Source organism: Coturnix japonica, chromosome 5 (assembly GCF_001577835.2).
Source record: "Coturnix japonica isolate 7356 chromosome 5, Coturnix japonica 2.1, whole genome shotgun sequence".
NCBI classification, from domain to species: domain Eukaryota; kingdom Metazoa; phylum Chordata; class Aves; order Galliformes; family Phasianidae; genus Coturnix; species Coturnix japonica.
Window position 1 is genome coordinate 18,983,317 of NC_029520.1, and position 144,179 is coordinate 19,127,495.

At 41.8% G+C, this 144,179-nt stretch overlaps 2 protein-coding genes and 1 long non-coding RNA gene across 3 annotated transcripts; 2 read left to right on the forward strand and 1 right to left on the reverse strand.

The window, feature by feature from the left end:
- Positions 1–53,847: 53,847 nt before the first annotated feature.
- Positions 53,848–67,789, forward strand: API5 (apoptosis inhibitor 5). The gene is made up of 14 exons (XM_015864475.1): positions 53,848–54,047; positions 57,113–57,274; positions 58,261–58,354; positions 59,296–59,361; positions 59,692–59,843; positions 60,781–60,987; positions 61,511–61,615; positions 62,238–62,327; positions 62,901–63,082; positions 63,233–63,326; positions 64,122–64,178; positions 65,112–65,188; positions 65,526–65,662; positions 66,715–67,789. Exons 1-14 carry the CDS (start codon positions 53,979–53,981, stop codon positions 66,792–66,794), a joined length of 1,572 nt encoding a protein of 523 aa, XP_015719961.1. The 5' UTR covers positions 53,848–53,978; the 3' UTR covers positions 66,795–67,789.
- LOC107314806 lies at positions 66,714–69,742 on the reverse strand. Its single transcript, XR_001555633.2, has 2 exons — positions 69,651–69,742; positions 66,714–69,545 (listed from the first exon to the last, which is right to left on the reverse strand). It is a non-coding gene; the product is annotated as an uncharacterized LOC107314806 (long non-coding RNA).
- Positions 69,644–114,197, forward strand: TTC17 (tetratricopeptide repeat domain 17). Its single transcript, XM_015864473.1, has 25 exons — positions 69,644–69,871; positions 78,037–78,126; positions 79,549–79,718; positions 80,735–80,846; positions 81,968–82,099; positions 82,748–82,857; positions 83,109–83,253; positions 83,631–83,770; positions 84,013–84,173; positions 84,760–84,872; positions 86,388–86,528; positions 86,892–87,007; positions 87,531–87,705; positions 88,248–88,325; positions 90,361–90,585; positions 92,737–92,923; positions 103,199–103,363; positions 103,755–104,005; positions 104,583–104,748; positions 107,109–107,229; positions 107,549–107,708; positions 108,178–108,261; positions 110,338–110,457; positions 111,503–111,646; positions 113,083–114,197. Exons 1-25 carry the CDS (start codon positions 69,659–69,661, stop codon positions 113,212–113,214), a joined length of 3,651 nt encoding a protein of 1,216 aa, XP_015719959.1. The 5' UTR covers positions 69,644–69,658; the 3' UTR covers positions 113,215–114,197.
- Positions 114,198–144,179: the final 29,982 nt, after the last annotated feature.

The window sequence follows — 144,179 nt, forward strand, 5'->3', positions numbered from 1 at the left end:
ATCCTCCTTCAAATGTTAACCAACTAGATCAAATTAATACAACTCTGTTCATAAATTTGTGCAGGGGTCATTAACTTCCAGCTAACTCAGGGAGAGTAAGGGCAATGCTATCATCACCTCTGTCTGACAGAATGGTTAACAGAGTAGCTTTGGTTGCTGTTCCTTCAACTAAATGCCTAAAAGTTCTTTCTTTATTTTGTTTCATATGCAGAAGTTCCTGTATATTGAGGGGAAAATAAGCAAACAAATAAAGCCAAAATGCAAGGGTTTAGAAACACTTTAGCCCTCCTTAGTGTGTACTGTGAATCTCACCTCAGAGAATATCACTGAACAAAAACACTATTTGGATATACTATAGCTTTTATATTTGTCATATAAAAAAAAGTCAGAGCTACCTGGGACATGGAGAATCTCTTTGGCATTGGTACAAAATTCTCCCTTCTTGTTTCCCCACCAGCTTGGCTGTGGTTATGCTTTGTACTACTCATTCTTTATTAGGAGTTTATTGATTTCAGCAAGAGCTGAAAGTGCAATGCATTTCTTGGGCCCTTTGATTGAAAGCTGATGCTTGTTAGTAAAAGTCCAGAAGAAATGGAAAAAACACCCTGAGTGCAGCCCTTCTGAGATTCTTAATACTTTTGGTAGAGCTCTGTATTTATCTAAAATGTCCCTAGAAAGCTACTTACTTATCGTAAATGATTGCTGCATGTCATAAAGCATGCAGTTCAGCTACTAGCAATTTGGATCTGAGATTCTTCACATGTTTGGGAAATACAGAATCAAACCTGCCTTGTTGGACCTATCCTTTTTGTAAACCCTCAAGTGTTGGGAAGTTAATTAGATACCTCTAACTGCTTAAGCATTATTTATTTCCTACATAAATAGCAAGATTTTAGTAAATGACTTTTTGCTGAACCCTTCCCTAATGATTGAAGATGCATATCTATGTCCTTTTTTTTATGTGACTTATATTTATGTGCATAATTTATATGAAAATGCACGTTAGTTATGTATTTATACACCTTCACAGGTGTGTGGTAAAACGTCAGTAAAATTCAGAAGATAAGAAAGAGTCACAATTGAGGTTGCTTGCTGTTGATGATTCTAAAAATGAACTGAAAATTTGATCCACATCCTTCAGATCTTAGTATTGCCTGATTCTACGTGGTGGGAAAGATTGCAGAATCTAATATTTATACATGCAGGGCTATCAAAGCATCAGATTGGCAAATAAAACCCAAAACTCAGCTGCTACTGCAACTGTTTTTACAACCACCCAAACAGGTGGACTGTGGGCTCATCCATTCATTGGCAAGCTGTTGCTGGGCTGTCCTCAGGCACTGATCCTCTGCTTTGTACTTGAGCCAGCCTGTTCCATCTCTGTCTCCACATCAGGATTCTGCTCATCTCCTCCCAGATGGTGGAATCGGAATGAGGTGGAAGAGGAAATGAGGTAACAGTGGCTCAGGAAAGCTTAAGAGCAGGCTTAAAGACCCAGGAGAGGTGCCTGTCATTATTAACATAAATGGGATATGTACCAAAGTGACATATACTCTGATTTCACAGTGTGATAGCTTCAGCTGTAATTTCACTGCTGTTCACTTCCCTCCTTACCTCAGCATCCCATTGAGCCACTCACAGTTACACTAACACACCTTTTGGTGTGTACAGCTCTTGTACAGCTCCTGATGACCTGCATTTAGAGATTCCATGAAGACATCTCTGTTCAGAGAGCTGTACCTAGAAGGAAGGATCAGGTAGAACTGGTTGAGTAGCAAAAACTCCTTCTAAAATTTGTAAGCAAGGTTAGAGAAGGTAGAAAGGTAGGTTATCTAAGAAATTGCTCCAGGAAAATAGTCACTTGGTTGCCCTCCCCTCTGGCCTGTGTACCAAATAAGCTTATTGCAATTAAAGGAACTTTTTTGGTGCAATACTGAGTCTCAGAATGAGGACGTTGTTAGAGTATTTTAAATTATATTCAAGTTAAATATTTAAATTGTATTTTATTCATAATCTTTTTTTTTTTTTTTTTTTAAGTATATCTTAAATAGTTTGAGTAGCAATGACATAGGAACAATAGTTCATGTGTTGTGCTCAAATCACATAACTTTCATGTCCATACACACATCTGTATACCACAGATTTGGAACTTAGACTACTCCTTAATACAAACACTATTTATCTCTGCAGCTGTCTTTTGTATATTTAAAGTAACATCTTTATTTTAACGAAGTGTCTTATCTTAAGCATTTCTGATGACGCAAAATGTAGTTAATAAAGTAATAGTCAGTTATTGAGTAATCTGCCCAAGGCATTTAGCAATAATTTACTTGTTCTGTAACCTAATAACCATTTTAGCTTCAGGGTACAATAAAACAGAAGTGCTAATTCAGTGGTGTTAAAGGAAGTGTAATTAGATTGAGGACACATCCACTTCTGAGCTTAGTCACTTGTGACCTACTGCGAAGCTACCAGGGAAGAGCCAGACACTCCTGTGCTGAATTATTCATGGCCTTATCTACTTCAAGGGGCTGATGGAAGCACTGTACATACAGTTCTACTCAGCAGATTCTAACTGCACTCTTCTTGGTACAATTTAAGAAGTATTCAAGTCAGGAATATTAAGATAGGGAAACATGGATTCATGTTTTATGTCACATTCATCTAATTTTCAAAGAACTCAGAACATTTCCCTATAAATGAGACAGTGTGAGAGAAAATATTAAGAGGGAATGAGCAAGTGTGTCTCACGGTCATAACTCTGGGCTTCCTTAAGAGGAAACAGTCTGCTTAGCTGCAAGGGGAGCACAAAAGCCCCTCTGACTCCAAATGGAGAAAACTACAGAGCCATTCTGAAGAGGGCACCAGACTGAATGGAAACCCAGCAAATTTCACTCCACTACAACAGATAGATTGAATTTTCCTGCTGGAACTGGAAACATGGAGGAACTCAGATACTCTGCTATAATCACTAACCCCAGTGGCTGAATATGCTTGTACTCATAATATTTAAATCATAGCGTTAAACTTGGCAACGCATTGTCTGGACTGGGCAAATAGATAGGTTCTAAAATACCCTACCCTATTTTTAGCAATTGTAGTCATACTAATGCCTTTTTTTTTCTGTCTCATCCAATGTTCGAAATATGCGCATTTGTACTCATTAGCATTCTCATAGCTTTTGAGGGGAAAAGAAGCTCAAAATCCAAGGGATTTCTGTAATGTGTTGATGTGATGGAATATGTACCAATTCAGTAGTCATTATGGCCCAGTTTTATATCACTCTCTGACAGAGCTAACCTGCACTTTGCTGTGAAAACAGTAAAACTCTTTCTCATTGATCAGTTCGTTTAGTTTTGAATTTGTCCTAATAACAGATTCTCTGTCAGCCTCACAATGGAACAAGGCTCTGGCCAAGACAAGTGGAAAGTTTCTCTGTAAATTTGTTAGAGTGATAGAGAGTGTGGTGTTGCATTAAAGAGCTGCTTTCAAATGGCAAGAGAGGACAGCAGGTGCTTCCTTATGCACCTACCTCTCACAAGCAAATATAATGGTGCTTTATTGGGAGATCAATAAAGGAGCTGAAGGACAGAATAAAGTGGGGAATGGAGACGCCCTTGATAATCTGCTCTTGTCTGCCTTGAGTAACAAAGTGCTGTCTTCATTCTGAGATACTTATGTCAGAGTGACAAACCAATATTATGTCTGAATCTTGATGACACACAAATAAACCCATTGTAACATTTGTATCTTATTTGTATCCTATTGCACTGCAACATCTTTCTGCACAGTAAGACTTACATAACTGAGGCTCTACCATTAGAACAAAAGCTGGGCTAGTGAAACATAAGGGTCAGAATAGAAACCCACAGATGCGTTGCTCATAGTTCACTAAATGAACATGTCCCCTTCCAAGGAAGAATCCTGTGTTGGATATTGCCACACAGAGAATTACCTGAGAAGGCGTACAATACAGAGGTTATTGTCCCATCTGAAAGCAGCAATACGGCAAATGCTCTCATGTTGCATGATGCCCTCATCACAGGTACTTAAGTCAGTGCTGTGTCTGCATGAAAGAAAACACGGTGGGCAGAAGACTGAATGGATGGGATAAAGTCTGTCCTTATGTAACCTCCTTAATACAGGATCTCTTGAAAACAAACAAACAAACAAACAAGAAACTAGTTAGTACAGAAATTTGCCCTTACTATGAAAATCCAAATGAAGATTCTTCGGGAGAAAAAAATATATATAACAACATACAGAGATATAGTTAAAGCTTCAAATATACTACAAACATAGTAGTTGCTATGTGTGGGAACAGATGGAACACCTCTCCTATGAGGATATGCTGAAAGAGGTGGGGCTGTTCAGCCTGAATAAGAGATGGGTCTAAGGTGTTCTGATAGCAGCCTTACAATATCTAAAGGGGATCTACAGAAAAGAAGGGGGCAGACTCTTTATCAGGGTCTGTGGTGACAGAATAAGGAGAAATGGCTTCAGGCTTAAAGAGGGTAGATTTATGTTGGATATGAGGAAAAAGTCTTTTACAGTGAGGGTGCCTCATCTGTAGAGACTTCCAAGGCAAGACTGGATCAGGCCCTGGGCAACGTGATCTAGCCGTGCATGTTCCTGTTTTAGTCCCCTCATTCTGTGGGAGTGGGACTAGACAACCTTTAAAAGTCCCTTCCAACTCTTAAGGATTCAATGATTCTGTGATTCTGTGGTTCTGCCTATCTATGGAAATGATTTTATGAGTAGAAATCTTCTGTAGTCTTATTTGATCTGTATATGAATTTGTTCCCCTTTCATCTTTTCCCCTACATAAATGCTGCAGCTGGAAGCTCATATATCCATCTGTTTCTGTAAACACAGAATTAACTTTATGTCCAGAAAGTGCCAAGTGCTGCACATTTAGTGCAAAGGCGCACTAATGCTTCCACTGCCACACTGGATATTTAACCACCACTGACAAAACTCATCTGTCTTTTGTTGTGTTGTCTCCCACATACTTAAAATGTTGATGCTGTTCCTCCTTGCAGCACAGAAGCTACCTTTAGCTATTATAAGTATGTCAAGAATGATATTGTACCTTACTTGACTCTTCATGTTGTTTTGTTTCATCACTTTAGAGCCAGTCATTTCTTAGTATGTGGGCAAATCATAATATTTAGATTTCAGATGCTTCTACCATGGCTCTTCTTCATGGCATATTCATCCTAATGGTTGTGTTGGTATTGCAGAATAAATTGCTCTATGGCCCACGTGGAGTACAATGAAGAGCCTTCCCAGCCTTTGTGTGCGAGTTTCCCTGCATGGTGAGCTGAGATATACCTGCATCCCTTCCTGACAGACAGGTAGGCTGTGGCTGCACTGTACACTAGGAACCAGAAGGGCTATGCTGCAGAATGCATCAAAGTGGAGGTAAAATCTTCCTAAACTATCAGAGATTGTAGTACCTCATAGTAGCTACAGCTCCTGTGGGTCCCTGTTCAGCTCTTACAAAGCAACTATCTACAAGCTTGCTGTGTCTTTTCTGCTTCAATTCTCTCACCACGTATTCAGTTCTGTAAATGTACATCTAAGTGAGCTGTGGGGATACCTGAGTTGCTTTGATCATGTTTTCAGCTTCACTTCTGTGAGGATTTGAACAGCTGAATTCTGTTTGCTTTGTTTTGAGTTTATGTTTTTCCAGATACGGAGAGTTTGCATGAATGAGAGTTTGTGGAAAGCTGCAGATGTCTCTCTTGTTCTGGACAACCCATAGAAAATAAAAACCATATCATATAACTCAGCCAAGCAGCTAGGCAATGGAAATTGTGAGTTGTCTGTAGTGATTGCTCTACAGAACACTTGTTGTGAACAACATAGGCAGATCACCAACTGAATAATGTTCTTTAAGACAAGTCTTTCTTAAAGAGAACAGCTGAAAAAAACAAAATCCAATCAGTAAGGGGGAAAAAACAAAAACAAAAAAAAACAAAAACAAACAAACAAACAAACAAAAAACAAAAAAAAACACATCTGGCTATTTGTAGTTTTTAAAATGAAAAAGAAGAAAAAACAAAACTAGCATCCAATTTCTCCACTTCCATCCTAAGGCAGACTGATCCACCCTGACTTGTACATTCTGCCCGTCAGAACCTGTACAAAGTGCAGCTAAAGGACTTCATTCCTTGCGTCTTGATTTGCTGGCCTGCAACTAAACAGAAATTACTTATGCAGTACATGCAGATAAACAAGCATTATTATTATTACTGTAGTAATCATCATTATTATTACCATCATCATTATCATTCCTATTAGTGGTAATATCATTATGATTAAACAAGCAGCTATTTACTTTTATCACCATAGCTTGTAGAAGCTGCCACCACAGATTAGGACCCCATGTTTTTGTTTTTGCTTTATCTTGTCAAGCAAACCCATAGTGATTATCACCTTAACTTGTGCCTGTGCCCAGCACTGCAGTAGTGGGAATCAAGTAGGTGTCTGCCCTTCACATTTGATTCTCTGGAGAAACTATATTTTTGTATTTGACCTAAGAGTTGGGGGACACTAAATATTGGTGAATGGAACCAGAATGATTTCTACATGGAAATTTCACCGTAAATCCTTTACAGTGATGAACAGACCAGTATTTTAAAATGTCTGCACTTGCTGCAACTCTTAATAAATTACGAAACATCTAAATGCACAGAGCTGCCACTACAAACCTGCACACTAGCAGCAGAAAGTGTTTTATAGCAAAATAAATGCTCCTGTGGTTGTATTTATGTGAGGAGATCATGGCACCCTGTGAGAAGTAAATCACTCCTGTCTATCCCACTCGATTCTCCTTTTAATTTAAGACAAGAAAAGAAATGTCAGGGCATAAATCGTGGTGTCAACCCCTGTCAAACTAAGTGTTTAGGGGTTGCCCAGCACCAAAATTAAACAAGGTTGTACTAGATGAGAAAACTATGAAGATGAAGCCTCTTCCCAGAGGTCCTCCATTTCATGCCATCAATTGTATTCCAGGCCCAAACATGTGCTTTTTTCAGAGATCTATGTCTTCACTGTGAAACAAGGGAAACAGTTCCCAGTGGTCTTCTTAAGGCTGTGCTTCACATGCTTCTTGATGAATAAGAACACTGATGATTATCCATCAAAGACTGGCTCGGTAGCGGATGAACCTAGGAATGCATCAATGGAGTTGCATGCATTCGGTTTCCCCATGATGACAGTGCAGTTTCCTATTGCAAATACCAGATCCTTGGAATCAAAAGATTAAAATGTATGTTTTCTTGTCCTCACATTCTGTTCAGTTTCAAAACAAAGGACATGAGCAAATCAGCAAATTAAGCAATTGCCACATTACTTAGTGTTGCATAAACTTTTAGTTAGTAATAAAGGGTAAGCAACTTGCAACTACCACACATTTACTTCAGGCTTGGCCATCCGTGTGGATACCTATCAGAGAAAAGCACTCAAACTTACGTAAATTGTGAAACCACGTTGTAGAGTAATGTACTCATATTCATGTTCTGGTGCTTAAACACCTTGATAAAGATCTTAAATAGAATAGAACTCAGGATGAAATCCTGCAGTACATTTATTTCCAGTGATCTCCAGATATAAGTACGACCTTACAAACCTGATTGTTAGCCAGTTTTTCACCTCTCTGGTTGTCTGCCAGTTCAGACAGTTCCAACTTGGATACAAGCATATTATGAGAGACTGCATTAAAGCTTTTCAAACACTGAGGTAAATGACATTCATAACTTTCTCTTCATCCATAAATCCGGTTATTTGATCATAAAAGGTAATCAGGTTATTATGGCATGATTTACCCTTGGGCAATCAGTGCTGACTGTTTCTGGGCACCTTCATCTCCTTCATGTGCCCAGAAATGTATTCCAAGAGACACACCTTTTACTTTCCAGCAATTTGTCTATGACTATATAACTAAGACTTCTAGATATTTTTCCTAGGAAAAACTTTAGAATTCCCTAGTTTGATTATTTTGGAGCAAGGATAAACTATGCCTGCAATTAATCTCATGAGAAGTCATTCTGAATGCATGGATAAATCAGAGAAGGCAGCATACTAATTAAGATGCTATTAAATATTTTACATTTAAATTCTTATTCCATATGGACAAAAGTAAAACTGCAGACCTTACTGTAAAAGAAACTGAATGCTGAAGAAGTTTTCCCATATTACCTATTCCTATGCAATCCTGTTATTACTACAAGGATGCATAATGATATGGCAAAGATCCATAGTGAAAGAAGTTGAGAGTATCAGTCAATAGAGGTCAAACATTATTCTTCTCATACTGAATCCTGTTGCAAGTTAGTGCAGTAATTACAATGGGCACAGCCAGGAACCCGCTCAGAGTATTGCTGTTTTCCTGAACAGGATAATTAAAGGAAATGGCAACATTATGGCCAAAAACTATCACCGCATGGCCCCATGATCTCCTTGAACCTTACTTTCCTCTGATGTGTCATCAACCTTACACTTTATTACTTCTTGTCTTAAGTCATAATAAATTTTTGTGTATTTGTATTCTTAAATAAAAGCACCACAGAAATATAGCACTACAGATAGTCAGCAAAGACTAATTTCATTATGAAATAAAAACAGCTACAACACCAACACAAACCTGAAAGAAAGCAGAGACAAAAACAGAGTCGTCTGCCTTGGCAGCCTGGCATGTCTTCATTTGCAAGTCATATACTTAGCAGACATGTATTTGACTCTACTCCATAGGATATGCTCTAGTAACAAAATTATTTTCTTTATTAAATGACTGAGAATTTATTTTTGCTCTGCAAAACGATTCAGTAACACAAGCCATTATATCAGAGTATATGTGACCAGGATACCTAACACCTTCCTCTTCCAGCTTTATAATATCTCTAAAGCTCTCCCTCCTGCTGCTCTTAATAAAGTAGGAAATGTGCCATATAGCTTTCCCCTGTTTCTTAGGGATTTCTAAATGGACGCTTGTGAAGTTTAGGAAGAGCTGCCAAGAGGCAGCTAACATATTTGTAACATGATATACATGTATGGGAGACATTTTTACCAAGGAGAGGAATAACTGGGGTATGAAGAACAAAAATCTTTATTTCTCTTTGTCCACATTTAGAGCATTCGGCAAATAGTCAGGCATCAGCTTGGTGCCTGTAACAATTCAGTTTAATTTTCCTTCGGGAGCTGAGGCATTCTTTTTACATGGTCTTCAAAAGGAACCTTTGACTGTTGCCTTATGAGCAATGGAAACTCTTAAACTCCTTCCTTCCTGACTCTAACAGGTTTGAAACATGTTCTAGATGTATTAAAAATGGATTTAAGTCTTTTTGCTAATATGGACTTCTCTAACCCTGTCAAACAGCTGGTCACACAAAAAGATATTATGTTCAGAATTTATGAAACCATATAGTGTCCTCTTGTAGGAGAACTGTTTTATGCTGGGCCTGAGTTCAGGAACCTCAGTGACTGATGGATTAGTCAGCTCAGAGTGCCCAAATGATAGCTAATGGATGTCTCCACCACCTCTGAGATGAGTCAATTGTGCAGATCAAACCGTATTATTTATCTAATTGATACCTATGTGATCAAGCTCTATATCACTGTAGCATATTTTCTAGTAATCAAGCATTTTACCTGTATTCTCCCTACTCTTTAAGTTATGCACTGTCTGCATACGTAGAATCATATTGATAAGATTGTGATGTCTCTAAAGCTCCTATCTAGCCCACCTTTACGTTTAGTTATCTAAAATATTTGAACATTTATGTAAGTGCTAACACACTGAGATACCAAAACTAAGTAGGAAGGACTGTACAATATTGCACAAATACATTCCACACTGCATTTGTTAGACTTAAATTCTATCAAAACATGCACTGTTATGTAAATACTAGTATTAATATTCATTTTCATGCAAATTGGAACATGCTTAATTTGCATTCCAGTTCTACATTTCTGCACTCCTAACACAGATATGCATCATTTTGCTGATCCTGCAAACTGCAACTGTTATTTACATTTTATTCATCATAATTTTGCTGGAGTAAAACAGTCTGTGAGGAAGCCAGCACACAAGTCATCAATAATATCGCTGTACAAAAAAAAAGGTAGAGTCCTGCTGGTTAGTAACATGCAGGCAAGCATGAGACTATCAGATATTTAGTTTCAAAGCAGAAAATTTTTTGCATTTGTTGGATGAGGGGATTTAATTTGGAAATATAGAGAGGCAATAAATACACAACTCCAAGGTGACATTTTATGACATTTTATTTGAATGTATGCTGGAAGAAAATACTTTTGAAGAACCTGAATGTTTCATAATATTTCTCTTTTTACCAAGTTACAGACAAATGGGTAATATTTTACATTTTAGAAAAGGATTGGTCGTAAGCATCCCCAGCCACACTCTTTTCATTCAATTTAAACAGAGTTCCTGTGCTCAGAATATTACTCATAGGTTCTAAATTTCAATTCCCAGAACAACAAGCAAAGCAAAACAAGAAATATCAAATGTTACACTCAGAACTAATATGTCATGAGTTTTCACCCAAGGCACCCAAAAGTCTGACTTTTCTGTTCGGATCACAAAATTAGTGAGCATGGAGAAAACAAAACAGTCTGTAAGAGAAGCCAGAAGTCTTCAAAATAAGATGTACAAAACATGTGTGATTGCGTTAAGAATATAATCAACCTTTTAAAGGTTATCTAGTAATTACATCTCTTTTTCTGAATGTAGATTAGCTCACTGTGTTGAGATCCATGAGAAAAAAAAAAGATCCCTGGAGTTCTGTAAGAATTGCTGGAAGAATTTTAATTGCAAGAGATCACATGGAGATGCTTTTTTCAACAGAATGAATAAAATAATAAAAAGTTACCAGGAATTCTCATGGTTATTCTGAAGGATATCAAAGGTGGTACTCCAAGAGAGTCACTTTGTTCAGTACAAATGCAAAATAATGCTACTTATTTTATTTTATTTTTTTCCCTAAGCAGATTATGTTGGATCCATGCAAAGCCAAAAAGATCAGTCTCAAATATCTTAATAATAAGGTGGAGATACTGGAATACAAGCAAGAGCCTGTAAGGAGTACGATTCAAAAGTGCATAGTGGATAAATTAAACAGATCACCCAGATTAGGCAGTCTCACCTTTAGGTTGATTTTGTGTGGTTATTATCTACAATTTCCAGTTGTCTCAATGAATTAGTACAAATATTTCATCACAAATTTGTCTATGAAGTCCATAATAGTGAAAAAACTATGAAAACTAAAACGGTATACATATCTGTATATATATTTTTTTAGTTTGATAGATATACCCCAACGTAATTCTTAAAGCTTTTTGCAGTGCTAGCAAATATTGCAAGTCAACGCATTTCACTTTTTGTCATTGAAATTCTCTTGGCTTTCTCACTTGGGTGAATCTGAGGAAACTCCTGATGGAAAAATCAGACACTTCAGCTTCACATTTTTAACATCTGAGCTTTTTTAACAGCTCTGTCATTTGCTGACTAGTGTATTGCAAATAAGCAGATTTTGTGTTTGAGGTACAGGTTGAGCACCAAAAGAACCTCTATAAAAACATGATGTATTTTGACTTGTCAGGGGAATTTTGGAGAATTTCCGTGTATTAATTTGTTTAGTTAGTTGCTTTTTTTTCATGTTAAATAATTAAACATTAGAGATTTCTAAAATCATCCTATATGACCTCCTGGGACAATGATCACACAAAATTATTCTTATCCTGGAAAGGGATATGATATGTATGTCTTTTCTGTCATAAAATAAGTAAATTATTTTCCCCTGAAGTGGCAAGTGTCTTCCTTCTGCCTTTAGAAAAAGAACTAGTCAGGATTTTCCATCCAAGAAAGTGTAAGAAAGGAGTCACCATTTCAAAAGCATTTCAAGTAGTTCTTCAGACATTCAAGTAATGAAAAAGAAGCTCAGTCTGTTAATAATCTCATTCTAATTAGATACCCAATTTGCAACAGTGGAATTGCATAAAACATGTGTAAATGAAACATCAGTTAACCTTTAGTTTTGAGATCTTTTTCCTCCCAACTAACATGGGTCAGTTACCATAGAGATTGTACCTACATGATCTGCATATCTGACTCAAAAATGGCTGGAGTCTCCATCTCAGCTGCTTCTCAGTGTGGCACTAAGATAATTAAAAATCTGCTAAGAGGGGAGTAAAAGTTCATCTGAAACACTAAGAAAAAAAGCCAATTAAGGGAATACAGTTGTGGGGGACAAGCAGTTTGAAACTCCGGGAAAAAAAAAAAGTCTCCTCTCATCAAGACAAGATGTCCTGGCCAAACCCTGAGAGTCTCCTGGAAGTCAGCATGCTGAGAATGTTTGGTTACTTCACGTTGTTCAGGGACCAGCTCAGTGCAAGTCCTGTTCACCTGCTGAACTCAAAGTGTTTAGCATTTTATTGCCAAACTGTACACTAATACCATACGCTTCTACCACAGGGAAATTGATTCTAGCTACCTCTCTGCCTGTAGCTCTCTGTGACTGTTCAGCAGCACACTGGGAATCTAGAATAATTGTTCTGGGCAATGTCTTACAAAGAACATAGTTGACAGAGTGTTCATCCTTTCCTCATGAGACTTCAAGAGCTTTACATCAGCTTCCTGAAGAGTCTGAAAAAGAACTAGAACATTGCAGGAGTGTGCTGTAAGGAATCAAAGAAAAATAAGTTTTCATAGTTTTGATTAACCTCCTACTTAGATAGGGTTACATTTTGGTCACCCTTTTAGAATTATCTATACAAGTATTCATATGATACACTTGCCAGAGGTCAACTATGAGCTTGTACATTACATTCTAAATGGAGTGGCTGTTTGCACAACTTCTTTTAGGCATCATGTGAGAAATTTAGTTAAAAGTTCATTTTAGAATATGTTCATAAGGAACTTTGGCTCCACAGTGTTCATCTTTATAGATTGTGAATCACTGAAATAAGTAATCTGGGCTTCAAGGAGTGTGAATAGTGCACAGAGTGCTTGACAACACATGGCCTTTTCTTTTGAAAAATAAAGGCACCTAAGTACGTGAAAAGAAAAACACCGTCTGTGTCCCACAGATTGATCCACACAACGCATTGTCACAGTTTTATTGAAATCATCATAAAATTCATGGAATCATAGAACACTTGTAGCATCGTGTCACGTCACTCATGTTGATGCATCACAAAGAGCTTTACTAACTGAAAAATCATGGAATTGCAGAATCATAGAATGGTTTGGATTGGAAAGGACCTCTAAGATTACCTAGTTCCAGCCCCCTGCTATAGGCAGGGACACCTCCCTCTAGACCAGGTTGCTCAAAACCCCATCCAGCCTGGCTTTGAATGCCTACATGGAGTGGGGAATCCACAGCCCTCCTGGGCAACCTGTTCCAGTTTCTCACCACCCTCACAGTAAAGATTTTCTTTCTTATATTTAGTCTAAATCTACCCCTTTCCAATTTAAAGCCATTTCTGCTTGTCATAAAAAGTCCCTCCCCAGCTTTCCTGTAGACACCCTTCAGGTACTGGAAGGCCACTGTAAGGTTCCCCCAGGGCATTCTCTGATTACCTTTGTGGCCCTACTCTGAACCAGCCCCAACAACTCAATGTCCTAGCAACACCCAGAGAATTAAACAAATTATACTAACAGTAACAGAAACAATTTAACTGTATGTTTATGGAGATCTATAAAAGAGCTGTAAAATTGGTTCATGCTAGTCTGTGTGTAGTGCCTTTTAACTGACAATTTCCCCTTCTTATTGACTGGGAAACTAAGGCAAGAATACCTTGTTCCTTTCACTCTGAAGTAATTCAGTCAACACTGCAGCCCACATTTCCTATGCTTCTAAACAAAGCATTATTTCACCTTGAAAGTAAAGTGGATGAGGGTAGGAAAAAGAGAGCTGAAGAGATAAAAGCATAGAGAAATCAGAAGATTTTCAACTGAAATATGAAGAAAGATATTGAATAAACTAGGCAGAGACACACAATGCAGCATTCTGGAGAAAAAAAAAAGCCTTTTGTATTTGGCTTTCTTGGGGAGATGAGATAACTATGTACCAGAATTCTAGAACTCCAAAAATGTTACTTGATGCCTTGAAGAGCAGGAGTCAGCAGGGCATCCTTTAAGCAACCATTAACTGCTCAGGTTATGTGCTTTGTACCACTAGTTACAATCATCCAGAAAGAAAAAATGGAAAGGATTGATTACATGGAGCCTACTATATCCTTTCTGAATTCTATTTGTGAGATTATGGTCATACTAATTGTTATGGCTTATTAATACTTGGGAATGTAAATCTCTGTTTCTTTGCAAGTCCCATTCATTATTAATAATATCATCCCAAAGAAACTAAACATCTTTATTCTACTAGGCAAAATATGTAGATATTAATAAGGAAAACAAAGTTGTATTTCTACAGCAGAAGACCACAGCTCTCCTCTTTGAAGTGAGGCAGGGAAGTAATCCCAGATGGAGCTGTACTGCTTGACATGGGAGGCTGAATATCGTGTATGCTACCATGCTATATCTGCATATGAGACACTGGAAGTGCCATTGCCTCCACTAATGCATGAAATTTTATTCAGAATGTTTCAGTGATATGGATAGGAAGGGTAAACCTGTCAATTGGGATTGCTTAATGAACACTGTAATTAGCAGCACCAATTTACTAATTGTTAACCTGCCAGAATATAGTGAGGAAGCAGCCAGCCTGCCTGCCTGTGTTGTCCCAGATGATGTTTTAAACTGAGGGAGTCTTATGGCATACTAGTACTCCTTTACCTCATGGTTTGAAACTGATGGCTTGGCATTTTTCCTAATACATCTGTCTTTAATGGAAAAGCCATCTACCTCTTTACAGAATCCCCCAGCACTGGTATAAGCTCTGCCCTGAAAAACTTCCAGCATAGCAATCGAAAATTATAGAAAGACTGATACAGGTGAAGGTTCAGAGAAATCTTGTATGTAATAGTAGTTTTAAGGAACAGGGTGAAAGACAGATTCAGCTGGTATGAAATTACAATCCTGCTCTAGGTGCACAGTGCATTAAATCCATGCAAGAGCTTGCAATCTTTGACTCTCCTGGTGACAGACATACTAAAGGATGGCATCGCGCACCCATGGCTGACACTGAGTCCAGTCTGTCTCAAGGAATGTGCTACAGCCACAGGGTAGACTCCCACACCCTCTGTTTTCTGTTTCTTCAAGTCTAAACTTTGTAAATGCATTTTATATGTAAATGTTTGCCAGTGTTCTTGTAAAAGATAGGTTTACTTTAACTACAGCCGAGCACCAGCAAATTTCACAGTAGTGATTGCTATAATATGTAGTAATCTGGACCTTTGCCATGGAGGAATTAAAGGAAATGGAACTTTAAGAGAAAGTCACTAGGGCTTTCACCTTATTTCCTTCAGATTTTAAGCAAAATGCACATTAGTTTCTGAATGAATAAAACATAAAATGCTCATTGAAATAAGGAGATACAATAACACTAGCTAAAATTAGATACTCTCTCTCATTTTCCTGCAGTCCCTAAGCATTTTATTCTTAAGTTTTACTCAGGCACGCACAAGTCAATCAAAGAGTGGAACTGCGCTCATGCACAACTTGGCTTTTTAGTCATGAGCCACTCTCACTTCTCTACTAATATGTTTGCAACAGCCTCTGGTGCCTCAGGCCCCACATCTTTCTCAGAGTGTTGTCAGTTTTAGCAGTCTGGATGGCTCTGTCTGAAAGTGTTATATTTGTTTATATGCCAAAAGCATTTCCATGAGGGATTTCAGTGGTTTTGGACTCCCTATATCCACATCACACACAAAAATGTGACTTCTCTCCAAAAACACTTGCACGCAGGAAGATGTATAACACTAAGAAGAACAGCAAATTTAAAATGCAGCCTAAAATGTTAATTACATTCTCTCAGCCAGTCTATTTAGATTATTTCTAATGTATTAACTTTATGCAAGGGAATGGGCTAACATTAAGTCTGAATCTGGCAGGCATTCATTGGTACAGCATACTAAAATCAACATGCCAGAATGTTCAGTACCTTCTGATATGCTGCCTCTGGTTCTAGTGATATGGCAGGGATGTTTGTAGTGTGAGAAACCTGGTCTGGCTTTAGAATGAACTAACATAGGTACCACAGATAGCCTAGTTATGGTAGCATAGATCTCCATTTAGGCTTGCTTATGCTTCACCCAAGCAATCCTTACTGCAGTAGAATGTCTCTTTCTGATGCAGTAAACTTGCAGGGGGAAAAAATAAAAGACTGCAACTTTCAGTCCTATGAATGTGGACATAGAGCCTGGGAGAGCTGAATGTTGGTGAGCCCTCATTAGGCAGGATTTTACCTGTAAAGTGTCAGTGGCACAGGCTACTGGTGAGGAGTTACCTTCTGTTGCCTCTACAAGAGCAACCACCGAAAGCACAGCTCCATGCCTGCTCTTAGCCTTTAAAAAGGCTATTTCCCAGGCCCAGCAACTTGTAGCCTATGCTACTGCCTGTCTTCTGGTTCCTGATGCACCCCCTGCACCTCTGTAAAACTGCTTCATGTTCTTTTCGCAGTCCTGCAGCCTCACAGTGTCACAGACTGACCTGAGCTCTGACTTGCTGAGCCTCTGGCCCATTCAGGAGCAAAACATCCCTGTTACTGCCAACAAGCCTCACTGAACACATATATTATTTGCAGGAAACATTAAAAGAAGGAGACACTAATCTATTCTCTTGCTGGCTGTTACACTGTGGTTTCTACATGAGTGGGCCATGCATCACGAACAGCCTCTCTCTTTCAGCGGAGGCTCTTCTAGGTACCTGATAGTCTGCCGTGCCAGTGTCCTGACAAACTGTGACTGAGTCTCCATGGATATAAAAAAAAGCTAACACCTTCAGTTAGCATCACATTTTGTCCAAGTATTATACACCAGAAATCTTTTGTTCATCTCCTTCATAGGGTTAGATGACATCAATGAATTTTACAGAGTTTAGAATTCTGTTATCTACCCTTCAACATCACTATGTGTCCTATATTAGCAATCTCTATTAGGGAATGCACATCATGATGCTATCTTATTTTTAGCCCACAGTAATAATAAAACAAAAATCCAGACCACCTAGCTGTGTGCCAAGAGCACATCATTACTTATCTTTTCTCTTTTTAGTATAAGACTGAGATTCTTTCATTGCCTGAAGCTTTTTCTGTGGGGCTTTCTTTTTTATTTATTAATTTTTTTTCCAGCTTATCTAACTTCAAATGTGCTTTGTAATACAAACCTATGGTTTCACAATAATGACTCTTTCACATCTTCTTATCGCTTTTGGGAAATTAAATCTGAAAAACATTGATATATTTGAATGACAGCTTTGGGTCTTGTTCCACAGGGAGGCATTCTTAGCTGGGGCATCAGTAAGTTTGAATGGCACGGGAAGGACAGAGGAGCTGCTCCGTGCTGTAAGATGCCCTTAGAGAACAAGAAAGTAGGAAATGGCATAACACATTTATCTAAGGTAAATCACTTGATAATAGGCTGTATTTAAGGAGAAGCAACAAAGTTTGATACAAAATGTGAAAGGATGGGAAATTTTTTAAGTTGTTGTCCTTTGTATTCTGAGCCTCATACAGTATCCCAGACAACTCAGATTATTATTCCTCATTTGTAAATGGAAAAGCAATGGAAAATACATTTTGTCTGTTCAAGTTTGCATGATTAATGATGAAGGCAGAGGAAGAACCCAATAAAGAAGAATTTGTAGCAAAGACCAAACGTGAGACTGCTGGGTATAGAGTTTCCTGACTCCAAATCTGGTGTTTTTGTACTCAAAACGTTTCTCTCCATTCGTTCCAAAATGGTTCCTGAAAACATTAACTGCTTCATGGTAAGAAGCAACAAGTAAACTTGAGTTAACTGAGATGTGTCTCAGAGGAGCATCTCATGGGGTGTGTGGAATTCTTCTGAAAATAATTTCAGAAATTCTAACTTCACTTTGCAAGAACTCAGATAATAAATGAGTGTTATTAAAATAAAATGGTTATGTTAGTACTGGGCAACTTCAGGTATTCAATATTTTATCTTCCATTCAGGGCTTGAATGCAATAAAGACTTGCACTTTTAAATGGAAAAATGAATGACATCTTTCATAACTAGCTTCCTCATTAAGTTTTCCTCATTCTTCCTTTGTGCTTCCCAATACACTAGATTACTCTATGCTAAGCTTCCAGTGCAGAACAGTTGAACAGTCTGTATTTTTATCTTCTTCCCTGGGAACTGTCAAGGTCAATCTACTAAGCAGTTCATTTTTCTCAAAGATCCACAAGGGTTGATTACCCCAAGGGCATCATTAATTAATATTCAGGATTGAAATAGAAGACAGTTAAGCTTGATACTAATTAAAGCTGGAGATTGCCATACCCAGAAACCCTCAGTGAAGTTAGTTTTAGTGTTAAAAGTCTATTGTGTTAGTAGTTTGGTTTTGCTCTTACCATTTCAGAAATATCTTCTGGGATAATTTGTGCCAGCCTTTTCTTCTGCCCACTTTAATAGTCTGAGACATGTATGGTTAGTTTTAAAAATATCAACTATTATTTCTGATGTCATCAAACGCCTTACACTGCATTAGCTCATGGAATTTGGAGGGACATTTATGAACATCCAATAAACCCCACACCTTAAATCTCACAGTATACACATGCTGCTTCCTTTTGAAGCTTCTTCCTTCACAAAATGTCTTTGTGAGTATTAATGAGTTTGGAAGACTTGAGAAATGTTATTTGGTCTCGCCCAAACAAAGCCGGTTATGATACCCATAACACATAGACAAAGCTCACTGAGGACCTCTCCTAAACTTTAAAATCAGTGGGAGGGCTGCCATCTACTTAAATGGACCTTAAATGGATCACACCTTACAGAGGCACACAAAATTGAAGTTTTATATGTCCCTAATATATATTCATATTTTCAGATATCTTTTTCTGTCATTCCTCATTTACCCCTAGATACATAGAATAATTATTCTCTATACACTTCAAGAGCTATCAATAGCACATCAACCTGTCATTTCCAGCTCTATACATAGGGTGCTTCATCACCCTCTGTGTCACTGACATTTGATGTCCTGCTATTTTCTTTTCTTGATGGGGTTGGGGTCTCTATGGGACAAAGGATTGGAAATAATGTGCTGCACCCATTAAAATTAATTGCATGCAAACATTAGAAACCAGCCACCCATTTCAATCATGAAATATGGATAAGGATTCGCTGAAAGCCATTTATATTAAATCACTTTTATGATAATATTTAACTTTTTGATATTAAATATTTAGTGTCCTTTTACTATCCCAATGTGATGAACCTTTGAGATCCTCTGTTTCTGGAAGAACTGCAGAAGGTGTCCCACTAGTACCTTAAATTCTTGCTTTTGTGCCTATATGCTTACTCATTTCAGTGGGAACAGACAAATAAGCCAAAAACATGAGTGCTTGCATGATGCAGCACTAGACTAAGTGCCAACCAGTTCAGAGTAGTGTAATGCATATATCCATTCTGTCCTTCTTCAGAAGATCTCAAAGGATATTAATAAATTGTACTGATATCTATCACATCTTGCATAAAAGGTAACTAATATCTCCTATTTCTTTGATTTTAGGCCTTTGTCTCTAAATTGTCTTTTTCTGGACTGTGAGATAGCAATGAGTGGATGGAGAACTAAGTTCTGCCCCCTTGGCCCATTCAACCCCAGGGCAGGGATACAGTCTATGACTGTACTTGTGTGTCCATAGCACTACACCCACAGCTCTCTCAGCCCAGGGGTCTTGGGAGAACTCACTGAGACTATGTGCCATCCTTTGGGTCATCAGATAAATGTGGGGCCAAGTGCAAGATATCAGTATCAAAGACTAACTCCAGATAAACTCTAAAGAGAACTTTGTTAAATCAACAGAACAATTCCAGTCAGCTTTAAGCTCTTAATATAGTAAAGATTGAGCTCCTGCTTATATAAAAAACTTTCACCTATTGTTTTTTTTTGTTCCATGGTAATTCAAAGGAAAAAAAAATCCATCAAAAGCAATTCTGCATCTCATCCTCAGTCCACTTCCCAATTTAAGCAAACTCAATGTTGACTTCAGCTGGCTAGTTAACATGGGAGCTTTCTATGTACCAGCTACCATTGCTAATATGATGATCAAAATCGATAGCTCAAATTATATTTCACTAGCAGCAAAAGTTGCTGCTCAGCTGCTCGTAAGGGAAAGACCAGAGTGGGATCTGCGTTTATGGTGTTGAAATATTGGCCTCTGAACAGCCTGGAGCAATAATATGATACACAGAAAAGCATCCAGCTGCTGGTTGTGAACAGAATCTCAAGTGAAAGATCATGCAAATAAAACCTGTTTTATCACTGGCAATATCAAAGATTACAGAAGGAACATTCACTGTGCTACATAAAGCTGCTCAGTAGCTGGGGATGCAGAGGAATTAACCACAGGAACATTAACTGACAGGGGAAAGCTGACAGTGCTTTCCCTCTTGCTAAAGAAGTGTATTTGTCTAGGTGGCTGAACAACTGCCCAGAGGAATGTAATTATGTCTCTGGAAAATATTTTATATCATCCATAGATATCTGTGCTTCAGTTCATATTTAATTTCACTTAAATTAGAAATTACATCACAGTGTTGTAATATGAGATTAATATTTATAGATGTTTACTTAGCATTAACAGCAAGCAACTGTGTTGAGTGTATTTCTTGTGAATATAATAAAAGCTTGCAAAATTAGAGGTGAAATTGGACTCATTCTATGTGAAGGCAGCTCAGATTGGGGTCCACCTACTTTGTGCCTTTCTGCCTTTCAGTCCTCAGGTAACAACAGAATACCTTCAAACACATTGCATGCCTCTTCAGTCTCCAAGAGAAGCCTCCCCCATCTCTTCAATCAGAATAATTAGTTCCTTCTCTATCCGTTTCTCCTCCACTATCAATTTTGTTAGTCTTTTCCCTGAAGGTACGAAAAGCTGGGTACTGCCTAAATAAGTATTGCAGTATCTTTTTGAAAATATCTGCACATGTTTCTTCATTTGTTCAGATTCTTCAAGGAGAGTTTAGAGAACACAAAACAATCGGTCACTGTCAGCAGTAATCAGAGGAACAGCTCTGTTTATCTGCCCTGTGTCCAATCCAAGCTCATAGATGAAAAAAAGTGGTTGAAGTTGAATGCAAATAAGACAGACCAAGTGGCCGATGGCACTGCTCGTAGATTATGCTGCTATGGTGCAGGCAACTTAGGCTACTGAGATATTTTTACCTTTGGTGAAAGCTCTGCATAGACAAAGGGAGCTCCTCAGTCACATAAGCCAAACTCTAACAGCACTTCTTAGGGAAATCCAACTAGTAAAAAAAGCTACAGTACATTACCTCAGCCTCAGGGGTTATAGCAAATCTACCCACCAGTCTTCAGCTGTGTACATGAACTTCCCAGAGGACATGAAATTAAGTTCTTAGTATCAGTCTCTATCCTCAGCATGTTCAATGATTTGAGCCCAAATTAGCTAGAAGGTAGGCACCCAGAAAATGAGAAACACACATGCTGTGTTTGAAAAAATAAAAATAAAAACCTGGTTTAAATTACTTGTCAACTTCCTAATAGAAATCTCCTATGAATATTTTTACATAATAGCTGAAGAAGCTGAGGAGCAAGCACAAAACCTACTTCCATGCTACCAAGTCATGAAAATTTCCATTTCTTCATAACATTTGTCTTATTGACTGCACTTAGGATGGCATTTCAACATATGACAAAAGGACTGTACATGAAATGATTTCATGCACTGTGTAGGTCTGACTCAGTCTACAAGCAGGGCCCATGCTGTGCAGTGAATGAGATTCCATGGGAAAAGGTGTGCCATAGCATCCTCAAATAGTACATCCTAAAAAGCTGCTTGTATACAATCACAGTATATCAGGAGCATCTTCTTTCCATCCAGTGGTGTGGGTCTAGTTGTTAATCTGCCTTTCAGCCTTCTCCTAGCAGTATACAGCAATCCTCCAGCACTGAGCCTCCCTCAAAACCTTTCATACTATGGCCAGCTTTTCTGACCATGATCTGCCAGATCCCAGTGCCTTCCTCACTCTGCTGCTGCTTATTACTTCTTCACTGGATGAGTGCAAGGGTGCTGTGATTCCTGAGCCCTAGGCTGATAACATCTGGTGTCAGACTGAGAACAAATTTTGCATGGTATGCCCAGCACTCACAGAAGTATAACATTTGCTTCTAATACAGCAGATAACTTTGGCTGTATGTGGCATGTCTTGGCAGAGTAAACACCAGTCATTGAGGCTAGTGACATTTTGTCTGCCACTTTGTACAGATGCTCACTTGTTTCAAGTATGTGTTGCATTTGTCTCCTACTTTGTGTTAATCATCTCTTTGCTTGAATTTCAGTGAAGTGGTCTGAAGGTTTGTGGCAAGAGAGCAACAGCTTAAGAAATGGGTTTGATGTCAGCCCGAAGAGCCATTAGAAGCAAAAGAAATGCCAACCAGAGCTGGCAGGGTGTTATGAGTACTTTGAGTGTGCACAACTGTATGATGGACGTGACAATTAGATGATGCCCCGATCATCTTTAGATATTGGGAAAAGCTTAATTGCACCATCATTCTATAGGAGAGAAATCTATTCTAGGGCAAAAAGGTTTTGTTTGAGGGCTTGAGAGGATACTGAAGAAGCTTAAACTTATTTTAAAAGATTATTCATAACCATTGCTTTTATTAGAAATTTGCAGGTGAAGATGAAATATAGCAAGAAGGTGCTAAAAGCATGCACATGGGTTTAAAGCTCTACTGAGAGGAGAAAGCAAGCTTATATAGTTTTCTATGCATTATATAATTTCATGTTTTCCATCATTTCAACCTAAATGATTTTGGTTACCCCAGTCTCTAGAAATGGGTACAAGAAAAAAAATGTTTTATTCTCAAAATAAAATGATGTTTTCTGATCTTTCTGTGAAAATTTCAGGTCATAATGTTCTGAATATTGCTATTATGATGGTGTTGTGTTTTTTTTTTTAGAACAACTCATAATTTGACCTCATTATCTAGAAAGACTACCAAACTCTGAGATAATCTCATGAAACTAGGGCCTTTTGAAACTATTTTAGCTGACTCTGGCAAGGAATTCCTGGAACTGCTGCCATCTCCACTGAGCTCCTCCAGTTGTCCCTGTGGAGCCCTCTCTGGTGTATGGCAAAGGAACAGATGCCCACACATATTCTTCATCCTTCTAAGGGAAGAGCTATGCTGCTATAGGCACAGCTGTGGATGGAGTATACAGCAGGGATGGGCATATTCTGATTTGATTGAACACCGAATTTTGCTGAGCAGAAAATAAATGTGTAAAAATATCTTTGGCAGAACATCATCCTACAGCATTAATCCTCCCTTCCATCTTTCTATATCTCTGCATCTGAGGTGCTCTCTCCAGTGTTATTTTAGTGCCAGAAATCTTGCTCGTGTCACAGAGCTTTTAGAGAAACAAACACAAGTTAATGTATGCATATGTAACAAAACTTGGAATCCACCACTGTCCATGGAAAGGCACCAAGAAGGGGAGGATGCAGAACATCTGCAAGAACTGGTGAATTAGTCACCTTTACAGAATAAAGTTTTTGCCAGAAATTCTCTTCTTTAACACTCCACAGCCCTTTCCTTCCCAACCCATGTCAGCAAAATGTGCTTAATGGATCATACTGAACCTTTGCATAATAGCAGCTGCTCATTTTACAGATTTAATAAATTAAAGGCCAGATACAATGTGCTATGGGTCTTCTAGCACCAGACATTAATCGTTCCAAAAACACATGCTAGGACTCTTATGTGACCTTCTTTTTCCCAGACTACTGGCCAAGAACTTGAGCTAAATGGATAGCCACAGCAGTAATGAATTAAGAGTCTGTCAGAATCAATAAAGAAGGTCCAACACCTGGAAGCCAAGCTCAGATGTATTCATTTCAGAATTCCAAGGTATATCCCAGTTTAGAAAAGAAAATAAAGGTAGATTTCAGTGGATTTTGAAATATTTTTTTTTCTGAGAATTGCCTGATTCTCTCTGATTATCCTCTCTTGAGCTGGGTTCTTAGCCATAGAAATCAATGTTAGCTATTAGTGGTTTTGGTCCAAGGAAGAACTCAATCACATCCCTAACTCTGATACTATGACTAGTCCCAGTAGAATCAAATGCACGGCTCGTATGCTCAAAGGTAGACACACATAAAAGTATTTTCCTGCCTAAATCCTCCAGATGAAGAGCTAACATTTATAAACAGTAGGAAGCTGAATAAAAGCACAAAGAGATCCAAAAATGGAGACTGGCAAATGCAGTAGCATAGTGTTTCCAGTCGAGAAAGAGAGAGAGGCTGAAGGGATGCAAGACAGATCTCTAAATGTAGAGTAAATGTAGTAAATGAACTGCAGTATTGAATAACAATGCAGCTGAAGGACAACTTTCCCCAAATGCTTGGCCACAGTACTGCCACTGAGGATGTAAATAGAATTAGATTAATAGGAATATGAATGTCTCCTTTGAAAATATAACTGCTCACGTACACACTTGCAATTATTTTGTGTTTAGCAGACAAGAGAGATTTGTGTGTGAAATTAGCAAGGAGGAGAACTATTGCAAAATAAATAGGATGGGAAAGTACAAACTGCACAGTCAATGCAGCAAAGATCCTGTGTTCAGTCTGTGACTCAAGGAATGAAATAGAAAAGTTAAGGGCTCACACCATGAGCTCCCAGCAGCGTGACTGTTTATGTGCAACAAAAGGACTAAGTAAATACAAGGAAATGGGGAGAAAAAAGTTTCATTAACAATTTTTAACCATATGTTTTCGAAAGCAACAACCTGTCATGGAACTTTAGCTCCACTTACTGGCTGTAAATTAAATTCTTCATACATACACACTCAAAGGACAGCTCTCAATTTTTACTGCTTTCTGTCTGATCTCCCTCACTGTCCAGCTGAGCCACCCAGACTTTCCTTGATGCAGCATTGTTCAGAGGCACAGAAGCCAGCAGAAGTGAGTGAGGTCCACATGTGGCTGGCCATAACAGAATCCATCATACTTGTGGTGCTCTGAGCTCCCCTATGCTACCTACCATTATTAAGTGGGACAACACCTAGCAAGACAGAAGAACATGCCTGGATATGCAGCGTTGCAAAGTCAAGGCAGGGTGGATGCAACCATGGTTCATGACACAGAGAGATCATAGAAAAGCCCTCATGCAGTTGCAAGACATCAGTGTTTATCAGCATGATGCAGTGGCCCCACCTACTCAGCAGAAAGAATCATAGAATCATAGAATGGCCTGGGTTGAAAAGGACCTCAAAGGTCATCTAGTTTCAACTGCCTTGCCACGGGCAGGGTCACCAACCACTAGACCAAACTGCCCAGAGGCACAAAGACAAATCCCTTGTGAACTAGGAGACTAGGGAGAAAAATACTATCTATCAGTGGTCAATGTGAGGGCATTGCGTTATTCTAATTAAGACTGAACAGCAAGTGTCAAAAGTATTTTTAAAGAGACACCTTTACAATCAACATAAAGTGGACTCAGAGAAGACTGAGACAAACTTCTACCACAAAAGCACACCCTTGCGATACCTGTAATGTCACAACATCCTTGAGAACAGAAGCAACTTGCTTAGTCAACCTCCTGTTCTTCATTACTGTATGTTCTGGTCATGCATGTAGCTTCACAGTCACCAGTATTCAGAATTTTTTTTTCTGACCTTCAGAAGGGAAAAAAGGGGAGGAATTTCCCTTCAGACTCCTAGTTGTGCCCTATGGGGGGAATCTAGAGTGAATTAACCACATGTTCTTTTAGCTCACACTCATTCACCTCACAAGTGCCTGATGCCTGTTGCAATTTGGGAAGCTGTGGTGGTATGTGTAGGCAGGGGGTAAAGCAGGAGCATAGTTGCTAAAAGCACTGCTGTTATGTACGCTGAGTCTGTAGGGAGTCAAGACTACCTCTTGACCTGCTCAATTGAGGTAAAAAACATTGCAGCACAACTATATTAGCAAAGTGGTCCTCTTTAGGTCAGAGTTAACTGCACCCAACATAACCTTATTTCTGCTCATTTTTCTAGCCTAGAAAAGCCCAAAGGAATGATGCAAAGTAATATGCACTAAGAGGGACTGCCTTGCAAAGGTTACCTCTTCATTTAGTCATGCATTTCAGGTATTGCTCAATTAACATTCCTCATGCATTTTCATTCCTTTATTACAGCTGCAGTATCTTCAGACCTGAAGTTGCATGGCTCTGTGCCAGGCACTTGCTGTTATCTTCACAGATAGGTAAATCATTTTCTTTTGTGCAGACTGTCATCATGTATCCTTTTGAAATGGAGGATAATTTCTGTGGTCTTTTATGAGGATCTATGTCTGGTGTGCAACACAATGAGAGAATCCCTGCTTCTTCTCAGCTCCCTGTCTGCACTAGACTGGGGAGTATGCGAGACCGTATGCAGGTCTGGGACCCATAACAGTGCAAAATCCTCACCTCTTCTTCTGATGAGTCTTCTGCTCATCAGGAGCTTTTGTCTCTGCACAACTGGTGGTATCTAACTTCTCTGCCATATCAGTGAATAAGACTCTTCTGAAGTTCAGAAAGAATGATCAGGAATTTCATAAGCAGAACATCTCTGTAATACACAGAGTGTAAGATTTTACTTGCTTATACAGTAGTTTGCCATCATGACTATACCGCATCACACACTAGAGCACATACATGAAAAGAGATCCCTAAGCAGAATAGTTTGGCACAGCTCTGGAGAGTTAGCTATAGCTCATACCGAGCTTCTTGCTAAGGTGGTCAAGTTGATGTCAGGGCAAAAGCCAGAATCTCCAGACATGGCTGCACAGCAGTACAGCCTGCCCAGTGGTTGTGCAGAGACCTCAGCCCATGCTTCAAGGCATTGTAGATGAGACTTCTCTTGCTCATGTATGTTCTCAGTGAAAAGCATTTGTAACCAGGGCAAGTGAGTCACAGTTTTTGTCTAAAGTGAACTCTGGCAGCATAAACTGTATTTAGGGCATCTCTCTTTTCCTCTCACTTCAAATTCAAACTGTCCCATATCATGCACGCTACAGCTACTGCTTAAACTGCTTGTCTCTGTAAGAGGCTGACTCTTAAATGTGGTGCTATAGAAAATATAAACTGGGTCGAAACAGGAATTCTACAGTATGCTGTATCCATCCTTTGGGATAGCATCTTTTATAGGGAAGATCCATAGGAAAGAAACTGAATATTAAATAATAGATGCACAGTGATGCAAAGCTACTTTGCACGAGCAGCTACTGTGTTCAGACCCACAGGGCTGTTTGACTCAATTGCTAAACTTGAGATGATGCTGTTCTGGGAAATGGCTTCTCTGACTCCATATGCAGAACTGAAGGCCTAAATCTTACATCATTTTCCTAGATAGGGCACAGAAATTTTATGCTAGCAGTCTCTATAGGGAAGAATCATCCACAACAAAAGCCAGGACAAAAAGCACAATCACAAAAGTTCATCTAATAGAAATGCACTGGCATAAAGGAGAAGGAGAAAAAAACTTTGCAACTGAAGATGGCTTTGCTTGCCCAGAAATACTTAGCCATTTAATATGAACCCTCAGGAAGGAAATGCAATAATCTACAATATTATCACCGAACTGCTGCATTATCTAAAGTATACATTAAAAAGTCACCCTGCTGTGAGACAAAAAATCATTAACTTCCTGATCTTTAGAGCAGCCAAGTCCTTCAAGGGATACTTAATATCAAAGCATAACATATCTCTTTCAGCCAAAGCAGCGCTGTACAAAGCGTGTGAGAAAAACAGGCCTTACTTCCATTAAGTATGAAAGCTGAAGACTACAACAGAAACTTTTGATCTTCCCATAGCTCTGAAATAAAATAACTAAAGAGAAAAAGAACAACTTCATCAAGAAATGGTTCACTTTTTTTTTTACTTTTTTTTTTTTTTTTTTGCTTTGCTTTGCTTTGTTTTCTTAGTGTTTGAAATATCAGTTTTCATTTGGGATATAATTTTCCTTTTCATTTTTGTTTTATATTTTTCCTTTCCTGTGCATTCCTTCTGGTGTTTCAGATAACATTTATAGTGATGGAAATGTGCCCACAAGGCAGAAAAGCCCCTGGAATGAGTGGAGGAATGAATGGGATTCCCTTGATGAAGATGAGTGAAATAAATAGATTGTAGGGCACATACTTTACTACTTCTGAATAATTAGTTAGGCTGTGATTCATCTGGCTCAGAAATTGAGCTTAATGTCTTTAGATTGCTTAAATCTTACAAGGAGTATTAAAATCATATAGCAGCTTTGAGCTGGTCAGGTACACTGCCATTCATTCTAAACCCACTTCCCACCACACTGGTCTTTCACTGCAGCGTCACAGGTAGCACCCTGCCTTTGCCCACCAAACACACTCTTCCAAATAAGGTGATGCACAGAAATAAAAGGGAGAAAATAAAAAGAACAAGTACTGCTTTTTTGCTACTGTATAGTTTACTGTGGCTGATTCTGCCATTCATTTGAGATATCAGTAACAGAACTATTAATAATGGACCTATTGATATCGCTATGAAATAAATATGAATAGAGATAGGAAAGCACCAGAAAAAAACATCAGGAAAAAGGTCAAGGGAGTTGTGTGTGTTAATTGCTATGGAAGACTGTGGCTGTGATTTTGTGCAATTGGCCAAAAAAAGGAAAAGAAGACTTGCTTCAACATAAGGTGAAGATGGGAGCAGTGCTGGAGCCATAAAATACTCAGATAAGTAAAAGGCAAAATTAATGAGTTTTATCTAAAGCATGTACAGGGCTGAGAAAAAATGTGAGTCAGCTGTTATGAGCATCATGCACTCCTCATAAAGACACATGTATTTCTTACATTCCTACAATTACCTAACACTGCCAAAAGGTTTCAGAAATAGTCCATATATATTTACTTCCTTACTCATAAGTAAGTCATTTTCTCCTTCCCTTTATTATCTGGTATCATTCCAGCCAATCAGCATCCTCTCTTTTATGAATATCAAAAAGAGGAAGAAGTATTTCCAGAGTTCCTCCTGTACACACTGTCTTCAAAAAAACATACTCTCTCATCTCCTTGGTTAGTTGCTAGGATTGTTGCATAAGTGGGATCCTGTAACAGTGAACAAGTCATCCCCACCTCCGCCTGGTCTGTTTAACAGACCAGCATCCACCTTCCAGCCTCCTGCTCTCTAGGATAAGAAAGCATCAGAATACACAGGAACAAATGTGTATGTGCTTCTAGGTGCAATTCACACCTCATTACTTTGCTGTCCCCATCTAGCCCTGGAGCAGTTAAAGAATTGGGACCCCTCAAAGCAATCAAGTAACAGAAGACATTGTTAAGTTTCTTTTAAGGATACAACTGAAGACAGAGTAGACTTGGATGCCAGGTGAAAAGCAATTCATACAGGAACGAAACTACTTATCCCACTAAATGCCATGTTATTCTGGCCCATGAAGGAGACCACTTATTGACTTAACAAACGAATAGCAGGAAAGCAATGGGTTCAGAGCAAGACCATGATAGGAAAAGCAGGAGATTAAATAGAACAAAAAAGCACAACTGATCTCTCTGAAGTCCACTACCACTTAATATAAGGTACTCAAACTGACGGACTGAGCAGTGTCACAATGGCTAATGCTAATAGCCATTCCTCTATCTGTAGCTACTGCAGTAATTTAAGTTTTGACACTGTGGCTTTCTTTCCTTCTTGTTCTACCCCAGCCAAAGCCCAGGCAGGGACACAGTGTTCTTGCAAATCCACAGGGTGCAAAGAAGCAGATGGGGACAGGCCTGTTCATCCTCAGTCCTGATATGCTCAGTTGCCACATCCTCTCCCTTGCTTTGGTTTGCTCTGTTAGAATTCCTGCAAGGAAGAGACAATTGCTTGTAACACCAGCACAGCATGTGAGCTCTGATTTTTGTCTTTATTTCCAATCCAGCTACCTGAGTCATAGAATACGCATTAATTCTCAAAACAATTATATATTCAAGTGCTTCAAAAGTAGCACTTTTGAAAACTAAATCTTCCATTTCTTCCATCAGTTCAGCTCTTCAGTATCTCTTTTATATTTTTTAAAATATTTTTATTACTGATGGAAGACTGACAGAGACACTCACACAAAGGCTGTTCCTCCATGCTTGGACTGGACTGATTGCATCCTCCCTGAACAAGGAGCTGGATTTCTTGCCTTTGTCTTATCTTTTTCAGTGCAAGGTTATATAGTGTAGTATACACTACCCTGTTGGAGCAGTTTTCATGAGGAAAACCCATACTGAATACCATGGCATGCTTTCTGCTGCAATTACCCAGCTGGTGCTGTTTCCACATCGCTGCAGACTCTTGGTGACACTAACAGCATAGTAAATCCAACAGAATTACCTTAGTTTCTGATGCATTAGAAAGATGTCAGTTTTACAGCCTAAACTCACTCTTTTTGTACATTTTAAGTCAGCTTCTTCTATTTTATTCTGGGATATGGAACATAAGGAAGAATACCAGATGATTTGGCAAATGGAGAGGAATTAAACTGTGCCAAGTGCTGTCTGGAGTTTACTCACAGACACATACGCCCATTTCACAAACTGTCTTGTGGCAATATTTTTCCACTAAATCTAAAAGTGGTGCAAGAGGTGTTACTGCGCATTTCTCCATGGATTACATGCTTCCTATGCACTCAGATGCCAATATATTGCTAATATCTGCCCTGCTGTTTTGAAATGTGCATGGACGTGTAAGAATCTGGATGACATATATTAGTAACGAAAGTGTTAATGCCTCAGATACAATAAAGCTTCAGAAAAATTGGCACCCTCAGCAGCTCATGTTTATTCCTTGGGAGGTTTTTCTGATTATTCTGACTAAATTCCTCTGAATTCCTTTACAGTTCTGCTAATTTTTTATGCACCAAACCTCAGCAGCAGCTGATCACATTCAGTGGTCACCCCTCTGTCCTGCAAATGAAGAGCATTTGTAGGTTCATAAGTATATTAGAGATGGTTGGGCTTTCTAAGCTGGACTTGTTCAAATGCATAGTTCATCTTGTAATTGACTGTCAGTTTGATTTACAATGGCAGTTTTGATGGGTTTAGAGACTTCAATTCAAAATGCTCTCTGAAATAAATGAAGGGAAAAAGCAACCCAGTGAGGCAACTCAATTTGTTAATATCATCAAAGAACGGGAAACAATTTAGGTAACACATCGGCCCCAAAGAAAAAGCACTCAGGACAGAAGCAGCCCAGAGAGAGGCACTTCATAAAACAAATCACAAGAGCTGTAAAAATTATCGAAGCAGATGCAAGAAGGAAGGTCAGAAAGGGGAAATAAAAAATCTTTCTATTCAGAAGTGAGGCAAGAAATGAGCGACGATGTTTAAGTTCTGGACATTTTTTGACTTTTCAAATGCCTCATGTCATTTGGGGAAAAAGCTCCATTTAATATACATATATATATAGATGTACATTATGGGCTTGAATTGGTGCACTGCAAATCTTCCAGTCAGCCAGACTTTGCCTCAGAAAAATTAGGCCTTACAATTTAATTTTTGTAAGATGCCTGGAGCCCTGGTTATATTTTAGGAATAAAGGTAAAGGAGAAGGACACAAAATGCTAATGAAGAGTTTCAGGTTCTTTCATTGTTTTCTGGAACAACAGCCCCTCGACAATTTCTCCATCTCAGACCCTGCAGTAATACTTTGCCTGATACTTCTATATAGAAGCAACCTTTCTTTATGAAGGCAGCTAAGGAGCATTTTCACATTGGTCTGTGTAAAAAGAAGCCTGAAAAGAAGTGACTTTTGGAAGAGGAGCTGGGTTATTTCCAAATTAAGTTTTTACAGAAAATAAGAGCTATAAGAACTCAGTAAATCAAACAATTAGGCACATCAGCAATCAGCTGGCCAGAAATAGTACTTCACATATGCCAGTTTTGAACTTGACATTGCAAACTACAAGTGCTGTGGTTTGTGTTTAGGTGTACCAGTCCTATCAGTCAGGGAGGTTTAGCTCTTTAGTAACTAAAGCACACACAAACAAACATTTGCTTTCAAATCGTGAGTTTCTCCAAAGTGAGCTACTGAATAACAGAGTCACCTTTGTTCTCCTGCCACCAAAGAAGGAGGACTTTTGAATGCTCGATTCCAGTCAGCAAGGAGACCTTATACACATGCCCCGCATACAGGGCAAAGTCCCATTTCTAGTGCCCCAGTTCCTGTCTTCCTGCATACCAATGGCGCTCTTCTCACTCCTTGAGAAAGATTAACTATTTCTGGCTTTAAAACCCTTCATCTTCTTTCTGTTTACTCGACTGAGTTGGAAAATTATGTCCATATTGTTTACAGTGACAATGTTTACATATACGTTCTTCTTTCAGCTAAAAGGAGTATATGTTTTAAAGAAAAACATTCTGTTCCAATTTCTGTTGAAAAATATTTTACCTTACAAAATCATAAGTAAACATCAAACAAAAATTCTGTGAAAATGTGTCTCAAGTAAACCAAAATACGCAAAACAGATGGTGCATTTCATCAGTCTTAATTCCTTCTTTACTTCAATTTCATCCCTCTTTCTCTCATTTCCAGACAGCTTAGTACAAGTTCATGCAAGTACATGGTGATTTCCATTCCATGATTGCCCATCTTCTTGGCTTTATTAAAAATTCTCTTACCTTCTCACTCATTTCCACATCCCATTCTTGTTTTGTGGTCTCTGTATCCTGCTACAGCCAGTGCCTTTCAGTTCAGATAAAAAACAGTGTTCCTAGCTTTAAGGTTCTATTACTGTTTCTCCAATTTATATAAGCTATGGCAATGTTCCCTGTAATAAAAAACAGATCCATTAACTAGACATTTTCTTATGATGCCCTTGACCTAACTCGTTGAGTTTGGCCTTTAGATATTATCACTTACCTGGCAAAAACCTACAGGATCTCACTAAAATTCTTTTCTTTTGCCCTTCTTCCCAGAAGAGAATGTAGGACAACCATATTAATTAAAATATAGATGGATCCCAAAGTCCCAGTAATATATCCCATGAGGAACATGCTCATAAAATTCCATCTATTCACATTCCTCAGGAACTGGGTTATTTTTTCAGCTGCAGCCCTCTTGGGATTACAAGCTGAGGAGTGTCTCTGCGGAATGGAGGAACTGCTGCAGCTGCATAATGCTACTGAGACAAATCTGTTAGCACATTTCCATACATGGATTACTTTATTAAAGTCATTTAAACAGAGCTGGAGAGGCTGAGGTTCAGAAACTCCTGAGTGGTTCAAAAAAGCACTGATGAATATGGGATGTGACAACAGTGATCTTCAGGGCACTACTACAGAAAGGAACAATGAAAAGATTCAAGAATAACACTTGGGGATGGCAGAGAAACAAAGTAAAAAGTATAAAGAAAAAAGAATAGGAGAGAAGATGTGGCTAAAATTGAAGTTTCTAAAAATACTAGAAATCTTTGGAGACAATCTGAGTGAGCATACATCAAACATGGCATCATCTGTGTGTAGGGATCAGGGGCTGACTTAAATTAGATTTAAATATGAGGAAGTAGATGCTCCCTCCATGGCAGTTGTTCTCTGGAATCCAAAGAAAATGAAGAGAGAGAGAAAAAAAAAAAAGAGAAAGGATAAAGCATAAAATACCTAGAGTTCCCTGAAAAGATGAGATGTGATGAAACAAAGCCACTCTGGGAAAGCTTTCTTTACAGGTTTCTGAAGAGTCACTGCTTTTTAACACAGAACTCTGCTCCCCAGGAAACTCCACTACTCAGGTCTGTCAAACCTGCAGCCTGGCTAGCAAAGTGCAGCTGCCTAGAAAGTAAGTTTCACTCTGATGCTGAAAAGAGGGACAGTGTTCCAACTTTAACCATGCTCTGTTCAAAAATGCAAAGACAGTGTCCTAGAAAGTGTGAAAGAGCTTAGGATTTCAAAGGAACACACAGGAAGCATGAGAAGGAATGGATGGCCAAAGCCTGCTCTCCACAGAGTACTGGAAGTCTTTGAAAAAACTTGGAAAGAACACTCACCATGTTGATTAACATTTTTACATGGAGATCTCTGCAAGGAAAATCAATGTTTAAGTTCCTTACCTCCTTTGCATCTATCTGCTTCTTGATTACTGCATCTAAGTTGTTACTTCTCTGAAAAGATTAAAAGCGAGATACAAATGATGCCTTCAATGGAAGGTTATTTTGAATGTAGAGTAGGGAGAACTGAGAGCCATGGATTAGCTCAATGCTCAGGAATAAAACCAAAGTTATGCCATTGGCATCTAAATGAACATTCCTTATTCTGCTTCCATAACTGAGAGCAGAATCCAGCTTCAGCCAGTGATGGCCGAAGTATCATTTGTTGTAAACGTCTGTTCTGGGTATGTCCATCATCACTGGACAGAGTCTGCATTCTGATTCCTGTTTGTGGGGCAGAAAACTAAAATAATCTGAGGTTTCTGAAGCATCAGTTTTTATATGCTGTCTTTACAGAAGTCATTGCTCTCCTCCTGAGGTCAGATATTCTCTTTGATAATAAATGGAAACAAGTGAGAGCCAGAAACCTGATTTTCCGCCTTCTGCTCACCCTTCCTTCTACTCATCTAAGTGAAGTACAGTAGGAAATACAAAAGGAGAGGGTGATTATAGAAACAGAGTAACAGACTGAAGTCCTCCTGAAGAGGCTTGAAAGTACACACAAGGAAAGTGGATAAATAATAAGTGCCCTAAGGTTCTACCTCCAGCAAGGGATGGAACATGGCCAGGATGCACTGGATGCTGTAAAGCTGAGCCTTTATTGCCAGAGATTTACAGTTGTGACTATCTTCCGACCCAGATGTCCCCAGGCACAGCTCTCACCCTCTCAGCATGTGCGTGCTGCTCCACGGCCTTGTCTCCACAGGAGGATTTCTGCAACATGTGGGAGCATCCCTGAGTATGGAGCTGCTGGAGAGAACAGGGCAAAGGGGTTTGTATCTGACACTCTGAAACAATTCACCAGGTGCTAACTTGATTCTAGGGATACCACAAGCTTTTTTTTTTTTTTTTTTTTTTTTCCCTTCTTTTTAAAAAAACTATTTTATTCCTCTTACAAAAGAGAGTGAAACTTACTTATTCAGCTCTAGTGGAAATCCACTGACTCATTCTAGGGATAAATTTCTCTCATATGACCAAAAAATAAGCAGTCAGCATTCTGGAATGATGGAAGGAAACATGCCTGAACTGAGAGCTGAGACCATGTCCTCTGCTCTGGTACTTACAGGATCTCTGAAAGTAATGGCTGGGTTTTACCAAGGGCCTGTAAAAGCCCTTTTAGTTAATGTGAGGCTTCGAAGATTAAGTTGTTGTTTAAAAGAAACATTGTTGAGACCAGACTGTGATTCTCCTGATTCAGCAGTACTCACTCAGTGTGCCTGAAAGTGCTTATAAATTTCATCACTCAGCACCTACATGGATGACAAATGGATATAGACAGACTGGTGACAGCAGAGGTGGGGGGTGCAGTATTTCTCTTTGGTTTTTGCTCCTTACTGAAACAAACGGCAGCCAAATAACACACTCCTAACTCCCCCTTCTCTGCAAGATAACAGCAGCTACAGGATGTACTTATTCATTAGCTCAGTAGTTTGAAATGTAAGGGTCGGCTGGTATTTTTCACATGGAATGAGGCTAAAAAATATAATTGGAAGACTTGGTGACTGCTTGAGCCTGATCTCTTATTTCTGTGATTTCATCTGAGAGCTAAGTGTGAAATTTTGCATACAAACTTGTCTTATAGAAATAATGCAATTCGAGTGACTGTGCAGCTTTTAAAGAAGCAGAAGGCAATGAAACCGTGGTACTCACGTTTGGGAGTATTACAACTAGTTCTCTTGATTAAATTGTATTATTGACCACTTTTGCCAGAATATTAATTTTGTACTGATAAAACATAACAGATCAAGATTCTTGGAACTCTTAAGTCCTCTAACCAGAGAATAAATAAGGCATATGCAGCAGCAATGTGACCTCTCCATTCTTCAATATTATTGTTTTCTTATTTTCTTTGATGCAAGAAGCTGCAAAGCAACCTCTATCCTTTCTTCGACCTATATATATCCTCAGTGGGTTCTCTGGATGCAGAGCAAGAAAAGCCAGGATTGCTCCTCCCTTAAGGTTGCTTCTCTTTAAATGCACTGATTTTAATCCATGGTTCAGCTGGGCTGGCCTGTTGTCTATACCCTCTTCATTCACCATGTCAAAAACACTTGCTATAGGTGCCCAAAATAGGTCCATTTGTCTTTCCTACTCTGGATGGTTACATTCTTCCAGCTTCTTTCTCTGTATCTATGCATCTGTTATCATTGACCCTGTCACTTTCTACATTTCATTCACTGTGAGAACATTCATCATATAGTTATGCAATTGTGTTTCTTCATATTCAGCAGCTGTATCTCATCCCAGCAATGTCTGCATTCTGCAATCTGCATTTATGAAAACACAATAGTAAGGGACAATAGTAAAAAATTTGTTGCTGTTTGTAATGGATCTCATTTTCTGTACTTCATTGGGTTTTCTGCTCCTGAAGAAATTATTTTCTTTGCCTTCTTGGAAGATAAAACTTTGCTATTTTTTATGGTGTTCTTTTTCTCAGCTCGGTAATGGTCTGTTGTTATTTCCCAGAAGGGAGCCCCAGGTGGGACCTAGGCCTGAGACATCAGCTGTTTAAACAAGTGGAACGGCTGTCATTAATCTTTGCTTCTGGAGCTCATAACAGGAAAATGGAGCAAGCAGGGAATTGGTTCTCAATAAAAGAAGCGTCCTTCAGCCTTGCACAGTTTCATGTCCAGCCACTAATCAATATATATTGTTCCCATAGATCACAGCAGCAGCAGGTGAGAAATTGCTTGGACTAGAGGCTTGTGTATAGTGGACATGTGAGGATTTCCCATGCACACTGCAGACAAATCAATCTTGAAGAATAAGACTCAGAAGAAGTGTCAGGAAAAGGCAAGGGATGATACCAAGGATATTTGGGAGCAGACCCCCTGGGGGAAATATTAAGACAAGAAGAAAGCCTTGCACTTCTCATAAGAGTTCTCTTGTACTGCAAAAATCAATACAAATATGTTAGAAGATAAATCTCTGCAAAACTATTGGTAGCTCAGAGCTAACTGAAAAGTGTCACATGGCTGTGCAGTAAGATCGCTTTGTGTCAATGGCTTTCTGGCTAGTACCTCCAACAGTTGCACCCTCAGGTCTACAAGGCATATCTCAAGCGGCTCCTTGCTCTGACCAGCTCACCCCTGCCTCTTACTCCTCTCTCCACCAACTCTCTCTTTTCTACAACAATGCTATATTCATCAATAAAAAGTGATTCTACTTGCTCAGGACAGTTCCTGAGTGCTGTGAGCTGACCCAGCTTTCTTTTCGCACTCATAAACTAATGCAGTAGTTGCAAGTACAATTTACAACAGACTATGAGAGCAGCCCTGAGATCCATAAGGCCCACAGCACTTAGATAATGGAATGCAATCTTCAGGATACTGCTCTCTGAATCCATGGAGCTGAATTCAGTGTGGCTGAAGCAGTTCCCATCATACTTCTGGCCCTTTTTTAACAGAAACCTATTCTCTAGTTTTTGTGTACTACATTTCCTATTAGAGACTTTGGCTAAAAAAATAAATAAATGAATGAATAGCCAACCTGCATTATTTAATTGAATTGCTGATCTCACTCTGAGCAATGAGATGCTATTATATGGCCCATGTTCCGCTGCTGGACAGTAGCACAAGTCAGAGCTAGAGTGCACTGAACTGAGCATCCCTGCAGAAGTGTAATGGGCCTGATGGCTGTCTTTTCTGTAAAGAAGAGAGGGCACCTTAAAGTGGGCCACAATGGAGAAGAGAGGTTTCAATGGCTAAAAATGTGCCAAGTGGGTAATACAGTCCCTGTGGTTTTCTTCAGCTGCTGCACAGGAGAGGTTAAGGCAACAAGCATTTCAATTCCCAGAAGGAGGGAAGCATTTCTGGTTATATTACCAAGACAAATAGTGCTGTGAAATCAGTTCTGAGAGACAAGAATTGGTCCTGAATGATTGACTGAGTAAATTTTCAGTACAATTCAATTCATATGCTCTGTTGGTACTTTCTATTTTTTCCTCATAAGCAGGTGGTGGGCAGCACAGAGTGCAGCAAGTTCTTTTTCATAACTGATGATTTAGACTCTTCAATTAAAAGTGAGTTAGCAGGTTTCAGCACATCTCTGTGATGAGGAAGATGGAAGAGTTTTGTGTAAGAAGAGTCTTATTTTCTGTGTGCATTAACACCTCCACTCCTGTCGTTCTTTGACAAGGGGTAAGGCACCACAGCATGCTGGGAACAAAGACTAAACCATCCTCACTTCTCTACTTTTGAACACTTTCTTGTAAGCATTGAAAGCAGTGTCCCTGGACTGCTGGGCTGCTAAAGCAAGCCTGAATCCTGGTTGTGGTTTGGAAGAAGACATTTCACCTTTTTTTTTTTTTTTTTTTGCTGAACGACATGCAATGAATAGTTAGATACAGAACTATAGAATCATTAAGGCTAGAGAAGACCACTAAGATCATCTAGTTCACCCAACAACACATTTCCACCATGCCCACTAATCACGTCCCTTAGTGCCATGTGTCACTTGTCACATGTGACTCATTGCCACATATCCTACAACTCTTAAGATAACTGAACTTGTTCATCCTATAAACGGTAGACTGCAACACAACCTTATCTCATGTTTTTAATGAGATTCAGTATTGTTGTTGCTTAGATATTTATATTGCCCTCTAAGGAATAAAACTTATATGGATAAATTTTATAAATGGCCTTTATATTATGACCATGATTGCTGAGTGATTGTAAGCAAGTTTTTTTCTTTTGTTTTCTCTACTTTATTTTAAATTACTCTAAGGGGCATCTCACTGAATGGCTTATGTTTTCACTGCCTGAACAGTCCTGGGATGAAAAATGCTTGTTGTCTGCTGGCTGTGAGAAAAGCAGACTTTTATAACCACGTTGGTATCAGCTGAACTGTGAGCTGGGAATTCACTGACAGTTATTTGCCAGATACTGAAACAACATTGTAAATTGGCTTGGTTCCAGTTCTGCTTTGGAAGGAGTGCATAAACAGTTCAAATCATTCAAACATACCGCATTCCAGAGAGCTAGTTTTGTTGGAAATTGGGGATAGAGAGCCATGTTGATGCATCTGTATGGCTTCTGGACTACAGGTGTTATTTCAGTTAGTTGTCATGTCCTGTTAATTTAAGGGATGTTCCTATAAAACTGCCTCTCACTATCTAAATCTGAGTTATTCTCTGAAGGTTCCTCTCCTTCTTTCCCGTGACTGTAGATATCTTGGTAAATCTCAGTTCCCACTAAAGATACCTGGCTTACACATTTTACTCTAAACAGAATGCAGCCAGTTACATGCAACCCCTCCTTCATTATGGAACAGGGGAGGCAGTACAACCCTGATGAAGTCAAGGAGATTAAAACTGCAGTTTCATAGAGAGACTGCTAATGTGTACAGCCTGCATGAGGCTGGACCAACAGTTTGAGAAGCTGAAAATATTCCCATTTTAACAAACATTATCATTGGACCAGAAGTGGCTTGGCCGTTTGGTATTAATTTTAAATGTATTTGGACAACCAATGCAGTGAGCAGGCCTCTGTACAAACTTCTGTGCTATTTGGGGTTGGGAGATATTTTAATCAACATTAGCTGTTGTGGGGTATAAAGCACATTGTTGCATCATCTCCACCAACTCCTAGGCCCTTTCAAGTGATGGACTGCTTCTTTGTAAGGTGTCTTATGGCCATGGGCTGTTATGAGTTGATAAGCATGGCCTTTTCCCTCTTTTGCAGTCTATGCTAGCTTAGATCTGAAACGCACAAGCCCAGACCTTCCTTCAGTTTCCCTTTATGGCAGCAATGATAAAACCTGAGACATGTATCAAAGATGTAGCATTAAATTATTTTGACAGAGCTAAGATTACTTGTCCAGAGTGTCAGTCAGGAAGAAGAGAAAAGGTAGTATGACAAGTACACCAGTAAGGCAACCAAGGCTGGGGTCCAGAGAAGTGACTTTAGAGGTAGAAAAGCAGCAGCCTGAGCACAGAGCTTCTTAGAAGAGTCAGACCTGGTAGCATCTGCAAATACTATGCATTGAATCCTGAAGGAGTCTTAGTCCCTGCCCTTTGAATACTATGAATGTTGAAGATAAGCAAGACATGAGCTGTGGTAATTAGCATCTCCCTATCTTTTGTGTACTGTCACTGATTTCCCAGTACCATGGTACGTATGCCCTAATACATTACTGTTTAACAATGACTAAATCAACTCTTATCTGATTTCCATATGTTTGTTATAAATATTCATGTGTTTAGTTTCACAACAAAGCTATAAGGTATATAATTTATTATTCCCATGCTGTGAATAAGGACCTATCAGACAAAAGATCATCATTTATGCATGTGTCTCCAGTGTACACTTTCTAAATGGAAGTATGTCTTAAAGGATCATAGAGTCATAGAATGGCTTGAGTTGGAAAGGACCTTAAAGATCATCTAGTTCCAAGCCCCTGCCATGAGCAGGGTTGCCACCCACTGGATCAGGCTGCCCCAGAGCTCTACCCAACTTGGCCTTAAGGCCAGGGATTGGGGACATCTCCCTGGAGCCTTCCCTTCGCCAGGCTGAACAACACCAGCTCCAACTCTTTCAGCATCACATGCAAGTGAATATGTTCTGATTTATTTGACAGGTTAAAGCTCCATCTGCATAAATTCATCAAATATTTAAAAAAAAAAAAAAAAAAAAAAGAGGGAAAGAGGGGGGATGGGGGGAGGCTAGAACATATGTTTGGATTTTAATACAAATAACCTCACAAAATGGAGAGTGCTTCTGCGGTTGTGGGTAGATAAAGGGGTGGAACTAAGGGGTTATAAATGCTTTTTACCTATTGTTAAAGTTGGAAATTCAGTTCATAGCATTGCCATTAGAAAAATTACTTATTAGATTTGTCATTAATTCCAGTTCTTTTTAATGCATTAGCACAGAGTCTGTAAGAGCTGTGGGAACAGAAACATTGGAAGCTACTTCTCACACATCAGTGAAATAATAAAACACTGTGAACTAAAAGAGGAACATGAGCTTAAAAGAACAAATTGCATCTGGAAATTTTATTTATGTATCAAAACTAATTATTGTAAGTTCCACCTTGGTAGCACTTGAGGATTTCATTACAAGATCTAATTGGACTTATACATACTATAAAAGTTTTTTATCTTTTAATTGGTAGCAGAGATCAAAGCAAAGAGAACGAGTGACAAACTTGGTATTTGTTCCAAAAACTCATCTCTGGCTTCATTTGCATTTACATGGTTCTTTGGAGCTGCTCACATCACAGACTTGTATTAGTATGCCAAGAGAGAATCTGCTTCTGGTCCTCCAGTTCAGTGCTTCAGAAATTTGTCAGAGTCATTCAGCCAGTCAGATCTTAATTACCAAAGGATGTTGCTTCAAGCCCTTCTCAAGCCTCCCTGGAACATGTTTGGTGAAAAGACAAGGAGCAGCTGTTGTGCTATTTTAATACACAGCTCATGATGGAGGTACAAGCCTATTTTCCCAAGAGTGAATGAATGAGTCCTTGGAACAGCTCATCTGAATTAGGTTTGTGGGTCTGGACCGTAGCCTTTTTAACACTCACCCAACCTGTCAGCATGAACCTTTTTTTTTGATTCTACCTTAAATCTAGCCAAGCTGAAACCTCCTTCAGAACCCATGGATCTAGAGAATAAGAATGGCTAAATTCTGCCTGCACTATCCAGTGCTGTTTTCTGCTCTTCACTAATGCCAGCCCATCTAACACCAAAACCAGAAGCATTCTTGCTCTTCAGCTTGAATGATGATGGCTGAATGCTAGTGTTACTGACACACCATGCAAGATAAAGCAATGGGTAAAGTTGACTACATGGTAACATCTCCAAGACTAGAAGTAGTAAAGGAGCAGTGGGTCACTTTAGAGTCTTAGTGAGACTCTGAAGATGAGTACAGTGAGGGACCAAACATTGGTGACACCAAAATATCTACTCACAAAATTCAAGCAGCATTATTCATCTGAGCTCAAGTTAAACTGGACAGAGTGCATCACTGGACCTTGCTAATATCCAGCATAAAACTGTAAGTAGATAAAGCAACAGAACGGGAAAAAAATATATATAAAAGGGTCCTTTGAATATTGAGCATTCATTGTGGCAGGTAGGGAGACTGAGAATGAACAACAGCTGCCCAAGAGAAGAAAGATTTTGAGTTGTAATTATTACTTGAATGTTCCTGATGTGATCTGTTGTATTTTACCAATAATAGGTTTATCCTTTGTTCCTTTAAGCTTCAGTTTTATATGCAAACTCAGTGTTTACAAGGGAATTATCAACAACTGAGGTTTCAGCTGAGAGGTATTTAATCTTCCCAGTTTTCTGTGTGTTTCAGCCAGTTTTGTGCTACAAGTATAAGAAGCCTACACTGGTACTGTTCACCTAGAGATCCTGTGTGTTAGAAGTGTAACACCTCCCTATTTGAAACTATGCATTCTGTCATACCTTTCTGGTCCTCCAGCAGAAAACAGAATAAACATTTTCTGAACATGCAAATAGAAATGACCATCAGGTTGCATTTACACTACCAGCAGAAGCAGAGAGGATACAGGACCACTGTGGCCCTTCACTTTGCTGTACTGAAAAAGGAGACCACAATACTTACATACTGTCAACAGTTTGTGGGCTAGTTACTGAAATACCAGTAACCAAAAATCACAAAACCATGACACACACTGTTCTCCATAGGGTAAAAAGACTTTACCGACATTTTTCAGTTGCTTTGGGAACCCTCAGAGAAAATGACTCAGGAAAGGCAAAAGATGATGCTGACCCACATGATACCATCATTTTATCTCTGTGATGGTCCTAAGATGTGATCTCCACTGAAAAAGAATCCTGCTACCCATTGTATCCAGACATCAGAAGAATATTAAGGAGAATGTCCCTAAGGAAGCTATTTCATTTATTCTTCTCCAGCTCATTCTAGCTCTTACTCTCTCCTTAAAATGGCCTAATGGTTTCAATAGTAGATCCTTCCCTTTCTTTTCCGATTATTAATTTTAAAGCTCAATCTCCAATTCATTTGTTATAATAAAATAACCAAGAAGTATAAAGCAATCTAATTTTCTGTACTCCACGGAGGCCAACAAAATGATCACTTTGGGGCTTTAACATAATGAAAGAGTTGAAGAACTACCTGGAGCCACGATGAAGATTCACGTGTTTATGTAGGTTGTGGTTGCTTTATTACATCCTCATTGTGACAAAAAAAAATCTTATTCTGTGGTGAGGAGGTTCACACTGACTGAAAGCAGTGGATCATGCTTTACAAAAGCACTTGTAAAAGCAGACAACATCTCATAGAAAGCATGTGCAGTTCTGTCTCTAAATTAATAGTTCCTCCCAGCTAAAGAGCTACAGAACTGATGGTGGTCTGTGATACAGGGTATATGTGCATTTTTTCCTGAATCGTATGACAATGCACTGTACTAGGACGTATGAATATAACTCAAAGTCAAAGAAAGGTTGCTGCTTCCCTCTCATGGTCAGTCTGCCCCAGTAGCAGTGCTGGGAAGTAAATCTCATTCTTAACTGGTATTTTTCCTATCTGAGAAAAATGTGTTTTTGAGATACGATCATCCACACTCAACATTAAATAGTCTATATTAAGAAAACTATCCGAAAAGCCTCACCAGCAGCTTGTAACTTACAGGATTAATGAATAAAGAAGCCATGACACACAAAACCACCAGAAAAAAAAACAGACTCCATTAGTTCCTTTGCTTCATAACTACATGTTTATTTACTGCAGTAAATCTCCTGTAAATAAGCTCTTCATTGCATGAAAGTTCTCCTCATTCATAGTCCTCTGCCTGGAAAACCTTAATCCTCTGTTTGCACAGGGGTGACCATACTTTGAAGAGCTAAACCACTGAAAGAGGATACTTCACAGACCAACAGCCCAAAAATGCATTTGGAGCTTCGGTGAATCAACATATACATGCAAGCTGATATCCCCCTGCCTGGGCAATCATTTTACATCTGTGCAAAATTAACATCAAGCTTCTCCATTCTAATTAGTTGAGTTTCAACACTCTTTATGGGTAAGTTTAAATGACAACCTAAGCAGCAAGACAACAGAAAATCAAACACTGTGATATGGATATGCCAGCTCAAAATGGATAAGGCAATAATAAAACAGATTAGCATTGCGGTTTTCTTGCCAGGAATCCTAACACAATTTGCATACTCTACAGGAATCACAGGAAAATAGATAGGGACATGGATTGGCAGGGATTGTTTAAGTCATTGAGTCCAGTCCCCTGCTATCACAGGCAACCATGTCATATAATCCCTCTCATAAATCCTTTGACTTGCCAATGAGATGCAGCGAACGCAGGAGAGAACACTGCAGCTGTTCAGCAGAGCACAGAAAAACCCACAGCCTGTTTACAATGAAATATTCAATTGAAGTCATACAGAGTTTTAATAGGAAATGAACAAAAATGTTGGTTTAATTCATCTCTAACTCCAAAGTTTTCTGGCAGGTGTGAAAGGGCTGCATGTGAGTATCTGATGCAGGAAAGTCACATTCCTCCTTCACATATGAAGAAGGTCTATGAGAAGTGAGTTTTGGTTACAGCGCCAGGATGGATTTTGAATCATCAGGACTGGCCCAGTGTTTCAATTTATACATCACTTGAGGCATATTCAAGATGGCATTTGAATAGGTTGCCTGCTGGCTTCACGAAGGCAAATCCAGAAGGAAGAATAGACCCGGTCTTTAATTCCTATTTTTTTGCTGGATATCAGAGACATTCACCTGTGACCTGTAGAGTTCTGAGAAAACCACACGTTTTCCCCAGAAACTTGGAAGTTTCTGTTCAGTTTGTGTGTCAGACATTTATTTTTGTCTTGCTCTTTTTCAAGAGCATACAAATAATTAAGCCATTGCCAGCTGATTTGACTGTCAGAAGGGCCAAATTCAATGGCAAGAGCAAGGGATTAAGTGGAATAACTCACTGAGGCTGATAAAACTAATGAGGAAGCAGCCTGTATTGTTCACTTCTATCAAGTGCACATTAAACAGTTTAACTTTTTGCTGTTTCCTTGTCAGTGGCTGGTATTTATGTCTCTGTCTTAATAGGGTAAGCATAGGTCTCTCAGAGCTTTTCGTGCTCTGAGATGTATTCTTAGCCAAAATAGGAGCAGTAAATAATCAAGACCTTTGTACTACGATAGTACCCTGAGCAAAAGAGAGCTGCTATCTATTTATTCCCTGCAGGAGGCAGTTAATGCCATTCTGAATGACCAAGGAAGAGATGCATAGCTGTGGAGCATCTTCTCATCTATCTTGCCAAGTCTGGACAGAGAAGTGGCTGCTTTGGTCAGCAGTAGGTAAGGGCTAAGAATTCAGTGGTGTCCTGTTGTCATAAATTCAGTGTGGAAAGAGGACTGCGTAGGAAATGAGAAAAGTTTAGCTAGTCCACAAAAGTTGCCATTGAAATGCACATGCTCAGATACCTTTACTAGCCACAGGTTTCAACCATTTTAAAAAGACAAAGAGAGAACTGAAGTTAATCCCCTCCAATCGAGCCCTTTCAAACTGCCTTGAGATAACATGGTGGCTGTAGCAATGTTCTTAAGTGAATATCACACTTATACTATATGTTATGCTCTTTTTTTTACATTATCTGTAAGATTATATTGTGATTTCAGATTTTTTCAGAGTTAAAGCATTGGCAGAAAATGATAAGCAAATGACTTCTAGTTTGTTAGTGCCAAATATATCCAGAGGGTTCCAGAAATAGCCTGTCTTAACAGGAAAGCCCTCTTATACTTACCTAGTTCAAAACACAGAATGTTGATGTTTCCGTGTCTATGTATCACAGTAATTTGTGGATACTTATATTCAGTAGGCTAAACTTTCTGCAGCATTCCTGACTAATTATAAAAGTTAGATGTTAGTGTTGTTGTTGTTTTTTTTGCCATAGGGATGAACTGGACAGAGTGGTAACAGTTCCCTTGCTTTTATCTGTAGATCCTAACTGGTTGTGTACAGAAACCATACTCTTTTAAGGGAGATCAAGAAATTCAGAGGTGAAAGACATACAGACAAGTATCTTTAAAGTAAAATAGTAGTTTTTTGGGGGTAAACTAACTGCAGGAGTATCTGAATGCAAATGTAAAGTTGAGAGAGGCTTTATCAGCCAGCGAGCTTAGTAAACAATAATATTTATTTAAGAAATTCATGAAGCTTTATGTCCTTCTTCAAAAGCTTTAAAACATTTTGAAAAGCCAGAAATATTTTCTTTAAAGCTTTTCATGGTAACCGCCATCAAACTTAAAGCATCCTCCTCACCAAAGCATATCCTACAGCACACAGAAGTTATTTCAGTCTCCTGTTAACACTGGATCTGTATTCCCCACATTTCCCTTTCACTTGCTAAGGTCAATATTTTAAGGTCCATAAAGGACTTTAGATCCACGTCCCTCTGAAAAAGCAAGGAAAGTCAACCATGTAGAGTATTCCTAACAGAATCACAAAATCTTCACACTGTTGCCACAGTGGTTGTAACTAATGAGTGACCTGTACCTTCTAGGCTGACCAGGTGAGGAGCTGACAGACCCTGGTCCTGTGAGGCCCTTGGGATGTCCAGATAGATGTGAGTGAGCATCTCAAGGTGGTCAGAAATGCAAGAGAGAAGGCAAATAAACTAAACTACATAACATGTATGCACAAGAACAGGATTCCACACAATGGACACGAGTAGCACAGCCCTGCCAATAAATGTCACAATCCAAATATCTCGATGGCTGCTGCTATTTTCTGAGATTACAGGTTGTGAAGGAATGATTTCTAAGAGCAATAAAAAGAAACAAAATATAAGACAAGGACAAACACTCAATGCTGCCGCATGTCGAGGATAGAGAGAATAAAAGAATAAGGGATAAAAGAAGCAGTAGCTAATTAAGGAGTGATGTACTTCATGTCTCTCCTTCTACTAATTACAGCCACACTGGCAACTAACTTGCTCCTCTTCCTCTGCCAAGAACAGGAATGCTGACAAAATGTGCTTACGCAGTGATGGGTCCCCAGTGCTTTCCCTGCAGACTGGCATCATCTGTCCTTTGAGAAGGCACCCCCTCATCACTTACAGTAGAGACATGCTGTGCTGTTCTGAGGGGAATGAGACATCACTTTGCACTCTGGCCCGTTCAGTCACTAGTGTTCTCATCAGTGCACCAGATGATACCAACAGGGGTGGACTGAGGAAGGAAATGACTTGTTTCATCCCTAGCTTTCATCCTGTGCAGCACTGCTTACCTGCTCGTATGACACAAGAACACAGCCTGCTGATGGTTGTAGCAAGTCTACCTCCTGCTGGGCAGAGTTCCCTTCTGTCTGAAGTACAAGAGCAGAGCATATTGCAACTGTGAAAATGTCACCAAATTACAGCAAGGTGAGAATTTACAAGGGGAAAAAAAAAAAGAAAAAAAAAAGAAGAAGAAAAAGAAAAAATGCCTGCTAGCCAGCAAGCATTTTTAAAGCATGTTAACAAATCCAGCTTATCTCACGTGCCAGTTCTCCCCCGCCCCATTCCCACTCCCACTGAATAGACACTAATTGAAAATTATGTTTTCAATGTGAAGCCTTTTTCTAATTTGGTCTTGTTTAGAAGCATTTAAGGATCCTATGGTTTTGTTGTATTTCTGAAGTGGTTTGCATGAAGTCCCCGGGGAAGCCAACAAAGGGCACTGTCAACACTTTCTGGCAGACATCAAGGGTTTCAGCTCAGCACAGAATATTCATGTGCTCTAAGGACAGATTTCTGGGGCAGAGGCTATAGACGCAGAGCTCCAATACAAAGCATCTAGCACAATGTGCATACAGGGGAAATGGCTTCAGTCTAAAAGAGGGGAGATTCAGATTGGATATAAGGACGTTTTTTACATCAAGGTGGTGAGGCACTGGAACACATTGCCCAGAGAGCTGGTGGATGCCCCATCCCTGGAGATGTTCAAGGTCAGGCTGGACAGAATTCTAAGCAACCTGATCTAGCTGCAAGTGTCCCTGTTCATTGCAGGGGAGATGGACTGGATGGGCTTTAAAGGTCCATTCAAATTTAAGCTATTCCATGTTTCTGTGAAAATGCCACAAAGTCTGTCCCTCTTCAGGGTTTGTTTACAGTCTTTGAGCAACCCTAAATTCCCTGGTATTCAAAGAAGAACTCTGTATGCTGAGTATATTAATTTTTATTTTTTTTTTAATGAAGAAGGTAGAATTACCAGAGCATTATCATTAGGTATGCTCACAAAGATGCTCCATAGTCTTTAAGTCATGTATACACATTGCATCGCACATACAAAAATCTTTTCATGCATTTATACACACTCCTGCAGAGCATGACAAATGAATATACAGTCTATAAAACACTTCGTGTTTACCCAACAAAATATGAAATCACACACTCCAACATGTATTACATATATGTCTAAATATTTGGCATGTGCATACCAGGCATTTTTTATATGGGCATATATGGGCATGAATATCTTCCCTGGTCAGACAAGGCACAGGAGCAGCATGCACCTTTCAACACACACTTGCAGAATCTGCTTATCATCATCCCTTCCAGTAAATTTCCAATTGGTTACAACTATATGCATTAATAAAATCTATGTGGTTTACTGCATTTTCAAATCTGTACATATACAGTATATGCCTGTATATTCATAGACTTAGTATATGGTAATGAGGAAAGCACCAGGGAGTGCAGTGAAGACTTCAGAAAACAATTTATTAAACAGAAAGCCCTGTTCCTATTTTTGAGTTTTCAGATTAGTGTAGGAACTGGTCTACATCCCAAAGTTTTGCTGGCACAGCTAAGTTAAGAAGATAACAAACGAGCGAGTTAATTGACATCCCCATGACAACAAAAGTCTTAGAGCCATGCCAGAAGAAATCTCCTTGACAGTCTAATTTCTCTAGTTCGTGAAATGGGAGAAGGGAAAATAACATTTTCCTCTATTTTTTTAGGGTAATTTGAGATACAAATTACCATCAAACTTTTTCCAATGTAACAAAGACCTGAATCTACTTAGGATGATTTTTCTCATTAAAATGGCTCAGAGTGTTAGAGGGATGTTATTTAACTCAAACCTAGTCAAGATCTGAATTTCTGCTCCAATCTGGCTGCTCTCAGACCCTTTTTAAACCACACTGCAGGGACAGAACCTGCTGCAGGCTGTAGTTTCTGTAGCCACGCTCACACAGCCTGCTGCCGTATTTCATCCAGGTGGCTGGGACCTTTCATAATGTCTTAAGTGCAATTTTGAATGGCTACTCCGATTATTTCAGATATTCAACCCTATATACTGGAATTTTCCTTAAGTACCTCTGGAAAATATTTCCAAAGCCTGTTAAGAACAAACCCCAAATCCTCCTGATTCTTTTCTCTCTGTTGTCACCATCTATCTCCTCCCACACAGCCTGCACCATTTTCACAGTCTCATCAGCCAGCACAGATGAAAGCAGCGTTCCGTGCCATTCCAAATGCCACTGCGAACACACAGCAGCTGTGGAGATGTTCTTGCAGCTTGCTGCCATGTGACCTTAGCTCTGTAACCTGCCACCATGCTGTGGATCAGCCCTCAGGGTTCTGGACATGGTTACAAAAGCTTCCCCACCAGCTTAGGAGCACTGGAAGGTGTAGGGGTCAGGCATCCAGGGTAGAAATGCTCCTTTTTAATGTAATAATTCAAGAGGCAAGTGGTAGGGAAGGTACTGGGACAACAGTCAGTATCTGTTGGGTGTCTGAATAAAGACAGGTCAAATGTTTGGATGTCTGTGCAGAATTTGGCTCAAAGTCACCGCCACCTACTTAAGCATCAGAGTTCTTGAAGGTAAGCATGCCATCCATGTTTGTCTAGGCTCAGTTTGGTGCAGACAGATGGGATGCTCTGCTGGAGGTGGGCAGTGACATGAGAAAGGTGGTGCCAGCAGATGTTACAAGGCATGCCACTGCTCACAGCTTGCTGGGGGCTTTGTACACACATGGTTTGGAGTCTGAGAGGAAAAATGTGGAATGCTTTTGCTCCTGCTCAAGGTGTCAGAACCTGTTAGTAGAAATGGGTACCAATGCATTGGGCTGCGATATCTGGATGAGCACAACAGCAGGCTTAGTAGTGAGAATGCAGATGGTCTAAAATCCTTTATATTCAACAAAACCGGTGATCACCGCAACAGACATAAATGTTCGTATTCTCTGTGTAATTCCCTAGACCCTTTATGTATGATTTAATCTTTTACTTAAAAGCATGCACACTAGAAATGAGTTGTTTAATCATTTGTAGCTGCAGGATAACATTAGAAAGCATTTTAGTGTCAAAAGGGAAAATGTAGCTGCCTCTCAATAACTGGGACTACCATAGAGGACTACCCATTGGAGGCAGAAGCATTCAGTTTTGCCCAGTACTTGTAAGAACAAGGTGAAAATGCATTCTGAGCACTCTAAGGCAGCCATGCATAATTCGTTCTCCAAAGTGACAGCTGCCTGGGACACGTATGCAAGGATTCCTTCTGTTCCGATTTTGTTCTTTTGTTTCATTAAACGTGTGGTTGCATTGCTTTCTTTATGCTTTGTTTGTCATTCCATTGATACTGCTGTGAAATTTCATGAACTTAACAGAGTATCAAGAGACAGTGCTTCTTGGATGGTAGCACAAATGTTTTATGTAGTTTCACAAAATATTTCACAAGATACCTGATGAGTATTTTGTGTGGTCTGATTTGTGTGATTCCAGGGTTGTCTCTTATTCAAGCTGTAGAAACACTTAATCAGAATGGCAGGGAATAATTCATGAAATATTGCTCGAATATTCATATGAAACTGCATGAGATGTTTCATGACTAGCCATGAACATGCATGCAGCCTGCAGGCCAGCAGTATGGACACGCAAACATCTGGAGGCAGAAGTAGGCATCTGCCTGAATTATCTTCCCTAACCAGCACTGTATACACGTGGATCTTCATAGTACAGGTAGAATAAACCTAGAATAAACCAATCATGCACCTCCCTTTCATAGATGTCCTGAGAGTTGTACCATCTGTAGCTGCTTTCTCCATTTTTAAGTTGTCTTGCCAAACATTACACTTCACAGTCACATTTTTCTGTGCTTTGAGATGTCTGCTCTCTATTATTACTCTATGAATGGTCCAGACAAACAAGAAAATGCAATTGGCTTTGGCAAGTGTTGAGTTTTCAATCTTTACATAGCCTTCCCTATGTGGAAAGGCACACAGCATTATGGGCTCCAAGTAATGGTATAGATTAGTGATGGTTAACATGCAGGGCATGAATGCTTCATGCCAGGCCCGTAGTAGCTTCTTAGCACAGAAGAAAGCAAAGATTACTACCTGGCTTGCAAATCCTTAGAAGGATGTTCTGCAATTGCTATTCACCACTCTTAGATAATTGGTAAGACTGATACCATCGGGCTGCTATCTCACCTACAAAGTCATCAAGCTGGAAAAATAGGAAAAATAAGCACTTTATTTCACTTATCTTGCTCTCCTGCTGAATTTGGTGATGTCACCTGGAACAACGTATTGTAACACTTTTATAGACAGCAGTGCAGCATGGTTCTCAATGCTGCATAGAAATCATTTAATAAAGACTCAGTACTGTTCTGGCTGTGGGAGCAGACAGCCCAGGAAATAACTCCTCATGCCGGCTGGGATGGCTGAGCTGCCGCCGGTGAGCCCTTCCCGACGGGAGCGGAGGCTGAGACAACCGGCTCCATCCGTGGTGGCTGAGTGCCGCCTGCTGCACAGCCTGGGAAATGGTGGGAGGGAGGTTAGAAGAATTAGAATTCAGGACTGATTGCTCGTCTGGCATAAATTGAACGGGATGATCTCTAAGGTCCCCTCCAATCTAAGCCATTCTATGATTCAGTGACTTGACTGCAGTCGCTTTATTTTCCACTGGGAATCTGTCCTACAGAAGCTTTTCAGCCCTGGCTCCTGGAGGATCCACAGGACTGAACCACAGTTCCTGTAAGAATCTTTTATGCTCGTCCACACATGGTCATAGTACAAGTCTGTTAGATGCAGCTTCATCTGGTCTGTTCTCCACCAACAGGCAGGGCAGATGTAGGACATGATCAGTAATCTTTTATCCTGAAGAAATAAACAAATTCCAACGATTCCACAAGTAAATTGTTCTTCCTATGGAAAACTGAATACAACTGGAAAACATACTGAAAATGGTGCAGAGGGCTGCAGTGACACCAGTGTATGGAGTTTAGTGGGCAGCGTACAGGAATGGAAGTCAAACACGCAGTGGAAACAGTTCATTATCAAATAGCTCTGTAACTCACCGTAGGGCAATTGCCACTTGAACTGGTGTGAGGGGATTGAGGAGAAAGAAGAGATGAAAATCCTGACTGATCACACCATTTGAATCCAGGAGGTGTGCACTGCACGGCCTGTTAGAAGCTGTGTTGCCACTCACGGATATGCATTTCAGGCTTTTGAGTTTCTAAAGATGCACTTCCAGTAACACCTCCATTTTAACAGACCAACAGTTACCTGATTAACTCTGGAAAATAATTTCAGTGTCCGCTAGTCTTGTACCAACTTCAGCCCTTCATTTTCTTTCCATATTAACATTAAGGACTCACGTTAACTTGTTTTGAAGTACCATTATGAATACATTTATGCGTGAGTAAGGTGAACACTAGAGACTGGAAGATAGATATGGTTGTAAGGAGGGAATTCAGGCACTCAGGGACATGGCAGTGGCGCAGAGGGACACAGTTAGTGGGCATGATGGGGGTGGGCTGACTTTTGGACCAGATGGCCTCAGAGGTCTTTTCCAACATCCACGAGACCACGCTAATGATGTGAAACAACAGGAAAGTAGATGAGGGGGGGAAAAGGAGAGGAATAAAAAGAAGTGATAGCGGAAGGAGGAGGATGCACACATATAAGTGTGAAAAGGTGAAATGCAGAGCACAAAGAGCAGAGTGCACTGACGGAGAGCAGCAGAATCACACAGAATCACGGAATCACAGAATGACCCGGGTTGGAAGGGACCTCAAGGATCATGTAGTTCCAACCCCCCTGCCTGGCAGGGCCACCAAACATACACCTTTACTAGATAGGGTTGCCCAGGGCCCGTTCCAAGCTGTCTTGAACACCTCCAAGGACGGGGCATCCACAACCTCCCTGGGCAGCCTGTTCCAGGGCCTAACCACTCTCCTAGTAAAGAACTTCCCCCTAACATCCAACCTAAAGCTTCCCCCTTTCAACTTAAAACCATTTCCCCATGTCCTGCTATTGTCGGCCCTTTCGAAGAGTTTACTCCCCACCTGGGAGTAAGTTCCCTTCAGGTATTGAAAGGCTGCAGTGAGGTCACCCCCAACCTTCTCTTCTCCAGGCTGAACAAACCCAACTCCCTCAGCCTGTCCTCATAGGGGAGGTGCTCCAGCATCCCACTTCATTTCCTTGAACCGCCGAACGCCGGCGGGTTTCTCACGGCGGCACAGCCGGTCCGCCGGCACCACACGGCCCAGCAGGGGGCGCCAAGCGGGCATCGCTCCCGCCGCGCCTCGACCGCTCTGGGACTTCCGCCTCGTTGGTGCTGACGGCGGCGGCCTGCGCGGAGCGGCGGCGGCCTGAGCGGCGACGGTGGCGTCAGCGGCGGCCTCGGTTGCAGCGGCGGCTCTGCCCCTTCCCCGCCGCGCCATGCCCACCGTGGAGGAGCTTTACCGCAACTACGGCATCCTGGCGGACGCCACGGAGACGGCGGGCCAGGTGCGGAGCGGCTGCGGCCTGCAAGGCCTCGCCAGGCCTGGGGCTCGAGTAGTGCGACGGGGAGCTCCGGTCCGGGTGGGCCGCTGGGATGGGGGGTGGCTCCTCACTGGCTGCCTGCGGCCGGTGCTGCCCTCAGGGGGGGGTTTCCAGGCCTCGGGACAGGTTGTGGATCGACCTTTAGGGCTGCGATCCCGCGCGGGCTTGCGGGTGTTGACGGGCCTGGATCAGCTCTGGCGGTGGTTGCTCTTCGCTTAGATGTGGCCTCCCGGTTATTTAGGAGGCAGTATCTGGAAGCGGGCTGCTTGTTTTGCCTTGTTTTGCCTGCCAGGTTCAGGCCAAAGGGGGTGGGGGGTGTTCAGTAGCCCTGCAGGTGTGGTGCGGTGTTATAACATGCCTAACTAGAGAAGTAGCTTTGTGTACACGCACCTAGCAGTTGGTTGTAAGTATGTACTATGACACATGGTTATTTGGGCAGTTCTTTAAGGTTTTACAGTTCGTTTATTTTTAAAGTTAGTTTAAACTCAAGTCTGTTTACTTTGCTTGTGTAACTCTGCCCCAGTGAATCAAAGTTGCAGGCGGGCCAACAAAAATATGAGCTCAGAGGTGATGGAAATATGGGAGCTATGAGAAGAGAAAATAAGTAGGTGCCATGAGTGTGCTGCTTTACAAGTGCATAGTCGTTCATCGACAATTGTGGGTAGCCCTTGTAAGACGGATTCCTACATGAGGTAGAACAGACTCCAGAATGGCGCCAGGTGCTGCCAGTAGCAGGGATCAGTACCCAGAGATGGGCCAGAATCTCTCAGGGTAAGAATAGGGTGAGTGAAGAACAATGAATCCTGGTGCATTTTCCACTTACAGGCTTCCAGAGCTTCTATGTGATTAGTGTATTGTGCTGCACTGATCTTCAGTAGTCTTCTCTGATGCTTTTTTTAACTGCTTGTATTTCTGGCCTACGAATGTTCTGTGACAAAATGTTCCATTGCTTCATTAACCTTTGTGAAGAAATTACCTTCTTTAAACTTCTCATTTCCTAATCATAATGTCTCTTATTTCTGGGTTCTGAGAAGCCATGAGTAATTGTTCCTTATTCATCAATTTTACCCCTATCTATTATCCCTTAATATCGCTACGTATGTGACATCTCACATGCTTTGACTATAAAAAAGTCTTAGTCACGACATCTCAAAAAGGAAACTTTGAACATGAGGAAAAGAGCAAGAAACTGCTAGAAATAGAACATTAAATGGAGTTTTAAAGCACCGTAAGTATTCAGCTTCTGAAAGTGTTTCAGTTGTGAAACAGACTGATCAGATGAGTCTACATCACAAGTAGAAAGAAGACAATAACGTCAAAAGAAAAAACCAACTATCAAGAAGCAGTTTAAAGCAAAGAAGACAACACGCTTTTCCATAACACTTCGTTAAACTTGGCATGTTATGACGAAATGTTATGAAGTATTCATCAGTTCACGAGCTGATTAAGAGAAATCAATGGCTGGGTGGTCAGTTTTTAGTTGTTCAGAAGCTCAGACACTTTTGTGTTACCGATTGGGAAGAAATGTGCACAAGTGCAGGATTATTCTTTCTGCAGGTAGCTGCTCTTTCTTGGGCACTGATTGCTGCTAGATAGGTGGTAAGACAAACTTCTACCTCAACTGTGTATTAGGAGTAGTTAGCATGCAGTAATGGAAATTCCTGGAACACAGGCTACTCTATTTCAGTTGCTGTATGGATGCTTTTTAAGTATATGTGAAGTGTAAGCAGCTTGTTTCACAAAACATCATTATTTGTGTACAGTGTGTGACTTTGTAATTATAACAATATATATTTGACTGTTAGTTTGTGCTTTCTTGTTCCTGCACATGGTGTGCTTGTCGTGCTGCACAACTGTAGAGCTGGTCAGATGGGGATGTGGGTCAGCTGAAAAACTATTCTTATTTGATTTTCCTTTCAAATCAGTGTCTCATTCCAGTTCAGAATCTGGCATCGCAGATGGGTGTCACATGGAATAAGGAGTGTTTAAGCAGTCCTGAATATTAAAATACAGCTTGCTATAAGGGGAGCTAAAGCAGCATACTGTTTTGTAAATTAGTAACTCTACTTGCTGCAGGTGAACTTGTTTATGGAGTAGGGGTGATGATAAATGCGACTCTGAGAAACTCAGAGCAGATAAAGAAAAGTGTCCAGTACTGTTGATGTTGCTCTTCAAAGTGGAATGTACTGCCTAAATATTGCTCTCACAACCATGAAGGTATCAGTGATAGAAGATGCTGATTAGCATCCTAGTGATAGTAACGTTTATTTCTAGCAGAAGGTGTCACTGCCTATGGCAGGGGGTAGAGCTGGGCCATCTTTAAGGTCTCTCCCAACCAGAACCATTCTGTGAACAGCTAACCACAACAAAGGCTTGAATTTATTGTGAAGGTTCAGTCCTGCAGGCACATCAGAAATGATTCTGGTTGGAAGAACTGGACGGAGACTTTTCCACACTATTGCTGAAGTGGGTTTTTTTCTTCAGTATTTCAACTGTAGGTTAATTAATTTATTTATCACATCCAATCTATTGCTTACAGATTTTTCAAAACTCTCACACATCAGTTCAGCTGTTGAAATAGATGCAAAAGATACTTCAGAGCAATAAATTATAGCAATCACTCATGATTTGTTACAGTTGTACAGTTGTTGGGAGAGGTAACCTCTGCGTAAAAGAGCTGACAAAAGGCAAAAATAATGCTTAAATTCAGTGAAGAAGGTGGTAATGTAAGTCCCTTAGTCTGCATTAATCTAATCACAAGTGGTGTGTAAGAGTTGTTAGCCTCAGGGCGAGGAGTTTGAATGATAAGCCCTGCAAGGTGTACTGGAGCCAGAAGAACAGTACAGTCAATGGGGACAGATTTTGTTGGATTACTGAGGTTATATTGCTCTAAGACAGAAATGCACTTTTTTTGTATAAGACTTGTATAATGCAGTTTGTTTTAAAAGGCACAGTACAAGAAGAAAGAGAAAATCATTTCTTAAGAACACACCAAGATTATTTCTATTTGTGTTTTTTTCTTCTTCCAGCACAAGGATGCCTACCAGGTGATCTTGGATGGTGTGAAAGGAGGTGCCAAGGAGAAAAGACTTGCAGCCCAGTTTATTCCAAAATTCTTCAAGCATTTTCCTGAATTAGCTGACTCAGCTATCAACGCCCAGTTGGACCTCTGTGAGGATGAAGACGTTTCTGTAAGAATAGGGACCAAAAACTTCCATCCAGTTACTACGATGTTTTATATTTTGTTCATTTTTTCCTTTCTTTTTTTTTTTCTTTCTTAGCATGTGCCTTTCAGAAGGGGAGGGTTGGTCTCTGGGAGCCTTAAACACTTAGTCATATTCCTGCAATAGAAAAATCTATTGTGTGATGGTATGAGAAGATAAATCATTTTTCCTTTGTCTTCTCACTCCCATCATTGATCAACAGAACAGCTCTGTAGAAAGAAGCTTAGATTATGGTATCTTTGAATATCTATTGCATGTCTTCTTTCAGAGCACTTTGTGGTAATGGATTTCAATAAATCTTGCTGGAAGGCAAGAAAATTTCCTTTGCACCTGAGAACCATAAGGTTGTGATTCTGACTTTATGCAGAAATCTTGAGGTGCTTTGTGCTGCTTCTTGTTTTGAAATAAGCTGAAACACCCCTGGTGGCTGGGTCTTAAAAGATGCGAGCAGATGATTGAAGGGGTTTTGGCAGCGCTGGGAAAAAACATTATTTCTTTGCCATATGCACACCTGTAACAGTATCCTTTTCATTAGCAGATAAGGCTCCATAGTAACTCAGATTCCAGCCCTTTGTTGTGTTTGTTACTTAAGCTGTTGATCAGATTTATAATTCTGTGAGTGTAGTTGCTGGTCAAGTTGGCTTTTCTCCAGTTCTGCTTAAATCTGAGAAAAATATTTTTTTCTTCCTCCAAAGTACATCTTAATATATTGTTTTGTAGCAAAGAGCATGGTTGGACTGTCACTGAAGCCTGACAGTTGAACTTCACTCTGGGAATATGATGCTCTTGTTAAGAAGATAAGCAGTCATTTTCTCAAACCTGGCCAATTTTTCCTCCAAACATGATTCAGGAGTTGAAACATCCAAGTTCTTTTGTACTGTTCAATCCTTCTTTTTGTGGTACTATTCCACAATTTTCCATTAATTTTTCTTTTCTTGGTGCAAATTCCACAGATTCGGCGCCAGGCAATTAAGGAGCTGCCTCAGTTTGCCACCGGAGATAATCTTCCCCGAGTAGCAGACATACTGACCCAGCTTCTGCAGTCAGGTAGGAGATGCTCACCTGGTAACGTATGCAGTTTGTTCTGTAAAATGTTTCCTGTTGATTATTTTGCTGCAGAGCAGCCTGTCCCAGTGGCACTCACCACTTTTTGCTCCTTTTCCCCTCTTTTATGTACTCTCCTGTTATGCTGTTACTTCTGTGAATTATTCTGTGAATTTTTGGTGAATTATTATTGTGGATATGTTTTTTGTCTCAAGCCTTTTTCATTCAAAGTCTTCGAAAGCATGATGCAAAGGTAATACTACAGTTACAGAATGTACTAAATTGTCTTCTGAACAAGAGCTATTGGATTCCTAATCCGAAAACCTTAACAAAAAGATGGAATGTGGGTTTTGTTGTTTTGTTGTTGTTTTTTAACAAAAGACCTAATTTGGAATTTAATATACAGTGTTTTTTATAATTCAGTAGGTTTATAGAGTGCTAAATATTAGATGTTGAAAACTGTATTAAAAATGTGTGCTTGAGTCTCTGCAGTATTGCCTCTCAGCTCTCAGAAGAGAAATATTTTTAAGGGACGTGTACATTTCTTCATTTGGTTTAGGGAAAATTGTTTCTTCCCTCGAGAAATTCTGTAGATTAAAAGGAAGTATTGCTTTCTTTTGCCTGAATTTAATAGAGGTGAGCTTATTCAGCTGCTCCTTATAATCATCATGAGTTAAAACTTTCCAGTTTTCAAGCCCATCACGTTTGTAATGTTGAAGTTTTGGAGGGCAAGAGGATGAGGATGAGATGGCAAATAGCCTTTTTCTTTTGACTCCAGCTTTCATAACCATGGCTTTCTGTTTCCACAGTCTAATAGCAGTTAAAATACAAGTTACATTATTTATAATGCAGATGATAGAATCCTTGTTGTTTGACATCAGAAATCTTTCTGCAATCATGCTTGCTTTTCCAGCATATGAATATGTGTCCTTTTCTCTCTTCAGATGATTCTGCAGAGTTCAATTTGGTGAACAATGCTTTGCTCAGTATATTTAAGATGGATGCTAAAGGTAAAGGACACGTTTTTCTGTAAACATGTATTTTTTAATACTTTCTACTATCTAATGCATTAACAGCTGGGCTGAATTTGTGCCATTTTAATACAGTGCAAAGGTTAGAGATGTATTCATTACTTTGTTTTGCTAACAGCACTGAAATTCGTAGTAGTTATGAATTTGAGTTATACAGACCAGTAAAAGAATGGTGTCTCTTATGTCGAACTATGAAAACTGCTTTTAAATGTTTTATGGGGTCTTGAAGGAAACCACTATCTTCTGTATGGATGGCTCAGCTGTTAAGTTTCGAAATAATTGGTGTTTCCTGATTCATTCTCCTTGCAGGGACTTTGGGAGGCTTATTCAGTCAAATTCTTCAGGGGGAAGATATTGTGAGAGAAAGAGCCATCAAATTCCTCTCTACAAAACTGAAAACCCTACCTGAAGAGGTGCTGACTAAGGAGGTTGAAGAGTTCATATTAGCTGAATCAAAGAAGGTTAGTATCTTATGCTACAAGTTTAGATATTAAATTATCACTGGCAGTGTTTTGGAGGTCTGTTATCTAAAACCAGTCACAGTAAAGGCGTAGTAAAGAGCCTGGCTTGTAGTCTTGATCACATGCTCTTAAGAATTGGCATAATGCTTTTAGGTACCACCTCAGTCCATTCCTTTACACTGGAAAGGGTTGTTTCCTTAATCTCTTCTCTTAGAACATGTGTTCCAGACACTGGTGGTCTAAGTGGCTTCACTTCTGAAGCTTATCAGCAATTTCCTCGTGGTGAAGGTCTCCCTGCTAGGTGCAGTATTCCAGAATCCTCCATCCCCTTGCTTTTTTTAGCATGCTGGTTATTCTTTTGGCAAAACCCAGGAAGCTGTTGATCACTCAAAGAATGCTCTAACTCATGGAGCTTCCTGTATTCTGGATCTGTAGTATATTTGCAGCAGAGCAGTTCCTCAGGCAGTTGGTTCCCAGAATATGTGAATGCAGGGCAGGGAGTTTTTCCCAGGTGCAGGACTTGGTATTTGTCCTTGTTAAATTTCATGAAATTCCAATGCACCGCCTGAGCTGAGAAAATAAAAATGTATTAAGACAATGGATACGAAGTAGATAAGTTATTTAACTTTTATTCTGCCTGAAACATACGGTTCTTTTAGGTAGCAAATTTGTAATTTTAACCTTTGTAAAGGTTAGTGTTCAAAAAAAAAAGAAAAAGTTACTCGCGAGCAGGTTGATGGCAGTTTTTAACTTGGAGATGTGTACAATTATGTTTGGTGTGTGTTTTTATGTGTTCCTTTAAACGTGCTTCTAAATAAATAAGGGATGATTTAAATGTTAGATTTGTTGCACGCTTTACCTTTTGAAATCAAGTAGTTTTGGCCTGGAGGTTTGCAAATTACTTGAATGGAAATGTGTTTTCTGATGTTTTATTAAGGTACTGGAAGATGTGACAGGTGAAGAATTTGTTCTGTTCATGAAGATATTGTCTGGATTAAAAAGCTTACAGACAGTAAGTGGGAGGCAACAACTAGTGGAGCTGGTAGCAGAACAAGCTGACCTGGAACAAACGTTCAATCCATCAGATCCAGACTGTGTGGACAGACTTCTGCAGTGTACTCGACAGGCAGTGCCACTCTTCTCAGTAAGTATATATTTCTTTTACGTGAGAAATAATGTGGAAAGTTGATAGCTGTAGCTCATCTTCAGTATTTTGAGTGATTATATTAGAACAAAAACATACCAAACTTCTCTGCCTTTCTTGTGTTAGAATGTTGGAAGGCTCCCTTTAAGCCCATGAATACAGAGAGCTTTTGTGTATTCTCTGCTTTTCAACTTTTTCTTTGAAATTTAAGATGTAGTTAATTATGACAAGATTCTCACACTAGATTTGTATATGTGTTATATTAATTCAAGTCTAATGCCAGGCAACTGCAGCATACATTTTCCTTTTACCATGTTATGAGCAATCATTTTAGCCCTTGTTGCAGAATGCCTCGAAGTTTAAGCTGTCTTGAAAGGATCTTTGCATTGTAGAGTTAAATATAAGTTTAATAAAGCCTTAAGACTTATCTGCGTGGTAGACATTTACAAGGTTGGCAGAGTGATGGGGGGGAATATTTATTTCACTCAAAAGAGTCACCTGAAGCCTGTGTTGTTTTCTGCAGAAGAACGTTCATTCCACAAAATTTGTTACTTACTTCTGTGAGCATGTACTTCCGAACCTCAGCGCTTTGACTACTCCAGTGGAGGGTCTTGATATCCAGTTAGAGGTAAGACAAGTTACAGTGTCTGAAATCCTGAGAAATATACATCTGTACTGTTGGAAACTGTATTTATACTGTATTTATATACTGTTGTTGCTGTATTGAGGTACAGCCGAGCTTATCATTTGTCCCAGTTTTTGAGACAAGGCTAGAATATAAGTAGATCAGCAAAATCATCTTTATATTGCTGTTGGTTTTTTTAAGCATGTAGCATTTACTGAAATTAGTGTTGCATAGCTTGTGTTAATTTAGTCTCCTAAGGGAATGGCTTAATGTCTGTAATTTTGCTTACATTAATCAGTGCTGCACTTTCAGCTAAATCATTATGAATCTCCACGTAAAGGTGAGCTATGTATGAGAGAACAAGGTTTTTGTTTACAGAAAAGTGTTAGTGTTGCTTGCTGGGATTGGACAGTAATACCAGTGTTTCTGTTTGGGGATGTGAACAGACTAGGCATAATTCCCTATTACGTTCTTTCCTGAGACCAGGAGTTTGAGGTCATTTAAGATCCATAAGAGCTGACCTCTAATGCACCAACAGTACAGATATAATGGTTTCATTTGGTCTGAAAGTTAAGTTTCCTTTCTTCTCTGTTAACACATAAAAAATTGCTATCCTTATGTGTAGGTCTTGAAACTTCTTGCTGAAATGAGTTCATTTTGTGGAGATATGGAAAAGCTGGAATCAAATTTGAAGAAGCTATTTGATAAATTGCTGGTAAGACTAATTCAATTTTTTACTGATGTAAAACACTAAAATAAACACTTTTCATCAAAAACAAGTTCTGTTAATCCATTGATCTGTTGATCCTTTTCAAAAATAGCTGTATCACTGATAATGTTGTCCATAATACAATGACAAACATTTACTATTCAGAGCCCTTCTGAAAATAAAGGTATGTTGGTCTCGATCAAGTATACTTGCAGTAAAAGAAAAAGAAAATACATAGCAATGAGAGACTCATGTTGAATCTCATTAAATGCTGTATCCGCACTGGAAATGTTAAACAAATTCTGTGCTATTTCAGAAACATTGATGTTGTTTGTCATTGCTTCCTGTAGTAGCAGTGCTGCCATACTATCTCCTATAACTCAGAGGTGTCAGGGAAGCATGAGTGTAGGCTAACTACATGCACCAGGACTTGTAGAGCAGCTCCACACATTAGTGTGGGAATGGGAAGTTATTCTTAAATTGTCAGCAAAAATAAAGCCTCCAGTTCAAACACCGCAGGTGAACTGTCAATCCATGTAAATGTGCCTCATATATTTGTTTCTCCTTTCTGTTCATTAGGAGTATATGCCACTTCCTCCAGAGGAAGCAGAAAACGGGGAAAATGCTGGTGGTGAAGAGCCCAAGTTGCAGTTCAGTTACGTTGAGTGTCTCTTGTATAGCTTCCATCAGCTGGGTCGTAAACTTCCAGACTTCCTCACAGCCAAGCTGAATGCAGAGAAATTGAAAGACTTTAAAATCAGGTAATTGTTTTGGGGCAGGTCTTGGAATTCTCTTAAAAAGTGTTACTTTGGGGATTTTTCTTAGTGGAGAAATGTTTAGAGCTTCATTTTCTATGTGTTTTTATTTTACGGGACTCTGTGAAATTAACCACTTGCTTCTCAACTTTCTAGGCTACAATATTTTGCTCGAGGTTTGCAGGTGTATATTCGACAGCTTCGTCTAGCACTCCAAGGTAAAACAGGAGAAGCCTTGAAAACAGAGGAGGTGAGTGTTGTGGAAATAGTACTATAATTAAGCATACAGAAATAACTATTAGTGCATAATGATAGGCTACCACCTGTTATAAGCGTGCAAATAGCTGATTATCTATAGCTGATATCTATTGCCACTTTCTCTTTAAACTTATTTATTTTATCTATGTTTTAGATGACTGATAGAAGCTCAGCTTGTCCGCTAATCTTATTTCAGAAACATGGTTTTCTTTTATTTTACTTTTTGTATGTGAAATTATGGTTTGTTATTAAAATTCAGTTACCAAATACTAAACTTGATATTTCTGGGTCCTCTCAGATTTGAAATTAGGGAAAAGGCTGCAGGTCATATCATATAAACAAACTGAAAATGTTGCTTGGCATTGAGCACATTGCCTTCAGTTTGGTGTGAGTTCTGCAGATTGGCCAGTTTCAGAATGATTGAGAAGGCTTTGAATAATACTAAAGGTCTACTAAGGCTGCAGTTGTGATAATGGTTCAGTGTCTGATTGGGTTACTGTTTATCTTGCACGATTTCCTGAGCATTACTCCTGCGTTGTTTTAAAGTGGGTCCTAGTGATGTAACTGCAGCCTAACAACAGAATGCACTTGGAGGAAGGGGATGGGAAATACACTGGAACATTACAAGCAAATGGCTGTTGTAGCTAGAAGCCTAAAAAACTGTAACCTTGAAAGTATGTATGTGCCTTTCACTACTGCTACAGCAGTTCACTGAATAGCAAGTGGTATGATTTTAAGCTACTGGAATAGCAAGTATTCAGTGGTATTTTTATTTTTTTTTTAACAGAACAAGATCAAAGTGGTTGCTTTGAAAATCACCAATAACATTAATGTTTTAATCAAGGTGAGTCTTAACATTATGAGGAAATAAATTCACACAGTAGAGTAACTTGTGGAGGGGAAAAAAAAGGAATAATTTGAACCAAATTGTATTGTGTTAAGTTACTCTTTGTTAGTCAGTTGAGTGTGCTGCCTACTCTTACGCTTCTGAAGAGACATGGCTTTGCTGCTTCTGCTCCTTTGCTGCTGCTGGGGGAGGCTTTGTTTTGAGGCCCTTCATAGTGGCAGCAGGAGTAGCTAACCTTGCTTTAAGGGAGTGTGGATTCTAGCTGAGCCTTCTTTCCTTCTCATTTTCCATTTCTGTTGTGCTAAAGACAGGTAAGGAATAGTTCAAAGAGTTACAAAGAGATGTAAATGAAGGAAGAGGCAAAGCAAACCGCTATTTAGAGCTGTTTTCTTCAAACAGTCTAGGAGAGATGGGCTGAAGAAATATACTTCTATCCACAGACCTTGAAAACATTCTTATATCTTTGAACTATGTTTTTAAAACTTCACCAACTTCACTAGCTGCCTTTCTTCATATCCTGTCCCACGCCTTTAATTCATGACCACAAACTAAATTTTGTCCATGCTATCAAGTAATTTTTTAACCTTCACAACTGGGATGTCAGATGTTCCTGCAGGAGCCATTTAGTTCCTTAAAAGGTAGAGGACTGTTTGTTTGGGTTTTTTTGTATAGGTAGAGAAACAAAGTGTATTTTTGCAGTATAAAGTGTTTTTCCAGTAATGCAAATCTCATTTGAATTTCCTACTAAAGGATATGGAACTAAGGCAGTTAGCTTCTGTTCCCTTCTCTGTCACAGACTTTAAAGGTTTGGGTTTTAAAACTCTTCAAAGGCAAGTGCCTTTTTCTGGAGCCTCAGTAGGGAACTAAAACTTTGAGTGTAATGGATGTGGATATGACTGCAGAATGAACTGTCCAATTTTGTCTCTACAGGATCTCTTCCACATTCCTCCTTCTTATAAAAGTACAGTCACGCTGTCCTGGAAACCAGTACAGAAGGCAGATGCAAAGTAAGAGGTTTTACATTAACAGCAATAATGAAGTGTTGTTAACTTTTGCTGTTCATAAAACAAAGATTCCAAGCTGCGTGTTCATATAATGTATGCAGCACAAGTTAAAAATTTTCAAAACCAAAATTAAAACCCTGAAAATTAATCCTGAAAAGATTTAAGGCTATGATATAATAATCTTGGTCTTGGTTTAGGGATGCTAGCCTGAATCAACCAGAATTATTAATCAGGATATCTTCAGTAGTTACTGCTAGTTGTTAGTCTTTAAAGCAGAATAGTTATTCCTGTACTTGTTGCCACAGGGGTAAAATGATCTGTTTTTGTTTTCTTCTGGCAGTCAAAAAAGAACAAGTGAAGATACAACCTCAAGTTCACCTCCAAAGAAAGCTTCGGCAGGACCAAAAAGGGATGCCAGGCAGATATATAATCCTCCCAGTGGAAAATACAGTAGTAACCTGGGCAGTTTTTCTTATGGTGAGTTAGGCAGCTTGGAAAAACTTTGTCTGCACCTTTATGGGTTGGGGGGAAAGGGCAAATTAAGCACATTCTCAGAATGTCATGCTGTACTGTCACTAATTTTTGTGTGTAACGACCTTTTTCTAACTGTTTGTCAGTTAGTGTTTGAGTACTGTCAGCCTATATAGACTGTAATGTGACTTGTCAGGTTAGTTTTAGTAGTGTTTAAATACATAAGCTTTTGTAAAGTAGCTGTTCTGAGTGCTTTATCTCAAAATTGAAGACATACCCTGGATTTCCAATTGGCGGATCAGTTTCTGCAAGTGACCCCCGCCTGTCTTATGACTTGACCTGTGTTCAGTTCTTCTTATAGTTATTGCTAATGCTGCAGACCTTTTCCAGAGCTTCTAGGCTTTGTCAGATGAACTGTGCATGTTCCCACTGTCAGAGTGAACCTGTCTTTCTGAAAGTCACTTTTGTGGGTTGAATGGGAGAGCAGTTGCCAGCTGGATGAACAAGTGCCACAGTGGCAGCAACCTGTTCTCACCATCTTACCCAGATGTCCATCGGGCCTACCTCTGCCAAGTAAATGGCAGACTTCAGCTGATGCAGCTCTGTGCTTTAATTCAGCGTCTGTAAACCTGTAATTCAGCGTTTGTGAAAACCCAGACTAACAAAGGAACTTAAGTATGTTAATAACTAAAGGATAGAAAAAGGCAGGCTGAAAAAGATGTGAATTTCCGTCATTTTATAAAATCGGTCAGTGCAAGTCAGGCAAATGTATGTCAAGATCACCATGGTGTTATTGGACTGAAGGATGTACTAGATGGCCAGATGAAGTTATTTACAGCCCAGTTTTCAGGGCTAGCTCAGTCATAGTATGCAGAAAACTACGCTTAGTTTAAAGAGGCTGGCTCTCCTGACATGCTTTTACAATCAGCACTCCAGAGTACAACTCATCATACAACAAGCAGAGACTGAAGTCAGCCTTAATACTGAGTTACTGCTGTTTAGTTCTCATTGATATACAGCATGAAACCTGTATGAAAAGCTTTTGATTTCTATTTCAGAGCAAAGAGGTGGTTTCCGGGGTGGACGAGGAAGAGGCTGGGGAGGACGTGGCAATCGTAGTCGAGGAAGAATCTACTGAGTAGACCATTGTATCTTCCTTCCCTGGCCCCAGTGGGCTAAAGCGAAAGTACACTCAGCAAGAGATTGCTTGGATATTGTTTCCTTCAAGGACTGCCTTCTGCTCAGACTGACTTAAATGTTCTTTATACCTTTGTATGTATGATCTACTTTTCTAACGGACTACAACTTGTCCATAGTGAAACTACAACTGTATTTTTGGATGCTTACAGTCAGCAGTTTTGGGTTCTTATTTTTGAAGTGTCTTCACGATTTATTGAAAATTGGAAAAGAGCGTAGATGTTTTATCAAAACTTACATCTTGATTGTTTGCATATTAACCTAAAAATCAACTACTGCATTACTGATACTATGTAATTGATTTTATGTATTAAGTAATGGATAGGAAAGGCATGACTACAGAGATATGTCAGATAAGCTTAGCACCTAAAGTAATCCTTTCCTTATCTGTAATCACATTTTGCAATATGTGGAGAAGAGTACCATTGTTAGATTTGCTTTTATTTACTTACAATGAATTTGACTGAGACATGCTGGTTTTCTGAAGTTTGCAACTTGGTTGGAAATTTATTTTGCTTGTGGCATGAAGCAGAGTCCTTTCACTTAGAACTGTGGAGAATGTGGTGTTCTTTTGTTTTGTACTTCTTACTCTTCTCCGTGCATTGTAATGCAAAAGTGGTGTTTTGCAAAAGGAATTTTAAATGTTTGATATGAATACGTGCATATACTTATGCCATGAAATTACAGGAAATGAACAGGAAAAACGAAACAATAAATCACTAGAAATATTCCAGGAATGGGTAAAGACTGATGCAGTGATTAAGCTTTGTAGACTGGAGCCGGACCATAGCAGTACCTGGCTCTTTTCTGTGTTTTACAGATTTCTGGGTTAGTTGGCACTCGAAGGTTGTGTTCTTGTTTTGTCTTTTTACCAACACAGTTGCATTTAAAAATATATAAATAAAATTGTATTTTGGCTAATGTTGAAAAATTCCAGCAGTGTAGTCGGATTCAAGTGGAAGAACAAATCCATGCTATTGGGTTTTTTTTTCATAGCAACTTGGAGTTCTTATTTACTGGTGTACACCCAGAAAATACAATGTAAGAGCACAATGCTTTTTATTCTCACCACTTGCAATTTTTACTTCTCAGGTCACTCAACATTATAAAGGGGTTAGCTGATAGGAAAGAAAAAAAAAAAAAGAAGTTGGGGCAGGGAAGAGAATTTCTAAGAAGGCATGTTGATGTAAAATAGTTTAGGCTTTAGAAGAATGACGCTCTTTTCTTATCGTCCCTTTTTTTTCTGCGATCATTTGATATCCACATATGAATGCTCAAAAGTGATGTTTTGCCACCTAGTTCCATTTGTATTTGTTTGTGAATCTGACTCGGGTGTCTTCATTAACAGTTCGATATTTATCACTGCAATCAAAAGGGCAGAATACCAAAATTATGTCAAAGTTGGAGTTATTGACCAAATTGCGAGTCTATTTGTGCTCAACTCTGGAGCAGCAGGCTTAAACTTAGGACATTCCAGGACATGGGAGCTTGTACTTCTGAATATACACCAGCTGCTGAAATCAGATTCGTCACTAAAAGCAACAAACTTGGCAAAGAATTTTTCAAGTACAAATTCCTGAGGTCAAAACGTCACTCTGAAAACAGTCACTGGATAGTAACAAGCTTTATTTAAAGGAAAGAAGGAAGGCATTTTGCACCTGTAGCTGTCATTTGCTGTCTTGAGGGGATTTTAAAATATGATCTCCAAGCCTAAATGTTGCTTGCCTTTAGACTGATATTTAGGCACTAGCAGCTTATTTTCTCACTGAGTTTGGAGTGAGTTTTCGCGGGGCTCCTGTTTTCCAGAGATGACGTGCAAAGTTCTTGTTGCCTCAGAAGCAGCCAGCTTTTCTCCCTCACTTTCGTATTTAATTTTAATGCAGTGAGTTCTTGTGGAGACACCTGTTGACCATCTTGATGACTTGTAAATGTTCCCTTACACTTTTGGAATAAATTCATTTTGTAATTTTGTTTGGCTCATTGTTTTACAGTTACTCTGCAGCATTTTATGGTGGCTTTAGTAGCAGGGTGCTGTGCTACGTTTTAGTTTAGTGACTTAGTCATGAGATTGTCATAGATGTATAGGGCCATGTGTCATTAATGATTATTTATCAAGACTATTAGCTTCTTCAGTGTGAGTAATTCAACTTAAATGCAAACATTTGGACGGTCATTTAGCTATTATTCAACACAAGTTGCGTGTCTCACGGATCCTTTATGTTCTATTTGGGAATGTATCGTGAAAAGGAGACGTCACACTCACATAATATTCTAGATGTTGACAATGCAATAAAATATGTTGGTGTCTTGACAGCAACAGCGGCTTGGAGTAACAGCCTGATTTATTTAGAGAGGAGTGCAACGTGCCTCGTGGAAATCTGGGTGACTGTAAGTACCGCAGCTGTGGGACTGGAATCTCGGTCCTTAAGGGAATGCAAACCCGTGTGTTAGTCAACTGCTCCGTCAGCATTTATAAGCTTTTTGCTTCATTGTAGCTGCTGAGTGTGTGTGTGTTACAGGCACGTTTAGCTGCTGGGCAGGCTGAGGGCTGCTGTCCTGAAGGAGCACAACTGCTCGCAACTCGGCTGCAGTACAACAGACGAAAAGCTGAATTTGGAAATCCTGGTTGGGCGTGGGATACTGTGGCTGCAGCTGAGCCGGTGTTCTTCGTGGTGAACGTGAACGCCGTCAGCTGGGGTGGAAATGAGAAGCAATTCCTAAGTACATCAACTTAACGCAGAACGCAACACTCAGAGCAGCCGGGGGAAGCTGCGGCCCCGCCCCGTCCGGAGCCCACCTCCCAAAATGGCGGAGCGGGCGTTTCCGGTTCCGGGTGGTGGCAGGCTGGGATTGGGGAAGATGGCGGCGGCGGCGGCGTCCGGGTGGGGCGGGCTGGGACGGGCTTGGGTGTTCTCAGGCTGGGCGCTAGGCTTGTGCTCGTTGTTGGCCTCGGGGACGAGGCCCGCCGCCGCCACCACGCACTGGGTGGTCACGGAGGACGGGAAGATCCAGCAGCAGGTGAGGCCGGGAGCGGGGGGCTGCCGGGAGGAGTGGGGGAGCTCCTGCCCGCGCCGCCCTTCATCGCAGCCTCAGCCCCTGCCGGGCTTCCCGCAGCGGGGCGAGCAGCGGGGGCTCTGGGGCCGGCAGTTGCCGTTCTGCCCTTTGCTGCCCGGCCGTTGCCGCCCGCCGAGCCCCGTTAGTTCTGGGAGCGGCTCTTTGGAAGCGATCGGTGCGGTCGGGATTCTGAATGAGTGTGCGATTTCGAACTCCGCCGCCCCGCCCCGCCTGCTTTTCGTTTCTTCTGGAAATAAAACGTTGAACTGGCTGCAGGGCTGCACTCTGGCCTCGTTCAGCTCTTGTGGGAGTTCAGAGCGTGGTTTATTTCGGTGCTGGGCTGTATCACCCCTGCGCTGAGAATGTTTGGGTTTCACGTTGGAGTTGTGTCGTACGGGCTCTGCTCTCATTATCTGTTGTGGTGTCTGATGTGCTTTAGTTGTAAACATTGCTACCGCAGCTGTCCTTAACTGGAGTGGGAGACAAGCATTGCAGAAAACTGTGCCTCCGTTATTTTTTATCAACTATAGAACAGTGTGGAGTAATAAGAGTCTGTTAGCATTGCTTTTCTTCTGAGAGTCTTTTGCTGGGCTCTCCTGTGCGTGTTTGTAGTCCTGAGGCAGGTGGAGCTGGCTGCCTGGAGGAGCCTTAGGCAGTGCCTTATGGACTGCCTGCATGGATCCCAGCACTCTAACCTCACTTCATCATAAGCTAATGAATGACAGCACTCACAGTGTTATTTCTCCTCCTTTTCCTATTTTCTTCAGTGGGGAAATGATGAAAGTATGCGCTAATGGGCTGGAAGCATCCGTATGTGTGTATATTAATTGTATATTATCAACTCTGGGTGAAGTGTTGATTTTGATTATTGCATGAAAAGCAGCTGTGACTTGAAAAAAATCTAATTAGCTAAAATGATGGGAAAATCTAATTAGCTAAATCCAGCACTGCTTTTAAGAAGTGTCTTTTTATGATGTTGCATAAATGATGGATGCATTTAGAAGCTTCCACTGTACCACTGCTGTGCTGTAAGCTATTTAATTACATTAGTCTTCTAACTAGTGGCATTCCCGTGTTCCTTTCGTCAGCTACTTAAAAACTAAATTGATGTGATAAAATAATGTCTGTTGAACGTGTTAACTTTTTTTTTTAACCTGTACCATCCAAATGAATTCACCCATTACCTGTAAGGAAGCACAAATAATGAATACAGCATACTTAGGGTATGAGAAGCTGCATTCCTCAGCAGCTGGGATGCAGTGCTTTTCCATGAAATGGTGCTTATTTTACAGTGAGTTACTTATAATAGGATGTACTTCAGTATCTGTTAGCTATTTTCTCTCTCTGGCTCTTGAGAAAGTGAACATTAACTTTGTGTCTATTGGTATTGCCACCCTACAGAGTACCTCGGACCTCTGCTTTTTCCTTTTATTTGTGTGTTGGAACATAAGAAATGTGGACATTTCTCTAGAGTGAGCTTATATTTTGTGTGTGTGTGTATACATATACACAGAAAAATACATATTTTGCTGCTGTGTATGCATGTGTATTGCTGCTAAATGTTGAACCACAGTAGATGACCTCTTCCATTCACTGCTAATGGGGTGATTTGTAACATTTATTATGGCTTCGTTGATGGAAGCATAGTATTCCAAAATAACTGAGTTCTTAAAACAAAGACTTAAGTTCTTTTAACATAACATAAACTTAAAACTTCCCTTCAAAGTATTCTTTTGCTCAATCTTCTCTGCACCCTCTCATGAGGAAGCTGGAGGCAGCAGCAGCAGCAGCTCCCTTTGATTGTCTCCTTGAGGCTAAGCCTGATTCTCTTCCTTTCCACATAGCCTCTGTGCGTGAATTTTGTGGGGCTTGTTCAGATGTGTCAGTGTACAGTACCACGCCATGGAAGCTGGTGCACTCTCACAAGTGCTTCACTTTCCTTGCCCTGCTGGCTACAGTTTACAACCTAGCATGCAGCTGACCTTCTTTGCTGCACAAGCACGTGCTGCTGACTCATCATAAGTTTTTCCCCTAGCAGAACCCACATGTCCATTTCTGCAATGCCATTTCCATTTGGTCAGCCTTTCCTGCTGCAGGAGTTGTCCCACACCGGGTGCTGTGTTTGCTCTTGCCTTCTCTGATCTGCACCATGGCTTCTCCAGCTGTGTTGCTTGCTGCAGCCCTTCCCTCTGCTCTGCCACCTATGTTTGCAGAGGGCACTAAGCTTGCTGAGGTTTGGATGTCCCCAGTTTATGAAGACATTAAACAGTGCTGGCCCCAGGATCGATCCCTAAAGGACAGTGCTGATGACTGGCCACCACTGGACTTCGCACTGCTGAGCACAGCAGCCTCACACTGGAAGTGCCCAGTGCTGTCTGGTGACAAACAGTTGTGGCATTACTTAGTATTTATATTGTTAGCTTTAGCAGGAGTGTTAGCTTTCTCAGAGTCTGAAATGCATTGAATTGTTACCTTTTTGGGAACAGGGTGCTTAATCTTTGCTTGGACTGCTTGTCTGAATGAAGCCCAAATAACTAAGGTTGAGTGTTAGTCAGATCCAGGCATTCATCCTGTGGGGTGGTTCACTAGCTGTGGAAATCCAGAGAAGCACCAGTGAAATGAGGTTCTCTGCAGCCTTGTTACCGAAGTGCACTGTGGCTTGGGAGTGGAAAGGCTGCAGATCCTGACCTGAGACAGTCCGAATCTGAGGGAATAACTTCTATTATTACCTTAAAATATCCATTAGTTGTTTTCTCATAGTGTAGCAAGTGTATAAGCCTTTAATGTGAGACTGTGTTCAAGTGTGATTGATGTTCCTGTGGTATAAGATAGCTAACAGCACCCTGACTGCCGTTTCTTCTGGAACTCCTGGAGATATAACTACCAGGCAGGTGGCAGAGCTATGACAAACCTAACAGCTGGCAGTGTATCAGCAAGATCCCATGTAATAAATGGGAGTGTTTGCTAAGTGGGCACTGCTGCTCCAGTTTCTGGTGATCATTTCTGTATGATAAAGCAAGTAAATTCTCAGCAGTGCATGTAACATTCTGTTGTCTCACTAAGCCATCAAGTGAAAGCCATCAAGCTGTCTTTTGTTCTAGGAGCCGTTTTCAGGTCAAATACATCTTACTTAGTTCCTATTCTCTTTTTGGTCTGAGTCCTTCAGGTGTGTCTTCCCACAGAGCTGGGTACAGAGTAATTATATCAATTTATTGAGATGATATCTGCACAGTGTGCATGTTTATGAACCTTTTCATTTCACAACTTCCAGTATAAAGTTCAGACTAATACATATAACCTGTTCTAGGTTGTGCTTGTCTGGTAGCAGGAAAGCTGGCTACCCTACTGAAGTACAGGTGTCCTTCCAGATAATGGAGAAACATGGCACAAGGAGAATGAATTAAATACAATTCTGTAAGCAGTTCCAGCAGTCAGTTGTAGCTCTATTGGTGCAGAATTGTTGCTGATATGTACCAAAGATGTGTCTGAGCTGAAGTGGGTCCTTGCAGATACCGTGTTTGGGCTTGGTGGAGACAGCTGCAGCCCAGCATCTTGTGGGGGGACTGGAAGAACTGCCCTCATGTGGCCCTCGTGTTAGTTCTGAGATCCTAGGCAGGATCTCAAGACAAGGCTGAGGAAGCGTTGCCAGGAGTAGAAAGGCTCTGGCAAGGCCTCTGAGTTGGCAGAAAGTCATTTTGCTTTTTATGTGCAGTTGTGGATTTTGAAGTTTGTTAAGAGATGAACTGGAGACCAGCATGGAGGTACAAGGCTTTGGCCTGTCCTGTGCTGGGAATAAAGCCCCTCAATAGGAACTGCACCTGAATTCCATGCAGAGCAGCAAGTTTTTACTCTGTGGAGCAGTGATGCATCACAAGTAGCTTTGATGCTGTCAGCTCAGCTGTGAAAGATCTGTAGGTGAAGTGGAGAACATGGCAAGCAGCCTGGGTGCGCTGCTGGAGTGCAGCCTTCAGCATACATGTGCTGTGCGAGCCAGAGGATGTGAGAGCTTGTGCCAGAAGCATTTCTTTCACTTAGACCCTTGCTAGATGCTGAGGGGGCTCTGCTCATGAGGTCCATCTTTTTCCTGGCTGTAGGCATGGGATCCTTCTCTGACTTCAGTCTTTCTACACAGCACTGCTTCTGCTGGTATTGTTTCTTCTGTAGCCTCACACTTTGCATACTGGCCTCTCATCCTATTTTGCACCAGCTATAGGTAATTGTAGGACAGACTGACAAGGTGATTCCAGTCAGCTATTCAGAACAAAAGGCAAGTTTTTAAGATCCTTCTCTTTTCCCTGAGGCCACAAGGAGTTCTAGTCTATTTGAGCAGGAACTGCTTTTATTTTGCAAGTAAAGTGACAAAAGCTTCATTATTTATGGTCTATAAGACGAGGAGCCCATTTTGCTGTGCATCACAGGTGAATAAGGTGCCTTTTCCAGCTTCTTCCGATCATCGTCTGCTTTTAGGATGTGCACAGCTGTTTTGATTTCGACACTCCTATACTTCAATTAACAGCGGAATTTCTGCATTATTTTTAAGAAGAAAAGAAAATATTACCTAACAATAGTTGATGGAGGCATTCGTCTACTCTTGTTTTAAAGAATTTAGCTCCCGGTGTAATATAACTGGACTGTAAGGAAAGAAAATGTGCTGGAAGGTTTGGCCATACAAACCCAAGTGTTCAGAGGCTTTGATACGTGCAGGTAATGTAGGAGGCTCTCCAGAGCTTGAGGGTTTGATTCAACTCCCCTGTCTTTTTTTTTGTTGTACAGATTCAGTGTGTCTTGCCAAATCAGGTTCCAGGTATACTTTGTGACAGTGAATAAACCTGTACTGTGCTTTATAGAGAAACTTTCACCTTTGGGCAAAGTTGAACAGCGAACGCTTATTTTAGAAGTGGTTTCCTGGCAAGCTTTCTGCAGCGTAGCTGTAACATTCATTAGAGTTCCAAGGAAGGCTTTTCAGCGCTATTTTTCTCCTGTTTACTATGCTTGACTCAAAGTCAGATTCTAACATTTCAAGCAGTTCATCTTCAATGTCATCGTTTCAGCACTTCAGAGGAGGAGTAAATGAACGCAGTGCTCTGCCACCAGCCAGGCTAAAAATAAATAATTGGATCGAGCATCATTCCTGGCTCAGAAGTCCCTGCTAACCTGAGGTGTTCTGCAAGTTGGCTTCCGCTTTGTTTCTGCCTGAAAGAGCATTCTAGGGAGCTTTGCAGGAGATGAGCTAAATCTCAGTATCCGCCTGTGGTTTTGCTCTTTGCCATGTTGAGATGAGAGGGCACGTAAGGGGCAGACATTGAAGGGGTGAAGGATCTGTAGCATTGGCATGCTGCTGTCCATATTGCATAAAGGCAAAATGGAGTTTTATTTCTGGGAGCCGATTGTGAGTCTCCTATAATTTCTTACAATGGGAATCTTGACATTCCATTCACAAAAATAGTGAAATATGAATGCAAGATTAGGTGGATTTCTGAGGTTTTGGTTTTTGTTCTGACACTGCATTGGTCTTAAGAAGATAATAGCTGCTAATGTTATTTCCTAATAATAATTTTCTACTATGCTGATATCTTTTGCTATCATTAGAAGTCCACATTTACAGATGACAAACTGAGGTTAGATCTGGAAGCAAAAACCTGAAAACTGAATAAAAACATCTTAGGTGCTGCTTATGCTGCTAAACTTGATAGCATTTCCTGGTGGGTGAGATAACTTTTGATTGAGTTCAAGGATGTTGCTGTTTGGATGCTTTTGTTGCTTTTGTTTCTGCTGCCAGGTATCATTTGATAGAAATGTGGAACCACTCACAGTTGTGGCACCTGTCAGTTCTTTTCTGTCAACCTGTGCATGCAGGGCTGGTACTGTACCACCCCAAATACTCACACCCTAATCTCAGAACTAACTCTTATATGATTGTTTTGTCAAAAACTGAATGGCAGCCATTTCTCAATATCGTTCTCTTGAATGAACCATCACCTGAGATCATTCAGCTTTCTTAATGAGGTTTTTAAATGGTGATTTCTGTATAATGTTCTGCAAACAGTCGCTCCCTAGGAACAGTTAGTCACTGAAGTCAGAGCTTGTTTTTTGCTCTTGGTGACTGTAAAGTATCATGAAAGCAGCCTTCAGTAGGCAGGAACAGCCCTCCTGTTTTGCGATGTGGATTTAGGTACTTAATGCTTTAAGGTGTAACTTCATTTTCTTTGCAAAGCCCTAGTTCATTTGCTTGGATGTGCCACAGTAGTTCCTCTAGCAGGTGAGGTATGAACTAGTTCTTCAGTCAACACAGAACTCAATTTTACAAGCAACCTGCTCAAGGTGAGGTGGAGCCCGTAGAAGGAAATAAGAAATACAGCTGCAGGCAAAGTGCTGTGGAATTTAGTAATTCAGCTGACAGCGTTGTTGAGTTTTTTCGATAGAGTATTTTCCGTGCTTCTAGGATCATTGTGGATAATCTATTATCCTTTGTTGGCAACAGTGAAATCCATACTTTCCATATTCATAGTGTAAAATCTAACTGGTATCAATTATTACTTTGTCTAATGATGGAAGCATTAATTCACCAGGGAAGATGGGGCATGCCTGAATCTCTGGACTGTGGAGCCACCCTCCAAAATGCTCCTCCAGAATGCTAAGAGAAGCAGTTCAGCTTTTGATTTGAAAAGGAATATTTAGCCAAATTGAGCCAAAACTAACATTGTGTAGATTGTTGTTTTGTTTTTGAGTTAGGGGGAACACAGGCAAACACTTCTCTTTGCTTAGAGGATATGTGTCTGTGGTAGGCTTTTCCACCCAAATTCAGATAGACCACATATAGTCAACAAAAAGCAATCTCTTCTGGCACAGAACGTCCCTATTACTTCAACAAATGAAACACTAGGAACAGATTATGGCCAAAAGTGATGGGTGGCCCTTGTAGGGGAGGTGTCAGTGTTGACACGCAGGCAGTGTGTATGTCTTCATGCAGTAGCTGGTTCCATTTTCTGGAAGCTTGAATGGAAGCTGAGCAGACCCATGGATGCCTTTCTGTGGATTGTCTGCCTTTACAGCCTAAGGTACAACTCCATGAAATGGGATGAACTCATCAACATTCAAAAACATGTTAAAAATTGGAATTCTTGCTGTCCTCACCTGCCTTCTTCTGGTCCTGTCATCACCTATTCCTGTCCATTTCCTTTTGGTCACATATTCATTCAGTCTTCCTTAAGCTAATTTTAATAGTTCAGATGAAGCAGCCAACAACAGGTGATGTCCTATTGAACTAATGAGCTCCAGAGATGACACAAGGGATTAACTGTTATTGCGGTGACAGAGTGGGGGAAACAGGACTGAAAGGCTGTGGTGAGACCCACAGAGCATCTTTGCTGCTCTTGGGACTTTTTCCCTGGCCAGTCAAGCACTAGCATTGGCTTGGCAAGGGGACAGGGCTGGGATATTTCAGCCTCGGCATGAAGAGCTGCATCTTACAGAAACCATTTAGGGATCAGTAGAAGTCAGCATATAGCCACTCTCATCTGTGACTTATCCATAACGTTGCACTTTATTGAGCTGCCAGTTCCTGAGTGTGGCTGTGGAAGCTGTGGCACCGTCTTCTCTAATAGAGTTTTCAATCTTTGTCTGATTACCTTTTGATTTTGTTCATTTACTCCTTAATCCTGAATGCGGTAGATCCTTGAAAGACTTAGTGCTAGGCCGCTGTGTTAAATTGGTTGTACAGAGGAGTTGACTTGAATCTGAAGTACATTTTACCCATTGAGAGACTTGATGGAGGAATTTTAAAGCTGTAAGAGAAAATAGATTTTTGCAATTGCTGTTTAAGGTTACCAAGTACTTCAGCGGTAAGTACTCATAGTGATGTTATTGTGTGAGGGTTTCACATGCCTCTTGCGCTTAGAATTTGTGCACTTGAATAAACTAGAATAGATTTGGAAATAAAGCATGGGTTGAATTGGATTCTCAGACCACAAAGCAATTGAGCAGATAGCTTAAAAATCCAGGCGGATCGTGAATAGTAAGTGAGCAAAAACCCCTGAAATGACAAACTGTAGCTGAATGAGCATAGCTTCTTATCTTTTAAAATCACTCTTTGGAGAATGTCTTACTTGGACTGTCGAATTGTCTTGCAGGTGGATTCACCAATGAACTTGAGGAACCCACATGATTTGGTAATATTAATGAGACAAGAAACAACAGTTAACTACCTCAAAGAACTGGAGGTAAAGCATAACATTAACCACTAACATTCCTTAAGATAAGATTTTTTTTGTAATGGTGTTAGTGATAGATGTAGACAAGGATCAGAAGTCATTATCAGCTCAACTCCAACAAATGGATAAACAATTCTTCAGATTTCAGGATTTTTGTGGCTCAGGTTTGCTGAATTGGTTTTCATTGTCCTCAATTGCATCTACATTTTTGATTGTGATTTTGTTGCTGGCTACTGTATTCCAGAACTTTTTATGGAAGTGTTGTCTTAGATTTGTTATAGCAGCTACTGAGAGTGCATCCTGTAGGCAATGAGAGTACACACACAGTAGGCTGCAAATTTCCCTGCACGCCTCTCTGAACCAGTCAAGCCATTTTCACTGCTCTGTCTAGGACGTGTGAGAGAGCAGGTCACCACTGTTTTAATTAAAGCCCCTTTATTACAGACCTTCAGAGCGGCTGGGGTTGGCATAGACTTCTGGACAGCTGGTCCAATTCAGAGCCAGCGAAAGCAGGGTGCCCAGGTGGCTTCTGAATGTCTCCAAGGAAGACACTCCACAGCTTCTTGTAGCAACCTGCACTCTATCACATGCACGTCACAGAAGTGCTGCCTGATTATTGTTGAAGTGGGTTTTGAAAACACTCTTCTGAAAAGAGCTCCAGTGAGCTTTAAACTGATAACTTTCATGGGGACTAAATCTTAAATGCCTAAAGCTAGTAGCTTTCAGACTTCCTTTTTGATATGCATTCACTCCTCTTTCTCTTGTGCCAGCTTTCATTTTGTCAGATGAGAGTAACTAGCTAAGAAGTTAAATGAGCACCTGAGATAACCTTAGGCAAATGGAACAGAGATCAGGAACAACAACAACAACTAAAAGTGGGACTGCCCCATATGAGACTGCATTCAGCCAGTCTTCCTTATTGAGATATTCTCATCTTTGGGTCATGGGGTATTTTTGCTGTAGATGAAAAAATTACTGTAGGTTGTTCAGGACGTGGGTTGCAGATTTGTAAATGACTAATGCACGATTATTCTCTGCTATTCTTTTTGGCCTGTTGCCTCAATTATTCTTTACATATTGACTGCTTAAGAGTTCATTTTGTTTGCAGTCTGGTACTAATTTTGTGAGCTCCTGAAGTGTAAGAGAAGGGTTCAAATATGACAAAACTCACATGTTTTTAACCACTACTTCATTTTCTGAATGGGCAACAATGAATTTGAAATGCTGTAAGCCTTCTTTCTAGGTATAGCAGGAAAAATAAAGGCCTGTTTAAGTTGTATTGTCTCTCTTGAAAGTACTTGTTTTTTATCTAAATAGAACTTTTTACATATCCTTCAAGTTGACTTTGATTTAAGGAAAAGGCTGAATTGTTCACTACTCTACAGTTTGCTTTTGTCAATATGCATATTTCTATTTTTCTGTTTTCTACAGAAACAGTTAGTTGCTCAAAAAATTCACATAGAGGAAAATGAGGACAGAGACACAGGGCTGGAACAAAGGCATAATAAAGAAGACCCGGACTGCATTAAAGCAAAGGTGCCCTTGGGGGACCTAGATCTGTACGATGGCACGTACATCACCTTAGAGAGCAAAGATATCCGGTAATGAGGAGTTGTATATGTTAAGATCTTTACTGAATGTGGGGAAAAAAAAATCTCTTCCTGCAATTAGAAAGAAAAATACTGTCATGTGACTGTTCTTTAGATGAGTTGTTTTATTTTATGTTAATATGAAATCACAATGAAACAACATCTATCACTGGGTACAAAAGGGAGGTACGGTTTCTCTCCAACTCTGTGTTGTTAGCTGTTACCCAAAACGTCTCATTTCCCAGGCTCCCAGTCAGTGTAACTCTGTAATGATATGAGCAGATGCAAATTAAACTGAAGTGCATCATGTAAAAAGGGGTTATGTTTGCTTGAGTGTTGGGGATTTTTGAGCTAGACGTGCTTTTTGTAGTGGGAACTGTCTCAAATTTGTATGGAAGACCCAAGATGTTGAAGCTTGCAGTCAGTTTTTTTTTCCTATGCCTTTAGCCAATAAAGGCTTTGTGGACAGTCTGACATGCAGCTCTGTTTGTATTTTTTCATCAGAGCTGACCATTTCAATTTTGTACTTCTGGTTCTTGGTTTTGGTGGTTTTTTTTTTTTTGGACATGAGGTGGAAAAATATGAATGTTGTCCTAAGATACCTTCATCTGGGCCTGTGACTACTTTTTTGTTCTTGTTTGATTGTGTTCGGTTTGTGGGGGAGGAAGGGATGCAGGGCATGTTCAGTTGAGTTTGCATGCATGGTCATTTGCCTGGCATATAAATCATGAATCATACCACCAACACTCATTAACTGTACCAGTGATACACTAGGTTGATAGTGATGCCATTTGGTGACTGTCCAAATGTTGATATCTTCTCTAGAGCAGATTGCAATTAATTATCCTGTTGTGTTGGCATCCTGGGAACTGAAATGTGGGCAGGCATCAGAAGCGATGCAGAAGCACTGTTTTTGTAACAGTAGGTGAAATCAGAGTGCTGTGTCTGCCAATTGAAACATTGTATCTCTTAAACTGTAAGGTATCTTGATCTGGAGTCCACTATGTTATGTTCTGTTCTGTCCTCAGGCCGGAAGACTATATAGATACAAAGTCTCCAGTGCCTCCAGACTTGCAGCAGCCAGATTGTACAAAAGTTCTTGATCTTCCATACAGCATTCATGCTTTTCAGCACTTACGGGTAAGCGAGCAAATGGAAGTGTGTTATTTTATTTCTTCCTCTATCTGGAAGAGAAATAGTAACGTCGTAGGGGCAACTGTGAGTCAAGGCTGAAAGGTAATACAGTTTTTTGAAGGCTGTCTTGGTCTTCTTTATAACCATGATTTTACTGTGATTGAAGTATTTGATTATAGGAGAATGCTTCTGTCAGGTACACGTTTGTCTCTTGTTTCTACCGGTCTTATTATAGAGAATATTCTTAGGATTTTATTTTCGTGACGTTTTGTCAGTAAAATGGCAGGTTTTTATGTCTGTGTATAAATGTTTCTGTCTTGTGTATTGTTTCAGTTGCAAATTAGAGAGTGCTGAGCACGGTCATTAAGCTAGATGGAGATTCAGGGTCAGAAAGTTGTTTGCATGGCTGTCAACATTTCATAACGTAGTTGACTGTCTCTTAGATATCTGAATGCCAAGCTCTAACCCAGAGGAGGAGGTAATTGCTCTTTGCTAATACAAAGTTCATCTGCTTTAGAATGATCACGGCTGAAGTGTGATGCAAAAGTTGCTTTGGTCAACAGAGTTGTATGAGCAGCTTTTCTAATGCAGACCTAGCTTTAGCACTCATCTCATTATATTTATTTTCTTACTAGTCTCAAAAATAATTTTTCATCTACAAGTATTTTCTTATGAAGAAAACAGGAATGAAAGTTTTTTAGTTCTGTCCCTGGATCTGGAGATACCTTTTCTATTCAGAAAACAAGAAAAGAGGGCAGTTCTATAGTGTGTAACCTGACAAACATGAGTTAAGTGCTTCAGTGGTGACTAGTGGCACTGATGGCTACCAAGTAATACAAAGCTGTTGGAAGTTAATGTTTGTCCTATAGCATTCATCAAGCAAACGCTGCTTTTGGAGGAATTGATATTAATGACTGCTTAGGTGTTTTCTTATAAATAGTAATATGCGTTATACATCTGGCAAAAGTGACAGTATCTTGTGAAGGCACAGAGATCTTGTTATGAAAGGATGATAGGAATGTGAAATAGTAAAACTGGAAATTTTCCTGAAAGTTGTGTTCTTATGCATATTTCTCAGGCTGATTTCTCTAAAATTAATCTTCTTTTTTTTCTTTTTTTCTTTTTAGGGCGTTCAGGAAAGGGTTAATCTTTCTGCACCCTTGTTACCTAAAGAAGATCCAATCTTCACATACTTATCACGGAGGCTGGGAAGAAGTATAGAGGAAATAGGTCATCGTATTTATGATGGGCTAATGAAGGTATGAAGCTGTAAACTTACAGTATGTTGAAAAAGAGTGCTGGAAAGTGTTCAGAGGATTAGATATGCCTAGTACACACAGTCACATCCAGTGCTAGCCTTTCACATGTATTCTAGTTTTATGTTTCAGCTACAAAAGATAGAGTAAAAACATTTTCTGCAAGGTAATCAGAGGCAGGATAAAGCATTAGCAAAGCCAGTAAACACATACTGTCATCTTTAATAACTCTTACTTTTGTGGCCTAGAGAGACGACATTCATTGTTCTGTTAAGATATAGGAGCTTTTAAATAAAAATGCAGGTACTTAAAGATCACGTGTGCTTTTTTTTAAATACTTTTGTGCAAGATACAGGAACTCTGTTTCAACTCAGAGTGTAGCTGCTGTTGCATAAAACTTCATCACTGCTTGTTTCATTTTGAACTTTCACCAGTGTAAAGTGCAGGAGTTGTGTTCCTTTCACAGATCTATGTGCCGTTTCATTCTTTCTGAACATTCACAGGCATTGCCAAATGCCAGCTTTCCAGAGGAAGGGGAAAACTTAGAGCAGATTAATGCTTGGTTTTCCATCCCTTAGTAATTAAAGCCATGAATGACCTTTTAGTTCATCTTAGTTGATAGTACAGTTCTTGTGTTTCTCTTTACTGCAGAACTCTTCTTCCTGGGTACTTTATAATATGGCTTCATTTTACTGGCGAATAAAGAACGAACCGTACCAAGTAGTAGAATGTGCCATGCGTGCCCTTCATTTCTCTTCAAGGTGAGAACTGCTGGTGAAAGTATTTTTTTGTCAGATTGCTTTTTTAGTTATCCTTACTTCATAGCGGATCTTTAAGAATGGAAGAAATAAGCACTGTTACTTATTCTTAGTCATATATGATTTAGACATGTGATTTTTCTTCGGAATCCACATTTAGTATATAACTGAAGAATGAGTGTGTCCTTGTGCACAGTCCTTACCTAGTCTGACCTTTTAATGGCTTTTTTCTTTTTCCTTTCTTGTTTAACTAGGCAAAACAAAGACATTGCACTGGTAAACTTGGCAAATATTCTGCACCGAGCTCACTTCTCTGCGGATGCTGCTATTGTGGTCCACGCAGCTCTGGATTACAGTGACTTCTTTACCAGCTATTACACCCTGGGAAATATATATGCAGTAAATATTATCTTTTCAACACCTATAGAAAAACAATGTTCAGTCTTTCTGGCTTGACTTGTAATGATTTAGTCTTTTACAATGCTTTTTGTGTTACATGTTTTACATGCTTAATGTTTATGTTTCCATTTAAATATTTTCATCCAGAACTCTTGTCTTCGCCGAAGATAAAGATGTTTGTACTTAGAAATAAATTCAAGGGAAATTTTCATACAGCCTCAGCGTAACAGTTACAGTGGCTTTAATTTCTACAGACAGGCCAGCCATGACTGCAGATTACATTTTGAGTTGAGGACTTATTTAAAAATGGAGAAAGTTCATTAAATGTTACACTATAATAACTCATTCTTTCTTTGTCTCTCCATCATTCTTTTTAGATGCTTGGGGAGTACAACCACTCGGTCCTGTGTTACGATCATGCTCTACAGGCCAAGCCAGGATTTGAGCAAGCTGTGAAAAGGAAGCATGCTGTACTATGTCAGCAAAAATTAGAGCAAAAACTGGAAGCTCAGCATAGGTAACTAAAGCACCACTGTAGCAGTTATGCATACAGTCTCAATTTATTGTTCTGATGAAGCAATTCATTATATTTCCAATAGAATAATAGTGATTTACTTTGTGAATTTCTTCATCTGCATGATAAAATTATTACTCTAAGTAACCCAGAAAACAAGGCTGAAAATATACAATATTATGGGAAAAGTTGTTATTTAAAAAAAAACATTCAAAGTGAATCTTTTCTACTGTCTAATTTTCAAGATCACTTCAGCGAACCTTAAATGAATTGAAGGAATATCAGAAGCAGCATGACCATTACCTTAGGCAGCAAGACGTTTTAGACAAATACAAGCTCATCCAGGAGGAACAAATCCTGAGGAACATAATTCATGAGACCCAAATGGCGAAAGAAGCTCAATTAGGTACAGCTTTTCAGAGTTCATGCTTATTTATAGCAATGGAGAATTACATGTATTCAGATTGATCTCATAGAATCTTTCATGTTGCAAGGGACCTTTAAAGGCCATCTAGTCCAACTCCTCTGCAGTGAGCAGTGACACCTAGATTAGGGTGCTCGGAGTGCTCTCTGGGCAGCCTTCTTTAGTGCCTCACCACCCTTATTATGAAAAACTTCTTCTGTATGATCTGAATCTTTACCTTCTTTAAGTTTGTAACCATTTCCCCTTGTCCTATTGCAACAGCTCTACTAAAGAATCCATTCCCTTGTTTTTTATAGCTCCCTTAATATTAATGTCAGGATGTAACTTCTTTGGATACGTTGGTGGTCCTGAGTTGTTGCTGTTGTGTTTTGCTTAGTAAAACCAGTGATTATGGTGTGTTCTCAAAATAGGTGTTTTTTGAGTCTTTACAAGATGGAATTCCTGATGAGTGGATTTAAAAAATAAAGAATTATGTGGGAAGAAGTGGAGCTTTTTTTTTTACTGCACACTTCTCATCTTCTCAATAACCTCACTTTGATTGTAGAATAACATGTTTTGTGCTATGCAGGGAATCATCAGATTTGTAGACTGAGCAACCAGCAGCACAGCTTGCACTGCCAGTGGGACCAGCCTGTTCGCTATCACCGTGGAGATATTTTTGAGAATGTGGAATATGTTCAGGTTTGTCTGTGAACTGTTAACCACTGTCTGAAGTTACGTCCTGTTTTCCCCACTAGCAAAGTAGTGGAGGTTTTGGGTTGTGGAGTTTTTTGGGTTTTTTTAAGCTCATTAGAGCAGGACGTACCATTGGGGATTTTGAATTATAGTGAGAAGTGGCCTCGTCCCCTTCTGAGCATTTGAAGTATTTAATGCTTGTTTACTTTGGTAGTAGTGCAAGCTGAGATTGATAGTAAGTTTTAGAAATGTCATGCTCTTATTAAGTAAGGCTCTGTTTTACTTAATTTAAAAAAATAAAATAGTTATTTACATTTAATTTTAATATTTTTTTCTAAAGTCTTCTTTTTTCTGGGAGATAAGAGCTTCTGTAAGACAAAACCACTTCTGTAGTCTCCTTTGCATTTTAACCCTGTATAGAACAGCTAGCTGCTTTTTGTAGGAAGGACAAAGATTACTCACTTCTGAGGAGTTACAGCTTTCTCTCATTTAAATGTACTACATTCAGTCATGCTAGCAGGAGTCTAATGTTTAACTTCCCTTCGAAGAGGACGGGAAAGAGACAAAGATTCCTAAGGATTTGATTTTCTTTTTGAGTGTACGTGTGGGTTGTGGAATGAGAACTACTCCTTAATGGAAACAGTATTCCAATAGGTAGCTTAGAATTGTGTTTAATATTTCATTGTCTCTACAGCCTTAAAGTGGCTTGTAATTTCTTTTGTTTACTATGCTATTGTGTGACTCAAACAATGTAACATTTGTTCACACCTTCCAGTTTAATATTTTATCCCTGCCAGAAGGAGCAAAAAACTGCAGTGCACAATTAACAAATGCAAGAGCCAATCTCCTTTGTGATCAGCTTAATGTCTGCTTTTGTAGCCCTAAAATCAGGTGTTAGCCTGACTTAACAAGACTTGGCATTTTGTGTATCTTCAGCTAGAGAGTTCACTAAGAAAATCTGATACAGGAATGTCGAGGAGCTTTGGAAACAGGGTGTGTTCTAACAGTGAAAACCCTGAACAAAATCTAACCCACTGATGTGTTAGAGCTACACATAAAGGCTGTTGTTTGATTTGTTTTGTAATGTGGAATGTGTTGTGGAGTTTCCTGTTATCTGGTTTTAGAAACAGGATTATTTATTTTTGATTGTTGTTTTCTTCTTGGGTGTTCTTCCTATTCGGGTTATCAAGATAGGTTTTGGAAGCCATAAGACTTAGTAACTCCAACTTGAATTATCGAGATTTGTGGTATAGATATGTTTATTTTGTTTATGATCTGCTAGAAATTTTTACTTTATCTTTCAGCACTTTTTGCTTATTTGCAGTTGTATTTTTATCATTGACTGTTTTACAGTGTGAGAATTTTTGTGTGGTGTGAGTGGAGCAAGTTTAAATTTCTATTTTTTTTAAGAATACCCAAATTTCAGCTCATTAATGAAGCTTAACTTCATAGTTACGGGAGCAGACATTCCACCACTAACATATCATCCCTCTTCTGTATGGAATTCTGTTTTGTTTCTAGTTTGGTGAACACTCTTCAACTTCAAGTATGACATCTCTGAATTTTGATCTTCACGCAAACCAAAGCGGCCACAGCCAATCCTTGCAGTCTTCCCCAGTTGCTCGTTCCGTCGTTTCGGTGTGGAGCGTAGAGTCCAATAGAGTGAGTGAATGGAATAGACTTTGCTCTTTTGCTCCTTCAAAGAGGAGTTACAAAAGCATACATCTCGTCTTTGTTTGTGCTTAGCATTTCTTTAACACGCTGAACATCTCTATTGTCTGTGGACCAGTTTCTAGTCATTTGAAGCATAGACAAGGTTGTTCTCAACTGCCTTAGAAGTCTGCTGCAAGTAAAGCAGTGCAGCTAGAAAGCTGAGCTGCTGTTCTGGAAAAACTTGGAATATAATAGTTTCAAAGGTGTCTACTCTTTTGTTCCTCCAGGTTATTCCTTGTGTTCTTATTGGCTTCTTGACTGACATATTGAAAATGTTGAGTAAATAATTTCTAAAATTCCTTTTCCCTTTAGGACAAACAGCATCTTCTTTGGCCTCAGCGGTCAGAGTGTATGAAGTCTTTCCCCAAAATTCCTGATCCAGAAGAGCTGCCAACTTATTTTCTGCCCCCAGAAAACAGGGGATTCAGGCAAGTGTTAATTTTATTTTTAAATATTTCTAGTTTAGTTTCATATTTAGAATTTTTGGCACTTAATGTTTTAATGAGCATTTTCTTTCAGGATAGGGTGGATGCAACTTGTGTTCAACAGCACAAGTCTGTTCACATCTCTTTCTGGCATCTGGCCATTCCAGTGAAGGAGCGATTTTCCTTTACTGTTGTTATTTCTATAACTGTAACAGACCCAATTTCATGGTGATTGTTTGTTGATTTGTTTAGTACAAAGTGAATGCATGAAGCATCTACAATATTACTAAAAGAATGAGGATTTAAATCCAGTATGAACGTGGATTATTCTTTTGGGACAGAGGTAGAAAAACAGCTTAGTTGTCAAATAGCCAACAGTGCTTAATATTAAATAGGGTAAAATAAAAGTGTCTGTGCTGCAATAGCTACTTTCATAGGTCATTATAATGTTATACTGTTCTATTCACTTAGTACTGCAGTAGTAGTAGGGAAGCTATTGATTCATCTTGGTTCTCCTTATTGCTAGAGTCCAGTCAATCCTAAATATCCCAAGAGAAGCTGTTGGGCATGAAGACACCCAGGTACCAGACTGTTCTTCCATTACTGATGCTCGTAACAACGAATCTCTCTATGTACTCGTCAAAGAACTAGATGGTAATCTGGATTTGAAAATGAAGATGCCAGATGATCAAGCAAGACAAGTAAGAGAAACATCTGTCTGATTCTCATCTGTTTTAAGTTTTTCCTCTTTTTTGCCTTGTTCAGGATATCAACCATTTCTGATATTTAGAAGATGACTTGCTTGCTTTCCTTCTTTCTTATTTTTTTGGAAATGTGGAATCAAGTGCTTTCTAATAGTGCTAGAGGAAGGCAGAACATGTCACTCAGCATAAGACTATTGTCTGACTTCTCTTAAATGCTGACCAAAAGCACACAAAATAAGGAAGTTAGTTCATTTAAAATTACTACTTTATTTTCAAACTTCTAAGAGTTACTTGGTGTGATTCATCATCTTGGGATTTCCAGTATCGCTTGTATTCTTCCAAATAGGTAACATTAAGGTGAGATTACTCCTTCATATTGTTTTTTGTAGGTTGGCTGTTTATGTGATGTGAATATATAATGATTGATTTAGAAATTACTTAGTAAACTAAAAGGAATACTTACGGAAGTGAGACTTAAAAGACCAACATAGCTATATTTTGTAAAATTTCACTTTTAAAAATAAAATTCTGCTGTCCAGATCTTGCATTCTCGAATCGACAATCAAGCCATTACACAGGAGAAGATGGAAGCATTTCTTGATCACGCCATGAAGAAGGTAAGTCAAAATTTGTAGCGCAAGATAAATGAGGAATTCTTATTTGAAGCTTCTTTCTGTACTTATAAAACAGTCAGATTTGTTTTAGAAGTAAAGATTTGTTGTGCCTGTGAGTGAGATGAAAATAACTTGAAAATTCAGGTTTGTAAGAGAAGTCCAAATGTATAGAGAAGCAGCTATTTCCTGTAGCTCAGTGTATACCACGTAGCCCTGTGGGCACTTGTTCTTTTTGTGACTGCTGGATATTGAGCATCAATGTATTAGTTAATCCAGACAGACATTTGTTTAGATGAACAAAACAGCTTGCACCTACTCCCTCTTCCACCTCTCCCAGCATGCCTGCCTTTTACTCTTCCTCCTCCTCACTAGTTCCCCAACCTCATATTCCAAAGGCAAGTAACCCACTGTCAGTTTTCTGTCAGGATAATTAGCACTCTGGGGCAGAGCATGTACATCTGTGTAACACCCTGCAGAATGCCACCTCCATCTTGCGTGGGGCCTTTGAGAGTCATCGCTATTCAGTTGACAGGAAGCAATGAGAGGTTGGCTCTTTATGACATGTCAAGCTGATCTCTCTCCAAGTAACTATCTTCTATAAATTGTGTCAAGGCATTGTATGTATGTATCATTTTGAGTCTAAATCAGTAGTGTTTACTATGTGCATCTGTCTTACCTGGAAGAAGACAAATTAGCAGTAGGAGTTGATTTCTGTTGTTACAGTGTTCAGAACAGTCCTATATATGTCTAAAGTGTAACTGTTGCAGTGCATAGATATTTTGTTTCTAATTGTAGTATTTAGTTGCCTTCATGCTGGAAGTTTGAACTTGATCATTTTTATGCTGATGCAGGAGCAATACTATGCCATGCCTATTCTGTTAATGATGAACTTTCTAGTGAAGGAGAGCAACAGCTGGCATTTTTCTACTGAGAAAGACAAAATGCTAGTAATTTTGCTTGGGATTTAGTCAGAGGACATTAAGACCTGTGTTTGGAAAGTAGTTCAGCAAGGAGTTTGATGTGAATAACATGCAAGTAATGTTATACATGTGTATTGCGAAATGGAGGCATTAGGTAATCTTACAATTACAGATTATTATGTAAGGTACTCATGAGAAAAGGCAGTGCATCCTTTTGATATTTTCCTTTGCATCCTGAACCATAGGAAAAGCCCTTCTGTGTGAGGTGTCTGTAAAACCTGGAATATCTTTCTGCCAGTTAACATTTTCAACACACATAACTGTGTAGTGCTGAAAATATTGCAAGATCTGAAATGGAATTTTGATGTTTCTGAAGCATTCTGTCTGTTCTGTCTGAAAGAAGCTGGTTTATTTAGCTGTGCATACTTGTCAGGATATTAAAATTATTTTATTTCTCCTCTAGGATGAGTGTTTGTTTCCTCTGCCATAGGTCAAAGAGGAGGAGGAATTCAAAGTGTATTTGATGCTTTCTCTGTTCTTACACATGCTTTCACTTGTCATTTGCTATCTTTAAGCAACATCTCATGCATATCGTGTTGACATCTATTCATAAAACAGGCAGAGAGAACTAAATTTAAGAAAAAACAGCTCTGAAACCTTAAATGAAAGATCTTATTATAGGATATAGGATCAGGTAGCACATCTAACTAGTGGTTGGAACGTGCTTGACCTTCAAATTGGTAACTTCTTTTCACAGACCATTATTGCTGTAATTTTAAGATTCCAAAGTGGCTCATAAATGTTCTTCCTGAAGCAAACTAACCCTTATCAGTTCTGTGTTTTGAGGGATTTTGTGGTTATGTTGTAAGTTGGTCATACACGTAAATGGTGTGAGAAGCAGGTTCTGCTAAATTACAGTGCAGACTATATGTTACATCAGTTTGCTAACTTCTCTGCCCTCATAAAACTCAAGCTGTGAGCAAAGAAAAGTGTAATGTGTACCTTGTTAGACAGTGTGCAGAGATGAGGTTTTTTTGTTTTTACCAGACAGTAGTCACCTCTGTCTCCCTGAAACACCACTGTGGGTATTTTCATCCTATCCCCTAATTCTCTTGTAGCCTCAAGATCCTCTATGGCTCGTGCTTAATGAAGCTGGATTGTACTGGCGTGCAGTTGGAAATAGCACCTTTGCTATCACCTGTTTGCAAAAAGCATTTAATTTGGCTCCACATGAGTATCAGGACATCCCTCTGGTCAATCTTGCTAACCTCTTGATTCATTATGGTCTTCATTTGGATGCCAGTAGACTCTTGCTTCAGGCTTTGGCCATCAATGCCTCTGAGGTAAGGTGATGTTTTTTGTGTTAGTTCAGCTGCCTTTCCATTCCTTGGTTAGTTTCTAAATACATGTTATGTAACTGTGCTGACTTACCTGAAGTATGCAGTTTAGCTTCCAGCTTGTAGTTTGGAAGGAATGTTAATTTTCGTTTACATTCTTGTTCTAACTGGGTGGAGCTGGTAACTGAGAACATACACATCTGGAACATAATGCTTCTAAACAGATGACACATTTTTGCTTCCAAAAACCTCTGTCACCAGTGGCTCAAAGGAATCCAATCATGATGTTTTGGGAACTCTTGTCATCTTAAAAAGAGATTATAATGCTGCTGTTCTATCTTGATTTAAAAAAAAAAAAAAACGAAAGAAGAAAAAACTCTTAAAGCAGCAGATATGTCATGAAGGCCTCTGACTGTATAGGCATCTTTCTCTGCCACTTGTTTTTGTAGTTTTTGTAATGTGCAGTTATATTTGTCCCTAGATTTAAGGTGTGTAGCTGGGTATAAACCTGTGTTGGAGTTGTTTTGCCTTTACTTCCAGTCACAGATTCGAAACAGTTTTTGCAATTCTGAATAGCAGCATTATAGACATTTTGCAGGTGGACACTTATCTAATGTAGAAACTCACCATACAAACTGATTAAACTGTGGAGCTGGCCAGAGCAATTGTGAAAAGGAAAGGAGAAGAAAAAGAATTAAATTGAGGTGGGATCTTAACTTAGATTGGTGTGTATGTATCTGTGTCAGAGCACCTTTTCTCTGGCAAGTGATTTGATCTTAAATTTGTGATACTTCTGTAAGAAGTGAAAGCTAATATTTCCCATGCTTGTACTTCTGGACTGAGATTAAGATACAGAGGGCTGTAACCTGCCAGGCGCCTAGCACTTAAAGGCAAGAAGTGGCATAAGCCTTTCTAATATGAAGGGATCTGGCCAGTGTGAGTTGCATGAAGGAGTTATAGAAAAAACATAAGAGGTGTGCCTTGGGAGGGGCACTTGAAGGCACAACACTGAAAGATAGCTAAGGACCACACTGCATGGAGTAGGGATTTCTTCAGAGATGCTGGTGAGATTTGCCTACTGCAGTAATGCCTGCTCTTATTTTTTAAGTCAGTTGGGGTCCCATTAAAAATACCATTTAAAAAAAAAGGACAGGAAAATCTGCGCTCAAATGAAACTTCCAGGAATATAATGAAAAGTATATGTAAATAATAGTGAATTACAGTTGCAGGGAGTTAAACATGTGCTCTGTGAGCAAAAGCTCGCAAAAAAGAAAAATTGGAATGAAGTTGCTCAAGTTGCATCTTTTTCTGAATAATGCTTAATGATAGAAGCTGAGTGTGGAAAATCTGAAGCTGTTGGTCAGTCTCCAGATTTTCAGATAATGAGTGTAAAATTACTTGGGAAGGGAAAAAAATGACTGCTATGTTACAATATTTATAGTCATTATTCTAGCATTATATTAACTATGATATTCTTTGTGTGTAAGTGAAAGATTGTTTTCAGTCAACAGATCAACAAAAAGTAATGCTTTGCTTTGTGCCTGAATTCTCTGATTAAATCCTGTCCAGTGAAAAGGGTGTTTGTAATCCGTAATTTACAAATGTTATGCAGAGACTTGCCAAAAGCAGAGGGCAAAAATATGAAGTTTTATAAAGAGTTGAAAATAAATGCTCATCTCTAAGCTAGTGTGAAATTGCTGTTTTCAGGAGCCCAGTTCTGCTCAAGTAAGTGTTGAATATTGTTGACAAATGAAATGCATCTGTCCTTCTAGAGCTGTAGTAATATTTCTATGCTTTTGCTGACTTCTGGTAGTTCTAAGATATTATCAAACGTTCTGTGCAGTGACCATTATGTTTGTCATGGTTTATAGTTAAGTATTTAATGCTTCATCTCAGCGTGTATTTAACAGCTGTTTTTCATCGTAGGAAGTTGGAATCCAGAACATAACCTTCTGTCAGAACAGCTTTTGTTTAGCATACATGCATCAAGCTGTTAGTTCTGAGTTTGAGGAATAGGCAATCCCTATTGAAGAAGTTTTCCCAATTCCTTCCAGGCAAATTGGGGAGGGTGTGGGTTGGCAGTAGTTTTGCCTAGTCAGTTTCCATTTCAGCTGCTAAGACTATTCACGCTGAGGTGTGTTGTTCTTTTCTTCATAGCCCCTGACTTTTTTGAGCCTGGGAAATGCCTATCTGGCTCTGAACAACATTAGTGGAGCCCTGCAGGCTTTCAGACACGCGCTGGATTTGACTACCAAGTGTTTGGAATGTGAAAGCAGCCTGAAGATGATCCGCTGTTTGCAGTTCTATCCTTTTCTTTACAACATCACCTCTTCTGTGTGCAGTGGTAAGCAATTGCTGGAAGATGGACTGTGAGTGAAGTAGTGTCCATCTGCCTTGAATGGTGTACGTGGAATTCATGTTTATTGTGCTGTTTCTTTCTGAGGATCCTCCCTTTTGCTCTGTAGTGTATTCTCCCTGTTAGGACCAAAGTTGAGGCTCTGTTTTTAATGGAAAAGTTATGGTCCATTAAGAATCATGGAATCACAGGGTTGGAAAGGACCTACAAGATCATCTAGTCTAACTTCCCTTTACCATACCTACAGAAAACCACTAAACCATATTTCCTAGTTCCCTATTCAGATGCCAAGAAGTGCTTGAGGATGGCTTCTTAAATATCTAGAAGGCTACCAGTGAATGTAAATTACTTCCTGAGTATGTCAGTAATACCTTAACAACCTAACTGATATCTCTTAGTGGTAAATGAGGAATGCTGGATTGTATACTTAGAGAAGTGTACAGCTGCTACTGCTTGGCTACTCAACAGCCCCTTTGTACATCCTTTCAAGTTTTACAGTCGGATGGAATTGTTTTCTCAAAGCTGAAGAAACTGGCAAAGAGCAGCTCTATTTTCTTATTCTTCCATTGTATTCAGTCTATTGGATGTCATTTTATAGTGTTCAGTCTCTATGGAATAGACTGAGTTGTGACAGTACTATTTTGAAATCTGTAAGGTGAATGTCTTTGTACCCAATCTCTCCCAACTAAAATAATTCTTAAAAGTTGAGGTATCGTGCTTTGTTGCTTTTAGTATCTACTTGAATGAAACCCCCCACAAATAGGTTTTGGAGACAGATTTTGTTTCTGTAGATCTCACTAAGTATTTCCAGTACTTTCCCTGTTCTTATGCGTAGCTAATATGCTACTCAGAAGCAATCTTAAAGAACTTTTATGAATATGCTTAATAACCCAGATTTCTTGCAATTTGTCAATAAGGCATCTTCTTCCTTTGTGAATGAACATATAGTTCAAACCCAAAAAAAAATGCTTTTGGTTTTTAGCATTACTAGGACTTTCTCTCTTGTTATTGTTGCTTGATGGTTGTTTTGTTCTATATTACAAGAGAAACATGGAAAAATCTTTGATTTTGTGTCTACAATTAGGCTGCCGAAATACAGACAAGAGGCCTTTTATACTTCCTAAATATGCATTATTTCAGTGTCGGTGATATTTCAGGTCTGTGTCATTAGAATAATAGTATGTTTTATGGCCTCCTGTGTTTTCGCACACTGTGGCATGCCAGTTTTGCAGAGAACTGAATGCTGTTTGGTTCAGTGTAGAAATTTGGTATGAAAGCACATCTTGAGGGTCTCTTTCTGACTCAGAACTGTACTATTTAAGTATTCTACTCTTTATTTATATTTTTGCCTTTTCATGGGAATCCTTCTGTCTTAATATTTCTCTCTCTTTCATTTTTATCTCTAATATCCTTTAGGTCATCTTTTGTCTGGGTGCAAGAAAAACCTGAAAGCATGAACCTGACAAATAGTGTAAATGTTCTTTGTACCTTCTTCTGCAGAGTGCAAAATAAACATGCTGGCTCATTCAGCCTTGGTGATGATTTGTGATTTAAATAAATAATGAGAATTAAATGAAAAGGCAGATAAATCTTATTGTCATATAGTTTGGGGAAATATTTTTCCCCTGCTCTTCCTCTCAACAGACCTGAAAGAAAACTTGACAGGCTATGGGAAAGTTGAAGGTGAGTCTCCAAAATTGATAATTTACCTCCTCCATCTCCTTTGGGAACTAAAGAATAGCTGTTTTGCAGTACCTGATCCACTGGAAAAATCACCCAGAAATTGGAATGTCAAGTGTTGTCTCTGGTCTAATAACTAACTTTGGTGAGCATTTCTTTGGAGTTTTGGAAAGTAACAATAGTAGGGCTGCCTGCGCTTTGGGCTGTATGCACTTACAGCAAATGCTTTGGGGAGTTGGGTGCATGGTTCAGTGGATTGAGTATAGGATCAAATTTGTGTCGCAAACTCAAGTCACTTCATGCATGTGAGAGCTCTTGCCCTTCATGTTCTTTTAGACAAGATCAAAGTTCAAGATCTTAAACTTATTAGTAGAATGGCATTCCAGACGTGAAGCATAACATGCTTTAAGCTTCAAGTGTCTCTAGTCCTACTGTCTCATTACTTGGCATGGTAGTGCTTTTACAAAAAGCTTTGTGCTACCCTTCTGGACGTAGAGACATTGAGAGCATGCTAGGAATTTCTCTTTATATGCCATCGAGATCTCCAGTTACTTTTGTGCAGTGAGTATGTAAGTTTGTAAAAGCAGTGTGTACTTCCACACATCCTGAGCTCTGCGATGTGTTCAGCAGTTGGCTTAGCAGCAATGCTTTAAGTGTGGGCTTAGTGCCCTCTTGTGGTGCAAATATCCCATACCGTATTAAATCGGAACTCTTGGTTTATTTCATCTGCTTCATCTTAAAATAGAACATGAGGAAAAGATATTTGAGCCCTGAAGTGTATGTGTTTTCCTTTATCTCCCAGCACATAAAGTTCTACAAAGCTAGTAAGCTCAGACCTCCAAGCAGATAGACCTGAAAAGGGAGAGGCTCACCTGAAAAGAGAATCTCTGCTTAAAATCCCATTAGTTTACTTATGGGCAAATTAAATAACTTACTTAAATCAACATCACAGTTGAAGCCTCTGAATCTTAACTTCATAGCTGCAGTTGCTTCAGGTTTCTTATAGCAGTTTCAGCTACTCAAACACTAAGCAAAAGCCTCAGTATGCCAGGACAAACATATGTTTCTTTTACATGTGTTTCCTGTGAGTGCTAACACAGAGATGCGAAATACTCATTTTTTATATTCTTAAGATTTCTTAAATTTAGTCACCAATTGAGTATAATTTTGAACTGAACACTACTGTGTGTTTAAGGCTTTTTTCTTCTTTATCTTGCTTGTCATGTCAAAGAGGAATTTTTTAGTTCTCCAGAAACATGTTTAAACTACCATTTAATGTTAGTACTTTCATTTATTTGAGTACATTAATGGAAGGGAATGGGTCTGTGACCATTTTTTTTTTGTGTTGCTCTTACTCTCACTGCAATGTTATGGGCAGGTTCATTGGTGCAAAAGGGATGGTCTCCCACAGTAGATATTTCACACACAGGGCATTCTACTAAGCATGCAACATGCATGTTGAAGCTCTTGGAAGCACGTCACAGCAGATGTGCTTTCTCTACTTATTTACAGGTTAATGGTGTACCTAAAAGCTGCTCTCAAAACTCACCAGTGTCACTTTGTACCATTTGAATACCTACAATATTTAGTGTTCTAAATGCATTCTGTCTTTTCTCAGGACCAGAAGAACAAAAGCTGGCAGTGGAGGAAAGAGGGGAAAAAAAGCCATTCTCTCAGCTGCGGGACTAAGGAGATGGGAATAGCATGATGGAGAGTTCAGTGGGAGTTTACTGATGCAAAACTATTAATACTAAAAGGGAAAGTAGTACAGTATTAGATTATATAGGGTATGACAATTCCCATTTTTGTTTGCCTTCATAGTGCAAATGATTCTTCCTGATATACTATCTGGATCTTTCTGTTACTTCAGCATAATTACATGCTCATGTAATAGGAGGATCGATCATCAGGGGTTAGGATGAAAGAGAAAAGATCCCCTTTCTGACTGAATCTTTTAACACTTGATACCTTCATTTTTAGTTTTTAGGGGTATTAATGTTTCTCTGCAATGCTCTTGGTGATTCTTTTTTGTGATAGGGATGTAGAGAAAATGAGATGCATTTGCTACTGTCTACCTTCCTCTCCTTTTAGGCGGCGACATTAACCAGTGGTGGTTTCTTGCATGCAGCTGTTCATATTTCTTACAGAGTCTGAAGATGCTCTGCTCAGATCTAGACCTTTTTCAAAAGGTCCATCTACATATGTTTGAGAAGCTTTTCAGGGGGGGGATGGTAGTTCCCTAATTACATCACAAGGCAGATGGCATTTGTGCTAACCAAATGTATAGTAAATTTGCATAGACTGTTTTAGTGAGTTGGTTAAAGCATATTTGGAAGAAAGAACCTGACCCCCCGCGTATGGGGAACTAACAACGCATTGTTTAGTCTCATTAACAACTTGCCAGTGCCTTGTAGGCTGTATTCACTTGGCTTAAATCTGAGAACTTATAAAGTGGTGATGTGTAGCTTCAGCCTGAAATGAGTCATGTTGAGATTGTCTCAAAGCAGCATGCAATGCCATGTGCTCAGATTAAAATGAACGCTGCATGCTGAGCCATGGAGTGCCAGGCACTTAACTACCCCTGATCTGTCTACTTTATTGATTTGTTTCCTTTTAAGGTTGGTTGTCTGGTTCACATGAGAATCTGCTGTGCTCTGATTATCCTCAAAACTTGAAATCTGTCATCCATTCTGGCTACTGGTGACCAAAACTGGGACAATTCCAGTTTCCCTAGAGGAAGAAATAGCTGCTTCTTGGATGCAGCAGTTATGGGGTGGAAGAGAATTCTTCCCCAAATTCCTGTATTTTTTGCAAGGCCTGTTTTATTGTTTTGTACGATGCTGGCATTGGGAGGAGAATGTTTTCCTCTTGAATCCTAAACTGGGGCAATTGGTAGTATTCTTGTCTAACTTTGTTTTCTGCAGGAGTTTCCTGCCTGGACTCTAGAAAAGGCTAATCCAGATTCTGTTTATTATTCATCACTCTGTCAAAACCAGGATTGATTTTTGTCTTTTTCATCTGGAGCAACAACTGTGCTCTTTCGAAGGAATTGTGTAAAATGTAACCTGTCAGACAAACAGCTGAACACTCAGAAGCTATCTTAGATTAGTAAGGGGTGTACCTGCCTGGCCAGTCAACACCTTCCTTTGCTATTTGAATTTGTCTGTGTCTCTGTACTTTTATCTTCAGTTAAGAGGAAGATTGTGCTGGTATCTGTCCCAAAGAAATCTATAAGTTGTTGTGGGTTAGTATTGACTGTTAATCTGCTCTGGCTAAGCAGTGTTACACAGAGAAAAGGTGTGCAGATGAATGTGAAATACAACCTATCAAAACTATTTTATGAAAAATGCAAAATCAGATCACTCCAGAAACCTGTTTAAATTTACCATCTAGTACAAATCTTACAGACTGTGGTAGTTAAATCTACATGCATAACGTCATTGTACACCCATCAGGCTTTCTAGTGTCTGTGCTGAGAGAAGTGGAAAGTTAACTAACTCGTTATGAGTAACTGTTAGCTGTTCTAGGGTTAATTTTTAGAGTAGGCCGCTCCTGTGTTTAGTCTCTTTTAGACTTGAGTTTGTAGATACTGAATTCATAAATATGAGATCTAACAGTTGGACTTGAGATGTGCAAAATATTTAATATTTAGCATAAGAGGTATATAGGGCTGAACACAGAGGGAAGATAAGAGCAAAATAAATATGAAACAGTGTCTCTGCTTTATGACAGCAATACTTAAAATAAGAATTTCCATGGCTTAATCCAAGTCTACTTCATTGTGGTGAAGTCGAGGGACGAAATATTGGCCATTCAGTCTTCATAGCATATGTTATGCTGTGATCCAATGTAGGTGGGCATTTAATGTTAAGAAATAAATAGGAAGGTATTTTATTTGACATTTAAAAAAAAAATACAGGAGCATTCAGGAGAACTCACTGAAGATAGACCTTAATCTTTGGAATTGATATATATTTGTTTCTCTTACTTTATCTCCCTCTTTCTCCAAAAGTATTATTAATAATAATAATAATTTTTTAAAAGGCTATTTCTGAAGCACAAACTGAAATTCAGGTTGGAGTTGCTGCCTACCTTGCTAATCTTTATGTAGTACCATCACACTCTGAATGGGCTATATTCCAGTCTCTCTTAGCTACTGACAAGGTTTGAGAATTTCAATTTAGATTGTATTTTGGATACTATTCCTAGGCATCGTAGAGCAAGTTATGGCTTTTAGGTGCGCATCGTAGTAAAGTAAAAGCAACACCTCTTATTGCAGTGGACAGTGAGGAAGGAGCACAGTGAAGGCTTAGATAGTCAACCTCCTTGATTTTCCCCTCTCCGTTTCTAGTTATGAAAAAGGTGTTTTGGGGTTCTTTAGTTTGAAGTGTTCTATTCTGCTACGTAGTAGACTGCTGAATTCTTCAAGAAGTTTAGCAGATATGGCCCTTGCTCTGTTTTAACAAAACAGTTCAAGTTTTAACAGGTTTGTATTCCTATTTTGTGTGTGTGTATATTTAATCACTTATATTTCATAAAGAAAATGTGTGGCTGCATCAGGGAATAGTCTGCTACACAATATTGAGGTGTTTCTGTCAGCATGAAGAGATCTGGACGTGTATGGTTGGCATCTGTGTGTTTTTTAAAGCTTTACTTAGAGCTCTTGTAATGAGACAAGTAGATAATCTTTAAATCTATAGCTAAGCCAATTTAGTGGCATCTTTTGGTTACAAATCACATTTTAAAACTATTTTGCTACAAGTGAGAGCAATTGTTTAACATTATAATCCTCTTAATTGAAAATCCGTCATTTGAAGAAATAATAATAAAAATGAATGCTTCATTTTGTGTGCAAGAGTCTAAACTTTGAGCGTGTAAATTGTTCTGTTACTTGCTTTGCATCGAACCAAAGCTTGTTGTGTAGTGCACTTTTATGACTACTGGATTTGAGTATGCCCCTCATCATCTTTAAGTTGCCACTGACCCGACTTCTAGGGGAGGAACTTAAGATGTGGTAAGGATTTATGAAACTTTTACAATGCTTGATACTACTTTCATAGTGCTCTTCATTGCTGGTTGTTAAGCTTTTTTTCTTTCGTTAGCAAAATGTCCTGCTCTGTCATTGAAAATGGTGTTTCTGTAGGTTAGTTTTTTTGGGGAGTTGGGAGGAGGAGGTTTCTTTTGGTTCTATCTTGTATCCTCAATTTTGGAAAGGAGGGTTTTTATGAAAGGGATAATGCTTAAAATAAAGGGTGCTTCCATTTTGGCAGAAAACATATCAAAAGCTTAGTCTAAATGTTGAAGCATTGCCGTTGTCATTCTCAGCTAGTATCAGTATTGATACCTGACTAGAGATACTTGGCCTGAGAGGGAACTTACTACTCTCTGTCCAGAATAATAACAATGGTGATATGTGGGTAGTAGGTGCAATTTTTAGTGATCACTGGAGCACGTTACAGCTGTAAAAGATACTGGAGGGACACTTGTATTATGATTGCAAAACCTCGTCGTGCCTTGTTGAATCTAGCAGTGGTATTGTTGGCTTTAGGGAGCAAGAGTTACTGCTGGATGGACTGCTTTGCTTTTCTAGTGTGCAACAAGGCTTCTGGCAGTTCTGTGCTGCTGATGGTGCAGGCAGCCCATCTGCTTTGTGTCTTTTTCGAGCCCTAGAGCATGCAGGGAATATATCCTAAAGCTTGTGTATTCTTCCTCACTTAAATATAGACCCTTTGAGTACTAGTGTCAGTATTGCATAGCCAGGTAATTGTTAATTAATGGCTCTGTAATGGCTACTGGAGTACCATTCAGTCATGCAACTTGGGTGGATTTGTTGTGTTTCCAATGACAGCTCTGTTCTGTCATTGCAATGTGGTTTGCAGTTTCTGCTTTCATAGCTCAATCGTGGGATTTTATTTTATTCTTTGAAGTGTAAATGTGTTGTGTTTTGGTTTTTTTTTTTTTTTTTTAAATTAAAGGGAATGAGTAAGAAATGCATGAGTTTTAGAGCAAAAATTCTAATAGAAGCATTATAATTTATAATTCTGTCTATCAGAGCAGCAATAGTTGCTAAAGATATGTCTCTTTTCTTGTTACTGCTCACCCTGTTGCTTTAAAAAAACTTGTAACTGGCCTGGTCTGGATTTTTTTTTCCCCTCAACAAATGTCTTGGTCTAAAGATAATCAGTTTCTTCTGCAACCAAATATCGTATGCAATCAGAATAACACGTTTTCTTTTAATAGCTCACAAGTGCTTTATGAAATGATCTGTTCACCTTGAAACATGAAGGTAATTGGTCTGTGCAGTATGTAATCCCCAGAGTTATTAACACTGTCCAAGTCAAAGCTCATGTTTTAGATGTTCCTTGAAGGAGAGTTGCTCAAATAGTGCTGGACAGGACTTGTCCTATAAAATGATAGATGACAATATGCTGTTCTTCAGTTTTGTTTCTCTAATGAATATATTTAATACAAAAAAATACAGTATCACTGGAGCAACAAGCACCCCCAAAGTTTTTGTGTGGTCTAATGATATTATTGTTATTAATTTTCATGTTTAAAGAGTAGTATGCTACTCTCTTCATAAGAAAAGGTAGTTATTGTCACTACATTTCTTTGTGAATAACACGGTTTTGAGTGTGCATCTGGAATCATGGAGTTTGACTTCTTGCTGTGTGGTTCTGTAGCTGTAATAGCTGTAATAGGTGCTAACGCATTGATGAAAATTGAAGAGGGGCCCTTAAAATCAAAATGGTCAATGTTAGATGGAAAGGATAACATGATCAGGTCTTTTCTGTACTTAAAGTGTATGGCATTCCCTCATGTCAAGTTGGTTGAGACCGTGTCTTGCAATAGTGCCGTACAAGCACTTTCACATCAGCCCAAAAATTAAGCAGATTAAAATGACCTAAGGAATAAAGACCTCTAACAAACAATACCGTTTTATGCTTTCCATCCTTAGGCTCCCCATGCTTTGTTTTAGAATCTTTATTGTTTTTTCTACCCAGTGGATTTGCTTTATAACTTCCAAACTTTTCTCATTTTTTCTTCTCCCAGTTTTTACATTAAATAGCCACGGTCAAACATGAATATTTGTGAATAGTTGTGTTGAGTGACATGATTTAACTGGGAAGTGTTGGTGATGGTTGGACTGGATGATCTTCTAGGTTTTTTCCAATCTTGATAATTCTGTGATTATGTGAATAAGAAGAAATACTGTATAATTGAGCATTCCTAGGGCAACAGTCACTTTTGTCCTTCACCCACGTGGTGTGCAGTAGGTGTTGAAATGACATGGGTCATGCTCTGCCACCAGGGAATGTTTCTGGAATCTGGAGCTACATTGTTCCTTTGATGGAACTTGTCCTTCCCAGTTATTCTGCAGGCATGCAGGTGATACGAGCTGTAACATTCTGAAGGCAGTGTTTCCATATCACCAGGTCCATGCTAAGCTCATCCAAGGCCTTCTCTTCTTTTTTCAGCCACCCTGTTTTTCCTTCTGTGACATCAGGCAACTGAAAGCAGTAATTTCAAAAAATCAGGCCACCTGGATTTCTATATATAGCAGCTCTTAGGTCCCAAGAAGGCCAGCACTCTCATCTAGTCTGCTTTTAGCTGTTACTATTTGTAAATTAATATTAACAAGGTTAGTCTTAAGTAGAATTATGTCTTTTTTTTCCTCTCACTTGCTATTTCTAGCTTTTTTCCCTTTTTTTCTTTTTATTTTTGGTGTTTTTATCTCAAAAATAGTTATCTGAATTTTGTCCCTTTTGTGTTGTTTTTTTTTCCCCTCTTTGTACTAATGATGAATTGACCTTCTGCAAAGTGAGTTGTGGTCATTACATTACTGAGTAGCACATGACTTGCATCAATCGGACTGGTTTTGATGGCAGGGAGGGGGACTAGTTTAAGCTTTAGCATTCTGTACACACCATTCTCTGTGAAATAAACATGAGGGTCTCCATAGATTGGAGAGGTTTTTTTTGCAATGAAACCAATGATTTTTTTATTTTTATTTTTTTTTATTAACAGCCCAGAGAGAGATGCAAGAGGATTAAAGAAGGAGTCGCTGATAGATTTAAGTAGGAAGGGAAGAATATAATTATGTAGTAGATGTTAGGACAGTTTCTGAAGTTACCAGCTTCTGGTTTGAACATTTGCTTATCTAATGGCCTAATTGCAAGCTGGCTGGCTGACTTTAGGATGACTTGTTGCAGCTCTGTGTTTGAATTTCTCCAAATGGCTTCCTGCGTGCAGTGCAGCGTCACTAAAAATACACTTTGGAAACACTCATTTAAGGTGCTACCACCACACAGTTATTTCTCAAGTACTGCGCAGCTTGTGTTTTCTTTCATTAGTCATTCACGGTGTATACATAAAAACATTTTCTGTAACTTTTTTAGGTAGTCTACCACGTCAGAAGGTGGAGCAGGGTTGTTTCGGTTTGTTTTTGTTTTCCACTGAGCAATGGCTTTGATACTTTGTGAAACTGTGCTACTAATCTGTGTGTAGAAAACTGCAAGACTGTGTGCTTATGTCCAAAAGGAACAGTCTTATGTGGTGTACCAATACATTCTTCTCTTTTAGGTCACTGTCATGAGAAAAGTCCAGAAGGTAGACATGACAAGGAGAAATACTTTGACCACAAGTCAGTCACAGAAATGGCAGAAGGACACTCTGGGGGAGCTACAGAAGATACAGAAATCTTTACTCAGCATTCCGTAAAGGATCCCTCCATCTTGAGACTGGAAAGTGAGTCAGCCTTAAAGTTCGGTACTGACAGATGAATGATTTTCTAGATTTTTTGGAAGAGTTGTCTTCCTTCCTCCAAGTAGCTACATTATTCCCTTCTGCCTGTAAAGTAGAGAGTAATACTTTGTTGTGTTTACTGTTCTTTTCCAAGCCTGACATGAAAGTGCATAAAATCAAAAAGTGAAATCAAAGGTTAGGATGCTTTCCCAGGTAAAGGATATAGTTTGCATTCTCTAGTCCCTTTCTCCATATGCAGCATAGAGTGAGTATGGAGTCTGTGCAAATGAAAGAGTCAGATCATGGGGGGAAGGGGAAGAAAAAAAGAAAATCTTTCATAAAAAAAACTATGGATGAAGCTAGGAAGAAGTGAGGTTATGGTATTTTCTTTTAGACACTGTTACTGCAGAAAGCAATGATTCAGAAGGAGTGGAGAGTTTAGAAGATGATCAGATGTCTGAAGAGATGCTGGCTTTGGTGGATGAGTTTGAAAATTCATGGCCTCAAGAAGCTTTTGAAGGGGCTCTGGAAGTAAAAGGTCGTCGGATGGACTTGCAGGGAATCCGTGTCCTAAAGAAGGGGGCTCAGGATGGCCTGGCAAGCTCCTGTTTTGGGGACTGTGGTGATGATGATGAAGCTGAATGGGTAAGTTTGGATGAGTTTGTAAAAATCTTGTACCAACTTAATTTTAGAGAGGGAAAGACTAGGACAGTTTCTGGGAACTTCCCTGTGGGTTACAGAGAGCTGGTTAGTGGTTTATATGAAATGAACTGCTCGTTTCAGTCCATTCCAAAGGAAAGGCATCCACTAAAACTGATATCATTGATTATCAACAGCAGGTGCTTGGATGTTGGATGTTGCTGGATGCTACCTATACAAGTTACAAAGGAGACAAGATTTTAACCAGATGTCCTAGTTTTTCTAACAAAATACTTGTAGTCGTCACGTTGCTAACAAAATATGTAATGAGAAATGCATTTCAGCTCTTCAGAGGTTAAACTGGTTTTCTCTTAGGTTAGAGGCTGAAGTTGTATGTTGTTGGCGTAGCAAGATGCATTGAAAATGAGCCAGCTTAGAGAATGTATTGAGATGGGGAGGAGATGAGATCTCATTGTAACATCTTTGGAATTGAATCTTTGGGCTAAAATTGGTAGCATATTGGAGCAGATAATACTTGTGATGCTCCTTAATGTTAACCTTGCCAATATTGTCCTTTTGGTAGATCACTTTTCAGGTCAAACGTTTAAAGAAACCAAAAGCTGATAACTTGGATCTCCAGGAGCCAACTGGGAGAAACGGAGAAGAAGGGACTAATGGAGAAAATGAAAACTTCTATCGAACTGCCTTGGAAATCAGTGGACCAAAGATACCTTCTCCTGGACCAATAGGTAATTTGCCACTTTGAGAGAAAGCAAATCCCTTGCAGGTTTTGAATTACTGTACAATCATAGAGTGATTTGGGTTAGAATGGACCTTTAAGGCCATCTAGTTCCAACCCCCTGCTGTAGGCAGGGACACCTTCCTCTAGACTGTGGTTTATTTCATGGCAACTTTTATTTTACACTGGCTTATTACCATAAACATGCACTACAAAAATGACATAGTGAAATATACCTTCTTAATGAGAATGTGGAAAAACAACAGATCTCTTTCATGAGTACCTTCCTCATGAAGTATAGGGTAACTTAATTCACTGTATGAAAACTTTCTAGATAATACCCAGAACTTCTGGAAATCAAGTGGTAAAAGTGGATAGACAGTGATCATGTCAGTAGAAATAGTAAATAGAGGGGGAGGAAATTAATTTTTTTGTTAAAACTGAATGGAAAGAGAAGTTAGGTTTGTTTATTTGTTTTACCGGATGAGAGGTGCTGGGGTAAAAGCTTGACTTTATTATTGACTAAACATAACTTACACAATTCAAAAACAAAATACAGGAAGTCTTGTTTAGTAGAAATAAATAGAACTTAGTGTTCCACTGTGATGTTTGGTGATATTAGAAGAGAAGATTTAGTAGAGCTAGTGGAGAGCACAGTCCTTGCACCAATTTGGATGAGCAAGTTTGCAGAGAGAGAGAGGTGGAGTTTTTGCTACTTAAGGAGCAAGTATTGTGGAGAGATCTATGAAGATAGTGCAAGTTAGTTCCATCAGTGCATTCATTTGGACAGAAATTATCAGCACTTGATTACTTTGATTAAAACTTGGAATTTCTGGGACCTACTGATGCCTAGGAAGAAAGCATGAATAATTATTATAATACATTTCATCTTACCATGATTTCAGCTGATGTAAAAATTTAATGTTATAGGTATGCAAAAATGTTTTCTCCTGTACATTCTAGTCATTGACAGTTTGATAACCTAGAAGGTAATTCACATTTTTCAAGGCTTTTACATGAAGTCTTCAGCAAGCTTAAAAAGTTATAAGCAACTAACAAATGTAAATTATTAAATTAAATAAGGAAGATTGCATGACAACAGTTACCATTTGTGAGGACGTACCTTTCCTTTTCTCAGTGTGCGTTCTCTCCCTGAGCTACTTTCCTGGCTTTATTACACAGCATCCCTTAATTGTAAAGTCATTAACTTTCTCGCACTCCTGAGAGGCAAGGTCTGCTGACATCCTCTTTACAAGAACTACATTATCAGAAGTTTAAGTAATGCCTTAGAGGTCACCTGGGGAATTTCAAGCAGAACAGGGAAATGAAGCTGACTGTCCTTTGTCTGAGTGGTACTTTGATAACTGACCTGTGTAACATTTTCATGCCTTTCACCATCTCTTGCTGTTCATGCCGATAGTAACTCTAAATCAAGTACTGCACAGAGCCAATAACAAAAAATAATCTTTCCCCTCTGGTATTTCCCAGTTTCTCAAAGTTAATTTTCCTTTGATCAGAGTATTTTACAAAAGACACAGTGTTGCAGACTTTATCATCGTTTTGCAGAATTGTGGTGAAGCACTTACACCTTGCTGGGAAATAGATCTTGCATCCAAGAAGTCAAAATTTTAGGTAACCAGAAATAGGTACCAGAATACTGCATATGTAGCTGATGTGATAGACCTCTGTGTTTGTGAATTTGGCCTCTCGCTGTGCGAATTTAAGGCTATGATGAATCTTTCTTACCTTCAAAACAGTTCTGAGGATTTTGATGAGAGAAGCACATTTCCTAGTGGTTAACACAAGTTGGATTTGTAGGATTTGGTACAATATCCACCTAATATAAGGGGAAGATTTCAGTGGATTTTGGATCAAATGTGAAGATCAGTTTCTTAAAATAGAGTGGATTTTTAACCTTTCCCTTGCTTGGTTAACTCCTTTCCAAAATGAGAGGTTGTAAGTGTTTCAGAAATATTGCTGTCTTGAGTGCGTGCAGTAAAATCTTATTCTTGGATAAGAAATTGTTGTATTTTTTGTCTCGGATTGTCAGAAGATGGAGTGATCAACTTTTATTAGTTCTTAGTCATCGTTTTTAATCTGCAGCTATTGGAAAAACTCTTAACTTATAATTCGTATCTTAAAACTTCGCTTTCAAATCTTCCATAGCATCCACTTCTGTCTTTGCATCCCACAAGTTCTATTCAGTATATTTAGAAATGGAGTTGTTCTTAAAGAAATCTGACAACAGCACTGTGACTTTTATGTTGTAGGGAATGTATCTACTGGTGTATTTTATAATTCATTATACTAAGTCTTTCTGCTTGAAAAGAATCCCTTTTATTTCTTTTTCTTTTTTCTTTTTCTCTCCAGGAAAGAGGCATGACTATCGCAGCCTGGGGTGGCCAAGTCCTGATGAGTGTCTGAAACTCCGTAGGGTAGAGCTCACAACCGTGGCTAGCACGTGGCTTGCTGTTTCTGCTAAAAACATTGAGTAGGTATCTTATATATGGACCTTAAACCACTCACACAAAGCAAGGCAGTTGTATGGCCTCAAGTGTACATTAACTGAAGATGTTATTGTTCTTTAAAGTAAGAAGGAAGTATCAGGATTGAAAATCACATTTGAAAACATGATGTGGTATTAATCAGTAGACTTTCAAAGAAGAGAGCAACTTCAGACTGAAGATCCAGTTTCTTTTGCTTCTCAAGTTGTTCAAAGGAGATTCTTCTGTGCACTTTACACTCACTAGAGAACTTTGTAATGACATTTATTTTCTTCTCCTGACTGATTCAATTATTTACCTTTGTAGCATTACAGAGCACATTGATTTTGCTACACAACTGCAAGAACCAGCCATGGAGCCCCTTTGTAACCCCAATCTGCCAGCTAGTATGCATACTTTGGACCACCTGCAAGGTGTCTCTAGTCGAGCAAGCCTGCATTACACTGGAGAGAGTCAGCTTAAAGAGGTATGCCACAGTTGAAGGCAGTCACACCAAAATATCTATACCATAGCAGATTTAGGATACGTTTAGTGCTCTGTCTTCCAAAATGCTCTGCAGTACATGAGCACCTGAATAAGACAAGGATGATGCAAGCTGAACATGGTATTTTTACCAGGCTGTTTTCCCAACCTTCTGTGATCTGAGATGGGAGAAATACTAAAACACAATTGCTGTCTTGATTTTTATTGCTCTAGATAGATGAATTAGTGGAAGAAAAATAAAACAGAGTATACACTGACTTCTACAATTCTCAAAATTTGATGGCATGGAGTTAAAACGCTCTGATTATAGTACTAACTCAAGTTATACAGTGATGTTTAGGTTCAAATAAGTCAGAGATTTGCAGAATGTTGTGTGAAAAGAGTAGCCAACAAGTGAAGGATGTCTTTTCTCGTTTTCCATCCTCTAAGTACTTGTCATTTCTCTTTCACAGGTGCTACAGAATCTTGGTAAAGACCAGTACTCACCACAGTCATTAGAACAAGTTGGTACTCGAATAGCCAAAGCTCTGGAAAAGGTATGAATGTGAAGAAGAATTATGTCTTGGACATACTGTTTGGCTTAGCAGTCAAACCAGTCTCAAACCATCTATCTGAAATAAGGACTGAATTTATATTTAGACTTGACATTTCTGTCTATTCAGCATCTGTAATGCCCTCCCAGGCTTTTACTTGAGCTCTTTATCCTTTACTTACAGTTGGAAGTCCCTCTCTCAGGTCTTTTGCTTGTCTTTCTTCAAAAACCTAAACTTGTAAAATTTCCCAGTATTTGCAACCCTGTTGTGAGCTGTATTGCTGGCTGCTGATGCGTATTGTATACAGGAGGGATGCAGAGTTGTTGGAGTGGGTCCAGAGGAAGGCCATGAAGGTGATCAAGGGTCTGAAGCACCTCAGACCCTTGCTGAAGAAAAGCTGAGAGTAGTTCTCATTTAGCTTGGAGAAGAGAAGGCTCTGGGAAGACCTCATTGCAGCCTTCCAGTATTTGAAGGGAGCTAAGAAGCTCCTGACTTTTTACACTGTCTGACAGTGATAGGGGAAATAACTTTAAACAAAAAAAGAGGAGGTTTAGGTTAGATGTTAGGAGGAAAATTTTACTCAGAGGGTGGTGATGTGCTGGAACAGGTTGCTCAGAGAAGCTGTGGATGCCCCATCGCTGGGAAGTGTTAGAGACCAGATTGGATGGGGACCTGGGCAGCCTAATCTTGTGGGTGGCAACCCTGCCCATTGCAGGGAGGATTGGAACTGGAGGATCTTTAAGGTTCCCTCCAGCCTAAGCCATTCTCTGATATTGAACTTTTTTAATAATTCTCAGTCTTTCTCTTCTGATGCTACATTCACTTGGAGCTTATGGAAAGTCATAGCTAATTCATGGTTCAGCTCTTCCAATTGCAGTTATGGCAGGGAGAGATTTCTTCTCTTTCATACCTATTTGCTGTTTCCTTATGCATTGTTGAGCTGAAGTGTCAGATGCATTCAGGTAGTGGTATAGCACCATGTACAAGGCTGCACTTCCTGTTCCCCGCTGAGAAAACCAAGCTTCCTATCTAGATCAAGGCTACTGAGGACCTCAGCTGGAGGAATGCTTAGGGATGTAATTTTCCCAGGATGTACAAGGCAGACCAGGATGCACTGACTGTTGTGTATTTCCAGTGTCAGGAAGATATGTCCAACTATTATATGAAAGAGGGTTCTACCAGAACAGTTTGGTGCCCCTGGCCTATTCTTCTGAAGGTCCTCTAAGAAAGTTATTGCGCTTTGAAACTGAAATCAATAAGCCTTTATCGTTCCCAGAAAATGAAGATATTTCTCTTAAGCTTGCATAGTACGCTTAGTTTCTTTTGACTTCCAATATGCTAATTTTTGTCTTACATACTACACTTGCCCCTGCAAACAGCAAGCTTTGTCCAAATAAGCTGAAAATTTACTACTAACAGAAGAGAAACATAATTCTTCATAAAATTAGCTGTGATGAAAATAAAGCACAACTCTTCTGTCTACTGGTGTCATTAATTATTCACACGAGTTAGGTCAAGATGACTACTTAATTAATTGCATTTGCAAGAATAAACGCTAACTTTAAGTATCTCAGTCCATTGAATTCAAGCACATAGTATTTTCCTTTCTAACATGTGGCATGGGAGTCAGCCAACTGGAGGGAACAAACTTGATCAACTGGACAGTTCAGGCTTCTGCTTTGAGTTGCATCCCAGACTATCTTCAGACTATCTTTTCTCCTTCTGATGGCTACAGAGAGCATCAGGAGTCCAATCAACCAACTTAGCTTATATGGTAATGTGTATACACATCTAGATGCTCAGCACCTGACAGCTGGTTAGAAGCTGTTGTGACTGCTAAAGCTGTTGTTACTGTACAAAAGATTAAGAAAATGATGTTGCACTTGAAATTTCTGTTTCATTTGGCAGTCTTGAGGCTATTGTTTATATGTTGTTAGATGAATTCTTAGGACGCTTTGGAATAGTTGAATGCTATTTTTAAGCGAAGCATCCTCTATCCCAATATATTGAGTAAATTTGAAGTCAGGAAGGTTGTTCACTACAGGTGTCTGTATGACTCATTTCTGTGTTCTCTTCCAGAATCAGACTTCGTGGGTCCTCTCTAGTATGGCAGCTCTCTACTGGAGGGTGAAAGGCCAAGGAAAGAAGGCGATTGATTGTTTACGGCAAGCATTACACTATGCACCCCATCACATGAAGGTGTGTATACATCTGCCTGCTACACAAATAAAATAATGTTGTCCTTGTGAGATAGCTACTTAGTTTTCACATACAATTGTTCTAACTAGAACTGTGTGTATCAGGAATTTGTATATGTCCTGTATATCAGCTAGTGGTGAAAATTCAAGACTTTCACCACCTGTTGAATGTGGGCTGCAAAAGAGCACTGTCCCTGCATTTCAGTGGGTTTAACACTTCTCTGCTGGGCACTACAGGCTTAAACATCCTTCTGTTACGTCACACTTTGAATCTTTGTTAGCCTCATCTTGTACAAGTCTTTTACCGTAAAATATATCTGTGCTTTTAAAGTGGGGGGCATCAAGGAGGAAAGGATCAAATGCATCTTAAATTTTCAGTTGTTCTGTTGAGGGCATCTGCAGCTCACCTCTGAGCAGTATTTTATCCTCCATAGGGGTGAAAGCCAGTTCCCTGAGAGCTTGTTACAGCTGTCAGAGCTCCACAGTTTTGTCAGTCAAACACAGTCTGGAAATTCAGAAGTTAAAAACACTGATGACTTTCTGTGAAGATTTTGTTTATAGCTGTTAGCCAGCATCTTATAGGAAATCTGTGGCAGAGGTGGGGGAGAAAACAGTGTGTGAGTTGCACTAATGTTTAACCCTTTTTTCACTTCCCTACTTTATCTTTACTCAGATTCCTTTTATACAACTGCTGAAGGAGAGGGATCAAAGAGCTGCTCTCGCCTCTTAGAGCACATCTTAGCTTTGGGGGAAAAAGTAACAGCATCTTTAAATATCGTAGTGCATACATTTATTTTTATGTGAGTTAATTTTTGAGTTATTTGTCTATGCAACAGCAATATTTGCTCATTTGCATGAGCAGATAGGTGTGTATGAATTGCTGTTTTTGTTTGTTTATAGCTCAGGGTCAGATGCTTTTTCTCTGGTAAGTGTAACTCACCACCTTCAAAGTGACCAGGTGGTGGAGCCTTCTGTCAGTCTTCTTGCTTCTGAAACAATTTCAGTGGAAAGAACCTCACTGTTGATCATTTTCTCTTCTCTTACAGGATGTACCACTAATAAGCCTGGCAAACATCTTCCACAACGCCAGACTTTGGAATGATGCTATCATTGTGGCTACTATGGCAGTGGAAATAGCACCGCACTTTGTGGTTAATCATTTCACACTGGCAAATGTCTACGTAGCAATGGTGAGAATGCCTCTTACACTGATGTGCTGTTTCTGTGGCACATGGGATTCACATTTCCTCAGATAATCTTGGAGAAGCAACACTCATGAAACAGGGAGGCTATCAATAAGAAAATATTTTTTTCATGTACTTTTTTTGGAGCATCAAAGCTTTTTATTATTCATATAATACATGAATTCCAGTGTTGTTACAGTGTGGCTTCAGGATGCCGCCTACAACGCTTTGTAACGACAATAGCAAATAATTGATGATTTTGACTGGCTTCCATTCTAAACAAATACAGTATATTTTTATTACACTGGGAAATTAATGATAGACGTGAGTTTCCAACCTGAAGAGCTTAGTTTAGTGTAGTTAGTAAAACCCAGTTTGCAGTTGCAATAAACAAACACAAGAGATGTTTAATTTCATTATTTGGTTTATCAACACCCAAAATAATTTACAGAAAGAATTCAAAGTTCATCATACTTCCTATATATTCCAATCTGTAATTCAGCTTTCACTGTTTCACATGAATGCAAAATGTTTGTTACATTTTCCTTACTAAAGCTGGATTAGTTTCCTGGGAGTTTTTATTTAACAGGACCACTATATTTCAAGGGTAGGAGAGGCAACGTTAAACTGGAACATAGTTGATATGTATATTCATGACAAAAATATTTTCAATTACACATTTCCCTATCTATCACTGCCAGTATTTAGCACTAGTCATCTGTCTGTAACAGTTTGCTCTTTTGGTTAGGGGGGATCATGCTGATAACAGGGTAAGTTGAGCAGGTAATGGTATATTGTGGCTATTGGGGTTGAAAAGAGTTGAAATGCAAGGTGCTGTTAAACACACAGTGGAAACAGTCTGAAGAAAGGAATGACTTTGTTCTTTTTAAACTATTGCTTCTGACAGTAGTTTGAAAGAAATGAAGTTGAAGTTTTATGCTTGAGTTGCCAGTGTCTTTTGCAAGTGAGCACGGTGCCTAAGGATAACTTTATTCTCCTGGATCTGAGAGATTTCTCAGTGAAGCCATGTAATTCATTATGTGAAATGGCTAGCAATAGGACAAAACGTGACCAGGGATACCAACAGCTGGATCAGGTTGATCAGAGCCTTGTCCAGCATTACCTCAGATGTTACCAGGGACAGGGCATCTACCAGCGATCTGGGCAACCTGTTTCAGTGCTTCGCTGCCATCTTAAAGAAAAAGTTACTGTATTCAGTTTAAGTCTTGGGATTTGTTGTTAACTATTTTACAGCAAGAGTATTCGGATAGATGATTAAAAATAAAAGGCAAGAGAATTGGTCAGTAATATTCTGCAGTTATTTGAATCAAGAGGTTACCAGAGTTATCTGGAGGAGGAAAAGAAAGAATAAGGAAGTTAATGGTCGCTGTTTTTAGAATCTGACTTTATACAATCTTCTGCCCTTTTTTTTTTTTTTATAGGAAGAGTTTGAAAAGGCGATGAAATGGTATGAGTCAACATTAAAACTTCAGCCGGAGTTTGCCCCAGCAAAGAATCGAATCCAAACCATTCAGTGTCATTTACTTATGAAAAAAGAGCGACGGTCTCCATAGAGATTGGCGTTTTTTTCTCTTTTTTTCTTTTTTTTTTTTTAAAGCCATTCTTCACTACTCTGCTTTTAAGTGTGCTGAGATAAATTGATGAATCGAAATTTTTAACAAGACTTCTGAAAAGAGATGGGATTTGGATCAAGGGTTCTTTTATCTTTTCTCAGATATAGAGACATCTTTGGAAAATGTTTCACAGACAGTAATTTTAAAACAACCATGTAAATATTAAACCAAGGAAGTTCCATGAGTCCATAACCACCTGTAACAGGACCCAGGCACCGTTAGTTTCTCCTTAATGCTCAGATTGGCATTCAGCGTCCAAAATGACTCGCTTCATGTCTTATAATCTAGGTCAATAGAAATGCAAAGCACACACCCATACTAAATAGTAAGAAGAGATAATCAGCAATTCATCCATGTGAAACTCATGCTTTGTCCAGTCCTGTTTACTCCATGCAACATTGCCTGCTTTTTTGGAAGGAGAGGCACAGAATTTCGAACATTTATTTAGAAAACAAAATAAAAAGGAGTTAGGAACATCTAGCACTTTTGGAATGATTTATTTCTGTTGGAGATGAGGGAATGAAGGGTGGGGAACAGCAAGACACTGAAGTCAAAGTGTTTTTTTTAATCTTACTGGCAGGGAGGAAAAAAAAAAAAAGAGTAGTGATCCCAATAAGATGTTTTATATTTGTCTGTATATTCATAGCCCTCTGCCTCCTTCAATGGTTGTTTTACTGATTCTTTGTTCACCGTATTTCTGGTCATTTCCGAGTAAGGTGCAAGTTTCTGCTCTCTCTGAGCCATACTTTCATCAGCTGAGAAGGAGCAGGGACGGAGTCATTGTCAAGGTATCATCAGCAAATGAGTCAGATGGAAGATTTCCAAATCAGTTTTCTCTTTGGTCAGTGGAGGACATGATTCTCCATACATCATTGTTGAATTAACAAGGGCACATATTGCAAATAAATTGTTTATGAACAAAACGTGGCTTCTCCTCTGTGTGTCTTGCGCTGTTTGAAGGAAACTAGCCTTGGGGAGCTGCTGCATTTCTTTTGGAGCAAGTAGAGTTGGGAGTTGGCAGACCCTTTAGCATTCCTAGTTAGATAATAGTTTGCTCTGTATCCATGGGAAACTCCTCTCCTTTCTTTCAGTGACAGAAATTAAAAGCCAGAATGGCAGTGGTGGAACTTATGACATCAATGTAGTTTTTGTAATTTACTGTAACTTTTCAGTTCATCAAATGATCTCTGAATATTTTTATATATAATTGAAGATGAGTAGTTCTAATGCAAATGTTTACCTCTGTTTTACTGCAAGTAATTTTTTTTATTAATCTAGAAAGCCTCACAGAGGTATGAGCAAGTACTGCTGTTGGGTAGATTTTTATTAAAAACGTGTGTGTGTGTTGAATTTCTGATTGTCATCTGAGCCAGCAGCAAGTCAAATCGTATTCCTTTCCTGAGGCTGTTTGGAAGCCTGATCATGTTGACTGGAGATCTGTCTGCATAAGTTCTGTTGTTGTGGGAGTCGGATCACTTTCAAGAAAGTCTTAATACAGTGCCACAAAGAGTATGGACTGGGAGAAGAAACTGTGGAGACTTCTCACCTGGAGCTTTGGGAGAAGCCAATAAGGTAGGTACGTGTTAAAGGAAAGAAGTTCTGTTTGAGTTAGAAAAATAATAATATGCAGAAAGTTTTCTTAGCTAGAAGATCCAGCTTACTGCTTAATTCTCAGATGTGCCATTTGGTTGAATCAAGTGATGGCCACACACTGAAGCTTCTACTGTGTCTGTCTCACTGGTGATGAGCAATGGCAAGATTTAAGTAAAGGGCAAAGCTTATCCATAAGAACCTAAAGCAGCTGTATGTGGGTCACAAGTTGGCAGTACTGGCGTTGTCAAAGATGGAATGAAAATAAACCTTTTCTAATCACCTGCCATTGCTCATAGACAGCACTGATGCACACTTAAAATTAGGCATTAATACCCTTGTCAGCTTACATCTTCCTTACAGTGGTTGAGTTGGTTGGTTGGTGTTTTCATTACAAGTGTAGCAAGGAGCATGGCATACAGACATCATACAAAAGGTGGGCAGGTGCCCTACATTTTGTGTGATGATCATACTATAAACTGGTGTTGCCACCAAGGAGATAGGAAGTTATTTATCTTCTTTGTCTGTTGGCATTTTTGAGGAGTTCATTTCTTGTAACGGTTCTTCAAAACTGGGGTAGTCTGACTTCGTGTATTTTGTTCTGAATATTGGTTAAATACTTCAAGGGAACGTATGTTACCTTACTCATAAGACATCCATTACGGCTGTTTATTTGTTGCTCAGCTGCTTATTGCTGTATCTTCCATGCAACTAATTATGAAATAGCCCCTGCTTTCCTGTGAACTGTCTTCTCATAAATTTTAAGTTAGTCTTCAAAGTGTTGTAGTAGTTTCCATCAGCTGCTTACGGTGCATAAAATCAGTGCAGAGAAGAAAACAATTTACTCAAGCATAAGCTTGGGCTAATGCCAGCAGTAAGGCACGTGTCCTGAAGATTCCACTTCAGGATCTTCTGGGGAGCACCAACTCCCATCTTGAAGAATTCAGATGTATTGCTCTTATTTCTCATTACTGTGTCTTAAATGCTGCTGCAAAAGTAGGAAGGGTGGTGATTTTGAATGTTTAGGTTGCATTCAAGTGTTAGGGAAAAACTAATGATGCCCATCTTACAAGAAGATAAGTTAGACAGCGTTCTAGGAGGGATATCAATGAATTTGATGGAGCAAATGTGTGCTTCTTTGCAGGATGAGCTAACTACTTAAGGATTAAACCTTTTATTTAATCCATTTTAAAATATAAACCTGTTGTGTTGGCTGCATCTTCAGCAGATGGAAAAGGTGATTATCTCCAGAGGTTGATGCACCCTCCCTGTGACAAGTAGTGTCTTCAGTCAGCCTGTTCCTTCCTATGACTGCTGTGATACCTTTGACCAACTACCATATGATTTCTAATGATGATGCTTAATAGCATATTTTGCACTGACTAGCTCTGCTAAATATATCACTAAAGTTGTCTAATTTAGAGATGGCAAAACCACGGGCAAAGAGCAAAATCCCTTCCCACAAAATAAAATAAATTCTAAGTATTCTCCCTGGTTTTCGGAGTACATCCGAAAGTTGAAGTACAGATGAGAGGAAAAAGTCCCTTTGTTTGCGGATGGCATTACGTGTCTAACATCAAAGGGCTTTTGAGAGCAGAACGTTCAGATACTTCTGCCTACGGAGTGGTGGCTTTGATTCACCATTGATGGCGTAGTTGTACTGATCAGGGCTGCACTGATCCTGTACAAAGAAGAAAAATGCAAAGTGCTGTGTTGGCACCCAGGCTGGGTTTTCAATTCCCATCACCTGCAATCTCTTTTTATCACCTTTGATGACCAACTTTTATAACAGACTAGAATACAAATCAGAAGTTTTCTGTTGGAGCTTACAACCTGCTTTTCTCCCACTCCCAAACTCTCGCATCTTCTCTCTTAACCTGGTGGAAGGAGAATAAAAATGAGCAAAACCCTGTGGCAATCGTACAGTAACCTAAGCTGCTCTAAGATGTTGTAGCTCTATCACAGCATTGGGATGCTGCTCGTGGCATTTTCCTTCCTGAGACACTCAGTATCTCCCACGAACTTGTCTGGTTAGCAATTTTGGACCTCCTGGGGGTTAGAGCTGCTTCACAAACAGTAGCGTTTCCAGTCCTGTCCTCCTGTGTGACTCCAGGCAAAGCATTTCCCCTTCTCCCTGTACCTCTGCCTCCCACGCATTGTCTGATGGCTTTGTAGAACATATGGCTTTTTTGGAGCCGCAATGCTTGCTGTTTATGTCTTTGTATGAGAAACTGTTGTAGTGCCAGGGAATGCAAACAATTACAGCACAGATTAAAAACAACTGTGTAGAGACCTACGAAGTGAGAAATGGGAAGAGTTTAATAGCCCCTGGATCGGCATTGAAAGAGTGGAAATGCTGCATAAGAACTTCTTTCTGCATCCAGAAAGCTACAAGCTCCTTTTTTCCTCCGGAGAAGATCAAGATGGTTCTCCCATCTCGGGAAGCATCAGAGGTGTCCTTCAGTTCTGCGGGTTGCCTTGGTTTCCTAGAGAAGCTGTCCAGCAAGACTCCTCAAAGGCATATCCCCAAAGAGGGAGGTTTGTCACTTTGGGGTTTGCTCTTGTTGATTTTCTCTCTTAATTTGCCGAGTGTACTCAAGCATGCTGGTATTGATTCAAACAGAACAAATGGGTCTGTGATGCTGAGGCTTATGAAGCTTTCCTATCAATTTGTGGTTTTCTGGCTGCAGCCTGATGTTGGTGTGTGTGAGAGCCAGCAGAAGTTGTCTTGTGAGCAGCTAACTGGAAGGGATGGGCAGGGAGCTCGAGTGCATGTAATTATTATTTCACTTATTAGGAAATCTGGACAGGACTGATACAATCCATATTCTGTATAAGAATATGTTAAGAACTGTTAAGAAAGCAAGGAGTCTTGCTGAATTAAATGAGAGTGTTCTTATACTTACAGCTTTTCTCAGTTTTAAGTATCAAAAAGAGCAGGATGGCTTTGGAACAGTGCCTTGGTAAGGCTGACTGCTTAAAAAAGCAGCCCTTAAAACTTTGGTTAATTGTTGGCTTTGAACCATTGATGCCAATTGCTAGAACAAAATCAAAAGTCACCAATTCCTTTAGTAACACAGGAGATACGATAACAGTGCCACAAGAAGAACCAGTGCAAGCACAGGTGGTTGGAGTTAGCTTTGTGACATTTTCAACCTAGAAAGATTGTCTTAAGAGGTATTCCAATTTATTATTGTAGTTAGTTTTGGACTGTTCCTTCCATGTTCAGTCCTTCAGACGTGGGTTATTACCAGCCTAATAGAGTTTTGCTATTTATACCTATTTGTGCTGATAGCAGGCCAGATGTTGCACAATGAGGCAAGCTCTGCTCTGAAGAGAGCGCAATCAGACACGGGCACGCAGGAAGTTTCCCACATCTGCGGGCTGTGTTGGCGGAGTTCACCCAGCGGTCAAGGACCAGGCGGCCACTCATCGAACTGCGCTGCCTGCAGTGCCTCAACAGGGACATCGCTGCACTTTGCAGCATCGAGCAGTCCCCATTCCCCTGAGCAGAAGGCAGTGGGCTGCCAAGCAAAGCAGCCATCGTCCTTCTGCATTCATGGAAAACTCTCAACCTAAATGTTTTCATTGTCCTCTTTGGTCTTAATCTGGTATTACCTGCTCTCTACAGCTTTCTAATTCTACAGTAGTGATGAAAGAAAATGAAAGAATCCCAGAGCTGCTGAAGCAACAAACTGCAGCAGCGTGACAGTGTGTTACCATGTTGTGTCTTGTGTCAGCTTCTCAGTGTGCCCTGCCTTGTGGCCCACGTGCTGAGGGGCAGAGAAGCAATGTCTAGAAGTCATTCAGTGTAGTGTGTGGGCAGATGAGATCCAAACAAACTGAATGGATGCAGGAAACCAGTTGTATCCAACAGCGTTGCCAGGAGCTCAGGTACGAAACAGCTCTTCAGAACCAGGGGAAAGTAAACCAGTGTTGGTGGTGGGACCCTGAGAACTGCAAGGATGTGCAGAGGCTGAGGGTAGCACAAAGCCCACTTCTGGCTGTAGGACTGGGCAGGGTGAGGAGGACAGAGGCATCCCAAGCAGAGTGGGTGACTTCTGGTAGTCCAGAGAATCAGAGTGAGAAGAGCACCTGAGGAGCCACGAGTGCATGCAGCAGGTGCCTGCTCAGCCAAGTGTGCTGTGGGCTCTGGGGACTTAGCAGGGCAGCACCTGTATGGTTCTGCTGCTGTGTGGGATGTCATGAGCATGGCTCCCATGTTGGAGTGCAGTGTGATACCATTCTGTTTGCTCCCATAGCTTGATCAGACGATTTTCTTACTTATGTAGGCATCTCAGTGTCCATAAGCACTTACAGCAGGGAGTTCCAATATTATTTCGCCTTTGGTGAGGAAGATTTTTTTTAATCGATCCTCCTTGTCTCTGTTTCCTGGATTAGAAGAGACCGTGCACAGTTGCTCTCCCTCACCTTTTCCATTTTGTGCTCTTCTATGACAACACTGAGGCCTGGGCAGACTTGTTTTCACTTTTAGTTTAGTGATTCTTGTTTGGGACTGTAGAACACTTACTAAAAGTTGTGTTTTTCATCATGAGTGTGCACAGCATCTGCAGTCTGCTCCTCCTGCTTCTCCACCTGTACCACAGACTCTGCTGGAACAGAACCGTCTGGATGTGACTCAGGTAAGTGGGATGCTGGCCACACACTGGGGGGAAGCAAAGTCTGCATCTGACCATGCAGCTCAGGGATGTAGAGGGTTGAGGCACTGAAGGAAGGGTTCTGAGCAAGCAGGCAGTGTAACAGCTCCTGCAGAGTTCCCTCAGTGTAGCAATGGTGTGCCTGGCTGCATCAACTCGGGGAGGTTGGCAACAAACATCTTCCTGACTGCCCCCTGCCTCACCACACTGATCTCTTCACTGTAGCATCTGAAGGTGCTGCTGTACAGCCATGAGAACCAACCCTGTGGTTGATGGTAACCATGGGGTATGAAACTGAATCATTAATTCATCCACAAGGTTGTTCACAATTGGACTGCAATAACAGAAGTCAGAACTGCAGCCTTAGTGATCTGTGTGTTATCTATGGGCAGTTGTGTCTCATCTTCAATGATCCAACAGGGGAGAACTAAATGACCTTCCAGATCCTAATTCATTAATTGCTGATTGTCATCCCAGGGCAGTTTTAATTATTGGAGCAGCTCGGTCAGCATTAGGCTGCAAGAACTCTGTGAGTGTTCATTTCCTAGACACTTGCAGGTCTACATGGACTGTCCTTGAGGTCTCTGTAGTGACACCTCCTATGTGCATACCATCCATCCATACTGAGAGCACACCCACAAGTTCTCAGACACTGTGCCCCAACCCATGTCCTCCTGTCCAGGCAGGAGGGGCTGCACTCCTCTGCACTGATAAGGTTGGTGTACACCGGTACTGGTGTCCCAGCAGAGATGCCCCTGTCCTCTGTGGCAAACAGGATATTATTTGCTTGTAGAAACCCAGAGTGTTTCTTATGAGCCACTTTCCCCTAAACAAAATGCTTCAAAGGCATTTTGACCAGAGGAACAAACAAGTGGATGTGTTTTAGTGCTGATGAGGCTTTCATTCTTCAACAGGAGGACCTGCAAGATGGAGAAAAACAAATAAACTGGGTGACAGTTTCCTTAGAAACTTCCAAAGAGAGAAGCAGGATGAACCCTTTCTGTGCTGTCAGTATCACAGTATCACAGTCTCGTACGGGTTGGAAGGGACCTTAGAGATCATCGAGTCCAGCTCCCGGGATTCAAGCCTCCTGTGTAGCAGAGCAGCACTCCTACCACTGTGCCACCGTCATTGTCAGCCCTTCTTAGTGCTGGGCAGAGGAACAGAACTTGCCTGTGAGCTGCAGGGAGTTGTCAGAGGGATTCTATTGACTTCCCATTGGCTGAGCCCTGGGCTCCATTCATACATATGTATATGGATATATATATGTATATATAGGTGTAACTGAGTGGCAGGTGTGGCTTTTTCAGCCTGGATCACCTGTCTTGGTGCACCAGGTGACTGTGACTGTCCAGCGGGCAGCCAACCCTTCAGGTGCTTGACATTAAGCCTGTTCTGTTGGTGAATGTGAAGAACGATACTTTCTAATTCTGTCCGAGTGCTGTTAGGAAGTTTTGAGAAGGGAATTAGGTGTGTAGCTGAATTCATAATATTAGTTTTTAAAAGTTGCTATTTAATAGCAGCATGAGCTACAATGGGTGCAGCAAATGAGATGGTACTGAATGCATCCTTGTGATGCTGCCCTTCCACCTGCTACCACCCACCTTTGGTTACTGCCTTGTAGCCATGCTCTGTACCTGACGTCCCTGGTGAAGTGGCCCTGGCTGGCATAGCTGCCTGGGAAGGGTCAGCAACGACTTTTGCTCTTTTTTTTTCCTTGATCCTGAGGTTGCTGCTCCCTCCCAGAGCTGTGATGAACGTCCACAGCTCCCAGGCACTGTGTTACCCTGTACTGAGCAGCCTAGTCATTTCTATACATCCTGAGCCTAAGGAGGCCACGGGGAGCTGGGCCTGTGGTGCAACAAAGCTGTGGCAGCTGTCAGCCTCCCCTGCTCCTTGCCATCTCCTCCAGCCTCTCAGTGTGGCTGTGTGGGAGGAAAGAGCAGCACCAGCAGCTGGAAGGAGGTGGGAGGAAGAAGAGGGAAGTGCATGTGGGGGCTGGGAGACAGCCTGGATGCCTGCTCCTCCACAGCCTCCCCCCCTCCCCTGGCCTGCTCCTGTCATCTGCTGGGACCAAGGGGCTGAGGGCATTCTTTACCTTCCCCACCCCTGCCCTACTCCTGCCTCTGTTCCAGGAAGAGAGCCATGGATGGTGTGAGCCACCCCAGCACTGTCACTGCCTGGTTTCTGGATGCTCTGAGTTCCTGAAGAGGGTAGCTGTGGTGGAAACAAGAAGTGGCCAAAGGCAAAACTGCTCTTGCCTCCTCTCCAGGCGTATTGGACTGGCGTGGGTGGCTGTCCTATTGGTAGGAGCTGTCCCACCTCAGCGCACCCATCGCAGCCCATGTGTGACTTGAGATGTCAGGATGAGATGACCGTCTGTGGCTCTGCCTGTGCCAGCCCAGCAGCACCGGGTAGCCCACGGGCTGTGGTTTCTCCCCTACCACCAGCCTCGGACCTACGGGCACTTGCTTTTCTGCTCCCAGTTTCCTACCGCCCATCTCTGTGCATTGCTTTACCCTCCTATCCGCAGCTCTGCACCTTCACATCTGCCACCCGAGCACCGCACCCCCCTACTCTTTCCCCGGGGTGCAGCCCTTCACCTCTCCCCCCACCGAGGGGGGGTCCTGCCGCAGGCTCGGCTCGGCCCGGCTCTCCCCTCTACGGCCTGCAGGTGGCAGCCGAAGCTCGGCGAGAGGCGGCGGGGCCGGGCCGGGCGGGGCCGGCGCTGCGGGCCGGGCTGCGCCGTCGAGGCTGCGGGGAGAGGCGGGCGCGGGGATCCCCTCCCACGCGTGTTCGTGCCACGGGTGTTGCGGGAGAGATGCGGCCCCTCCGGGACGGCGGCTGCTCGGTTCCGTCTCCCGTCGGTGTAATACTAAGCCGCTTCCAGCGTGTCCCCATAGCTGGCTAGAGGCCGTTTCCTTAGGTGTTCCCCTCGGGCTGCGGGGCGGAGAGGGGCGGTGGAACCCCCGGCAGCGTGGGACAGAGCCGGGATGTTCCTGGGGGATCCCTGTCCACTGCACCCGGAGCCGGGAGCTGCCCCGCTCTTCCCCTCCGGAGGCAGCCGCGCTCCGGGCACGCTGTGCCGGGCCGCCTGCCGGGGCTGGGCTCGGGACGAGCCGCAGAAGCTCCCCGTGCGCCGCTCGGTATGTAAAACTCTGCGGTGCATCTCGGCAGGGCGAGAGCCGCTCCGTTGTTCGGCGTTGAACAGAGCGGAGCAGCCCGCACCGGGACACGACGTGAGTGGGACCGGGGGAATCCCGCCGGCTGCACCGCCCGACCCTCCCCCGCACCCGTCCGTCGGGGCCGTCCCTCAGATCTCCGTCTGGGTACAGCTTGCGGGAGAACACGGCTCCCCTTCCTGACTCTGAGCGCTGTCCAGCGCTGCCTCTGTCCCGAGCACCGGAATCCACCCCGGGCTCCGTGCGCCTCCCGCCCCTCCGGCTGGATCCTCAGCCAGGGAACAGTGACAACACTTTCTTCCAAACTGATTTAAATTCAGTCAAAAACCAAACGGGGGAGTGACGCCCAGAGACGGCTTTGGCTCGGGACTGGCACAGCTCAGGGCCTTCGTCCTTCAGCCCCCAGTCCTGCCCAGGTGACAGCTGCCTGCTGGCGGAACCAGGGGGAAGAGATAGAGAAGGGGTACCTCTGTCAGCACCCCGTATCCCACCGCCATTCCCTGGTCCCTGGTCAGCCTCCAGAGAGCTGATGGGCAGCAAACGGAGGCTGTGCCCCTGCAGGGTGTGGCAAGGGCACCGAGCTGAGGTAGGCATGGCAGGGCTACGGTGGGGACTCGTCCTGCCTGTGCCTATGTGTTCTTTCAATAGCTCAGGGTGCTGAGGGGACTGCGGTCTACAGGGCTTCCAGTCTGCCCCCCATTTGCCAGCTTGAAATGCTCTTTAAAATGTATTTTAAAAAAATAAAAAAATAAAAAATCCAAACACTATTAAATGCAAAGAAATCATGAAAAACAACAAGGAACAAAAGCTCTCAATCCTAGCTGAGCACTGCACAGACAGGAACCTGCTCTGACGTACATGAGCACCCCATAGGGATTAACTCTTTCCTGCCCAACAAAGCCAGCCTCCTAGTTTCTACTTTGCAGCGCATTCTGTGTGCTATAAATGTATTTAATCTAGCCAGATAGAGAGATTAAAAGGTACGGGCTTAGTACCTTGCTGCAGTGGCCTCCACCCAATAAAAAAGTAAAAAGAAATAAATAAAAAAATAATCTGGTCCAGGATTTTTCTGCCTCTATGACAGATCCAAAGAAATTTCCCCTGTGAAGCAGACACAAGAAATAGGCAGCAGAAGTCTGAAGCAAAATGAAAAGGAGATGCTCCTGGAGTCATTTTCCCTTTGCCCTCCCATAGTGAACATGCAGGAGGGGGTGTTGCACGCCTTCTCCCCTGCTAGTTTGCATTTTGCTGCCCTCACCCCCCTGTGGGGGCTCCTGAAGCCCTTTGCAGCTCCTGTTGTTGTCATCCCACTGTGCCCACGGGTGGGGGGACCTGTGGGCAGCCACCTTGCAAGTAATGCCTGCAGCAGGAATGAAGAAGCTGCTGTCTCAGTTCTGACTCTAAACTTCAAGTCAGGTTTCCTCCTTTCTCCACACCTGCAGTGCCAGACCACTGCAGTACCAGACGTGCAACAGTATCCTTCATCTTCTTGCTGCTGTTGGTGCCACAATGCATACCCTGCAGCCTGAAGACCATCGCCTGCCTTTGAGGAGCCTGCTGCTCTAAAGGTGGGCGAGGAGAGTGACACTTTGTGTTACCTGCATTATCCCTCACTTCTACAGGAATGGAGCATCCTCGCTGAGGAGGGCGTTGCTCAGAAATGAGTTGCTGTAGATGCTGTGGCACTGCACATGTCCCATGCCTGAGCACAGCCAAAAGGTCTGGTGTTTCTCCTGGCATGCCACCTACTTCCAGCCCTCTTTGTTCTCTGCACCTCCGGGCAATTGCAAGTCTCTCCATGGGACCATCTGTTCAGGGATGCAGCCCTTAGCAGGTCTCAGTTGTGGCTGCAGCAAGAAAAATGGGGAATGGTGTAAAGGAATGTTCCCATTGCCATGGAAGTTAACACACAGCACTGCATCAATGAGTTTGTCCTTTCCACTGTCATCAGAAAAATTTGGGCTTTCTTTTCTTAATTTCAGATCTGACTGGACACAGCCCGCATCCTTGGGTGCCCGATGGGTGTCCAAGTGAGAGAGACATAGGCATCGCCCTTCTCTTTTCCCAATAACCAGTTACCATGGTACAGCACAGGACATGAGCATCTATCTACAGAGCCTGAGATGGCGGTGAAACACCCACGACAGGGGGTGGGTCCTTGGAGACAGGTAGGTGGCAACAGGTACGATGCTTTCTTTGAGAAATCCAAGTGCCAAATATTTACCTGTTTCTGCTGTGTTGCACTTGAAGAAAATTGCAAAAAGAAATGGAAATTTCCCCCTGTAAAAAAAGTGGTGAAATGGCTTCCTCGAAATACTGGATTTAAGGTAGGGAATGTCTCATGTCTGCACATCTGTTCTGGAAATGGAAAACATTCATGAGCTGTATCCGATCACTACTGAAATCCTTTCCCGAAACACCCCCTCTGCTTTTCTTGTGTTATGGTTCTGGATCAGTGTTCTGAGTTCATCCTAAGATATAACCACTCTGGACTGAAGATGCCTGTTTAGGACAGTAATAATGGGATACTCAGCACGCAGGTGCTACATGGTATGAAACTTGTGGTGTACAGATATTGAATTCAACAGCATGCCAGCAAGTCTTTAGCCAACCTTGCCAAATCTTTTTCCTTGTGTTTAGTGCTTTTGCACTCCTCGCACATCAGTGCAATGGAGGAATGGTGAGGAATGTGCCACAGGTGACATCCTGGATTTTTCTGAGCCTTTTCACTTCCTCTTGGAACTGAAGATCATAATCAGTTCCTGGGGCCTTTGTCCTGCATGCAGCTCTATAGCCCTGCACATGAAGTTTCAGAGCAAAGCAGCTGAGGGTGTTGTGGCACAAAATGGAGGAGCAAAGCATGGAAATCAGCAGCTGACATTCAGAATATGTGTGTCTGGGGGGGAGGAAGCAACATGTTTTGAGGGGCTGTGTTACTCAAGAGCCACTGTTCAGTGACATTTGAAGAGAAAGGAGGACTTCTGCTCTAAGACCAACCAGTCATCAGCATGGTTCAGTGGTACCTGCACACAGTTAAGGAAGGCTTAATGTCCTTGTGGTGCTCCCTATTGCTTGACATTCATCTAACTCTAGGAAGCCTGGCAAAAGCTGGTTTTTGTATTTTTTTTAGGTGCTCCAGAACTTGAGACTGAAACTTAAATCCTCCTTCACCTGTGGCCCTCACCTCAGCGGTGACACCATGGTACCACAGATCCCCTTAAAGATTCCACCTTAAAACTGCTTCCTAAGCACTGCTCATCTTGTTGTCACCATTTGCTAATTGTGAACATGGAAACCTGATAGCCAGAGCCATCATGCTTGAGCCTTACAGATCTGTAGATTACACGGTCAAAATTAAATTGAAGAGAATGAAGGGAAGGGAATTAATATTAAAAATAATAATAATAAAAATAAGGAAGCCAAAACGACGACAACCTAACCCCCAGAAATCAAATCTATGACAATGAGTTTAAATGTATGGTGTGTGGCCAGTGACATATGAGTCACTTGAGCCTATCTTTATAAGAGTAGCAAAGTATGAATAAAGCGACCAACTGGCGTGGTGCCACTGTCCCTGTAGATATATCAGCACATAACAGCAGCCCGCATTGTCAGCTGGAGGCTCATTGTCATCAAGGCCAGTGGAAATGTCAGTCCCGGTGCTCAGATAAGGGTCAACCCACAACCCAGCCTCCTCTTGCAGCTCTTCCTCAGAGCCCACCTACACAACTATATTCCTTTTCACTGCCTTTATACCCCATTCCCATTTGATCTCACGTTCAGTTTACTGAAAACCCAGAGGAAGTCCCCAGGTGCCCTCCTTTTGCAGTTGCACAGCCCACAGACCTAGTACCTCTGTGAAATAGGTTCAATTTGAATGGGCCTTCATGTTTCCATGTTAACAGGGCAGCTGCCAGCCAAGGTGATGGACATGATGCATGGCCACGAAGTCCCTTTGATGTGGTGTGAGCACAGGCTGCATCCAAGCCCAGTCAGGCTTTTCAGCCATGGCCACAGAGGGCCTTTTTCACTGGGGGGATGTGCAGTGGTCTCCCATAGTGAGATGGACAAACTTATCTTGGAGGTGTGAGAAGATCCCTGCCCTGTGCACTGTGTGGGGTGTCTGTGAGGGGATCCCTCCTGCTGGAGGCTGCTTCTGGGGTGTCCTGGGAGTATCAGGCAGGTGTGTGGGGCTGCTCACTTGTCTTTCCTCCCCACTTTCAGAGCTGGGTAGATCCAAACCACACACGTCTATGTGAAGGCAGGTTATTCACAAATGTTGCTGGCTTAGCTGGAAGTGTCCCATTGCATCCATCCCTCCAGGAAAGCAGGCGCAGCCTATTGCCTTTCACTGTACCTGTTTGCAGGGGAGTTGTGAGGGAGCAGCATGGGTATATGTGGGCTGAGCATTCCAAGCTTTAAAAAACACACAGTGAACACCACCCAGACCTCCACAAGCCAAGGAGCAGAGGGCTGATACTAGGATGGGGTACAGCTCTGTCCCTTCCAGGGTATATGACTGCATGCACACCACACGGGCTGGGACACCTCCAGTGGGTACTTCCTGCAGTCCCAAATTCTCTGGCCTCTCCCATCTATTACACAGTAAAAATGGATTTTGCTCCACACCTTCCCTAACTATTCCCACCCTGCCCTACACAACTCAGACCACAGGAGAAGCCAGAAGAGCCTGAGGAGCACCACCTCCCCATGCTGTCCCACCCATCAGGCCATGCATGCAGGTGGGCACTAAACATGTTGCCAGGATGGGCTTTGTGAACAAGTAGGTGTGCATTGGCCTCCACAATGAGCTGACAGTTAACAACTCTGCATTTGAAGCTGCCTTGCCTGGGAGGTGGTTGAGTGGAAACATTTAGGAGGAAAGAAATAATGAAGTATTATCTTGGTTGCATGGCATGTGTTGTGCTGGGATGGGAAAGCAATGATGCCACAGCCTCACTCAATGGCCCTGGGTAAGTCATCCAGCGTTCATTTACTGATGATAAATTAATCACAAAGGTCTTTCTCTCCTCTTGTCCTTACTCTTTTGTTTTCCCTCTCTTCCTCCTCTTTTCATCTGTTGAGTTTCTTGTGCAATCCTTCACTGCCAGGTATGCATCACTCCCACCATGTCGTGGTGCAGGTCTCCATGGGTTGTTTGCCTCGTCACCTGATACGCATGAAAGTCAGGACTGAAATCCCTGTAGAAATCCACAGGTTGGGAAAGGTTATTTCAGGAAGGACAGGATGAAAAAAAAGGTTGTTGCTAAAATGCAGATGCTGCTCTTCCCAAGTTGGGCTGAGTTAGCATCCCACAGTCAGGTGATCAATGCCACTTCTTTCCCTGTACCCATCAATGCTTCAGCCACATTGAGCAGAGCCTTTCTGCTGCAGAATGCCTCTTGTCCTCAAATGAAGAGGGGGAACAGAGAATAAAACCCCCTGATACCAGAGCTCTGTTCCCACTGCTGGAATCCCCCAGCAGGAGCCATGGGTGACCTCCTGCTGCAAACAGCCCCCTGGATCAAAACAGCAGTGCAACTGCAAACCTCAGGGCAGTTGCTGCTCAATTGCAAAATATTTGCTCTGCTCCTACCCTGCCCTTTATCTCTGGGGCCTCTTTCCATCACTAAAGTAACACTTGACAAGTCCTCACCAGGGCCACCTCTTTCAGTGCTCCCCACCATTATTAATGGCGACAGGCTCCATCGCCACGTATTTAAAAATACCCCTTCTCTAAATATAGCCAATCTGTGTGCACTCAGCTACTACGGGGCCGAGCGAGCGGGACCAAAATATTGACACGCACTGGGTGTAGATAATGTGTTTTAATCCCTGCTCTCCCTCCCTCCCTCGTGCTCCGCTCCACACGCTGCCCGCACACCTTGGTAGAAAATCTGTTATTATTTAGCTGCAGGAACGAGGCTGCCGTTTGGAGCCAGAGTTTCCTTTGTTTATTTTTCCATGCTCTGTCCAAACGGTGTCAATGGGAGCGCAGCTCTCAGTGCTATTTATAGCCTGCGTGCTGCATGCACCTCCCGCACACTGCAGCGCGGCCGCGGTCGTGGGGGGGACGTGGGGACAGCCTGGGGACAGCGAGGTGGGCAACGGCAGTGACAGGAATGGAGCTGCGAGAGGGCTGGGGAAGGAAGGGAGTGCTGGGAGGGATGTGGCAGTTCCCTGGTGGGGAAGGGGCTCTGGGGGAAAGCATCCATAGCGGGGCAATGTGCCTTGGGGCTGGGGACCTGAGGGTTGGTGGCAGGGAGCCCTGGGAGGGGGCCTGGGGATGCAGGGATGTCCCAGCTCGCACGCTACACAGGGAGACTTCAAAGGAAAGGGAATGAAATAAAGGGGAAAAGAAAGCACTGCTGAGTTCATCACTTGGGGAGGGGGTGATGGGACTGACATGAGTGGTTCTGGGGGTTCTGGGCTGGCATAGGTGGTGCTGTGAGGATGGGGTGTAGGGTGTGCCCCCCCATCCATTCCCAACCCCACCTCTCCATTGGGATGCAGGCTCTGAGCTCGGCTTGGGGCGGGGAGTGGGGGGGCAAAGGGGCAAGCGCTACCCACCCGCTGCAAGGGGGCTTGGCTGGCGGCTGTATCGCTCTGACGTTATGGGCTCGCCCTTGGTGCAGTGTGCAGGGCGCTGGGTGCTGAGCAAGGAGCAAAAATGCAGGGGGAGGGGAGTGGGAAAGGGAGATACGCTGGGGAGCACGTGTCTCTGCTCTCCCCCGGGTGGGCACCGGGAACTGGGGGTCCCCTTGTTTTGCTGATGGGGCTCAGGGAAAAAAAAAAAAGCTGCAGTTTCTGCTTGAGGAATTGCTGGAGCTGGCAGGGAAAGCAGAGCTGGCCAGATGGAGGAAGAGCGGGAGGCAGGGAGGGAGCGAGGCAGCAGCGCAGGGAGGGGGAGCAGGGAGCCAGACACCTACGCAAACACAGAGTGAGAGGAGATCCTTGGATGCAAACACAGACACAGGCGTCCTCCTCCTCCTCACATGCCCCTGATTCATTTCCACATGCCATACACGTGACATGCTAATTCAGGGCTACTACAGAACTCCAGGGCGAAAGAGGAACGGCAGAGAGAAATAAAACCCAGCAAGACGCCAAACCGCAGTTTTTTAAGGGGGTTTCGGTGCGGTTTAGCAGCATCCCCGCTCCGTGCGGGGGCGGGGGGACTCGCGGCAGCACTCGCCCCCGCAGCGCCCGGTGCCATTGGCCACGCATGACCCCGGGGCGCACACAGCGCGGTGCCGCGGGCATCGCGCCCGGCCCCGCTCCTCCCGGAGCCCAGCTGCCGCAGGGCGGGGGACGAAGAGGGAAGCGGGACTGGGGGAGCTGTGGTGTCATTCCGGGCGGGGGGTGATTGTGCTCCGGGCCAAACGCGTTTGTGAGCCAAAGGGAATCCCCGCACCTCTCCCCAGTGCTCCCATCTCCGCTGGCATCCGAGGTGGGAGAGGTACTGCCAGCGTCAGAGAGAGCAGAATCTCAGCACGGGCATCTTTATAGCAATACCCTCATTAATTTAGTGGCCATGAGCAGAGGGATGTTGCAGAGTTGCTCTCTCTGCAGCGCTGAGCACCAGAGCTATTCTGGCTGTGTTACAGCCTCAGGATGCATTCGCTAACCAAAGCAGTCCTCCCGACATCCCCAACAGGAGCTCTGAACCCCGAAGGGCAAAACTACCACTGTCTCCTGGATGGCACTGTGTGCCTCGTGCCTTGAGAAAGCACAGAGGTGGAATCTGGAGAGCTGAGCTGCAGCCCCAGTGCATTTCTCCTGCAACCACGTGCTGACCCCCACCCCTATGTTGGGAGCCAGCAACCCCAACGAGGACATCTTGGGGAGCCCCTTTCCCCTGCCACAGCCCTGGGAAGGAAGCAGTGATGAGCTGGTTGAGGCTGCTCCAGCTCTCCCTGCATGCTGAGGGGCTTCCTCAGCAAGATGTTTTGAACTAAGCCCTGTGAAGGAGAAATCACAAAAACCCCCACTTTAGCAGCCTCGATCTTTATGAGAGACGTTCTGCTCTCTCATAAGAACAAACTTGTGCTGCTTCATGCAAAGAGTGAGTGAGGAAGGTGAAAAGCATTCCTGTTAAATATCCTACCCAAATGTTTTAAGCTGACAGCCACACAGAGGAAAAAAACCCCACACGCCGTGTGAGGCTGTGTGAAGCTCACTGCAAAACTCGGCTTCTGTGCGAGGCAGGGGGAGCAAAGGTCGCTCACAACACCCACTGCTGCTTGTATTTTTAAACCCTTATTATGACCGTTTTCAGCAGCCCAATCCGTGATGGAGGTCCTGGTATATGCAGGCAGCCAGGTGAGACACCCACCCTAACATACTGGTAATGGTGGAGCAGATGAATACATAGGACGGGGTCACCATCACACACAAACATGCACGTATGTGTGTGCTTCATGCCAAGCGCCGTAATTACATTAACACCCGCTCTTCTCTCATGTTAGCTGGTTTCTCGTTTGCTGTTTTCCAACTCCTGTTATCAATAACTCAGCCATGTGGCAGCAGGACCTGGGTGCAGCCTGCCAGGGTGCAGTGCTACAGCTGGCAAAGGGGCCTTGTGCTCTGGCTGCCCTCAGGAGGTTCACTCCTCTTCTGGTTTCCTTGTGTTTTCTCTGAGTGCTGTGGGCAGGATGGGACCTTGTTTGCAACTCAGTTTCGCCTGCAGGCCCTGAGCTGCTGGTTTTACCTCTTCTCCTGCAGCTTTAGTGCTTCACCCCTCTGTCCCCAACTCAAAGCAGTGCACCTGGACGTTCTCAAAATTCCCCCAGGGGCTCAGGTCTCTGGGTTCATTTCAGGTCTCGGGCAGAAAGCAGTTCAGGTAATTGAAGTGCTGCTGCAACCTAGAAAGCCCCACGCTGGGGACGGGAAGGGGTTAGCAGAGGAAAGGCTGCGAAGCGTCGGCTCCACGTGTGCTCCACGTGTGCTCCTTCACAAACGTCAGAGCCATATAGGTCAGGCAGGAGCCATTTCCTCGCTGTGCTTGCTCCATGGAGAAGCGGGGGACTGCATTATGCGTGCGTGTCAGCTGCGCTGCCTCCCAGCCCCATTAAATTAGCCAAGCCCTTCTGAAAACCGTGCAGAAAGCAATAGCCCTTCCCTCCCCCAGCAGCGGCTTTCCTCATGTTGCCCCTGGGCGCATCGCTCCCACACCCGGACGCTCCTCCTGCACCGGAGTGTCAGTAATGGGGGGCTGCCCCCTGGGGTCACCTCGACTCAATGCCGAGGGGCCCGCAGCCGAAGAAGGGAGCGGAGGCGAACCACAAGGGGGCATGGTCTGTTCTAATTCATAAAATGCGGATTCATTGACAAAAACGTGGAACAATTGGTGAATGGTGTGTGTGCATAAGTTAATGCTGCTGGGGAAGGCACTTCGGTGACGGTGGAGCTGGGTGGTGGGGCTCACATTCAGGGACACGGAGAGGTATGGAGGGGCAATGCTGTCCTAAAATGCACCCGTGGTCGCCCCACCAGCTTTCTTGCTTATGTGGGGAGCGCTGCTGGGGGGATGGTAGAGAGGCGAATTCTGATTCTAGACTCTGCTGAAAGTAAGGACGGCAGCAACACTAGGGCTGGGGGTGCTACAGCCGTAGTCACAGGCTCCAGCTTGAGCCAGCTCTGCTGATGCCTTGGGGTTCTTTTAAGGTTTTGCAGCTAATGTGCTCAGCTGCCAAACATTTTTAATTCCTCTGCTAGACAAGATGGGAATGGAGCCTGATGGCTAAGAAGAATATTTGCACACTGAAAATGTATTTCTCGGCAAATCAGGTATCCACCTCCAGCTCCTCATGGGTGCAACAGGGAGCCCTTCTCCCCCACAGTCAGCTCCTGCTGCTTCCTCTTGCCCTGCAGCACTGGGAATGAGGTGTGTTTACACTGAGAGCACAAGGGATAGAAGAGGGGTTTCTGGACACAAGGGGTGATTTAGCTCAGCTCTGCCATGACCTCACTTAGCGCCTATGATTTGTTGTGGGGAGGGGATGGGCTGGGAATTGCTGGTGGGTACTGCTGGGTACTGCTTTTAAAGAGATCACCAGGTGCAATGGGTAAGGGAAGTGAGGAGGTGGGCAGAAGCTTTTGTTGCTGCGTGTCTGACACTAAGTGGCTGTTTTGTTTGCTGTTTTGGAGTGGTATCTTCTTGGTCCAACATGGAGCCAGGTGTGTTGGAATCAGTCCCTAACATCACAGCCTGTGAGTGAAAACATGCAGCTGGCTGCTGGTAACTCCAACAACTGTCTAGACTTCAACCAAGGATGATTTTGGTAAAGAGGGGTGGTCAGGACAGCTCTCATTGCTACTCAGGTATGTGTGTGCCACACCTGCTGCCCACAGCCCTTCCTGCAGAGCACCCTGGCTGTGCCCCTGACCCTCAACCATGGCCCAGAGTGGCCTTTGGCATAGGCTGCACCCCAAGAGGGGCAGGGACATGGCGTGATCCTGACCCTGCACTCTGGATTTTTTTTCCTGCCTGTCTTTGACGTGGAGGGGGAGGGAATATGCCAGGCAGAAAGAAAAACTGCCGGCGCCATCCCCACAGCATTGAGGAGGGGGAATACTGGATTGCTCCATAGTGACAAGTCAGTGCGTCACAGAGAGCACCTCCTCCAGCCGCCTCGCAGGGGAGGACCAGGCCCACAGCCATCATTATTCAGCTTCAGAGATTCAGGCTTCAAACCCTCCGTCTCCCTCATAAAAGGCAGAAAGCCCCCATTGTGCGGGTCAGCAGGCAGCCATGCCCTCTTTCTCAGTCTCTCCCCTGTGAGAGTGTGAGCAGGACGTGGGCACTGAGATGCTTTGTACAAAGAGCAAAGCTGGATTCACCTGGAGTGTGGAACAGATTTAGGTCTTGAATGAGTTTGTTCAAAATGGCCTCTCTGAGACTTTGAGCTGCAGCATGGTGAAGGCAGGAAAAAACCTGCAAAGGGCTTTCTGTGCTGACAGGCACCCTGGCACAACAGCACACACTTCTGTGTGTGTGTGTGTGTGACAGAACTGATGGGGATATCAGCAGAGCTGAACCCAGTCCCCATACATGCTACAGATTGGGAGAGGTACCTTAGTGCTGCAGAGGGGTCCCCTGCCAGGAGGTGTGTGCCCATGTCATGAAGCTGGTAGCAACAACACCCTGTTCTGCAGCCATGTGCCATGGGCAGAGCTGTGCTAAGGGGCCAGGAAGCATGGCTCACCATGGAACTCATAGGATGCTACCAGCTCACTTGGACTTCAGTAGTGCCATAGCTGATAGTGACTTTGCTTTTGTTGTGTTCCTGCTAAATCTCCATCCCTTGGCTCCTTGCACTCTGTGCAGACCAAAAATTTCACCTTGGGCTCCAAGTTGCACAAGATAGAGAGACATCTTCTTTGCCTTGGGGCTGTACACAGCCCCTTCCATGCACGCTCTGCCATCTGTGAAGCTGATGGTGACCCTAAGTGCCCCATAACCATGTGCCACGCAGCCCACCCAGACACAAATCTCACATCACAGGTTCTTCTTCCAGGGCTGACCCCTCCACAGTCCTTCCCAGGATGGCCATTTGGATTAAAATGTGGAAAACAACAAGATCTATCCATCCCATTTCAACTCAGTAACTCACCTTCCTCATTCTCCATCTCTTTTTTAAATGTCTTCTTCACGTGGTGTCTCATTTGGACTGCAGACTTCCTACATTTGACCACAGAGCACTGTGTGCCCTGAGCTGTCTTCTGCTGCTGTTATTTAGTGCTCAGAACATTTGTTGCTGCACAGTTAGCGTGGTGCCTCTCTGCTCTTCTAGAAAGCTCCGATATCCACAGGACTGCAACGCCCGGGAAGCCAGCAATGCAATGCTGAAAGCAAGCAATATCTCTCCCCAGCACCACCTTAAATGTGTCCTGCTGGCATTAGCTCCTGGGAATGGCACAGCAAAAAGTGAGGAGCCTAATAAATAGACCTGAGACGCTCTCTTTGGGTGTGCTATTATTAGAAACACAGACAACGAATTGGAAATCCGGCATTTATCTGCATCTATTCTGAGTGGATTCGCTGTGTTGACTGTGGATGTATTGATTATCAGTGGGAGCAGCTCAGAGAAGCTGAGATCATGATACAGCACAGGGTTTGTGCTGGGGAAAATGGGAGCCTGTTACTTGCTCTGCCCACAGAGGTCTGCCCCATGTTCCCATGCCAATGTCCTGCAGCAAGTCCTGACACATTCTGGGGCATGCAGACTTCTTCAGCCCTGTCCCACCACACAATCCCACATGGACTCACTACTTCCATGTTGCTCCCTCTGCTCCACACCCCACACCCCACACCCCCCCCAATGTGTGTGGCCCTGGGCAGGAGTAGGGGAGCAGCCTGGGGCCCTGGACACACCTCTGGGGATGGTGGAGCAGGTAATAGAATTATACAATCATAGAACCACAGAATGGTTTGGGTTGGAAGGGATCTTTAAGATCATGTATTTCCAACCCCCAGCCTTGACCCCCAGCCTCAACCCCCAACCCCCAACCTTGCTCAGAGCCCCATCCAGCCTGGACTAGAGTGCTTCCAGTGAAGGGGCATCCACAACCTCACTAGGCAACCTTTGTTCCCTTATCTCAGCACCCTCAAGGTAAATAATTTCTTCCTAGATCTACCCTCTTACAGTTTAAAACCATTTCCCTTTGTCCTGTCACTAGATGCCTTCTAAAAACTCCCTCCCCAGCTTTCCTGTAGGTCCCCTTCAGGCACTGGAAGGATGCTACAAGGTCCTATTGGAGCCTTCTTCAGGCTAAAGAACCTAGAGAAGAGAATGGACGTGAAGGAAAGCTGTATGAGATACGAAACAACTCACTCCAAAGCCCTCTGAGATACAGATGGTGGCTGACAAGTTTTCAAAGCTCAGCTGCTCTGCTTGTCCTGTCCCTCTCCACTGCTTTCAGCCCCAAGTCCATTCCTTCCAGCACTTTTTTTCTCCCTTACCATGCTTCAGTGCTTCTGACCTCCCCATTGCTACAGCCACACCTTTGTCCCTCTGTCTTTTGACACCTCCTCTTCCTCTCCATGTCCTCTCCATGCCCACACCATTGGCAGCTCTCCTTCTCCTTCCTCCCACACACCCATCTCAGCTGTACCCTTCTCCTCACCCCTCTCTCAGGGTGATTTGGAGCCCTATGGGGACATAACATCACACTGATGCTGAGACAGGCACCAAGGGAAAGAAACCTGAAATCCAGGAGCAGTGTGTGTGTGGGATGGATGTGTTACCAGCTCCTTACTGGGGCAGGTGACCAAGCCAAGCTTGTTTTCTTTGGACTGCATTAACTCACCTTGCTTCAGGTAACCATAGCCAGGTTTTAATCACCTTCTATCTTCCCTCACCGAGTCACTAGTGATCTTCCTGGCAACTTAGGTTTCTAGAACAAAACCTGACTGTTTATTTTAGAGCCAGTGCTGTCTTCTAACACGGAGATAGTGGAACTTGGCCAAAGGCACCTTTGGGAAAAGCAGGCAATGCACACGTCGTGCAGCTCCTGACGGCTGAGGAGAAAGCAGCCCCCATCTTGGTGTATGGGTGTGGCTGAGGTCTCACAAACACCATTGGAGCCACTGAGGTATGGTACCTGCAACCTGCCTGGAAACCCAGCATGCACTCATGCTGCTCTGCCATAGGTTGTGTGCCACCAGCTGCTCTGGGAGCTGGAGGACGGGGCTCTGCCACTCATGCTGAAGCACTGTTGGTGGGGGCCGTGCACCACCAGAATGAATGGCAACAACAGAGCAGCCTGAACGGGACCAGAACATCTGCTGCAAAATGAAGAGCAATATTTGAAGAATGAATGAAGTGTTCAGGTAGCGGCCCTGCTTTCCTTCTTCCCTCACGAGGGTGGAGCCTCCGTGCCCTCCCCTGCTAACCCTCAGGGAAGCGGCAGCCTGCGGGGACAGCTGCAGTGCACATGTGGCTGCTGAGCGAAGGGAAGCAGCTCGTGAACCGCCCACGTGAAGCAGGCTGGGGGGCCGGGTCCTCCTGCTCAAATGACCCTAAATCCACGCCGTGTGTATGGCATTACCTCCACGAGACACACGGGCAGCAAAGCACAGTGCTGGAGCCCAGCAGCCAGGAGGCATGGGATGGGATGGGATGGGATGGGATGGGATGGGATGGGATGGGATGGGATGGGATGGGATGGGATGGGATGGGATGGGATGGGATGGGATGGGATGGGATGGGATGGGATGGGATGGGATGGGATAGGATGGGATGGGGTGGGGTGCAGCAGCAGGACTGGGAGCAGCGCTGGGTGCACAGCAGCACTGCAGTGATGGTCTGTCGGACGGGCCCTGGTCCTCCAAACGTGTGGGAGTTTAATGTTACTACTGTGAGTAATCCCCTTGATTTCCAACTAGATTAGTCACAGCCTTAACACTTGGCACGTGAAGAAATGTTTGCAGGGTGAGAGCCCTATTTATGGCCCGATCTTGCAAATTATTACTGTCTAGCACAGCACTTCTGTTCCTGAACAGTTTCTCTGAAGAAAAAATCACGCACACAAACACACACATACATATGTATTTGTACATAAATCTTCAATAGATCACTGCCCTGGATGGGGCAGCCCCTGCACGAAGGACAGTGCAGGTGGAGGCATCCGGACCCGGCATCCGACCCCACACCCCGTGCTGTCACCGCCCTCCAACAGCTGCCCCGAGGTTCAGATCCTCCAGCCGCAGCATCAATGGGATTTTATTTTCTATTTATTTTTAAAGGAAGGAAAAAAAAGAGGATCGATTAATTTGGCTCAGTTCGGGCTAAGACGAGAAGGAAGCGCTAAGCAGCTTGCCCACGTACATCAGCAGCCCTATCGGATTCCTCCGGGCTGCGATGTCCTTCGGGCGGAATCAGGCTGCATCGAGGGCCCGCGCCGCTGTTTGTGAATGTACCATCGCCGCGCATTACCGCTGCTCGGCTGCATTGTGTCCGTATGAATGGGGGTGACATGTGCTTGCCCACAGGTCCACGTGAGCGAGGTGGGGTGAGGAGGGAAGGATATTTTTAAAGCGAATCTAGAGGGAGAGAGCGGGAGCCGCTGCTCGGCGGCAATGTGAGCGCTATCCTAAAATAACCCCCGGCCCCCGCCCGGCCCCGGCCCTCGGCTCGGTACCGCCGCCCGGCGCGGGGGTCCCGCAGGGCCGACGCCGCCGCCCCCGGTCCCTCGCGGCCGCCCTTGGGCAGCGCACGCGGAGCTAAAAACGGAACGATGCAACACAAAAGATACCGCAGTCAGCTCGCGGGGGCTATTTTTAGCTCAGCGGAGGGAAAGGAGGGGAGAGAGGGAGAGAGGAGCGAGGGAGAGGCAGCGCTCGGGCTGGCGGTCTAATTCGGGCTCTCTTTTTCAACCCCCCCCCCCACCCCTTTCTTTCTTTCTTTCTCTCCTTTTTTGATTCCATCAATGGTATTTTCCATACAATCCGATTTCTCCCCGCTCTGCCGGGAGGGGCCGGGGGGGGGGGGGGGGGGGGGGGGGGGGGTGGGGGGGGGAGGGCTGAAGATTCTGGAGTTTTATGGCTCATTCCAGCTAGTGGCTCCTCTCTGCCAGCTGAATTAATTTGATACTATTTTTGAAAGTCAGTGTTTCTAAGGGAGACCTAATGACGCAATGACGTCAATGCAGGTCAATAGCACACACTGGAGGAACTGACTGTGCTGCCGGGAGCCAAGGGCTGCGCGTCCGCTCCCGCACCGCGGCTCCCGCACACGCAGCCCCGGCCCCGCGCACACCACACCACCACCCCCCACCCCACTCTTACCCCGGGGGCAGCGCGTTCCCCACCCTTTATGAAAGAAAAAGCGCTAAACCCGACACGGCGAAGCAGAAACGTTCAGAGAGCGCTGAGACGCAGTGCAGAGCGAGGCGCGCTACCTGCGTGCCGCCCACGGAGGCAGGCAGGGACACGCGTGTGCCCGCCGAGCCGGGCTATAAATAGAGGCGGGGGCGCGGGCGGCGGGGGCGAGCGGGGCCGCGCTGTTCCGCCCGCGCGGGCACCGGGAGGTGCCGGGCCCGGCGGTGCGGGGGCGGCGCGTGGGCGGCGGGCGGGGGGGGGCGCTCCGGCTCCAAGGCGGCTGCGAGCGCCAAGCGGGGTGTTGGTGGTGGTGATGGTGGTGGTGGATCTTTCTTTTTTTTTTTTTTCTCCCCGTTCTTTTTTTCCTCCCCCCCCTCCATCCTTTTTCTTCCCCCCCCCTTCAAGCTTTTTTCTTTTTTTCCTCCTTCCCTCTTTCTATTTTTTTCCGCCTCTCTCCCGGCTCAGTGCAGCCACACATGACGCCAGCCCCCCAGCCCGCCACGCGCCAGTTCCCGGCCGGCCCTCCTCCCCCCAACCTCCCCCCCTTTCCCTTCACCCCCCCCTTCCCCGGCCCCGTTCCCTAGAAATGCAGCCGAGGCGCGGGAAAGAAGGGACGCGGTTTTGGCGGGGGGGAAGCGATTCTTTTTGTTCTCTTTGGGGACAGCTTTGGTTTGTTGTTTTCCTCTTTCTTTCCTTCTCCCCCCCTCCCTCCTCCCCCCTCCTTTGCACACAAAATAAGTGAAGAAGATGTGGCAAGGTAGGTTCCTCTGTGTGCGCGCGGGTGCGGGTGCCGGGTGTGCAGGTGTTTTTGCTTTCGCCTAATCGCAAAGTTTCCCGATCCCGGCGCGAGATGCTTTGCAAAGAAACACTTTCCCTCCCGACGTTTGCTGGTGCAGGCGCTGCGTCCCTCTCCGTGCAAAGAGTTCTCGTGTGCTGGGTCCTGCCCTGCTCCTGTAGGGCTGCAGGCGGGAGTTGCGAGCTGGAGACCCCCCACCCCACAAACACACACGCACTTTTTGCAGGGGCCTCAACTTTCACTGGGGTACATTTGGGAGGGGGAGGGGGGGGGATGACGAGGGGAGGGATTGGCTCGCTCGGGTAAGAAGCTCGCAGACGGGATTTTGGCTCTTTTTGCAACCAAAGAAGTCGGCAGCGTTGAAGCTTCAGGAGGATCGGAGGGAGTTGGCGTTTCTTGCATAGAGAATTTGGTACCTCTGGGAAGGGGCCGCAAACCCGTGGTGGGGGGCGCGGGCAGAATGACAGCAAAGTAAACGATGAGACAAAATAGCAACTAAAGTGATGCAAGAAAGTGAGAGGCTGTTACAAGCTCTAACCACCTGTAGAGGGAAATCTTTATACATAGTAATTTCTGATAGCTGATCTATAGAGAAACTAGAGAGGATGGCATGATCCAAACTTTAGTGCTCTGCAATGTGCAGCCCGAGCTGCTTGCTGAATTCCTGGGGGCCTGAGAACTGCAGAGCCTGAAGATGGGGAGAACCTCGAGTTCAGCATCTGCTGAGCTTGTGCCTCCCGCGTGGCAGCAGCCAGCTGCAGTGCACGCTCTGCTCTCCTCTAGAGCTGCTGCACTTGGCGTGGTTAGCAACAGCTGCCCTGCCTGCAAAGAGCAGGTGTGATTTATCACTAATTTCGAGTGGGTTTCTTAATCTGGAAAAGCTGGATGGGCTTCACCATCTGGGGAGAAAGCACAAAGTGCTGCAAGATCAGACTGTGCTGACTGATGGAAAGCCTTTCCCATCCTGGGACACCTCTCTGCTCCTTTTGAACCTGATGTCCAATAAGTGGCACCGTGGGACAAGTAGTGCTGCAAATGCATGCCATGCCTGGTGTATGTCCATCCTGAAGAAGCTGAGGCACTTTGTGGAGCTACATCCTGACCCTGCAGCTGGGACATGGGATCCCTGCAGATGCACGAGGCAGCCCAGACCTGGAGGGGGCCCAGCTCCCAGCTGCAGGGTGATGACCAAATGCCCTGAGGTGTGAGGTAACACTGGAAGCCAAAGCTGTGGACTGCCCACAGCCATGAAGCACAGAATGGTTAGGAATGAGTTGGGGGCTGCAGAGCCCTCATCTCTACTTCTCCAGCATACTCCACCTTCAGTCTATCTGCCCTCCAAGTATGGAAATGGTAAGTTAGCTCAGCCTTGAGTCACCTCTGCTGTTGTCTGTTCGCTCCTCATCTGTCATTTGCACGTCCAGCTGAGAAAATGTGGAAAGCCTGTGGCTTATCGCTGGGAATATCGATGCGTACATCATTGAGGTCATCTGATTAGTGAGAGCTGCAGGAGCTCAAGCATCATGAGGCAGTGCTTCTCTAGCCTGTCTTGTCTTTACTCTGCAGAGCTCCACAACGAGTGGGGTCCGTCACGTGGGAGTGCTGTGTTGGGTCCAACATGTACCTTCATAACAGGTATTGGTCCTCTGATTCCTGGCTCAATGGCCTATCTTGTCTTCTACTAAAAAGAGCAAATTGTTGATAACCCTCATTTTCTGAGGCTTGTTCATCATCTGTTTTCTTCTCAAGCCCATCCTCAAATCTTTGGTTAATCTTGATACCAGGATGTTCTGAAGTGCCACCAGGTTTAGATGCCTTCAGGAGCTCCTCATGTGCTGCCTCAAAGAAGCACTTTGTGGCAGGATGACTCTTTCTGATGAGTTTTCATTAACTCCTTTCACTTTACCTTCTCTGGGAACTTCTGAGGTCTTACACATGGTCTTCTCAGTACAGACTCTCTTTGACCCAGATATTCTCACATCCACTTCACCTATGAGTCACAGCACTTTCTAGCCTACAATTATATTTGCATAGCTTGTGCAATAGAGGGAATTCTCCAGCTTGCACACAGCTCAGCTACCTTCCTGCAGTATTGCAGATGTTATTTCTTTTTATGTCAGATGTAGAGGAATTTTCTGTTTTGAAAGAGCTAACTTCCATTTCTTTTTCTACTCTGTCCTTTGTCTCTACTCCCTTGTCCTTCTGGCTCAGCGCTGAGTGGGACTAGAGCAACAAAGTATCTTCCCTTGAAGGGCTTATCCGGATTCAGTTGTTTGTGCTGAAGGCTATTCCTGATACAGTTTCCCCCTGCTTTGCGTGTTCTCCTGTTCTGATTTCTCATGTCTGGTGATATCATTTATCTCAATTATGCCAAGTAAGCTAATTCTGAAACAAAGTCTTTATTCAAGATGGCAAGAGTGTATGCCACCATGCAACATATTAAGTGTCAGGTGGACGGACTTTCAGATCAGAAACCTGCATTTCTCTTCAGAGTATCTCTCTCTGGCTTGTCTTAGCAGGAATTGCACAGTTCCACGAGAGGCCTAGATGCAACCTTCTTCATAGTAAATGATCACCTAAACTTGTACCTTCTTATGAAAAATCTTCAAGAGAGGCAACCCCACACCATGTCATACTCTGTAGGAACACAAAGCAACTCACTCTTTTATGCAGCTATGTATGTAGTAGAAGGACTTGGCAAAACACCAGTATTGGTGATGCATTTTACTCTTTCATCAGGCATTTCATGCTATTTTATGGCCATCAATCAATCAGACTTGAGTGTTGCTAAATGTTGTACTTTGCGTGGATAAGTGGATGGCCAAAGTTTGTCATCTGGATGCACCTTTAGTTTCCAGAAAGAAAAAAAAGTAAGAAGAGGAAGAAAATGACACAAGCTCAAAAACACCTTGGCAAAAGTATAGCCCTCTATCTGTTTTCTTCTAGGCATCTCTGAAAGATGCTTCAGACTTTACTGACACACATATGCTGTTGTCTTGCTGCCCAGTAAGTTCACCTCTGTCTTTCCATTTGAAAAACTAATACTAAAGATGATTAGCTCCACTAAAGAGTGGAATGGAGTGCTTTGCATGCTCCGTTACACTTGCCCCTCCTGAAACACCACAATCAGAAACAAGAGTGTAAGATTGTCTCTCCAGTGCTTTGCACTGTATCTTTGCAAATACTTCTTGTTGTATAGAAGCTGCCATTTCTTCCATGCTTCAGCATCAGCTTCCTGATGACTGCTGGAATACAATTAACCACGAGGCCATATGTCTTGGTCTGGCAACTGATGGTTTTCCACATCAGTGTTCTGTCCAACAACTCCTTCCTACCAACTTGTATCTGTCTGTGATCTAATCAAAAACATCTGTGAAGGTGGGACATCTTTCTGCAGATACTCCACTTGATTTATCTGCAGCTCTTCCAAAATGCAAAACTCCCTTTGTATCCTTATATCACACCAGGAGACCAGACATATTCATCTGTTCATCATGGAAGTCAGTCCTTGTCTGTGCTCTTCCAATCCGATTGTAACTTCATAGATCGGACATCGTGCCTCCTTGGTTATTTAGTACAGTATTTGCTCTACCGAGGGTGATTGGATAAAAGTCTATCCTTACTATTCCTGAATGAGGATAATTTTTTTAACACCCAAACTCCTGTTTCCAGCTGTTGGCTCCTAGCTAGAGCATCCCATGTGGTTTTTTGATTCTGTGTTTGCATGGCATCCAACAGAAACAGAGTTTAGTCTGTGATTGTCAGTGTATAATAGTGCTCACACTTCAAAGTTTAACTGGTGACATGTGTATCTAATGAAAGGAGCAGTCAACTGATACAATATTAAACTTTAAAACAATTAACATGTTACTAATTTTAGCTAAGTGCTCATTGTCAGTCTTGAACAACAGTTCAGGATAGTTTTTATATGCAAACCTTGAACTACACAGAAAATCATTATATAGAACGTAACTCAGACTCTGTATGTCTGTTCATATAGTCCTACAATAATTGTAATTACTGCAAAAGCAGCACCAGAATGATGACCTGTGAGGGATTTGCAGAACGTGTGTTTCATCAGCTGGCTCTGCAGCAGGCATTAATAGCAATACCATAATAGCCTGAACTTCTCTGTTGCTCATCCATGGATCTCCAGCTCTTCTACTAATACTCAGTAAGTTATGTATGATACTTGCTTGCCCAGCTGGCTCACATGATGAGCTGAGTAAGTATTAACACACATTTCCTGACATTAAGGAAATGTAAATGTAGACACAGGTGCTACACGTTTCCACCAATGATGGGACAAAGTGGAGAACACTGTGATTCCACCACATGTGTGGCCATCTGTTGCCTTGGGTGATCAAGTATATGCAATACAGCAATGCTTTTGAAGACTATCTTGAAGGACCTATTCTTCAGAGCACCTTCTTTCTATTAATTTCATGGCAAATCCCATCTTCTCAATGATATCAGTGGCTGTTGCAGTTTTCCATAGGGGACCTGATCCATGTGTTATAGATGTTTCCACTCCCATGTTCAGTCAGATGAATTGCCTCCTTTCAATTAATGATCAAGTATCCCCATGTTATCAGTGGCAGTAGTAATTTACAAGGCAAAGTGAAAGGAATTCAAGTGTTACATGCTTCTGTAGAGAAGATTCAGCAGCTGAGAAAACAAAAGCCATTGCTGTTTGGCCAGCTGGTCCTTCTGGGACTTCCAAAAGTTCTGTACACACTGATGGTTTGCCAGTCACAGTCAGGGAACCAGTGGCTTAATTTGTAAACTATGCATAGCTGAGACAGCTTGAATCCAACCAGAAACAGCTTGGATTTTGGTGCCATTTATAGGGCTGA

Bases quoted from the DNA above. Each gene is read 5' to 3' on its own strand.
- TTC17 (XM_015864473.1), top strand. From the start codon at position 69,659: ATGGCGGAGCGGGCGTTTCCGGTTCCGGGTGGTGGCAGGCTGGGATTG. The intron at 103,364-103,754 runs GTGAGTCAGCCT...ATTTTCTTTTAG, and splicing joins CTCCATCTTGAGACTGGAAA to ACACTGTTACTGCAGAAAGC. The intron at 107,709-108,177 runs GTATGCCACAGT...TCTCTTTCACAG, and splicing joins GAGAGAGTCAGCTTAAAGAG to GTGCTACAGAATCTTGGTAA.
- API5 (XM_015864475.1), top strand. From the start codon at position 53,979: ATGCCCACCGTGGAGGAGCTTTACCGCAACTACGGCATCCTGGCGGAC. The intron at 57,275-58,260 runs GTAAGAATAGGG...CAAATTCCACAG, and splicing joins GTGAGGATGAAGACGTTTCT to ATTCGGCGCCAGGCAATTAA. The intron at 59,844-60,780 runs GTTAGTATCTTA...TGTTTTATTAAG, and splicing joins TATTAGCTGAATCAAAGAAG to GTACTGGAAGATGTGACAGG.